The sequence below is a fragment of the Trematomus bernacchii genome, unplaced genomic scaffold (genome assembly GCF_902827165.1).
Source record: "Trematomus bernacchii unplaced genomic scaffold, fTreBer1.1, whole genome shotgun sequence".
In the NCBI taxonomy this organism is placed as follows: domain Eukaryota; kingdom Metazoa; phylum Chordata; class Actinopteri; order Perciformes; family Nototheniidae; genus Trematomus; species Trematomus bernacchii.
This window is the reverse complement of record NW_022987720.1, coordinates 14,703,482-14,829,238: the sequence shown is the minus strand read 5'-3', so window position 1 is coordinate 14,829,238 and position 125,757 is coordinate 14,703,482. Positions and strand designations below refer to the sequence as shown.

Genomic DNA, 125,757 nt, shown 5'->3' with positions numbered 1-125,757 from the left:
GTACAATGTGGGGTATTTTTAAATACTTTACTAAACCACATTGAATATTATGTTAGACACAAGTTATTACTCACATATCAAAGTATTTTCATCTGCAAGATGGAAGAATAGCTGGGTGCTGCCTGGAGAAACTGATGAGGGACACAGGCTGGCGTCAGCAGCTTTCCACACAGCCATCACATCTTCTCTTCCATAGTCTTTACTGTCCACTGGTGCTCTGTCAAAAGAGTGAACATCACAGCTGTCATGTTAACCCTTTGTTACACAACATACAACCAACATGCGTCAAAAGTGACCCGAATTAGTTTTAATTGTAAATATTTTTGCAATAAATTACTTTAATCATTCAGGATTCCAGGTATTCCTCAATTAACCTGTTTTGGATCAACACCAATATTAATTTTTCCTTTCTTACTTTTTGAATACAAATCATGTTTGTATCACTACACTTCTAAGGCACAACATGGGTCAAAAATGATCCGTATTATTTTTCTATATTATTTCATGCATGGCTGAGTGTTTCTTTACTATACATTTTCAAATCTATTCCTTTAGTCATTAATATTCGAAGTATTAATTAAATGTCTTGTTTTTGATTACCACAAATCATTATTTTCATTCTCCCGTTCTTAAATGATGAACTAAAATAGTTTAGGCCAAGTGTGATAAAAATGCAAAAAAAAAGACATACTATAATTTTAGCAGTGATTTGGACCAAGCATGTATGATGTAGTAATACAAAAAATATTTTAGTTCACAGTGTGACATTAGCTAGTCATGTTAGCTTGTAATATATAGAGCAGAGCTAACTAGCAAGTTAGCTAAACGTTAGCGGTTAGCCGTGTATGCTATGCTAGCTGTAACTAGAACATAACTATAACTATAACTAACATTAACTAACTGGATACCACTGTAAGAAAGCTGTGAAACTTTACAATAAACTTGGCGACAACACTGTGACACCCCGCTGCATGTTTATGTGTAATTCTCCCGTGTTGGAGATGAGAGGGTGGCGCAGCAGCACTGCAATAAGCTGTAAGCTAACGTTAGCTGCCACCTGTTAAGCCCGGTTTCCCGGGCGCAACATCTTGCAAGAAACAGCATCTCAGGGCTTCTTAACATTTAACAACCTATTAATGATAACGGGAAGAAACTCAGCTAACTAGAAGAAGAAACGTAACCTTAAATAAAAAATAAAACATTCACAAACTAAGGATATTCTAAATACATGTTTAACTCCATTACGGGCCGTCTCCACAGCAGCGTTACAAAATCTTGAAACGCTTCTGCCCATTCACTTTGAATGGGGTGACGTCACTTTCCCTCACTTTTCGCCGAAATGCTTTGTGGGCAGGCGAGCGGAGATTTTGAGGATTTTGAGGATTCAAAGTTGAACAATGTTCAACTTTTGAGGCTGAGGTGGAAGCGTCAGCCAATCAAATCCCGTGTACGCAAATCTGACAGTTCAAGCTCTAGCCAATCAAACGGCGTGTATGCTGGGAGAGACAAACCGCAGGTCATTTCCTCATATTCCAAAAAATGGAGGAGAAATTAGCGGTAGCGAATCAATCACCCAGTGCTTTATGACCAGACCTACCGGGATATAAACCGGAGGAGCCAGGCATGGAGGGAGGTGGCAGAGACAGTGGTAGGTTTTCGCCTGTTTTGGGGAGTTTATATCCAGTTTACTTCGGGCTTTTTTGCTTCGTATGTCCCGGGCGGGAGATTCATGTGATTGGTTGCTCGCAAAAAATCCTCAAGCTTCAGATACGCCCACCTCCAAGATTTTTTTAACGCTGCTGTGGAGACGGCCCGTTACAGTCGCAGGACTCACCAGATCTCAAGTCTTCTGTTCTTTGTTGACGACGTCCCGATGCTCATATTTAACGTGTAGATGTAAAACGATCCCGATATTAATCCATAAACTCCTGCAGCAGAAATACAGGAGACCCGCTCAAACTGACGTGGATGTTTCAAATGTGAACGACAGGCGCAGACAGTTCTCATTGGCAGGTTTCTTCGATGACGTTTATATTAACCAATCAGGAGTGTTGTGGACTCATTCCAAACATGCCTGACTTGTCTGCCGTGTTTTGGCTGAATTCTATTTCAAGTGCCGTAGCTCTGGCTGTCGGCCAGAATCCGAAAACCATACATTATACTGCATGTAAGACTATAACTAACCCTTATTACTGTATATTGACCAATGGGAAAAAAAACACAGCAACATAACACATAAATAAAACAAGGATAACTGTGACTTATTGTTGAGTAAATAACAGTGTGTGTTTTAAACCTTGGTCCTCCCTGCAGAGATTTCTCCACTTTCTATGATTTTTATTTTTTTAAATGATATTGTCAACTGTAGATGTTTACAATATAGTAAGTTAGGAATTTCATGAAAACATATTTATTTACTTTTGTTTCAACATTGGATATTTTGTGTTTGTGGTGGATTCAATCGAATATTGAGAAAATGATTTATGTAAAAATGTTTGACACTTTTTTTTTACAGTTTCATGTGTAGGTACCTTAAAATTACAAAGAAATATCTTAAAGTTTTATAATAGTAATACACTTTTATATTACGAGGAGTTACATATTTAATTGCAGATAATAATTTTTATTTTACATACATCTGCATGTATTTTCTGAAAGTGCAAAAATACTGTAAATATGATATAGTAAATTTACTTTAAAACATAAATGAAATAAATGTTATTTGTTGTTGTCAAAATACTTAAAATAATGTTTTGGGTTGTTAATTTATAGTTCATATCTGTAATTTTACGGGATTTTGCAAGTTATTTAAAAAAACATAATTACTATAAAAAATTTATTATTTCCTGTAAAATTAGGATATTTTTTTACAGTGTATAGAATGTCTCAGTTCAAATCTTCCAGACGGTTTGAGAAGTAGGCTATGCTGCAGGACACACGCCGGTTAGAATCTATCGGTCTATTCTGCACATGTGCAATGCTGCACAATTCAAATTTTACAGTAATGGGTTGTGCTATTACAGATGATTTTGAGTACAGTGCTTTACTGTGAAATAATAGTTAAATAATGTCAAATCCAATTTTACTGCAGTTTTATAGATATTTTGTTGTGATATTACAGGGGCTTTTTATTACAATATTTCTCTGTAATATGATACTCTTAAATGCTGTGAAATCCTTGCAATGTTTACAATGTTGTTGTGATATTACAGGGGCTTTTTATTACAATATTTCTCTGTAATATGATACTCTTAAATGCTGTGAAATCCTTGCAATGTTTACAATGTTGTTGTGATATTACAGAGGATTTTGATTGCAGTATTTTATTGTGAAATAATAGTTAAATGCTGTGAAATCCAAGGATACAGTCCTTTTTACATGTATTTGTTGGGATATTACAGGGGGCCTTGATTACAATATGTCACTGTAAAATAATACTGTTAAATGTAGTGAAATGCTGGTAAATGTTTACAGTGTACGGTAATTAAACATTAGCAAATTGCTAAATGCAAATTTTGCCTAACTTCAAAGTGATAAACTATAATGATAGTAGTCCTAAAACTCAATGACACAGGGCCACAAAAAGTGTCTCACATGATATGCTCCCATAGTTGTGCAAATTCACTCACACATTTGGAATTAAGTTAGCAAATCAATTGACATGCAGGCCAGGGACCTGATGCTTTAGGCTTGGGGAGGGTGTAGAAACTCGGGAAAAGGTTGGGCCATTGAAAACATGTATTTTGGTATGCATCAGTGGAATATGACTCAGAGTATTTACTCAAGTAATTCAGACGTGAATGCAACATCTTTACTTGTATTGATGACTTTCAAAGTAACATCATAGATTATATTGCCCTGTTTTTTTTATCAGGGGAGGACTCTGGATAAGCCTTTCATGACTCCTTCCTCTCCTGCACTGTAACTTTAAACTATTCTCCTTATGTTAGGTAAAATCTTCATCTGAATAGTAACTAGTATATCAAGTCGGGGTAAAAGTAAATGTTTTCTCTAAGATATACATAGTAGGCTATGGGTGAAACAAGATGCAGAAAATGTGGTTATTGAGGGCTATGTACTGATCCAAAATGACTTATTTAGCTATCAATACATCTAAGCCATTGGTGTTACGCCTATTTGTATTTAACTTTTAATCTAAATGTATATTGACTTTATAATTGGAATATAATTCAATAAATGTTACTTCCTTTTTGACGAATCAAAGCTGTTCTGACTAATGTCTCTTAGTTTAAACCCCGCCCAGCTGCCTGGCTCTCTGTCACAAAACCAGTGCACACACCGAGTCCAACCTGAACCTACAGCTCCACACCGCTGAGGAACTGCTGCTACTGCTACTGCTTCTGCTTCTGTAACGATGGGGGTGACAATTAAAGTCGAATACTGGTAATTACATATTGTATTATACTTGTTCTTAATTTTTGCAAGTTGTAAGTTTACCTTTGTCTGTCTGTGTCGAGGTCCGTGCTGTAAATCCAACAGGAAAGACGGTTATGCTACAGATTAGCAGTTAGCATCATTAGCTCTGAGTTAGCTATAAATAACATGTACTCTGCTTTTAAAATAAATACGTGTTTCGTTGTCCTTGCAGTGGTAGATGAGGGTACGAACCCCGCTATCGAGAGCTCTCCCATGTTGTCAAGGAAGAGTTCAAAGATGCGGAGGTGTCGGGCGTCGTGGGAAGACAAGGCAAGTATTGCCTATTCCGTTATTGCAGCTGATTGAACTGCTGTGTACAGCTTTAACGTGAATGAACGGGTTATTCAAGACAGAGATCATTCCAGAAACCATGAATCGTGATGCTATCTTCTTCTTTGTGTTATGTCATTACAGGTAGCTTTGAAGTTGTAATCAACGGGGAGCTGATCTTCTCCAAGCTTGAACAAGGAGGCTTTCCATACGAGGATGACGTGAGTAAACCCTTTAACTGAAAGGTTACTTTTTCGAGTATTGCACTTTTAGTGAATATTTGAGGTAACTTCAGCATAATTCCTTTAATGCCACTTTCTACTCTATTTTATTTCATAGGGACATTTTGTACTTTTTTATCCACTACAGTTATCTGACAGCGTTATCCTGTCTATAACATGTATAAAGAGCTCATAAAGGGAACACATATTTGGCAGCTATTTGAATAAATTAAGTGCTGCTTTCCTCACTTGCGTACAAACATTTTGAGGTGAGGACTATTAGTAGGATAATACAAAAATGTTTACGATATAACTTTAGGTTCTGGTTAATTGTGTTTACTGTTGCATTAATGCATGACCAGATGACATACTGGCTATCTAAGGACATGTTTGCCACCAAGTAGTTTAACTTTAATTCCCTATGGTAATTTTCCTGAATGAATTTTCAATGCAGGACATTAACTGTGACATTTGTATACTCATGTAAAGAACTTGAATAATTCCTTCCCTTCTGGGGGATCCCTTAAATACCCCTCTCTGATTTATGTCTTTCTTGTCTGTAACAGATCATGAATGCAGTCCAGCTGGCTCATGATGGTAAACCTGTGCAGAAGATCACCAAAAGTCGATCCCCGTGTGTCATCATGTAGACCTGCCTCAGGTTTGCTGCATCAAGACAGGCCAGTGCAACATCCAATACCACCTCAGGTTTACCCCCAACCCTAATATAAATGGGCAGGGATAAAAACGTGCTGTATACAAACCCAACAAAGATGCACTCCGACCTCTAGCTGCTGTCTTAAATGCTGACCACCAAACGTCTAGCTCCCCCTCTTTGCTCTCATTGTGGTGCTTCAGGCTGCTAATGATTACTATGACCCAAAAAAGTTAAAGGTTAAAGTATGATGAATTCCTTCCTAGAAGTTCCTTATAATAAGAGTTCAGACGGGAGAAGATGTTTATGGGAAATCACTTCACTTTTCTTACTGCCTCATTGTCTGGCATTCTCTCACTGCCTAATTGTTTTATGTTTTTTTGTTCACTCTCTTGTAATTACACATTTTCATTGAATGCAAGGAAAAAGTAGTTGCACATAAGGGGAGACTGCCTCTTGGATTCTGCGTCTTCACCGCTCTATGCTAAACATACTGTTAATATCTGCAATCTGTTCTAAGATTTCATTGTTCTTAACACTCATTACTGTAAAAGTTGTGAATAATGAAGCAATGTTATATAATTGTGGGTAACCAAATGCAAAATTAGGCTTACAATAGTTATGTCTTCCATGAAACTGGAATCGTTTAAACTTCTGCTGTTTTTTGTTTTTTTTTAACAATGAACTCCTCAGTTGAAACTGGGCGATCATCAGAAGTGCTTCTGAAGACCACCAACCACTGGTCTGTCAGCTCTCACTATTGTATGTCAGCTCTGTTTGTCTAAAGTCATTTAACATAGTTAAATCAGATGTCAAAACTGTAGTTTTTAAAATAAAGGTAATGGTTCTTTAAGCACTGTTGTTGGTCACTTTCTTCATGCTGTCTATTCATGTACAGTTCTAAATGTCACTCACCTATTGTCTAAAAAAATCCTGTCTGGGTGTGGTGGATGTCCTTCGTGACAACCATGGTTTGTTGACGGGTCTCATGGTAATGTTGTCAAGCAACCACCAAAAACAGGTTATTCCTTTGTTATGTTAGTTGCCTATATAGCAACAGTCGCTTGCCTATACTGAACATAAACAGGGTTATTTTTATGCTCAAGTTCCTCTTATCATCTGAGTGACATAACTCATTGACGTCACCATGAAACATTTCCTGAACTGAAATCTGTTGTTCAATATCCAATAATCAGAAGATACTCCCAACCCCTATTTAAATATGCATTTTCGCTTTGTCTTTATGTGAGAAAATGGGATATAAATCAATCTAAGAAGGATATATGTAAAAACCTTCAATGTATATAAAGTGATTGAGTTGGAATAAAGTTGCACTATGTTAGTGCAACCAAAGTGGAGATGTTTGTCTCTGACTTTAATCAAGAGAGAAACAATATAATTAAGAAAACAGCCTTTTAAGATATGTTTGATCCATACACTGCTGGTGAAAAGGGTAAACAAATGTGATGTTTTCATTGTTTAATACTTTTTCAGTTTAACAAATGAAAACCATGTGCATAAGTACTGCAGAAAAAAAGGTTCTCATGCGTTCCTATTCTTGAACGTAGAAAGTGAAAAAGCATGAATATCATGCAGAACAGAAGCCTAATCATTTAGTCACCCAGGTTCTGCCAATTTGTTACACTGAGGGGCGCCAATGTCAACTAAAACTTCCAGCTTTAGTGTTTGGCCTCTGGCGGGACCTCCCTCAGAGAAAAGACACTGTCAACACCGAGGCCAAATACTGGGAATTCAAATTAATTCATCCAATAAGCCAGCAGCCGTCCGAAAAACTGCTACAACCAGAGGGTGTTCTCACCATATCTCAATATTTATACAGTACATAAGATTATTTTATTTATTTTAAGTTCATTACCTTGTTAGCAACCAACTCCGATGTCATATTCAGGTTACATGCTACAAACATGAATTACTAAAGTTGTTGTAATTTTCCATTTTTTTACAAACAAAAGGTGAATAAAATCTAAATGAATGTTGTGTATGATTATTTCTAGATGGGGTGACAATTAAACACAAAAATCTTCTGAAATACTATACCCTGTATATACTTCATATTTAATTATTGTTTCCTAATGTATCTTAGTGCTCTGGCAACATAGCTTCTTGACCATTTAATGTAAACAAAGTCCCTTTTATTTGAACTTTAGAACATGAGAAGAACATCAAATACAGTATGAGTCTATGAAAAGTTAGCTTTAATTGTTTTATTACAGCTTGAATAATCAAAATGGTTGAATTCCTTTTTTTATTTCGATATAGTGTAGTCAAAATGCCCCACTCTGTTTTCTTGTAAATGGGTGGGGGGTTTGATGTCCCACACTGACTAGGTGGGTCCGTGGGGCTGTCTCTGTCTCTCAGTGATAACTCACAGCAGCCTCTTGTTCTGATGCAGATAGAGCCCGTGCTGCGAAGTTAGTCCACAAATTCGAGCTTTGAAAATGAACAGCGCCTTTAAAAATATTGAAGTTAGACTTTGCTTTGAAGTTCTCTGTGACTTCTGAACAAAGCCTCATTTTAAGGTGGTGAATACTAATTCTAACATCAATTTGAAATATATTTAACCTTGTGGAAATTGTTGATCAATGTGAAAAATGGCACGTAAGACTGCAAAACTTTCCCAGAAAGAGTATATCAATTTAGGTTATGTCATTGTTCGACGATGGCATTTGGCTCCTCATCAGCGCATTATCACCACCTAAAAACCCAACACTAGCTGCCTTGTATTTCAGCCACCATCAGGAGGTTGTCCTTATATTCCCTTTTTCTTAAACAGTTGTAAGAACTCCAAATCACATTTTTACCTCAAACCTGCTTCTGCTATAGATTATTTATGTTATATACTGTTGGCTTAGATTGTTAAAAGGAACCCTATTGTATGTTCTTTTTTTATAAAATCTTAGAGGAAAACTTCAACCCCTCAAGGATAATTTCTAAATCATTTGATCATTCTAATTTGAGTGCAATTGAAGTGAATGGGGGGCTGCGTTTAACAACTACAGATATATATATATAAAAAAGTATTTTTACTAACACACAATAGATGCCATATCATTTAACTGTTTATTGTACTATTCAAAACACTATTGCATTACATTAGAGTTTAACAATTTATTGAATTTGCATTATAGCCTTTTCCTAATCATAGGAGGTGCCATATTTTAATTAAAGGTCTACACATTTTATTCTACAGACGGACATCTTGCTGTGGGACAAAGTAATCCATTCGGCAACATTTTCAAACTCTCCTTGTATTTCCATTTGCCATTGTCTAATTGAATCAACACAATGTTCAGATTAAAGACCATGAACATTTGATCTGGATTTAAAAAGTCTGCATGAAGACTGGGAGTGTCTTGTGTGCTGTATGTTGAGACACATGGACCTAGCAGATAGCTTCCACACACTGGTGATAACGGGCCTGTCACAGTGTGTTTAGCTGGGGGCCTCACTGCGGGGCGTATCTATGTATCACTATTGTGTCGAAGGTACAGACACTTTAGATTCCCTCATCTGTTGAATAAAATACCCAGTAGCCTCACCTGTCTTTTCTGTTTTGTGCTCATTTGGAAATGTTAGCATGCTAACAGACTCATATAAGCCTGTAAAAATGAACACCTTCTTTTCATTCGGCATGTCAGGGCCTTTACGGTGATGACCTAATGCCCTAAACAAGGAAACATCCCTAACACACCAATTCCTTCCTGCATTCCTTATTAGTTTCAGGACTTGTGAAGTCAAGCGTTATCTTTTCTTTTGAATTATTTCCTTTATATCACCCGTGACTCAGGCTCCCACTCTGGCAAAAGTGATTTAAAGCACACATTGGAATAGATTAACCTGTTAAGCCTTGAGCCTGTTTTTCAGGTCTCAGGCTCGAAAATGACATTCCCAGAACAAATGACTATAACTTCACTTCTAAAAGGGGTAAATTAATAATCTTTTTTTTCTCAAAGCAATGATAAACCTGTGAGTTGGATGTAGTAAAGTCAGAATCAATATATCATTTTTTTATTTTAAAGTAAATTCAGATTGAACATAGTAAAAAAATAAAAATGATAGTGTCCTTCCAAAAGAAAAACATTACTTATAGTGAAAACCACCCTTGAATGATGGGATAGTAGACTAAAAGCTTTAGGAATCCAAACTATAACATATAAGTACCCTGTATCAAGATTGATGCAAAACAAGTGACATTTGACGTTTTTAGAGAGATTTAGAAGAAGAAAAAAAACACTTCTGGGGTCATTTGGGTGCATTTTCCATATCACTGGAACCCCTCGGTCGATGTTGATGATTGACACCTCTTTTGAACCGTTAGAGCCAATAGAATCGAGGGGAAGTTCATCAAATCCATCTAAACATTACCCATTGGTGAATGAGTGATGCATAGCCAGAATGCCCAAAACCGGAAGCTGGGTTGTAGTTCTAATAGCAGCTAATATGAAATCTCTGTTTTTGACAAAAATGGAATGATGGATTATCAGTAATCATTTCAAAGTGACACAGACACATCGGATTAACCTATGGATTAACCTTCTGCAGCGTTTTTATCGTTTTAATGCCATTGAACACAACTTTTGATCAGAACAACAGCAACGGTAAGACTTATTTTCTGTTTTTGCTCCGTAAAACTACGTTGTGTGATGTCTGGGTTTGCTTCCCCTGCCGCGAGTTTTGATCGCTCAGTGGTGATACTTATACCCCTAGAATCTGTGGAATCTCAGCTTGCTAGCTGATATCTTGTTTGTGCAGATCCGATAAGTAATAAAGTATTTCTACCGTGAGTTCTGTGCTAAGTGCGTTAGCATTTTTTCGCTTAGTGCTAATTCAGAGGCTTGGCGTTAGAGTTGTGTTTTGTTTAGCTAAAAATGGTTCATATCGTCAGTTAGCTGAGTTTCTTCCCGTTAAGTGGGTATGACACATTAATAGGTTATTAAATGTTTAGAAGCCCTGAGACACAGTTTTGTGAGCGGGGGCTGCCGGGCTTAACAGGTTGTCAAAAAAAGCTGCAGTAACCCAAATGTAACGTTTCTCCACATTGTGACAATATTTTATAATTTTTTTCTTGAGAATTCACGTGGCTTGAACAAGATCTCCACACAAAGGACTTGTTTATGTGAAATTCCCCGGTAAAGCCATGACATACACATTTTACAAGCAGGCAGACCAGAATGGAGGCTTTTGTCCATTAGACAACATCAACATCACATTACAACAACTCCATCATTTTTTTATGTACCTCTTTAAAAGAAAGTTTTTGTAATACCACAATCAAAAAATACTGTCTTTGCTCCTTGTCCGTTACTTTTGTTCCTATAAACTTTAAGTATACACTGCCGTTTGAGCAATATAAGGAAAATGACGAAATGCAACAAGGTCACATTTGCAACTTACTTGTGATAAGTGAAAAGATTGAACTGCAGTTATGCCTTCGTAACGCTTCAGTTTACCACTTAATGTGCTTGTTGAATTTGAAAATGGAATGAAGATATTCCCATACATGTGGATAAACTGTTGCATAATTTAGAAGCCTATTTGCTCAGTTTGCTTAGAAGCTGCTTAGCATACATTAAAGACTGATACATTTTGTATTTTATTATGTTTATCTGATCTGGAATTCAAATTATTCATATGAGATTACAATATTAACACATGTGACACAAAATGATGTTCCTTTTTTCGAAGTTGTCTCTAATGTATGCTATTATCTTTTAACCTCGAATTTAAGGCACTGTACTCTGGTTTATTCTGCTCAATTTCATCAAATTGTATTCACAGAGGTTATGTGAAAAGATTGACAATGTATTCTGTTCAAAATGTTTTACTATTTTTATTTTTTCAATGGTTCAAATCCCTTCGTCAATAGGACAAGGATGATAGTAAGGTGTTGTTAACCTCAACTCTACTGTACAAGCCCCATGGGGTAAATGTATTTCTTCAATCTGTTAGTATATTTTACATTACACACACAGGCCGAAATACACACATAAACACGTGCAAAGACAGGGCCTACCCATGCGTTAACAGAGCAACATGTCTGCCAGTTTTCTGTACCAGGGAGCAGTTAGGGGTTCAGTGCCTTGCTAAAGGGCACCTCGACTGGGCCCAGGAGGTGAACTGGGACCTCTCGAGCTACCAGTCGACACTCTGTATTTGGTCCAATCGGGACTTGAACCGGCGACCCTTTTTTTCCCTACAGACCTAGCTACTGCCGCCAAATTATAGATCGACCAATGCATTTGCACTTTCTGCACCTTTTGACTAAACATTTATTTATGGTGTTGGATACAGCTACCAAGCTAATAGTGGGCTGCTGCCATTAACCCCAGTATATTTCAGTGTTTCCCCTAGGTTTACTGCTTTGGGGGGATGCTGCCTAATATTTTTTTTTAAATCCTCTGGAGCAGAGAGAGGAGCTGTGGATTATTGTTATTGATTAATGCATTAGTGTTTCTTAGGGTCAAAAACACTAAACTCACAACTTAAAATGAAAGCGTTTAGTTTATTTAATAAAAGAGCACATGTTCAATGTGAAAAGTGACAGTAGATATAGATTAGTTGCAATTTGGTGCTATATATATATATATATATATATATTAAAAAAATAATAATAAAAGAAAATAAATATTATTTTAATTTTAATTTTTTTTAAAGACCTTGAATTTCAGGGGGGGTGCGGGGCTCCGTTGGCGGGGCGCAGCGCCCCTCCAAGACAATGGTAGGGGAAACACTGTATTTATCTCTTTCTTGTAATCTTTGCTCCCTTATTTTATATTTTATGAGAGCTATTAATCTTGTGTTTACACATCTACCTTGAATTGCATTGAGTTGAAGTCCAATACATAATTATTCCATTCTTGCTGATCCCTTTCAGAAACTGAAGCCAACAATCTGTCATCAGACCTGCTTACACCACCAGCCTCCACTTTCATTCAGCTGGAGAAGACGAACCAAGTGGGCTTGAGGGCTATCATGAACAGAGTTGGTTTTAATGTGTTTATCTCATCATGAGCAGAGGAAATACCCTCCCTTATCATGAAGGAATCCCCAGTGCGTAAACAAGATGACGTATAAAGATGCTGTCCTCCTGATACTGTATGTTGCCCCTTTTTTACCCTCTTTGCCCCCGTGTGTCCCTCAGGTGAGGCCTGATGGTCCAAACATGTTCCTCTCAACGCCTCTGCCCAGACTCGGACCTGTTGCATGCTGGGAGGGCGGAGCACGCAAACTAGGGTTGGGATATCCCTGCCTCAAGGTGTCCCTGACCGATAGGGAGTTTGTCCGTCCCATGGGCCTTATCTCCCCTAGCCCCACCGTCAGGTTGCTCAGCAACGAGATGGGTTGAGGGGTACGGGGTCTTTGGGTCGACGTAGTTTCGTATGGGTGTTCCCGCTCCTCTCGTTCTTTCTCTGTACTTTTCGTTTGTCCTGGCTCACTTTATCACCAGGCTCGTCTAGGCTGACAGACGGACACCGTCGACCAGGTGGGATTACCTGCACGTACCTGCAGGTAAGGGTGTGGCCCCCTCTGGGCAGGGGTCAGACACATTGACGGCATTACTAGAATGAAAGGATAGACATTTTTATATTTTCTGATGGGAAAGTAGCATATTCTAACCCTTAATGGGTGTTTCCTCGCTTGGGAGGTAAGGAAGGGAGTTCATATGAAATTATTCTTAACAATTATTTTATTATTATTATACTTCACAAACAAGATGCTTGTGGCACACATTTTTTACTTGTTTGAGGTCAGGGTTTAGTTGGATTCTCCTCTTCGGATTTTCCAAATGTATTGCATTTAATTATTACACCCAATCCTTTTGGCTTTAATGCTCAATTAAATAGTGTCACGGCCTAATAATTGTACCCACTAAATGGTATTGTTTTAAGAACTTGTTGGTTTAATTTTTATTTCAAACATTTAGCAATCATTCCTTATCAAGTTTGTGAATATGTAAAGTGATGAGAAGTCACTTGACCTCTGTTGAGCTACCTGCTAAAAAAATATTTTAATATTAATAATATTCTAACACCTTTATTGTAAAATTGAAATGGAGCACACTGAAAACAATGCACAATGATTCAATATGAAAAATTCAGAATTTGTACTTATTCTCCAAAAGTAAAGTTTAGTATTAATAGCTGTTACAGTAGCTATATTTGAGTTGTTTCACCCTACTGTTACTGAAGGAGAACAGAGGTGTCTGGTGGTAGGGTGTAACCCAAAGATAAGGCTCTGTGCATCTTCTATTTAAACTATAACTAAGTTCACTTTCTCAACGGCTGGTTGACTATCTGTTCTGAGCCCTGACTTTGAAGGCAGCTGTGTGCTGGTAGATGGCGGTATTCTCATCAAAGCCACCTTAAAATGGCTCAAAGCAGGCCTTACTGTCTCGGTAGTAGCTGAGAAAAATGTTCCTTAAACCCTGCCAAGTTAATGAGAGGACATTGGTACTTGTACAATGAGTACTTGAAGAATATGAAGAATATGTATCTAAAACTCTGTTGTTTGGATGCTTTAAATGCACCTGTTTGCATTAAAAGTTCATCAAAACTCAACAATAATTGTGTTAAGGTTTGATGTCATTGGTTCCCATTAAGTCTATGGGTATTTGTAATGGTGATTATGACTTGTTTTTATGTTCATTCATTCTTTTTTTTCTGTCTTAGGGAATGCATGAAAGTACCTGAGGCTTCAACATCTGAAAAACAGCAATGGAAAACCATTTTAGTTTTGAGGTACATTTGTTGAATACAACTTAGATTTACTAGTTCATACTACTACAGTTTCTACAGAAGAAAGGGATCTTGGACATTGTTTATGATGTGTTCCTTAAATCTAACATAGTATTGTTCATTTTATATGTACATTCCATTCACCACTCAAGTTTCTTCTATTAATTCTTCCTAAACTATCCTCTTGTATAGGGCTGTGACACGTCCTCTGAAGACATCGAGTCAGCGTTCCGCTCCCCACCAAGGCTGTAAGTCCATCTCTCAGTAGGGCCTTTTTGTAAATGTACGCTGGTATTATGCATCATGTTTGTGATAAGACCACTGAGCATGTCTCGCAGTGCTCCCTAATCTAGTCCCTGCATTCAAGTAGCATCATGTCGTATCCACTTTTTTGTTATTGCCCAGTATCATTCTGGTACCAATACCGGTACATCAAGTTTTCTATTTTTTTACATTTCATAGCCAAAATGATTAATCGAAAAATAATCTGCAGAGTTATCGACATTTAGAAAAAGTTGCTAATTGAGGCCCTGATATTTTCAAGTGAAAATGTTCTGATAAACAATAACTTTGTGAAGTAGCGTCAGATGTTTCACTCAGGAGATGGTGGAGACCAAACCAAAGCTAAAAGAGAATACATTTTGGATTTATATTCATTAGGTGGCCTAAAATGTAATGTAAAGCGGTTATTTCTGCTGAGTGTGTTAATAGCTAACACACCATCACTGTAACAAGCATTTACGGTTGATAATGTTCAATGACACAAACTTTTAACACAGGTTTAAGGTAAAAGTCATGCTGAACATGCTGATTTCCTTTTCTCATGCTTAAAGCTTGCAATTCATTTAAAAAACATTGAGTATTTACAAAAAGATCAAGGTAAATGTCCCTTCAATGGAGATCATGGACTGGCTGATGTTGCTCTTCTGTTTGTTTATTTTCAGAGAAAAGTAATATTCACAAACCAATTTAAATGTTGGACCTTAAAGTGTATAATAACTTTCCCTGGATGCTAGGGGCCATAGCTGAGGTAGGCTCAATCTTTGCAAATTAGGAGGAATTTGTAAGTGTAATGTAAAAGTAGATATTGAACAACATTGCCCTCTAGTGGTGAAGGACTGAACAACACTAAAGGCAGCAATTCAATCAATCGGGAAGTTGATCAGCCCAAACTGAGAACCTTGAATTGTTTTTGAGTAATTGTTATTAATACATGCTTCAAATGAAATTCTACTTACATTCACTTTTGTAAAGGTGCATATTCCACAAAAATGTTTCCAAAGTGTCCTCTGTCGATCGATTCTGAGTTGAATAACTTTACAGGTGAGACTTTATGAGGTGTTGTTGAAGCACTCGTGCTCATCCTTTGTCTAAATTGGTGTGACTGATTCTCAACACAGGAGCGGCATCTATGACACTGAGGCCAGGAGGCAGGAAGATGCAGAGGAGAATGAGCCCAATGTTGGAGCCATCGTCCTCCCCATAGACTCAGAGGGTATGGTTCCCTTCACAGCCCGTGTAGCTATTAGCCACTTTTTAAATAACTTTCCTGCAGTGGTAGACTAAAATCTAAAACTAAAAATGAAAGTACATTTACTCAAATATGGTACCTAAGTACAAATTCCAGGTTCTTGAACTTATCTTGAATTGACCAAATTCGGTTAACTAAATCCCTATATTAGTTAAACAGTAAAGTAACCATTTTGCTGCATAATGAATACTTTTTATTTCCATACTACATTTATTATATTTAGATATTACTTTATCGAGTAAATATTTGACCGGAGGATTTTTACTTACGAGTATTTGCTATTTTGGATGAGACCTTTTTTTCATCAAGCTATTTTCTGTGTCTTTATTTCAGCTTATCTGAACCTGAATACAAATGCCACCACAAGAGGCGATGCTCAAGTAAGTCTACACTCTTCATACTTACATATGTGAAATTTGATTCACACAAAACAACACTATCCACTAATGTGTTTTTTATTTAACCACATTGCATTACCATAGGCATATGTGGAGCTGAATGAGCTCCAGGGCAGCACCTGGCAGGAGACTGGACGCTGGGTGGGCTACGAAGAGAACTTAAACCCCGCCACTGGAAAATGGAGTTCTTCTCATGTCTCCCATCTCTCCTTCAAGAGCTTGATCCAGCTCAGAAAGACCATGAGCACAGGTGACTTTGGAACCTGAGATGTAATGAAATTCTGTGTATAAGTCCCGTTTTTAGAGTTTGATGCTTATGACCAGTTAAATCAACTCAAATGTACCTAGGTGCTGTCATCCTCGACCTGAACGCCAGCAGTCTGTCTTCTGTGGCTGAGAAGGTGGTGGATGAGCTGCTGAACAAGAATGAGATTCGTGCCAGTGATCGTGACGGCCTGCTGAGAGCTCTCCTCATGAGACGCAGGTAACACATGGATCCACTAATACTCTGTTTCTTTCTTCGAAATGTCAGACTTCATGTCTGCATCATGCACTTCATTCTCATTGTATCTGTCCTTTCAGTCAGTCTGCAGCACCTGTGGTTACTCCATCTGGAGACATTGAGATGCAGTCTTTTTCAGTGACAAAGAAGGTATACATTTAGTTTGTTATACAGTTTGATCCACCTTCATTATTTGTACGGAAGCCCTGAGAAGCAAGTGAGAAAATCATTTTTGGTCAATTTTCTGAATCCAATCCTAATAGCTGTATCACCTGTGTGAAAAAATGGTTTTACCGTAATTATATTTCTAAGTTTCTTTAAAGAATGATCTGTGAATTATATAAATAGTTTTTCCATGTAAAACTAAAGTTTTGCCAGGGACATTTTTCTAAGTTCTAAGAAAGAAAGAAAAAAACTATTTTGATCAGAATTATAATTGTTTCTCACTTGCCTCTCACGGCTTCCTTACATTTAGCTGGACATCTACGTATATATAATGTGATTGAACTAACAATGCATACTTTTTCCAGAGAGACACTTCTGACAACATGGAGGCCTCAATTGTCCTCTCAGGTATGTTGATGACATTCAGAGGCAGCCATCTGTCTTCATGTGTGATTCTGGAGCAGATATGGCTAAAAGAGGTTGTTTTTGATAGGTGTCGTGGACATCCTGCAGAAACCAGTAGTGGGTTTTGTGAGGCTCAGGGATTCTGTGGTCATGGACTCCTCCCTGGAGTCTCCTGTCCCGGTTCGCTTCGTCTTTGTGCTGGTGGGCCCCAGCGATTGTGGAATAGACTACAGCGAAAGTGGCCGCTCCATGGGGGCTCTGATGGCAGACTGGGTGAGAGAAAGGAGAAAGTACTGAAGGAGAACAATTCTAGCTCGGCAGAATGGAGCTTTAGTTAAGCCTACTTTGTTTGGTGCAGGTGAATAAAGGCTTTCTGCTCTCACAGGTGTTCTGTCTGGAGGCCTTCTTGGCTGAGACTGACAAAGATCTGACCAACGCCATTGCTGACTTCATGGACTGCAGCATTGTGATTCCTCCCACTGAGATCCAAGATAAGGATATGCTGGTGCCAATCATCGATTACCAGAAGAAGATGCTGTGTGACAGACTGCGTCCCACCGACACTCGTCTTGCCTTTGGTGAAAGAGTCAAAGGTCAGCATATTTTCAACAACGTCAAACTATTCTTTTTACACTTGTGTATGCATTATCAGTTCCTCACTACTAATGTAGCCAGTCCTTTGACCAAAATATAATTTTTGTTTACATATTGTCTCAACCCTTTGTTCATTAAACATTAGGCATTACAAAGAATGAAGGTGCTGTTTTTTTTCAAGGAATGCTTGAAAAAGTACATTACAAACTTATGTATTTCAAATGTTTGTGTCAACTTTAGGTAATTACACAATAAACAATTACAAAACCGACAGATAAAGCCTCTATAGGGAAATTATAGTAACGTTTATATTGGCGCTTGTGATTTTTCCCAGGACACCACAGACACTGTATTATTGCAAATGCAAGAGCTTAAATCAGTGGGCCATACACTCAATCATTATTTGGTGATAGAAAGTAACTTAACAGGTATTAATTAAAAAAATATATATATATTGGATTGATAAGCTAAGGTCGGTTTGATTTGTTTGTCCAGTTGAGAAAGCTCCAGAGGAGCCCCGGGAGGACCCTCTGGCCCGTACAGGCTATCCTTTCGGAGGGATGGTGAACGACCTGAAGCGGCGTTACCGCCACTACATCAGTGACTACACAGACGCTCTGAACCCTCAGGTCCTCGCCGCCGTCATCTTCATCTACTTCGCTGCCCTGTCCCCTGCCATCACTTTCGGAGGGCTTCTGGGTAAAAGAGAGATCCATATAGAGATGTTTCTAAGATTCAATTCATTTGCAGGACTCTATTGGCCTTTTCAAGTTTGGTTAATTAATATATCTCTCTGTCGTCTAACTCTAGCTGACAAAACTGAACAATTGATGGGCGTGTCAGAGCTAATGGTCTCCACCAGCATCCAGGGTATCATCTTCTGTATCATCGCCGCCCAGCCTGTCCTCGTCATCGGCTTCTCGGGACCACTGCTGGTGTTCGAGGAAGCTTTTTACGCTGTATGTATGAGATGTAAATGGAAGAGTATAAGGGCCAGTCATAGGAGTGAAATAAATGAAGGGAGGAAAGAATTACTTTTATTTAACGTTTCAAGAATAAAGCTAATAAAGGCAATACATTCAAATGAAAGGAAATCGTTAATGACATTTTGACTTTCTTTACATAAATATTTATACATATATTCCTCCACTTTTTTACTGTTCTGTAGTTGTCAGATGTCAAAACTCATAAAATAAATATTTGATTCGCTTTTTTTCATTCTTTGCAATATATTTTCTTTTCTGTATTCTATAGTTCTGCAAGTCCCAGGACATTGAGTACATTGTGGGCCGTATCTGGGTAGGCATGTGGCTCATACTGATCGTGATCATCATTGTGGCTGTGGAAGGCAGCTTCCTGGTCAAATTCATCTCCCGCTTCACTCAGGAAATCTTCTCCATCCTCATCTCTCTCATCTTCATCTACGAGACTTTCAATAAGCTCATCAAGGTTTCCCCACCACATCATCTTCAGACACCATTTCCTTGTCATAGCCACATGTGTTGTCTCCTATTTTGCCTCCTCTGACTTCTTATCTCCTGTTGTTTAGATCTTCAAAGCCCACCCTCTGGTTCTGAACTATAAACATCTGAACGAGACATTGGATAACCCTTTCCACATAGTCGTGGTCGATCACCATGACAACGTAACCAAAGATGAGAAGGAGATTGAAAGGGCCTACCCCAACACTGCCCTGCTTTCTATGTGCCTTATGTTAGGTTGCTTCTTCATTGCGTACTTCCTCCGCCATTTCAAGAATGGTCATTACTTCCCTGGCCCAGTAAGATCAACTTTGTATGACCAGAAATTGTGTAGTTTTGAAAAGACTCAGTAGGTTTTGTGATTTCCCTGACCATGATGTAAACGGTTGTCTTATTAGATCCGTCGTTTGATTGGAGATTTCGGTGTCCCCATTGCTATTTTCTTCATGATTGCTATCGATATCAACATTGCGGATGCTTACACTCAGGTAAGTGTTATGTTGTGGCACGTCATCTAAAACTAGGTCTAACAATTCTCAAAATAAAAAAATGTAAACTAATGTTATGCACCACATCATGTGCAATAAAGCGATTGTTCAGATCTTTTGAAGTTGGGTTGTACTAGGTACTTATCCAAAGTCAGTGTGTTATCTACAGTAGAATGCAGTCTGCACACACCCAGTTTGAAGAAACACATAAGTACAGGCACAAAACAAAGCAATGTACTGCTGTTGACGGACGAAGGGAGCACTTAAACGTTTTAATAAAAGAAAACATCAATTTAAGTGTATAATATATTTAGAATATTTTCACTGCTTGACCTCGCTGTCAGACAGCCTTTTCCTAATTGAAACTAAAGCTGTCATCTTTAAAGCAGTCTGTCTAAGACTTTTTGTAAAATACAGTTTCTAACCATGAAAATAAGTTAAAGGTGGGGTAGGTAAGTTTGAGAAACCGGCTCGAGATACACTTTTTGTTATATTCCATGGAATGCTCTTAACATCCCGATAGCAATGAATATCTTAAGTGCTTTGACAAAAAATCCATAAAAAAATGCATCTGTGGAAGCCGTAATACTGTAAAAAGCACGACCAATCATTTTAGCCGGCCCGGCTAAAATAACTGGATGGCCTACCTGCCTGTCAGCCTTCCATCTGTGCACAAACTTATCTCGTGCCCTCATTGGTCATGTGCGCGTTCATGTGTGTTGGAGGAGGGGCTCTGTAAGGAAGTGGCAGATTTGTTCGGGCTGTGTATTTTCAAATTCAAGCGAACTCGAGATGGTTTCTCCAAAATTACCTACCCCACCTTTAATGCTCCTGTTTACAAATCTCTTTATGTTTTGTCCTTCCTAAAAATATGACTAAGCTTATAGCTAACACACTAATTGTATTCATGCTGAAGGAATACGTCTGTTTATCTGTCTTTCCATGATTTTTTTTAAAATATCATAAGAACTACCAGCACATACTAAAGGTTCCACTTTATTCTCAAAACTTAAATAAATATTTCTCTCTTTCTCTGCTCCTTTATGTTCTTCTTATGCCTGGGCCTAACACTCTTCCGTAGATAAATGAGATGAATGAAAATCTTCCTGTCCCCTTGTAGAAACTGGTTGTGCCAAAAGGCATTGAGGTGACCAACCCCAAAGTCAGAGGCTGGTTTATCAACCCCATGGGAGAAAAGAAGTCCTTCCCCATCTGGATGATGGGTGCCTGCTGTGTACCAGCAGTGCTCGTCTTCATCCTCATCTTCCTGGAGTCCCAGATTACAACGTGAGTGACCATATAAAATAACGGCATTATAGTCTCCAATATTACTTTGTGTTTAACGCTGTTGTTGTCTGATTGCCAGGCTGATTGTGAGCAAACCTGAAAGGAAGATGGTGAAAGGGTCTGGTTTTCATTTTGATCTGCTGCTCCTGGTCATCATGGGGGGCATCGCCTCTATTTTCGGGGTGCCCTGGCTGAGCGCTGCTACTGTGCGATCAGTCACCCACGCCAACGCTCTCACTGTCATGAGCAAGGGTCCCAAACCAGAGATCGAGAAGGTGATTGAGCAGAGGATCAGTGGAATCCTTGTGGCCATTATGGTTGGTAGGTGCTGCCATCTACAGTGCTGATGCACAAACAGCAGGCTCTGAACACATTTCCATTTTGAACACATTTGTCATAAATGCACTTTTTATCCCATTTTAAGATACAGATAATCTTGGCAATGTCGTAAGTGGCAACTTGGCTATCAAGAGACCCGTATTGGCAAAAGGTTACATATTGTGCTTTTAATAATTATTCACTTTCTGTGATTTCAAGGTGCTTCTATTTTCATGGAACCTATTCTGAAGATGATTCCCATGACCGCCTTGTTCGGAATCTTCCTCTACATGGGTGTCACCTCTCTGAGTGGAATCCAGATGTGGGACAGGATGCTTCTGCTGATCACACCAAAGAAATACCATCCCGCTGAAGCCTACGCCACCAGGGTACGCAGCCTCCTCAAATACACTTCAGGACCTTGTTTAATAATACAATAATGTGGAAGGCCCTTTTGTCTGACAAACACAGTATCATGTCCAAATATATTCACAGCCTCATAGTGTTTACACACAACACGTTATGGCTGTAATTTCTTAAATTAATATTTAAAGTAGTGATTCAGCTTTTTGTATTACATTGTTGTTGCCAGTATGCGTGATACTTTATTTATTAATACTGCTCTATGCCATCTCAGTGGACAAATATCCTAAGATTATTATCTTTTTTCGCAGCATTTGTTTTTGGTGCTTTCACATCTATGTGATTGTTTTGTATGTGGTTGCTCTGAAAGTATTTGTAGTTGTCTCCCACTTTTCAAGTTGTAAGGAGTCTCTATGTGGTGGTTTTGTGTTGTTTTCTGTTTGTTTTGTGTCTTTATGTTGTCAATTGATGTCATTGTTTGTTCTTAGTCTTTTTCTGGTGGTTTTGTGTCCAAGTGTAGACCATTTGCTAAGGTCATTTTGTGTCTAACAGTCACTTTAAAACAAGGCTCTGGCCTAGGAGCCCACTGACCCCACAACACTATTTCATTGGATTGCATGGGCGTTCAGTTTTTCCACCTGTATTTCAATCTTATTTAACCTATATTCTTTCAGTAAATCATCCTAACCCTAAAATAACATTTCTTTTTTTACAATTTAACATTACTCTTTGGCAGTGCGTTCCACTGCTAACACGTTTCTCTGTTGTCACTTATTCAGGTGAAAACAATGAAGATGCATCTCTTCACTGCCGTCCAGCTCTTGTGCCTGGGTTTGCTGTGGGTGGTGAAGATGAGTGCCTTTTCTCTGGCGCTGCCTTTTGTTCTCATCCTCACCATCCCTCTGCGCATGGTCATGACCGGCACAATCTTCACTCCCCTGGAGATGAAATGTGTAAGTACATCTCTGCATCAATGACGACACTCTCAGGCACACATTATAGCGTTGTTTCATACTGTTTCCCTGTTGTAACTGGATGTGTTTGCTTTGCAGCTGGACGCAGATGATGCCAAAGTGACGTTTGAGGAGGAACCTGGGGTAGATGTGTACGATGAGTGCCCACTGCCATAAACAGTATCATTAATGTTTCACAAACTTTTAAATGAAATCAATTGTCAACTACAGGTAATTTTGTGAACATTAAACATAGGGTGTCTTTAAAAATATGTAATTGTAAACATATACAGTTTAAAACTTCTGTTATTATTATTTATCTTTAAAGAAATGTACCTCTTATTTCTAGAATTCATACACTTATATACTTAACTTATATATTGAGTTATGTTTTTGTTTGAATTGATACACTTGACTTATTTACATGCAAGATTTGTTTTCCTTGAGACGTGAGGTAAAACTATTTAGAATATTCTTTCTTTCTTTAAATGCATTACAACAGTATAGCTTTAAAGTGAATCCCATTGCTGTCACATATAGATCTGCCCATATTATGATAAAATGATTCCACCTCACTTTATGTTTGCTATTTAATTTTTAACATTTTGCCCTTTACATGTGCTCAAATAATACATTTTCAGGGCATTTTCACACCAGCCTTTTCCCCATACAATAACCTTTATTAATTCTCAATTATATGTTTTGAGTTGTGTTATGAGTTTTCACTATTTGATGTGTGTATAGAAAGATGTGTAATGCACTTATATCTGATTTTAAGTGTGTGATTGCTTAGATAGTGGATGAGATCAATTGTGTGCGCCAATTGTTATACTGGTGATATAATCAGGGAGAAATGTATTTGTAAATGTACCTTATAATGCCCGTTCATGTGTGTGTGTGCCTGAAACACTGTACATGCTTGATTGGATTGTATGAATTCTCATTACAAATAAAAACATCCTTTAAAGTCCTTGTTTTCACTAATGCATTAGAAATGCTATAGTACAAATCACTCGCAGCTCACTTTTGAACAGGAGAGGGGTGTTCACTTGAACCAAGAGGCTTGCCACTCAGCTGCATGCTGCCTTCAAAGATATCAAGTAAACTCCAACCTCTATACTTCTACTTTGAAAACACCATAGATGTCGTAAATACATTTGTTCTTCAATAACAAAATATACAAGAAAACAAAAAGAAAGCAGCATTCCAATTAAAGCGTGATATGGCTGTCAACAAGTGCTCAGATTTGTATTTGTTCGATTATTTTATTTTAGTTATGTGATTTGGCAAAGATTAAGCGTTAATAAACAGACTGGGAATGTTTAACATAGATCTTTTATTGATACCAATAACTTCAACATGTCATACATATATGCTTTTAGTGAAATTAAATAAGAAATGATTGAATACAAAATCATTAAAATAACTACAGACAAAAAATTATAACACATTTCGATTAACTTACAATCAAAATAGCTAATGTCATCTTTATTTAATTCAACATATCCTTAACAAATATTATTCAACTTCTATGCATGTTTATGCCATAATGTTCAAATTTCCGACAGCAAGGGAACGCAGCACAGTTTAACAAGGCCGAGTGCCTGAAAGTCATTTGTTTTCCCTGAATCGCACCGACTGGATTGGACGGCCGGGAGATCCGCCCACAAACACGCAAGGTGGAGTTGAAAAGAAACAACATGCTGGGCCAAAATGAAGCTGTCAAACAGCCTCTTACTACTTGCTAAAACAGGAATCGAGCAATGTGAAAGTAAATGAAGACTGGTGGACCAATTGAATAGTTTCAAGTTGGAAGCTGACGTTTATAAGCGAAAAGATTTAAATTATTTTTTTTATATTTAATTTAAAAAATATTAAGTTATTATTGTATGTGAGATTTGTTGGTTTCAATTAAATTAGACACACATTAAAAAAACGTTGGCTCTTATGAAACTTTCCCGATTAAATATTGCGGGTTGAAGAACAGACATGGCCGGTCTATGGGAGTAAAGTAGTAATCGCTCGGTTGGGCTCAGAAACAACGATGCGAGGTAGGAAAAAATGGATGTCTCCGCGTAGCGAAATGGTTGGATGGAGAGAGAGGAGCTGCTGTGCGTTGAGTGGAGGGAGACGGCGAGTGAGATGGAGGCGGGGGGGAAGGACCATCTCTGCGGGGACTGGAGCCCAGGACCGACGGCGCAGTGCTGGCTATCGTTCAACCCTCCCCTTCTTCCTCCACAACGACACCGAAGCTCACGCCGAGAGACAGGTAAGCCAACTGAACAACCGCGGGGTTTCATAATGGGATGAAAGTGCGCGATAAACCAACAACAATTAGCGTTTATAGCCGCAAAATCGACCTTTAATGTTTGATTTTGTTTACTAATAAAGCACGTATGTTGGCAGCCTTTGTAGAAGCGAAACAATCCGACCGCTGTGGCAGGGTACAGACGAGGTCGGCCATAGCCGAATTTGTTGTCCTATCCAGCGGGGGAAATTGCATGTAACACCCGGAGGTAAATATGTTATTTGCTAAAAAATTACATCAAGATACTTTTTTATACTAATTCCCGTAATCTAAAATCGTCTATTTGTACTGTAACCGGGGTATTTTCGTGTGGAAATGCACGGTGGTTTCCGCGCGGAGACCTCCATGCGGCTGTTGGCGGAACAGCTAGCCGCCTCTCTCGGTTAGCCATCAGGGATCTCGGTTTAATATCTCACCGTGCAGAGACTCGCCCTCTCTCTCCCCCTCTCTCTCTCACTGACTAGCCCTGGAACACCGACGACCGAGCTCGGAGAACCCGCCTTCTTGTTCTCGTTTATACGCTTTTTGGATCGAGGGAAGGGAGTCTGCAACGCCCTGGGTTTAGTTTTAAGCTCCGTGTTTTGTGTTTGCAGTGCGCCATTGGACCTTGTCACGGTAGGTTTCCTTAGATCAGAGCTGAAGCATGGCGGACCTGGAGCTGTTTGTCGCGCCAGTGAAGCTTCTCAGCCTCGGTTGTTAACATGTTTCCTTTTAGCGTTTACCTTAAAATGTAGGTACAGTTGAACCTCGTTGTACTGTAGCCAAAACCTCAACCAGCTACTGTTTAAACGAATTAGCTCGCAAAGTATCACGAGGTTGTTACGTTTGACCGTTACAAAATATTTTCCGATTCCTTCTTTCTTGCTGCGCCTCCGCAAGTCCCTCCAACCGACCACCACGAGCTGTATCCTGGGCATGAAAATGTGTTGAAAAAAATAATATAAAAATACCGTTAAGTTTAACATAGGTTGACGTTTAACGTTATCTCACAATATAACCGTTAATCAACTGTTTTAACTTATATGTAACAGTCAATCTGTCTACCTCCGGGAGATCTTTTTTAAATGCATACACGCAAAGATTTAGACAATATTTGTATCAAATGTTAAGTGTCAAAAATATGTAGGCTATTTGAAATATATTAGAAGTCAAGATTTCAGCTTCACTTGGTGTTCCAATTTGCCCTTGGCCGTATTGTCTCAGATCTCGAGTTTTTACTCTTCCATATGTTGTAATCTTTATGAAATTGTTAAATATGTAATGTTCAAAACTCTCCAGATGTACGTTATGGAAGCTTTTTGGTTACATAAATGGTGAAATCGATTGTTGTAAGGTAGCTAGGTCACATCGTGAACACCACAGTGAGCTGGGGCCATCAAGGACACGATGAACAACAAGCAGCCGCCATCATTGGAGCACAGCTCGGCTACGCCTCGCTGAAGAATGCTCTGGGTTTTGCTCTAAAATCTCGATGTTAAACGCCAAAAACCTTAATAATGCGGTCTTTAAATACTCTTAAAACACATTTATTTACTGTAAGCGAATATTATATTGGTTTCCTGGGTCCAGTTTTAGTCAACGGTTAAGGAAAAGATTATAGGGTTGCATGGCGGATCTAGATCCGCGTCCTTCGGTGATGAGGCGCCTCTTCCGAGTGGCGCATTTGGCTGCAGTGCTTCCAAGCCACCATTCCCCCTCGTCGGAGACCGAAAGCAGATCCCTCGTCCGTGGTCAGCTGGTCGCCTACAGCTGCCTGTCTGTCCACGTCCATTCGCTTCCTCCTTCCGTGGATCCTCCCCAACCTCGACAGAAAACCCTCCATTACCGAGCGGAGCGGACGAGAAAATGGTCGCTCCTGTGTGTTCACGATACTTTAGTTGTGGACTATAGGACGGTACTAATACGTTATTTTCCGGCTGGTGAAATTTGCTCGACGGAGACTGCAGTTGTCTAGTTGTGCCAGTTGAAGCCCTCTGCAGTGTTATTTGAGATTTGAAGCCGTCACAAGCAAAAGCCTATGTCTCACCATGTAGCGTAAACGTTTAAGGGGCGGTGTAATGAACATAAACCATTATGTCAAGGGAAATTTAAATTCCACCACTTTAATTCATCATAGTTGTTTCTTGTATATCACAGACACATGTCCCTTTCTATGATTAATATACTCACGAAAATTATATAAAACATAAAATGTGATTTTGAAAAAAAAAAATTAAGCTTTTCTTGTTATATGAGCAAAGTATGACCGTCATATAATGTATTGCAATGCTTTTATTTCTTTATTAGTCTCTCTATAAATGTTTGATAATTTGATTTTTCTGTTGTATTTTGTAGATTGAACACTGCATAACCACAAATGAATGGAGCCATGGAGGCAACCACCCAAGACAAAGGTGTGGTATTGACATGTATGGACATCATTTTATTATTCTTAACACTCCCACAATGACAGTACATTTGCTATTGTGAAAACTTGGTATAAGCCTAAAATAATGCATATTATGTCATTTACTTTACAGGTCACTGTAGCATAGAACGTCAAACAATTCAGACAAATTGATTAGTTGCTCTATGGAAAAACAATTGCAAACTAGTTTTACAGACATTTATAATTAAAACCCTATTGTAGCAATTATAGCGATGACACCCTTTTGAGAGTAAACAACCCTGGAATGCATGATTTATTCATTAATAACCGAGTATTTTATTGTATATCATACTATAAAATCACTGTATTTATATAATATGGACTTGTTTCAATAGGGAATCCCTAACTGGAAAACATTTTAGACACACAAAGGATAGTATAACTAGTTTTGTATCTAAGGAGTCGGATAAGCAGAATGATCATTTTTGTGTTATTACAGTTTGGGCACAGGACGACCTCTTAAAACTGCTGGAGGCCATGAAACTGGCCCTGCCTCAGAAGGACCTGACCAAATACAAAACATCAGAGTCCCACCTTGACTGGACGAAGGTGGCCTTCAATTCCTTCACAGCAGAGATGTGTAAGCAGAAGTGGTCGGAGGTCTCTAAAGAGGTGAGTCAGTTTAAGTTTGTAATGTAGTATTTGTAGTAATGTAGTATTTGTGAGGATTGCAACAGTCGGATTTTGTTGGTTTGATACCAAATGGTTTTTTAAAAAAAATACTTTTCTTAATTATAGATTCGTAAATTCCGGACTCTGACAGAACTGATATTTGATGCCCAGGACTATATCAAGAACCCATACAAGGGCAAAAAACTAAAGGTTTGTTAAACATTTCATTTGACTCTACTCTTAAAGGTCCCATGTCATGGCTATTTCTACTGATCATAATTCCATTGTTGAGGTATACCAAAATAGATTTATATTGTGCAATTTTCCAAAATCGCATTGGTTTCTCATACAGCATCTCTGTATAGTATGTGTATTCACTCTGTCCTAAACGGCTTGTTGGAGCTCCTGCCCCCCCTCCCTATGAGCCCAGTGGCCGACAGCGAAACCCAGCCCGAACACACACACGCGCAGCCTGGCTGGGAGTTTGTGTGTGTGCTCACACACACCGACTCACAGCCTCGCCGTCTTAGGGAGGAGAAATCAACGGAGCTGCAGCTGAGAAAAGATTGTGTGTGTGTGAGGCAGTCCGCGGATTGGTCAATTTACGGCTCCGCGGACGTAACGTAACGGCTCCACGGATTGGTCCATGTGGGTCATCGTTACGTCACTTAGTACCAGGAAGAAAAAGAGAAATCTCCAACGAGGCGTTCTGGGGCAGCATAGACAGGTATTTTCTGTGTTCGAGTTTTACTCGCTACAGGGTGTACTTTGAGGGTTTGTGACTTTGCAGACCGTTTTACATGCATAAAAACCTTCATAACACACAAGGGGACAGGTAATAACCGGAAAAGCATGACATGGGACCTTTAAACAAGTAGCAGTTGTGAATAAAACTCATGTGACGTTTCACTTTATTCCCCATCCCACATGATATACAGAAACACCCAGATTTCCCCAAGAAGCCCTTGACTCCATACTTCCGCTTCTTCATGGAAAAGAGGGCCAAATACGCAAAATTGCACCCCGAGATGAGCAACCTAGACCTTACTAAAATTCTCTCCAAGAAGTACAGAGAGCTTCCGGAAAAAAAGAAGGTCAGCTAAAAGCATGGATCTGAGGTGCAGCTAAAATTGTGATGTTCAACTTGTCCGTTTCTAATTGAATCCTTGTTTTTTCTTCTTCCTCGTGGCTACAGAAAAAGTATGTCGAAGACTTTTTAAGAGACAAAGAAACATTTGCGCACAGCATGGCGAAGTTCAGGTAAGATTATGTGTTACTATTGTTAATATTTACATTTATATTAACACTGGGGATATTAGATCTGCACCTGAAGCATTATTAAAGACGACAACTGTCCTTAATTGTTGTGTACATATAGAGAACTACACCCGGACCTAATGGAAAGCATGACGAAGAAAGGTTCAAATGCACCAGAAAAGCCCAGGACACCCCAACAGCTGTGGTACAACCACGAAAAGAAGGCGGTCCTCAAGACACGCCCGGATGTAAGTCAAGACATTTAAAAACAGGGTCGGGGAGTTACTTCACAAAATATAGTCTGATACGATTTCTAATGACCTAAATGCAATCAGTAACTTGATCCAAGCATCACAACATTAAAGTAAGGTCACTTGGTTACTGAAGTATTTTCAGGCTGCAATACCGCTCACAAAACATGCTTTGCGACAACTTGCACATTACTCCGCAAATAATGAGTGTATTGCATTACTCCCCCAGCCTGCTTTAAAGCCAACATGTATAATACATAATTGTATGATGTGACGGATGTCTACTTTGTTCGAAACCAGGCAACAACCAAAGACATTAAGGAGAGTCTTGGCAAACAGTGGACGCAGCTGTCTGACAAGAAGAGACTCAAATGGATTGCCAAATCCCTAGAGCAGCAGAAACTTTACGAGGTAAGACTACTGTGGTGTGTGTGATATGATGTTGGTTAAAATATATTAGCTATTGTGGAAGAATCAGGAACTGCTATGATGGCATACAGTCCATCTTTCCACATTGTTGACTGTTTGCAATACTCTAGGAGACAATGCGGGGGTACATCCAGCAGCACCCGGAGTTAAACATGACCCAAGGGGATATCTCCAAGTCCACCCTGACCAAGGCAGAGAGGCACCTGAAAGACAAATCTGAAGGCCGACCTGACAAACCTCCTCCGTGAGTCACAGCTGCAAATTCACTGACTGTTGGCTGCTCCGCTGTCAATGAGTTGTGTGATTTGGGGATGGCTCTTGAACATAATGTTTGTGTTTCCTTCAGAAATGGTTACTCGATGTTCTGTGCGGAGTTGATGTCAAGCATGAAGGACGTTCCCAGCACGGAGCGCATGGTGATGTGTAGCCAGCGGTGGAAGCTGTTGAAACAGATTGAGAAGGATGCTTACCAGAAACGCTGTGAACAGGTCAGTCTAGAATCATCCTGTCAGATAACAAAGGAAAGATCAAACAAAAACAGTACTCTGAGTTTTAAAATAAATGTCATTTGTATTTTTAGAGGAAGAAGAACTTTGAAATCGATATGCACGTATTTCTCAGTGTAAGTCTTAATTCTTTTCTATATCCAACATCTAACAAGTATTTTGTTGCAGCTATCAATGACCTAATAAGTGTGTAGAACTTTGCTTCAATAATTCCTCATGTGTATATCCTCTGCTGTACCTTTAGAGTTTGTCAGAGGAGGAACAAAACCGAGTTTTGTCTGAGGATAAATTAGGCTTTAAGAGAGGCGGAGCCAACAGTCCTGCGGCAAAAAAGAATGCCTCCAGAGCAAAGGTAAGATCAAGTATACACTCTTCACATTTCCTCAGATGCTAAATGTTTCCCCTTTTCTAGCTAACCAATTTGATCACAACCAAATTATTTTATCCAAAGAAATTAGACTTTATATCAAATCACTTTAAGCTTGAATCCCATTCCCTACATGTTTGGTTTCTACATACTTTTAAACCATTTCATATTATATTGGGTGTTGTAGTATCCTTTTCACACTCTTTCTTTATCACCCGTAGGCCAATCCAGAGAAACCCAAAAGGCCAATTTCAGCCATGTTCATCTTCTCTGAGGAGAAGCGTCTCAAAATGCAACAGGAGCGTCCGGACGTTTCTGACAGTGAGATCACAAGACTCCTGGCTCGCATGTGGAACGAGCTGCCCGATAAGAAGAAGGTAAGGTGATATTGTATAAGGAATATCAGGCAATAGTGTAGATGCCTAGAGGGAAGACAAAATCATATATATCATTAATTTCAATTTCTTTCTCATAAGATCTTGTTGTCTTTGTCTTTTAGGAAAAATATAAGCGCTTAGAAACGGTCCTGAAGGCAGAGTCGGAGAAGAAGGAGAAAGAGGATCGTACTCGACTGCCCGACCCCCCCAAGACTGCTCAGGACATCTGGCAGCAGAGCGTCATCGGAGACTACCTGGCCAGATTCAAGGTGCGCATCAATACCTTTCTCAAGAACACAAATATACTGCTGGAAAACTCACAAGATATTCCGCACAAGTTTATTAATATAGACCTGTGTTTTGCAGAGTGACCGGCCAAAGGCACAGAAAGCCATGGAAGCAACCTGGAGCATTATGGAGAAAAAAGAGAAAATCATGTGGATCAAAAAGGCTGCAGAGGACCAGAAAAGATACGAGGTTAGTGTCAATTCTCTGAGAAGAGCTCCACAGTATCTGTTTACAGCAAGGTTTTACATTTCAATACGTTTTTAGTTTTGATCTTTGATTTCATTTAAGTTTAGAAGTATTTTTGTTTGTTAGATTGAAGGTGTTCCAGTTTATTCATGAAGGTTTCGTTTTTTAAATTTAGTTTGTTTGAGTTATAGCTAGGTGTAATGTCAAGTATAAAGCTACATTTACTTTACAAATGATATTGTTGGAGAACTGCGTGGAAATGGCAATATCTTTATTTTTGACTACTTCACTACCACTCTCCGGTCACCATCTTCTGGAATAGGAGTTTGACAGAAATTCAGGCTTTTTCCTTTAGGTTGAGATATATTATGGCTAAAGGAAGGATATTTATTTAGTTTAGGACCATTTTTGTTGCTTCTTTCCTTTTTAAGTATCAGTTCTAGAAACCGCTCACAGTTGACTTACCTCTCAACAGAGAGACCTGTGTGAGATGCGCTCACCTGCTGCTACCATCGGCGCAGGGAAGAAGATGAAATTTGAGGGTGAACCCAAGAAACCACCATCGTAAGTCTGAAACATCCAACTTGTCTGTGCTGCCTTTTTGTGGGTATTATACTGAAACCTAAAAGTTGTGGTCGCTTGCTTCTGTCTGTCTAGAAACGGGTATCAGAAGTTCTCTCAGGAGATGCTGTCCAACGGAGAACTGAATCACCTCCCAATGAAAGAGCGGATGACAGAGATCGGCGCCAGCTGGCAGAGGTGTACACCGAAGGACAAAGACTGCTACAAGAAGATCGCAGAGGAGAAGCAGAGGCAGTACAAAGTCCTTCTGGAACAGTGGCTCGGTGTAAGAACGGGTTGTTTGTACAGGGGGCACATTTTTCAAGACATGTTGGGTACTTGACTTATCTAATGTACACTTTCATTCTTCCACAGAGCTTGTCTTCAAAAGAGAGAAACACCTACAAAGAATATAATTCACAAGTACGTTTAATACTCCACTGTCATGGTTAGCACTGACTATGCCGTCACAAACTGGATTAGAAATTGTAATGCAGTTATATCTCGCGTTGACACTTTTTAAACTGTTTATCTGCATTTCTACATTTCAGAAAAGAAGAACTACAGCAAAACCAGGAGGCCCCGTGGCAAAGGCCAAGAAATCTGTAAGCAAAGTCTGTCTTTTTGATGCTGTTGGCATCAATGATTCTCAAATTATGTATTGATCTGCCTATTATTTTTCTATATTAATCAGTCGCTAACTCCATCCTAGTTTTTAGTTCCTTGTCCAAGTTGATGTCTTTAAATGTCTGCTTTTATAATGTTTAAAATTCAAAGATATTCACTTTAATATGAGAAAAGAGTTCTCCATACTTGAGAATTTTGCCTAAACTGCATTTTTCATGTTTTTTTTACACGACACAATAAGAATTGGCAATTATCCGTGTGTTGACAATGTTTCATTTGTATGTGTGGCCATACCTGAAAATCTCTCTTCCCACAGGACACGGAGGAAGAGGAGGACGATGAAGAAGATGTGCGGGAAAAGGCTTCCACCTCATCATCCTCATCCAGCGAGGATGACGACGAGGATGATGAGGTGATTGTTGTCTCTCACTGCCATCAAACACAGATACCAAAAATAATTGGAAGTTGATTGTGCTATAAAAAAAACACTTTACTTTTTGTTTGATGTAGAAGGAGGCGGATGATGACGATGAGGATGAAGAAGATGACGACGACGACAAGGCAGAAGATAAGGAGAACAAGTCAGAGGACAGCAGCAGTGATTCGAATTCGCAGGCGTCGTCGGACTCTGATTCGGACTGAAACTTGCCGACGTCTTCGTGAGACAAACTGAGCAGCGCTGAGCTGAGCCAAGAGTCAAAGGAGCTCTGCCACTGTGCCAACCCTGCTCTCCTCCGCCCACCAGAGGGAGCCCCGCACTGCCTCATCCACCTCACTCACCCACTCAATGTCGCTGATGGTGATCTTACTCATTGAGGGACTCCGCCCCTATGTCCAAAATCAGTTTCATCCCCTCCCCCGCTGTGATTGGCATCTCACAGTACGGGCCGCTGACGTTATGCCAAAAACTAGTTCGGTGACGTCGTTGGTTTCAATCTTGACTTACAGGTTCAGGGTTAGGATAGAGTTTTAATGTTGAGGGTAATTCTTAACCTTCCCGTGTTTTATTTTATTATTCTGGTAATTAGTTAAAGACAGGCGGCATGAGTTGTTAACAGGCTTCACAGAGCCGAAGAACATGGATCACTTTAGGGAGTGACGTGGGGAGGGGGGAGGGGGGGGGGGGGGGTGTGTGTGCTGGGTAATCGAAATATTGCACTCTTCAGAATGTTTCCCTATTTTTGTCCTATTTTTTTCTCAGAGCCTTGTCGCTTTGTTCTCTTTTCTCAATTTATGATGTAGATTTTATCATTTGGTTCTTAAAGAGGTGGTATTTTTTCAGGAAAAAAATCAAGCCATTATGAATGTCTTTTTGTTGCTGGAAATGTTTGGGAATTTGTTACTAACCCATGTTCTCATTTAATAGATAGCAGTGCCTGTATAAAGTATTCACACCCTTTTGGACTTTTCATGTTTTATTAATTTATGGCGTTGCGCAATGTGGATGCTTTGATACTCTGACAGAAAAAAAAGGTCTTTATACTGCTTCATTACCATGAAATGTACTTATTTGTTCACTAATAGTGAGGAACCCTGTACACTTATCTGCGATGTCCTACATGTTTCAAAGTGCCGCAGACATGTCATATTTGAAGTATAACTGACATCGATTGCATCTAGTAAGACAGCAGCAATCTTAGCAAAATTGCCTGTAAGGAAAACATAAATGTATCTAAATATACAGCAAGTTTGAAACGCCCACAACATCATTAATCTCCATAAATGTGTTTTTTTTTTTTTTTATCAATCCCCGTGAATGTATTTTCTGTACATGTTCCTTTGTCTTCACAAGTATTTTTAATTACAGACTGAGCTTCTAGGTATAGGTTTCTTACTGGTCCCAATATTAATCACACTATGTGATCTCACTTCAACTTTTAACAATCCGTCTACAGCAGTCAATACCTTTTGTATTCATTTGTTTTTTTGATATAACTAAATTAAAACATTTGTTTCTGTTGAGTGTCAAAACAGCCCGTTTCCATTACGCTTAAAACAGAAAGAGATTTAAAGAAGGTGAATACTTTTTAAAGGCGCTGCAGGATCCATTGCCATGTGTCTGTCATTTATCGAAGTTAACTGACATGTCTCGTACATTTATCCATGATTTTCAAGCAATTCTGTTTGTCTTAGTTCCTTCTGGCCTGACTGTAATGAACAGTGTTTATTGTGTGACCGAGCAGTTTGTCATTGAAGGGATAACACTGGTTTTCCACATGTACAACTCAATCTGACTGTTTTTAAAGAAAACAGATGGTATATGTTTGTTCTACAAACTGTTGTTTTAGGTTTACGGTTTATTTGAGTTAAAAAGGTTTGTTCTATTGTGTTCTGATCCATCTGGAATCATTTTGTTGAGCTGAATGGTTTTCATGAATTGTATTTTCTTTTGAATTTTTAATGCTATGGACTGTAATCCGAATGGGTTGCAGTCTAATGCTTAATCCCAAAAAAAGTGTGCACTTAATGTAAATCTGTCCCTCCTGTGTGAGTTTGTGTGCATGCCTGCACAAAGCTGTGTATATATGAGGGTGTGAGAGTGTGTTTCTTTCCTTTAATGTGTGCTGTTTTTACTGTTTTGTTGCATACCATGATGTGACTGCAGCGTGCATGTTTGTGCCTGTGTGGGGACGTCATACCAACACCATGAATGTAGATATTGTTAAATCTTTTAATTTTTCTTTCCAAAGGTCTTTAGTCATTTTTCTGCTTGGCGCTGTTGTGTCATTGACAAGATTTCCATGACTCATTTATAGGTCCATAGACAGATGAGTACATCGCAACTATTAATCTGTTATTAATGGACTGATTTTGGCCATTTTCAATCTCATCCCTTTCTGAAACAAACCATTGTGGACTATTTAAATAATTAGGGGAGGTAGAAGACACGTGATTGCTGATATTGATAGATGGGAGTTTATAAAAGGGATTTGGGGAGTTGCCAGATGATTGGGGTTAAAAACTTGTAATTTTTCCTGTAAATACTGTTTTTGTATTCAGTGCTTATTGTTTTGTTAGTGCTTTCATTTGGCAAACCCTCATCTGTGACTTCTGAGGCCAGTGAGTTTTTCACTCACAGGGGAGAGCTTTTGGTTAAATTCACCTGTTTTAGTTGTTTATTCTCTCCCTTATGTTGGTTTATAGAGATATCTAAGACAGCAAAGCTTTACAAGTTTGTACTGCTGATCATTTGACAAAATGTGATGTTTTCTATAGCTGAGGGTGTTCTTATGTCCTTGTAGTTCAAGTATTTGGGCAAATAAAAAATGATCTTTAACAGTTGGTGTGTGTTCTGTATTAAGCAATTGTCAGAAAGGATGGAGAGCCGTGGACAGTGGACACTGCTGGTTTACTTTTTCTGGGACTATTCCAAGTAAATCATAAGCTAAAACAATAAGCTGATCTGTTAAAAGAAATAATACTTTTTGATAGAAACCATTTTCATAAATTAATAGCTTTAGTTATTTGTCAAGCATACATTACCAAAATTCACTAGTCTTGGCCTATTATTAAAATGTACAGCTTTTCTCTTTTAATGTATTACATTATAAACTGAATGGCATTTTGTCTTGCACAAAACGAATTTACCAGGTGAAACCAGAGGGCCCTGAAGAACTGCGGTGTCCACTGTCCACATAGTGCATATCGTTATCTCCGATGACCTCATTCGTTCAGTCACAGCTATACGTTCACAGATAACGTTCGAAAATGCTGTATTCCTTTATTAATGTCTTAAGTGGATGGTAAACCTCCCCGACATGCGTCAAATGTGTCAGTAAGACCGGTTGCACAATGGTTGAAACTTCAAAATAAAGTCATCTTTGAGGACTCAGCTGCGTCACAAACGACTCCTAGCAACCCGACAGTCTTTAAAGATAATTTTAGCTTAATATAAATGGACCAGACTTTTAACCACTGGTAAAGATCAGCTTCCATTATATTTAACCTTAAACGTTTACTACACTAGATGTCCTATGTAGGCTACTATATTTGTTTCCTTTACTCTGATAAATCCTTCTAACAGCTAGAGTTACTTTTCACATTTAAGATTGTACAATATTGTAATTTACTAGTTCAAATGGCACCACCTCCACTAGCTGTAACATTAAAATGCTGCTCATGTGTATAATGCTTCAGTAATATTATTGACATAGCCTAAGTATTCCACTGAAAGTACCAAGAAAAGTACTTTTTATTTTGATACTTTTATGAATGAATCACTGAAAGGGCCTATAAGGCACAGCAGGCATCACAAGTTACATTACAAGTGTAACAGACTCATATAATTACAACTATGACCATAGAGAAACACCAAAACAAGTGCAAAACAGCCCCAAAGAGATAGCCTACCAAAAAAAAAAGAGAGTCAATATTACTAAAAAAGAGATGGAAACAACAACAACAACAACAACAAAGCATTCAAAAGCTTCATGAAGTATTTGTCTTGCTTCTTTTAAGGAAAGTCATGGGGCCCATTTTCAAATAATGTAGGCCTACTACTTTTGCTTAACGTAAATTCAGATATTAAATCCAAAAGTATTTTTACATGCTACTATATTGAAGTACAATATATCTAAGTATTTTCATGACCTCTGGAAATGAAGAATGTTTCCGCTAAATAAACATTTGACAGCTCATAATCAGAAGGCTTTTATTTTGAAGGTTGAAACCGGAAAACAGTTGTTTTGTTTTTGTGTTTAGTTCGTCGTTGTTGGCCTCCTCTGTGTGAAGCGGGCTTGTTGCGATAATGTATCGGACACCTGCGACATCAAACATTTTAATACAGGATCTTTAAAAGATAAAAGATGGACGTAGCTGAATTGCAGGTTTCTTATTAACATAGTTCTATGTGGGTTGACACTGACTGACACAGAGATGTTGCTAGTGCTACCCTCGGAGAAACTGCCTGTTTCAGGCTAAGGTAAGAGGAAACGTTTTTTTTGTGAAATTGGAAACATAACATCACTACATTGTATCCGAATATTTAATTCAATCAATATGCCAGAATTGTCTTTCTTTCATCAAACTAGCTTATAGAGTAGCAGGGCTAGCTATCAAATGCTAACAGTGCAAAGTAAAGTAATAACAGTGCTCAGATTGCTAACAACTGTCATCCTTTCCTCCGTTAATATTGCAGTTGTGTTCTACCAACGTTAGCTAGCCGTTTGCAACATTATGTTGATGGGTGTTTTAAATTATAGCTATTCTTGCAGTGTTTATTATGGAAGCCCATTACCGCGAGTAAAAGAAAAGTAAAATTGAAACGTAACGTTACCTTTGTGATGGAAAATATCCTGTAAGTCATTTTAATGGGAAATGTTCTTCTCAATAGTTTAGCGTTATTTTGAGATACTAAGTAATTTTTTGAGGTACTGAAATCATTATTTTGAAATACAAACTCAATATTTTGAGCCACTACATTCTATCATTTTTATATTGATGTCAAATTATACATAAAGTTTAGCTTTTTTAATGTACAGTATAGTTAAGTATATTATTGAATATAACTAGTACACCATACTATACTACTAGTGTATAGAAGTTAATGTTCTTTGTTAAATTGCTGTACTATACATATTATGTTATACAATATTACTACTATACACTTTATTGAACTGAATGTTACCTCTGGCGAGCAATTAAGACCCATCTAATTCATTAGTTTATATATTTTCTCTATTCTTTTCAATAGATTGAAGACATATCTGAAACAATTGTTAACATCTCCCTTAAAAGTAAGTATTTTAAGTATTAGTTTGTCAATGAACTAGACACTAGATGACAGAGTGATCGTACAAATGTTCTTTTCTGTTTGTTTATTTCCTTCAGGTCAGCATCTTATTACCTTGCTGTCAAGATTTCCCATACAGATTTTTCAAATGAAAATGGAGGATATGCCCCTGTCAGGCCCAGACAACACCAGGCTGGAGGTGAGAGAATATATATTAATACCTAATTAACTTTTAACTGTCACCCAAATAACAATATTGGTCTTTCATGGGTTTATGTGTCATCCAGTTGAATTTGGTATTTTAAACTTACAGGCCTTGGTCCATGACATCTACTCTGAGCTGGTGGATGATGCCTGTTTGGGCCTGTGTTTTGAGGTGCATCGTGCTGTGAAACAGGGTTATTTTTTCTTGGATGAAACGGACCAAGAGAGCATGAAGGAGTTTGGTTGGTGCCATGTCTTTCAGTTTCTTCTGGCCCATATGCATTTTCCTCTGGTGTGTATCCTTACAGCATATGCCTTTTTCTATTACTCTTCTAGAAATTGTGGATCAGCCAGGTGTGGACATATTTGGCCAAGTGTACAATCAGTGGAAAAACAAAGAGTGCGAGTGCCCAAACTGTAAAAGATTGATAGCAGCTTCTCGCTTCGCCCCGCATTTGGAGAAATGTCTCGGCATGGGACGAAACAGCAGTCGCATCGCAAACCGCAGGTAGGTAAAGGTCATTCAGAACAGACTTTGTATTGAAAAAGGTACGTTCAGATGGTTTGATTATTTTCTGTCTTTATCTTTCAACAGGCTAGCCAGCAATAATAACATGAGCAAATCAGAGAGTGATCAGGAAGACAACGATGATCTCAATGATAACGACTGGTCGTATGGGGCAGAAAAAAAAGGTGAGAATGTTTTTCCACTCATTCATAAATTAAAATAAAACCCCTGGTTAATTTCATATAGTAAACAAACATCTTATTTCCACACCACAGCCAAGAAGAGAAAGTCTGATAAGGTATTTTTGTTTGTTCTCCCTTTTGAAGATGTTATTAAATATATAAAATGAGTTTAATCTTATCTGAATTATTTTCTTTGTGCAGAGTCAAAATTCTCCAAGAAGATCCAAATCTATAAAACATAAAAATGGTGAGCCTATTTAGCTTCTTGTGTATTGGTGAAGTTTTGCTCCATGTGCCTCTCATATTGTGGTATAAATGTTTGAAATTAATCTGCGCTGATCCTGGACCGTGTCTGTTCATCAGTCTGGAAACATAAGCTTTTTTCAGGACGTTCTGTGCCCACAGTTTCCTCAGTCACAGGAAGTAGGATCTGAACACTGGTTGTCAGCGTAAAGAGGTTATACACGCAGTAGCTTTACCTTTGTAGACATACAAAATTGGAAGGGTTTGGCATATTTTCAGGCCTACTACTGGATTTGTATGCAATTAATGTTGCACAGCGGAACTGTAAAAATATAAATTCTTTAAGTTTATCGATCAAGCTCTTTTTATAGAGTTTTTTTCAGAAGCGAGGAGCCAATCTAAATCTAAAGGGCTGTAAGATGGTTTCAAAGTATATAACTTGTAGTGGTTGGAAACCGTCTTTATTGACACTTGACATCTTATTTTGATAATATTTGTGACAGTTTTATAAATGTTGTAAAAGTAAAGAGAATCAACAGTTGTCTTCTTTTCCAGGTGACCTTGGGAGCGGCGTCAGTACAGAGCCTTACAAGGTGACTTTCCGTGTTCCATTTCCTGTAAGACCTCAAAGTTCTTCCCTCTTGTTTTGCATCTCAGTGCTAGGCTTTAATAATGTGTTTTTGTCCGTCTTTCATTTTAGTACAACTATAATACCGGCATCAGTTATGAAACTTTAGGCCCTGATGAAGTCCGATCCCTTTTAACAACGGTGCGTAACCCAAACATATTCACTTATTTCCTGTTCTTTACTTCTCACAACAATAGTTTTTACTATCATCCTGTTTTAATCAAGCCGATCATTCAGGTTGTGTTTGTTTCTACAGCAATGTGGGGTGATCTCCGAGCACACCAAGAAGATGTGTACCAGGTAATTACTGTAGAATCCACTGGCACATAGAGGAACTGGTGGGAACACGGTAAACTTATTCTATGGTGCTGATATCCGTGATTGTGCTGGGTAGCTTCAGTTCCTGTAGCACCTGGCGTTATGTCGGATAAACCATGTTGTTGAATCCCAATTCTGAGGTTAGTGTCTTTATGTCTGCCCCCTTTGTGAAACTGTGTCTCAAAAACTAACGTTGTGGTTGCATGTTAAATCTGGAAACTTGATAATTTCCCTCTGTATGTGAATGAAAATGATCATGCGTGGTGGGACTAACTCAGGGGTACACAAGTGGCAACATGCGTTTTATTTTGCTGGACTAGTGATTGAATTGTTTCCTCCTCAAAACGAAACAACACAGATTTAGACATACTTTTAGGTAGACCATGCAGGACCCTGTCAGTGACCTAGCTCTAACATTTCATAACATTATCCCCTGCTCCGCCCCGTCTGATTGGTCACTAGTTGTGTCTGCAGCAGCCCGTTCGTCCCCCCTGTGGCTGCATGCAGGCAGTCGGGGCGATGCATGACGCTGAGTTAGGGATTTCTAATGCCACCTTGTGTACCACCAGGTCTCCGCGGTGTCCCCAGCACTCGGACGAACAGAGGAGGGCCGTCAGGGTGTTCCTCCTGGGCCCGTCCGCGTGAGTGTCCCCCTCACACACACAAGTGTACCTAACAAATTCATGTTTGTGTGTGTTGTGACCCTCATGGTGCAGGTGTTTGCTGATACAGTTCACTGTTTGTATGACGAGCAGAACACTGCTGCTGGTCAGTGTTGTGAACACTTTGGGAAAGGGGCATATTTTCAGCTCCTTCACAAAGGCAGAGTTGTGTCCATCCTCTAACAAGTGATAACAGAACTGAGCTGATGACCCTTTATCATTTAAAAAGGTCTTGTTTTATCACCAGGGGATTTTTGCCGGCCCGTATTGGGTCTCAGTGGAGCAGCGTCTCGACCAACCAGTTCACCAAACTCTGTGGGGGTTCCTGCATCCTTTGTGCAGGCAATTCTATGCCACCTATAGACACAAAATGCAACCACAAAACCCATATGACTGCAAGCTTGTGATAATAAAAATGTTGTTAATATAGTTGAATCAATTTGAGATTATCCTATGGTTGAAATTCTCATCATGAACGCCTTGCTGTGAAGAGAATACAACTTCATTTTTACTTTAAAAAAAACACACTAACCCTTAGAAACCTGGTTTTCTAATAACAATAAATACAAAAATAACATTTTTTAAAGGCTTCATCAAAGTCTCTATGTATTTATTTGACAAATTAACTCTTTGTGTATATACAATATATACAAAATGTATATTATATTTTACCTATTTTTGAGAAAGTTCAATTGATGTACTGTTTCACCGGCCTAAGTATGGTACCATATTACAATTCAGAAGACATTGGTGATTAAAAATGCCAGTAGGTGAGGAGAAAAAAGGTAATCCTATGTCCGATTGATTTTGATGTTAACGTGCTGTAGATATTATAATAATCTTACAGCCCTTTTGAATGTTTATTAAGTACTACTACTATTAGGAATATATGGAATTTATTTGATAGTTTTGTTCCCCCCAGTCTTAACAGGCAGTGTCTGTGTTTCCTGACAGGCCGTCGCTGCCTGATCCTGACGCTGTGGTGGAGAGCGAGAGTTTTGACATTCCTGACGGACAGACCCTGATGAGCCGCCTGCAGTGGGAGGACTCCCCCGATATCTCACCCACTGACTCCGCCTCATCGAAAGCCAGTAAGGAATGCATTCAGTGAAAGGGACAGTTCAGCCCACAATCAGAACCTACTTATTGCTAGAGTATTTCGGTGTGGCTGGTGTTGGAGATATGTGCCCTATACAGTAGATGTCTGCCTTCTCTTGAATATAATGGAACTAGGTGGCACTTGCTGCTCAAAAAACACATTTGAACATGACTCGGTTGCTCAAGAGGATCTACAGACCTCGATGTGAGCAGTTACTGCAGTTGACTGTTGATTCTGATTCGACTTTGTAGTTACTGCCATGTTTTGCACCCTTGTTTCTTTAGAACAGAACAATATTGAACAATGGACATTTTCTCACAAGATATCGAAATCCAAAGGTTTAACTACAGTCACAACTGCAACTTTGAATTTGTTTGACCACTGCGGTTAGCCTTTGTAGGCTAGTCCTGGTAAGGGGAAAAGTAGTTGTTTTTAATTGGGTTAAACTATGTCTTTTTAAATAATGTTCTTTATTTACGTAAAGACCACTGATGGACACATTTTTTCTGTCTCACAGGCACCAACTATTCAGATTCTAAGAGGACCAAGAAGAAGAAAAGGACTTCTCTCGGTTTGAACAGTGGAGTTGTAGTAGGACTAGGAGGAGGACTAGGAGGAGGACTAGGAGGAGGACTAGGAGGAGGACTAGGAGGAGGACTAGGAGGAGGAGTGAGTCTGACTGGAGGAGGAGGAGGAGGTGGTGGTGGCAGCAGCAGCAGCTCTCAGAGTAATATCAGCTTATCGTCCAAAAAAAAGAGGCCAAAACTCTCAGCCCCCTCTATCTCCAGTATCTATGATGACCTGAACTAGCATAAGCTCTCAGAGCATTCAGTCCTGCTGTTCTTACCTACATTAACAGACCCACTACAGGGAAGTCATGTGGTTTATTGGCAAAAAAAGGAAATACACAATATTTCCATGTTTTATCTCAAAGAATATTTGAGATTTTTACTGGAATGTTGTCTCAAAAAACAGCTGTGTGTCCACATAGTTTTGGCTTCACAAATCTAAGATGTTTATTCTCCAAATGACACCCTCGCCACACTTCTGTGTCTATACCTATCAGCTACAGTACCGTTTACAAATAAAACTGAAGGGTACAATATTATATATATATTTATACAAAACATTGGATCATATTTAATATATATATCATTTACTTATTTTATTTTCCACTGCAGGTATTTTGACATGATATATCAGGAAAACCACAGATCTAATCTAAAATAATGATGATGATAATGAACATATCTATGGTAACACAATTATTAAACCTATGCTTTTCCTGCTAAGACTTATCAAAATATTTGCTCTGAAAAGGCCCATTAGACGTCTCAAAATTGTCCCCCCTTTACAGGAAGTCGATTGAACATCTTTTATTAGCTGTAGTCAGTCAGGAATGACTTTTGTTGCCCCTACTTTTTTTGCTTATTGTTGGCAATTCTGTGACCTGTCCCTCTTAACTTAACCCCAAAACTTAACTCAGTCTGGAGGAGACATAATGACTTCGACTGCTTTTGACACAGGTGTTTTCATCAGTGGCTTTTTAATTCTAGCATTGTATTGCACAGTTGTGAGTGTGTCTGTCAGCTGACTGGCATTCAGTTTGAACGCACTTTTTCGCCTAGTGTATGTGTGGTAATAGTGTGCGTGTGATCATTTATATTTTTATAAAACTATGCATCCTAGAATGTGACATTTTTAAGATAGTACGTGTGCCATTTAATATATTTAACTTTTTGTTTACATCAAAAATATATTTAAGTTTTTGTTTGCCTGTACAGTGGTGTGTATTTTATTTGTGTGCTAATGCAGATTTTGATATTTCATGAGCCACGAGGCTCCTGGGGCACACATGTACAGTGCGTGTATGTATGACACGTGAGAGGGAAAAGTCATCATGAATCAAACGTAACTTTATTTCCTTTAAAAAAAAAAAAAAAAAAAGTTTCTTGTATATTTTCCCTGAATTTCTGCTTAGAGATCAAATTCATTAAGTGATGCAGTTCTGTTTGTCTTTCAGGATCATGAGTAATAAGTCTGTGAGCTTATATCATTTTCTAAAGTTGTAAGATAAATTACATGCTTTAGAGGTCAGATGCACTATTTTACTAATCTTGTACTTTTCACAGTTGATATTTTAAAGAAGCTTTCTTTATTTGTGTGTCTTATATTTAAACCCAAAGGCTTTACAGTTTCAGAAATAATTGTAGTAAGGAGTGCATAGGTGAGCAGAAGGATGTACTTTGTTTGTATATGGACATCAATGCTGCAAAACTAAGGGACTGTACGACAATTACTACTTTTCTCCATAACGGACAGCTTTTCAAACCGTAATGTGGTCCACTTTGAACGACCATGAATACTTTTTTCACATTGTATTCACTTCTTTCTCAAGAAAAGCCTTTTTCTGAATTTGATTAATTTTGCCTGATGTTTTTGCAAAGGCAGGAAACACTTTTTCTCGACCCACAACATTTTAATTTCATTCCTCTCTGATCAACTTGCTACTTGGAACAACAACTCCGTTTTTAATAACAGGAAAGATGAAAGTGCTGCCCGAGTCTGATTCACTCATTAATGTGGCCCAAATGAACCCCCCCCTTCCCACTTGAGTAATTTTGGTACAGTCCCTAAAGCCAAGTACATACATTTTTCTCAGATGTAATGAACGTGACAATCTGTCAAAGCTTGATTTATTTCCCGTATGGTTACTCCTTTGGCGTCTGCTTCTGTTATGGTCTGTGGAAACCTTTTGAATATTTTCCAGTAAAGTCTTGTGACGTGCACTAAAGATAAATGAACTGTTATTGAGATGCTGTGCTCGGTGTGATTTAGATTCTTAAGCCACTTTTTCTTGGATGAAGCGAACAACTGATGTTGTGCTGTGGCTCTTTGTGTATCTGTGTTCAGTACGAGTGCAATTACAAAGAATGTGATGTTGTGAGTTTCCAAAACATTTCTTGCAAAAGCACGAATCTGTGCATGTGTGGATGACTTGTACATGATCATAATGTGATCAGTGTTGTCACTTAAATGCATACTGGTGTTTGTATATGAATAAAAACAAATCGAACCCCGAGGCTTACTTCTTTAGCCTACAAACAAATACTGAGACACGTTTGGTTTGAAATGCTTTAATTTGAGACATCACTGAAGCCAGAGCAGTCCAGCATAATCAGGAGGGTTCCTCCAAATCTTTAAGTGCCAGATGCATGTTCATCTGATTCATTCTATCATTTTATTTACAGAAAATACACAATATATTTACAATATCATCTCAAAAAGTGTCTATTTCCATGTCTAGTGATTATTTAAATTAGCCTATTTCTAAAGCAACAGTTTTTCAGCCAAAAAAAGATTTTACATTTTCCGCCCGTCCATATTTGCAGTTCAAATAACACAATATATTGGTAGTAAAACTGGCACACACAGCACAACAGTGAGTGGTTTCAAAGAGTATTAGAGTCTTGCATCTATTAGTATAATTATACTATTTTTTTTTTTTACACAGAAACAGTGGACAAACAAAGACGGACAAAATAGCATCTTGAATCTTTAGCAACAATAAAAGAGTGGACAAGATAAAGCCAAGAGTGTTTTCAACATGGTGTGCACCACTAAGTCATGTTTGGAGAGGAGTTCTTCACTCACTGCAGATTATTATTTACTCCACATATACTGTACAATCACTCATCTGCTGTTTCATCTTGGTACATGCACAAACAGGCTCACCTAGCCACCCACACACTATCATTCACTCACTGCAGGGATCCAATCAGCTGTTGGATCTGCACTGAGCCCGTTTGGATTAGTCTGTCTCTCCAGGTGCCGCCCCCTGCTATAGTTATTTGTATTCTACTCACAACATTCAGCTGTAAGTGTGTGTGCTTTCTCCCGGTCTGTTCAGCGGCTGTGCATCCCAAATATCAGAAAGCTGAAGAACACAGTGACTCCCACGAGGGAGATGGTCGCGGGCGCCGTGAAGAACTGCCTGTAGTTGATGCGGAAGTACCACACCACGGCCAGTATCACCACGAACACGGGCACTACCAGGCTGCTGGTGCTTATGGCTACTCCAGCAGCCCTGAATCCCCCCGAGACCCCGGACCCAGCTCCCGCCCCAGGCTGAGCCCCTTCCTCTGGAGGGTCCTCGTGCATGGCCTGGGAGATGTGGCAGTGGATCACACTGTTCTGTGAGATGTTTAGGGAAAACAGGGTCTTCTTGGGATCCTGCAGCAGCTGGCCTTGGTAGATAAGTTTGATTTGATGCTCTCGACCTGAGAAGTATTTGCTGGAGCAGAAATGAGACGAGAACACATATTAATGGACAAGTACAGCATTTTTGGACATTCACTTCTTAGCTTGGTTGCAGAGTTGATGGGAAAACAATAACATTCCCTTCTGAAGCTCAATATACTAGAAGGGGAACTATATTTATTTGTAATCATGTACAAATTCCTGATAGCAAAGTTAGAACTTGCACTATTTTTGCCGGCTCTGTCGTTCAATGCTCTAAAGCCTCACATAGGAAAGTTCTCCGAAGAGACAAGCCAAAACACTGTCTACATGTAAACATTGAAAACAACATTTCTAAAAATACTGAGTTTTACACTGTATTCACGGACCAAAAACGGGTAGAAATGTCTATGTTTTCCTTGCCTATCCCTCTGCAAGAAAGCAAAGCATTTCCTAAACTGTAATCTATTCCTATGGCAGTTTTTACTTGAAGTCTGCAGGTGGATGTTTGGGGTTGTTTTACCTTTTCAGCACTCCCACTGTATCCTGCGGTTCGACAACAGCTAACTCTTCTGTGTCGTTTAAAAACTTTAGACGGACAGAGATGGAGGTGATGGAGGTGGCCGTGGTGGGGGAGGGGGAGACGGTGCTGGACAACACCTGAATATGGTCTGTAATCTTTTTAATTTCCTCCTGCCCCTCATTATCATCCTCATCCTCATCATCGTCATCATCCTCGTCATCTGAAGTGTGCAGTCTTCCAGCCTGGGGTTGCTTGCTCTGTATGTCCAGCAGGAGATCAGACCTCACCCCCTCAGCTCCCTCCCCCGTCCCCTCCCCCTCTCCTCTCTCGGTCCCCGACTCCCCGTCGTCCGGCTTGTTCTCCTGAGAAGCCGGGGGAGTCTGCTGCTCTGGGGTGTCTGTGCTGGGAGACCCTCCGCTGTAGCTCTCGTGGCCCCCCAGTCCGATCAGGGAGGCGTGAGCCCCCACGGTGAGGATGGTGCCCAGGATGTGGTCGCCCCGGTCGGCCACGTGAGTCGAGAGCCAAGCGAAGACGAGGGCCAGGACCAGGAGCAACACCCCGCCTGCCACCGTCACCTCAGTCTCCATCCCATCCAGCATGGTCAGTGCACACACTGCCATCTCTGTCCTCCAAACAGACACAACACACGTTTAGTTATACACCGCCAAATCAAAGTGTGCCACAATTTAGCAAGCCTTACCCAGCATGCAACATTTTCACATATTATGGGAACATTCTAACAAACTAAATGTTACATTCATGGAAATATATTCTGGTTTTATGTATAATTTATAGTTTTTTACCAATATAATAATTCACACGATATTATCAAGTTATTTCAATAACAACGTTAAACATATTCTGTTTTTCTGCATGGAAAGTTAGTTAAATTATTAATCGATTGATAAAAGTTGGCTATTTTTCTGTTGGGTTGCATCTATTTGCCCGAAATAAAGAACATTTCATCCAAACGTCAGAACATGGCCTTTTATGATGACAGTAGAAAACTTTACTTCCGGTTTCTGTTTTTAAAAGGATAAGCAATAATTGATCAATAAAAAAGCAATACGTCATGACCTTTCAGCAATAATAAAGCTAGATTCTGATTAACTGAACGAAGTCACATCGATTATTTACACAAGACACCGATAAACTGGGTTTCATGTAAACACATTGTATCGCAGCATTTTTGAACTGATTAACTACACAATCATGCTTTGTTTGCAAGGACATTCATAATCTTTAACGAATAATTACTATTTGTAAAAGTCACAAGAGTTTTTTAATGTGTGAAAGTTACATAAAGCTCCGCAGCAGCGAACCATCGGGGCTGGTCAACAGCTGTTTGAAGCCGTGAAGCTAAGTCCTAACACCCAGCTGTTTAAAGAGGTGTCAACAGGGATTTCTGTATGCCACGTTAGTCAATACACTCAATATTCAGGAAACCCAAATGTGCTGTAATGAAACATGTGCTACTAACTTGTTATGTTGTAGTTTATGTTGCTAGTTAATGAGCTAAGTTAGCTTGCAAGCTAGCCTACCTTGCTAGCTAAAAAAAAAACGACCTTCGGCTGTTTGCGACCTCGCTGCTCGCTTTTGTTTTAGTCGCAACAACTGAACACAGAGCTCGTGCGAACGTCTGTGTTTTATTGGTTTTAAACAATCTTACCTGCCAGCTGTTTATGTGTATTCAAAGCATGTTTAAAGACGAGGCTCAATGCTAGCAGTTAGCAGCTGCTCCTTAAAAAACACATAACAAACAGAGAGACGGCGTGACGTCATCGCGGGCAGTTGGGTGCGCTTGTTTTGGAGACGGGTCACGCTTGTTGCTCCACCTGCTCATACAATAACAACTATAGATATCAAATATTGTGGCATTTACCTTGCTGGTGATTTGGGGACCTATAAAAAGCGGTGTAATGTAACTAAATACATTTGTTAAAGTACTGTAGTTAGGTAAACTATTGAAAAACTTGCTTTCTTGCCAATTAGTTTTAAAACATTTGATTTCTAAATCAATATAAGCATTGAGATAGGCCTACATAATTGACAATACATTACTGTTGCTAATTTGCATTATTTGATAAATAATTTATATTTAATCAATTACAATGGGTCATACTGTATGTTATAAAATGACCACATTTTGTTTTTAAAATGTTAATCTAGTAAACTATGTTACAAGTTCAGTTGCTATTAAATACAATGAATGTAGTGCAGCAAGTACAATATTTCCTTTGGAATTGGAGTGATGTAGAAGTATAAAGTAGCATTTATCTATTTGAATACTGATCTACTTGTGTATCCAGTTTAAATATAAAATGCTAAAAATAACAAAAGCATGTTATTGCTAATGTTTTGAGTAGTAGTAGTTTTATTGGTAGTAGTGGTGAATAATTCCCATATGATATTTAATTTAATTTAAAAGCTATGCATGTAAGCTTATTTTTGATTGCACATCACATCGAAACAGTAATTTAATTTCACAAGTTTTGTGCAAGCAATTTATTGCCGAAATTGTTGTTAAAACAATAGTAACAACCAATATACACAATATAAATATATAAAAAGTAAATACTCAAACAGGAGGTCAAATTATACTTTTTTTCCTTACACAAACTCAACCTGAAAAGTATTTCAATTTGACAAAAAGAAGCAGGTTATTGTTATTTCAAATAAAAGTATAGGATGAAGTCACTGGAGCGTCCCGTCGTTACTCAGCAGCAGATAGTTCTTCACAGAGCTGGGAATGTGCAGTTCACTGACCGCTGGGAAACACCGGGCTCCGAGGCGCAGGCGTAAAGTCCACCGACAGAGATGCTGCAGAGAGCGAGGCTGGCCGGTCCGCTGACGCACCAAGTCCAAGAAAGATTTGTGCTCCTGAGGCAGCAAAAAGACAGACAAAAACACTTTAGATCACAGGATGATAAACACAAGGAGGAAGAGGAGATTAAACGGTTTATTTACCTCATATATCTCCGTGGACAGAGAGTCCATCCACTCACAGCGAGGGATCAATGTGTACGAGTTCAGCATCACCTCTAGAGTGGCAGGAGAGAGGACACACTGCTTCAACATCTGGAGAGGGGAGAAAAATCTATTATTTAAGGAACTTCAAAACACTATTTAGTAGGGCTGCAAGTACTGATGATTTCCTCATCAAATAATCTGCCAATTCATTTCGAGTTTATTCATTTGGTATATAATGGCTAGGAAAACTTTGAACAGAAATGTCCATCCAAGTTTCTCAAGGTCTGCTTGCTATCTTGCTTCATCCACTATTTTGACATACGTTTCATACTTAAACGTTTCTTACTGGAAGTATTATATTTGATATATCTCCTTTATGGAATCCTTTGATTGATAGATTTCTGGTGCTACATTTTTTTGGAGTTAATTAAAGGGGACCTATCATGCAAAATGCACTTTTGTACGTCTTTTATACATGAATATGTGTCCCCAGTGTTCCAGGGAACTCACCAAGTGTCAGAAAACACAACCCTCTCTATTTTCCTCCATACCCAAATCTCTAAAAAAGGGGCTGCAACGGATCTGATAAAAACTGATCCAGATTTGAACACTGTCCTGACGTCAGGACGGTGGCGCTGCGGCTATTGGGCCAACTCCACCAATCAGGAGGAGACAGCCACGGCCATTGCCGTTCGAAAGCGCTGGAGACGCTGTAGTACATATGCCAGGCCAGTAGATGGTGCTGTTCTCACTGAATCTGCCCTTGCAAACACAGAGCTAAAAAATGTCAAATTGAGCAAAATGAGGCATGGCTAAAATGCATGATCTGTTTGGTATTTTGTAAAATATAAATATGCCTTATATAGGTATGGTCCTATACTATATTATTCAAATAAAGCATGATAGGTCCACTTTAAATGAAGATTATGAAGATATTTCCATTCTGAAAATGTGACTTGACATTGTTCAACCTTCCCCTGCGATTCCCTTTTTGAAGCTTTCTTGGTAATAACATCACATAATGATATATAATAGCATATCTATGCTTTAATATAATATAATATAATTTTTTCATGTATCAGTGTGTTTGTAACCTTTGGTGAGACAGGCTGAGCTCCATGGTTCAGAAGTGACCGTGCTATTGCTTCTGGTTGGTGGCTGGGGTAATCTTCAACCGCCTTAAAGAACAAGCAGAAAATAGTTAATCCCACTACCCAAGCTTTCAAAAAAAAAAAAAGGATATCTGATCAATCATTTTCTAAACGTCCTTCCCTCCAGCCCTCTGAGCTACCTGCAGCAGGCAGTCCATCGGTGTGTATCCTGCACAGTTGGCAACATCTGGCCGGGCTCCATGCAGCAGGAGGACGTCCACAATCCGGGGGGTGCAGTTGGTGCAGGCGTTGTGCAGGGGGGTGTGCTGCTTCCTGCCTGCAGTTCTGGGATCAGCTCCTGCAGCCAGTAGCTTTTGGACCACTCGTAGATAGCGCCCGGCCTCAGAGGGTCTCTCGGCCCCGGAGCAGGCAGCGTTCAGAGGGGTCTCCCCCTCCTGATTTGTGGCCAACACATCTGCTCCGGTGCTGAGCAGCAGCTCCACGTGCAGCTCCAGGCCTCGCCGGGCGGCCAGGTGCAGGGGCGTGATCCTCGCCCCCCCCAGCCTCACACTGACCTCTGCTCCTCCCTCTATCAGCAGCTCAGCACACCTGGAACAAAAGGCACATCTAGAAAAACATGCAGTCTCCATCTGACATGAGTTAAGGTTTTCTTAGAAGCAGGAATATGGAAGATCTTTTGGTTGAGCCAAATTCTTTCAGTCTCAGAGAAGAATGTACAAATGTGTCTTATTACCAGAACATTTAGGAATCAAAATCTGAATATACTCGTCCCACAGAACGGAAATGTACATTGTTACAACATAAGTGAAGACGAAAAGATAAAACACTATTAGAGGGGCTTTTGTTTTTAATACTATAGTTGAAGAGAGAAAATTAACAAGAAACTCAACTAAAGTTAACTAAGTGGTGGGTATGGCCTTCCGCAACTCCAAAGACATTCAGCTTAATATATATAAAACTAATAAGTAGGACCTCTCCATAATTGAGAGGCTGACAACATCACTTTAGAATCCTGTTAGAATCGGAGGATGTGACAAAAATAAAGTCACATGCACACAGCACAGCACACACAGTGAAATGTGACCTCTGCATTTAACCCATCCTAGTACTTAGAGCAGTGGGCAGCTACTGTACAGCGCCCGGTGAATCCACTTTTGATGATTCATCCATTATCAATCATTGCAGATAGGGTAATTGATGAGTGCACTAAGTGTTGCAGCTCTAAAAGTGAGCCTAAAGTACATCATTGATATGAATGAAGAACCAATGGTGAGTTGTGAGCTCCTCTCTCACCTCAGTGACTGTGCGGAGGTGCAGCTCAGGTGGAGAGGAGCGCTGCCGTCTGCTGCCAGCACTTCAGGGTCAGCTCCATGAGAGAGCAGCAGCTGGACGCACAGATCATGGCCGCCCACACAGGCGTCATGGAGGGCCGTGCTCCCCCCAGGGTCAGCGTTCACCTCGGCCCCGCGGAACAGCAGCTCCTCCACACAGCCCGAGTGTCCTCTGCTGGCAGCCAGGCGCAACGCTGAGGTCTGCTTCACCTTGGAGCTCAGCGTCCACATGCCTGACGCAGGGACAGTGTGTGTTAAGTCAAGGGTTGTGTTAGGTTGTGTTTTAAGTTTAGTTTTTGTGGTCGTTTTCTCTCTATTTGTAGTTGCTTTGTGGTCCTCATGTGTGTCTTTGTAGACCTTCTGATCTTTTGTAGTCATTTGAAGTTCCTTTGAAAAGTCATTTGTTGTGTCTTGTGTCACCTTGGTTCTCTTTGTGGTCATTATGGTGTCTTTGTAGTCATTTTGAGTACTTCATTTTTTTTGTTTTTGCATCTATTTGTAGTTGTTTTGGTGTCTGTGCAGCTGCTTTAAGCTTCTTTGTAGACATTTGTGTCTCTTTGTTTTGTCTCTTTTTATAGTCGTTTTGAGTCCCTTCAATGACATTTTTAATTTCTTTGTGGTCATTGTCAGTCCCTTCTTGGGCTGTATACGTGTTCCTTTGAGTGACATTTTGTGGGTAAAGGCCTACATCCTAACCCCTCCATGACGATAAGAAAAAGGTCTTAAATTCCTACCCATCTCTGGAGCCCACACCATGTCTTCATGCACCGTCTCCATCAGGGCGTTGACCATGGCAGCGTCCTTCAGCACCGCATACACTCCTTTCATGTCCCCACACATGAAGGTGTTGTGGACGGCCGTGTCTCTGCACCGGACCGGGGCACGAGGGGCCCGGACCTCCTGCAGTCGCCCCTGCCTGGGAGAAAGCCTGGGGGCCCTGGGTAGCGGGGCCCTGGTCATGGCTCTCCTATTGGCCAACGCTCGCCGAGCATCCTCCCACTCCTGAAGCTCCTGCTCCAGCCTCAGGGAGCGCAGCGAGGTAGAAGTGAACGGAAAGGAGTCCTTTGACATGGCACCTGAAATTCAACCTACAAGAAACGGTAAAAAGAAGACGAGATACTAATCTAACTTTATGTTTCCTCTCCAAAAATAGACTTGTTCTTTAAAAAAAAAAATCTACTGCCACAAACTATTGCAAAGTAGCACAACAGAAAATGTAATAAAAACAAACCTTCTCCAGTGATGAGTGGGACAATGTAGAATACTAAATAAACTCTGCATGTTAAGTGTGTTTCGTTTCTTTTTTGGGTGAATTCATACTGTCAACCTTGTTATTTGAATTACTGAAAGGATCTTATACAATTAGTTTTGTCCTTAGTTATCTTGATTTCTTTAAAATAAATGTTTGGGAGGTTGTATTGTCATTTTATGATACCAATAGTATCATCAGGTATGTGTATATTTTTGCCTTTATTGAATTCAAAGTAGATCTTATGCTTTTACCTTGTAAGTCCACACATCATACTGTTCAGAGAAAATGTCTGCCTCTACTCACCTTCACTGGAGCTGCAGTGAGTCACTGTGGTCCAAGCAAAGGTCAGGTCAAAACTTTCATTATTTAAATCAGTCTTGTGTACCTTTCATGTCAAATATTACAACTCGAAATGACTTTTGCTTAACGGTATCAGTCGCAAGATTGTTGCTCAAACACAACTTCAGCACTAGTTATTATTAGATCAGAATGAAAACTGATACATGTATTAACATAAATGGCCACCAGATGGCAGTATTGATACCCACCAAAACAGTCATCTGATCAAAGAACCAAGAAACGTCAAGATGTATCAAACTTGTCACCATTTCACAGTTTTAAACGTTAACATGAATCTAAAATGTTCCTAGTTTCCTGTTGTTTATGCAAAAGGTTGTCACTAAGCAATGCAATTTAAGTTAGGTTCAAAACCTAGTATAACAATGTTTGGTTTACAACTTTGTCTTGAGCATGTATAATCAGTGTGGAAAAAACACACATGATAAACAGCTTTAACCCGTTAAGCCCTGAGCCTGTTTTTCAGGTTTCAGGCTCGAAAATTCCTCTAACACAAAGACTATATCTTCACTTCTAAAAGGGATAAATTAATAATCTTTTTTCTCAAAGCAAGGTTACATCTGTGAGTTGGATGTAGAAGTGTCAGAATCAATATAGATGTTTTTATTTTAAAATAAATTCATATGGAACATAGTAAAAACATGTAAATTCTATCTCCGCCTAAAAAAAACCCCATTACTTATAGTGAAAACCACCCTTGAATGATGGGTTAGTAGACTAAAAGCTTTAGGAATCCAAACTATAACATATAAGTACCCTGTATCAAGATTGATGCAAAACAAATGAAATTTGACCTTTTTAGAGAGGTTTAGAAAAATAAAGTCCAGGCGGACTCACCTCTGGGTAATTTGGGAACCATCAGTTCCATTTGACCTTTTTCACTGTACAAATCATTGTATTACCACTATAGGTATTCATTCCATCCAAATACAACTGTTGTAAAAAAAAAAAACATACAAAATGAAGTTTGACTCCAATTGGAGCAGATTTATTTAAAACTTTACAATGTTACAACAGGCATGCCACTCCTCGTAACAATTCTTTTTGGAAGTGAAGCACAGAGGGACCTCACACTTCCTGCAGTACACAGCTGTCTTCACCTTCTTTTTGCCAGCATCATGGCAGTTCCTGCAGTTCTTCCTGATACGGACATCTTTCCCATAAAACTTGGGCCCGCATGTGAGTGGTGGTGGGGGTGGGGGTGGAGGTGTTCCAAATTCCAACATTTCAGAAGCAAGCTGCTCCCTGAAAGTCTTCTGTGTGTGTGGCTTTGTCCTGCTGGGGTCACTCGTCATCTTGTGCAGCTCCTTGTGGAGAATGAAGCTGTTCACCACGGCAATGTCCACAAAATGGTAAAAAAAAGTCTTGTACCATTTCATCGTTTTGTGGAGAACGCTGCGTTTTACACATTCATCTGATGCTTTTCCTTTTCCTGGCTGAGGAGCGGGAGCCCCACCTCGGCCACGCTTCCTTTGGTTTACAGATGCATCTGACGCTGCAGAAAGCTGGTAGAAACCAGACGATGGTAGCTTTGGAAGAGAGTGCTTTTTGGGTGCAGGCTGAGTGGCCAATACTGGTGCAGATCTCTTTCTAGAAGTTGAGGAATGTGAGGGTGAGGCAGGTGTGGGCTGGGTGAAAGTAGGCAATGGTGAAGCCATTTCATCCTCATCTCCATCACTATGAAAACAAATGTGGAAAAACAAAGAGATTAGATTAATTCCTGTAATTCCTGTTTCCTTGGCAGTAAACATGTCATTTTGAGTGTGTGAATGCAATACATTTAGTGACTAGATGAACACTGGCCTATACTTTTAGTAAATGTAACAGACAAGAAACACTATTTGGTATTTTTGTAAATAATCCCTCTAACTCCTGCCAAACATGCCATTTTGAGTGTGTGAATGCAATACATTAACTATAGATGAACACTGGCCTATACTTTTAGTAAATGTAACAGACAAGAAACACTATTTTTGTAAATAATCCCTCTTCCTGCCAAACATGCCATTTTGAGCGTACATTACATTTAGCAGACGCTTTTATTTACTATATGAATAATCGTACACCAAATAAATAAGTAATAGATAAAAACAGAGAGATTACATACCTTTCCCGTGGTGGAATTTCATCATCAGAGTCACAACGCTCCGGGTTCCGTTCTGGCTGCAGGGGATCCTTGTCGTCTGACTCAGAATCAACAGGTAACATGTCTGCATCGCTGTCAACATTAGTCAACATTTCTATTGCCTGTAAAGTAGTAAGCATCTCTTTCCTGCAAGCCATTATTTGACAAAAGTCAAAAGTATAGAAAAAGTCCTAAACGCCAATCTTGTAATCTGCTCCGTTATCTGCTGTCCGCTCTGTGCGCTCTGGCGCTCTGCTGCAATTCCTGTTGTTTACGTAGTAAACACGGCGTCGAGTCTGCTGTGTAATGGGTGTGCCGCTGGCATTCACAATTTATACTTTACGCAGGACCATATCTATGGAACCCATTGGTCGATTTGAGTGATTTACACCTTTTTCTTAACCATTAGATCCAATAGAATCCGATGGGCAGTTCCCAAATCCACGTAAACATTACCATTGCGGACGTAATAGAGAAGCAAACGAAGCATATCTGAAAGTACAAGCCTTGACTGCAAAACTTTATACCCAGTTTATTGCCATAAATATGATGATGGATTATCAGTAAAAAATTCTACGTGACACAGACACATTGGATTAACCTTGAGAGGCGTTTTTATTCCGTTGAACACAACTTTTGATCACAAATCAAAAAAGGTAAGATGTAATTATTGTAATATTTTTGAAACCGGATGTTGTTTACTTTCTCTTTTCTGGCTGAAAGCTCCGCAAATTCGGGGTCGTACAGTGATGACACTACATGTATGGAATATGTGGAGTCTCAGCTTTAATCGGATATCTTGTTTGTGCAGTTACGATAAGTAATAAGGGCATTTTGAGAGTGAGTGTTGTGCAAAACTCCGTTAGCATTAGTTAGCATTTTTTCGCAAAATGCTAATTCAAAGGCTTGGTATTACTCTTGTGTTTCTTTGAGCTAAAAATGGTTCATATCTTCAGTTAGCTGAGATTCTTACCGTTAATCTGGTGCTACCATAGACTGTATGGGTGCTACACATTAATAGTTTCATAAATGTTAAGAAGCCCTGAGACATTGTCTCAAAAAAAGAAAGTGGGAGGGGTCCAATGGGGGGATCGCCGTGTTTAAGAGGTTAATCAGATTAAAGTCATAATAAGGATATATCCTTGTAATATTATCCATAATGTTAAACAATATAGAAGTTAGAGTTATTATATAATATATTAGACTATTTATTTTCAGAAAGTTTCTCATATTTTAAGATTCTAAGTAACTACTTTGAGAACGTCAAGTAGGAAAGTTGGAGTGAATCATCTTGCTCTGGTGCAATACTCTTTGTAAAAACACACCTACGTCATTACGTCGTGTTTGAACGTGGCGGCGCGATCCCTAGCAGCAGCTCACCTAAAGTTGATTAGCAGCGTTTTCTTGTAATATTAAAGAATGCGAACAAAACGACATTTTACATTACAATGCAGGTAGTAAATGGCATCCAATCTCTCAGTGAGTTTGGTATACAGACCGATCAAATACGGCTTTAATCGCAATATCTCAGGACTGCGATGGTAAGTGAGCTAAAAAGCAAACTCAAAACAATCTGTGCTAACTAAGCTAACACATGCTAACGTTTAATGCAAAATAGTTTATGACATTTCTTTTTTTTGTTTAATAGACAATCTTTAGCATCTGGTGATTTAAACCTGCATTTGCTGTGAATACATGTTATCAGTGTTTTGTTTCCTGTTACAGACCTGCAAATTAAGTGGCCTGTTCAACATTGGTGAGGACTTTGATGATGAGGTGAGTCCCAGCAACAACACACCTGATGGTACTTAACTGTCAGTGAAACGGTCAGATCATTTACCCCAGTCAAATAAATCCTTGAAGATGTCACTTAGTACAGTAAAAAGCATGTAATAATAATCAAGAAACTATTACTAAAGTACAAGTACTAAATTACTTAGGATGCTGGAATCATAACATTGAAAATATGTCGATCCACTCATTTATTAATACAGGAGTCATTTTAGATATACTTCAATGCAATCACATGGTTGGGTAATTTAAATGATTTCAAACCATTTTATGTTTATGTTTTTTATTTGTTAAGTAACCAATATTGACTGTAGTGCTGTAAAAGTACAAAAGTACAAAAAACAATGTTGACTGTAGTAGTGCTGTACAAAGTACAAAATTCCTGAGGCGATTTACTTTTTATTTAATTTCCTAATAAATGAATGTACAGCTGTAAGAATGAATGTAAGTCTTAATTGCACAAATGAAATGTATGTAAAAATAAGTAGGCTACGAGGGTAACAAATTAAAAAGAGAACAAGTACAGTATTTGAGTAACTATACTTAATAACAATCCACCACTGAGCATGGGCTGCTCCATTTCTGTGACATAATGATCTTCCTTCTGTTGCTGCTTTCTCACACTGTTAATATTAATGTGTGTGTGTGTGTGTGTGTGTGTCCTAGGACCTGCTCGGGACCGACTGGGCTGTCCGCTCAGCGCCTGGATCAGCTGATGTGGCAGCTGCTGTGTCCTCCTGCTCGCTGCGGGCATCCTCTGTTTCTCACAGAGAGCCGGAGAAAAACTGCGTTCAGCAAACTACAGAGAGATCAGCTGCTCTGTGTAACAGCTCGGCATCGAGGAGCAGCACACACACCGCTGCAGCACAAACTGTTGCTCAGGGTTTGAGGCGGCCCTCTTCCTCCTCCTTTTCCTCTGCTCAGACTCATCCTCACACACTGGATAAATCTCAGCCTGCTTTGACACACCAACAGAGTCCTGCCAACACGGCGGGACCGGATGATTTTGATGATTGGGATGTTGACCTGGCAGACCTGGATGAGTGTGACCAGCAGATGGTGCAGTCTGCTGCTCCAGCCCAACCTGCACCTGCGTTTAATCCTGCAACTTCAGCAAAAACACTGCGACCCCCGACAAGCAGCGGACCTAATCGGACCCAGAGAGACTTGAACGCTGCTCCCCAGGCCCCTGGCTCTTCTAGTAGTTACCTACCTACTCGGATCTGCTCCACTCATGTTCTCAGAACTGCAAACCCCCGCCCCTCTCCCCTGTCAGTGCCTCCTCAGAGTCCAAGTGTTTTCTCTGGCCTTACTGTGTCTTCCCCTGCCCCCAGCCCTATTTCCAGGACACTCAACAGGCCCCAGAGACCGTGGGCAACACCAGGACCCTCCCCTCAGGGCCGTGCAATCTTTGAGTCATTCTCCCCAGTGCCCTCTTCCTGTTCCTCACTGAACTCCTCCACCCTCAGCCCTCATCCCCTTCACACACCGGTCCTCACCAACCGCCTGGTGCAGCTGGTCTCAGCCTCCAATAAGCTTCCTCAGAGGAGACCCCGCTCCGATGCCCACCGGCCCAGGACCCGCCGCTTCCCGGGGCCCGCAGGGTTCCTGCCAGAGCAGGTTAGTGTCATCCTGCAGCAGGCCTGTCAGGATAGTTACGTTATAGACACATCGCAGGATTTAAAGACAGGACAATATTATCATCAATGTTATATAATAGTTTTAAAATTACAATAATAAAATGTAAATCGATTTGAAATGAGTATTAAAGTAATTTTTCTCGACAGGCTCAATCAAAGCAGTTTACCTCTCCTTGCCATCTGGAGTTCCTGTTTGTGTATGCCTCCTTGCAGTGTGTTGATGTTGACTGAAAATAAAAGCAACCAAGCAGTGAAATCACATTTAATCTCACCGTCATGATCAGAAATGATGCTGCTGCTGCTGCTCAGTGGTTGTCACCAAAGCTCTAATGGATGACTCCTGTCAAGAGCATCTCATTGGTAAGGTGTGTTTCCATCATGGTGCAGCGGAATAATATAATCCTTCTCTCAGCTTCAGGGTCAGAGGCTGGACGACATCGTGGTTTCTGTCCCTCAGACTCCGGCTCACGGCGCTGTGGCCCGGTCACCAAGCCAGGTAATAAAAGCCATGATTGACATAAGCCAAAAAACATATTGGGGTCACTTTCGCCTCAAATTGTAAGAGTTCAGTATAGAAATGGGCAATCAGACCTTGGATGTACTAATGTACTTGGACAATCTGAAATATATTTGTCCAGTTGCCAGACCAAGAAACATGTGTAATAGCAAATGTGAAGGTGCGACCACGTTCACAGAATTAGCAGAAACACAAGCACACATCCACACATTTGTCAAAATTCAGCCTCCTGGAGACAAAGAGAGCGACAGGGTGGAGAGATGTTTGATGACCAGCCATCACCGCCGACACAGTGATCTAAAGAGCTGCTGGTCACAGTTGGAAACATAAACCTGATATTTTGAAGCCACGGTTACTGTGTGTCTCTTGAGTGTTTAAACGGTTTGACCTCTGTTTTAAAGGGCTCCAGCTCACAGACTGAAGAAGACGAGTTCAGCGGTGGTCCCTGGGCTGCGATGAAAGCAGAGATGGGATTGGACGAGAGGAACCCCTCGTGCTTCCTGCACTCCTACAGTGTGGTCATGGTTCTCCGAAAGGTGATTCATTTTCTGTCTTTCTTTTTTTTTGTTCACCACCATAACCAAACATTAACTTCTGAGACCTTGCAAACTGAACTCTTGGTGTTTCCTCGATCAAACCAAAACACAATTGAAGTCTTTAGAATATCAGAATATTCAAGTGTTTCTTTCCCGTTATTATATTGGAACCGTTTTTCATCTAAAATGGCCCTAATACAGCCTCGTAAACTACAAGTGAAAAAAGCCATCCTAAAACTCTTTCAGTCCATTTAAATAATTTGCTATAAGTGCATCTTTATTCAGGTCAAGTCGGTTTTGTTTGATTTATGTTCCATCATAACAGTGTATCGCTGCTGGAGGTCTCTTGGCATAATCAGGACAAATGGAGTAGCTGTACCAGAGGCTTTTGTAATTATAAACAGAACAATCACTCATCAATCACTCTAATGGAGACTGCTGTTATTCTTCTCTCTCCATGTCTCGATCTCTGTGGAGTAACTCGCCAGTATTCAGTAATAACACACTGTTGGTTTCTGTTGTGGTCTTTGAAACAGACTCCAGTCACATGCCCAGAGTCACTGAAGGACTCTGACTAAGCTCCTTCAGGTTAAGCTTTAACATGAACCTCAGCTTGCCCCTGTTTCAATAAATCAATAAACACATAAACAAACATTCCTCCCAGCGTCTGTTGACCGAAGCATCCACAGTAAATCATGTTCAGTAACGTGTAGAGTTTGTTGTTTTCATTTTTGGTGTAAGGCAGTGATCATTTGTCTAAAACGCATCTTAAAACTAAATAGATCATCTGCAGCGGTATGCATTTCTTTTTCTTTCTCAATGGAACCACCAGCTGACCCCATAAATAGAAGTTTTGTACCAATTTGGAAACGTATTTTCTCACATTTGTATAGATACATTTATGTAGTCCCATAAAATACTGAAAACAATATTTGAAGTTAATAGGGGGGTGAAATATATAGTTAAATACAGTGTGAGCAGTGTGCATGAACGAGGTACGAAATATACATTATTTGTGTGTATCTTATCAGTGCAAAATCCCCAAATATTAATTTAATTATATTATAAATGAAGCAAAGAAGCTAATAATCAATGTAGATAAGACATTTCATCCAGCAACTGTTTGAGATTTGTGCTTGAAAAATGACTTTAAAGGAGAGGTGTCATGGCTATTTCCACTGATCCTAATTCCATTGTTGAGGTCTACTAGAATAGATTTATACTGTGCATTTTTCCAAACTCACATTGGTTTCTCATACAGCATCTCTGTAAACTATGTGTATTCACTGAATTTCACTCTCTGCCTTTAACGGCTCGTTGTAGCTCCAATAGCTCCAGCCCCCACCCTCCCTGTGAGCACAGTGTGCTCTGATTGGTCGGGACGTTGTGAATCGCGCTGAGCTCCGTGGAGGTGTTGTTTCCTTGTTAGCGATACACAGCCAAACACAGCCAAATTCATCCTGAGCACACACAAAGTCACAGCCGAAGTAAAAACAATAAGTGTGTCTTGATATTGAGTAAGAAAAAGGTTGATAAACGCTGTGAGAATGGGTCTGCAGAGAGAATGGGTCTGCAGAGAGAATTTCGCCGCGATCCCAACTGTCTGTTATCAGCCTGCAGCCAGGGAGGAGAAATCAGCAGAGCTGCCTGCTCCCTGCACATAGATGTGTGTGTGAGGAAGTCCGTGGATCGGTCAATTTGGACCAATCAGCGGGGGCTTAACGTAACGGCTCCGCCGACGTAACGTAACGGCTCCACGGATTGGTCCATTTCGTTCCGGGTACGGCATTACATCAGGCCGTACCCGGAAGAATCAAATGGACAATGCCGTATCTCCAACGAGGCGTTTTGGGAGGTATTTTCTGTGTTCGAGTTTTACTCGCTACAGGGTGTACTTTGAGGGTTTTGACTCTGCAGACCGTTTACATGCATAAAAACCTTCATAGCACACAAGGGGACGGGTAATAACCGGAAAAGCATGACACCTCTCCTTTAATAAAAAAGGATTTATTTCTGAACACGCTGTTATTTGATTAACCAGCTCATGTGTGTTGATTGATTTCCTCGTCTTTGTAGGCTGCACTGAAACGGCTGGCGAAAAACAAAGTTCCCAATATGGCCGTGCTGCTGAAGAGCATCATCCACACACACGCTGATGCCAAGGTTGTGTTTAAAGACCCGACAGGTAGGACACACACACAATTTTATTTTATTTAGCCTTTATTTATACAGGTGTAAAATCTCATTGAGACACAAGGTCTCATTTTCAAGAGAGACCTGTCAGTGGTAACACTACCACACAAAGTTACAGACAGACAGGACACTAAACACAGAGGCAACACTAAAATTATTACAATGATTCCTACAGAAATAATGACACTGGCTGGTTGTATAAATAAGGGCTATAATCAAAATGTGGACATTGAAATTGTGTTATGATGTTATAAAACAAGACAACAGACGTTCAAAATTCTCTGAAAACCCCAACAGAAGCTTTGACATTATTAAATAATGAGACAGAATCAGAAATCAGAAACAGCTTTATTACCAGGTGGGTTTACACGTACGAGGAATTTCACTTGGTGTTATGGTGCATACATAAAAGTAAAACAAAAAAACACAGATAGAAAACTATTACTTTAATATAAAAAAGAAATATACAAAAATTCAGCCCTGGTAGAAATGAGTATAAGCTTATAACGTCTGTGTGAATGATAAATAACTGACAGTCGTGTGTTAGGTGCTGGTGAAGCCTCTTTGTCATACTTGAATCACACACAGATACATACATCTGTATACAGCATTCATCCTCTGAAGCTGGAAGCCTCCTTCCTCTTCCCTTTGCCTCTTCTCCTTCCCTTCTCGTCTCCCCGTTGAGCCTTCACCCTTTTTCATCTGATCCTCCTCTTAAGCTTAGCCGGTTGCCATGGCCTCCACAGAGCGGCTACACGAGGTGTGCTGATTATTAACACTCAGGAATGGTTGTTGTACTCAACACAGGACTTAAGGGCTTATTAGTGATTCAATTGCAGTAGATTGGCAACAGCAGTGGGTGGGTTTGAAGTGCTTGTGACACCAGGAGGGAGCGTTCTGTCAGTAATGTCCCTCCCACCTGCTGAACGCTCTCTCAAGCAGGCAAATAGCTCCAAAGCTGCTGTCATCCAGTATATCAATCTTTTTTTATATATATATCCCAATACTTTTTGGTGAAGACTCAGAGTGATTCATATTTAATGAAAACGAATGTTTCCGCATCACACTCGGGTTCTACTGCATCAAATTCAGATGTTCAAAAGGTTTAATGTCATATCATAAACACAACTACGGTGTAGTTATGTAAATAATGAAACACTTGGGTCACATGTTCCTAAACAATGCAAATACAAGACATACAAAAACTAAAAGCAAAACAATAGAAATTGTGCAAGCTCAGGCGTTAACTGTTCCTGAGTCAGGTGGTTTTAGTGATGCTGCGGTACCGCCTGTCTGGCAGCAGACAGAACAGTTTGTTGCTAGGGTGATGGGGGTCTTTTATAATCATAATGGTGACCATGGTGAATGAGACCTGTGTTACCTGCAACATACCCTTTTAAAAGCAAGATCTAGAATGAAGTCGGATAAAGGTGTTGAGTTTTTTTAAATAAAGCATATTTGATCATATTTAGTATTGGAGGTCTAACTTGACCATTTACTTTGGAAATATGGGATGTACAGGAAGTCGACATTTTGGAATGCAAGCTTTCAATGTTTTTAAATGATACTTTTTGTTCTCTTTTTGCACAATATTCTCGGCTGCAGGGGAGATTCAGGGAACGGTTCATCGGCGTCTCCTAGAGGACCGAGTGGAGGAGCTGAAGGTGGGAGCTGTACTGCTGCTCAAACAGGTGGGACTCACCGCTTCTGTAACGTTTAAAATTAAGGTAATGATGAGGAACTGGTTAGGAAACAGTCTCAATGTACTGCTGATGCCTTTCATAAGACCTGCATAAGCAAACGAGACCAAAAGTGAGAAGATTGGCTATTTCTTTAAAGTTATTACCTTGGTTGGTTATTGGCTAATGGTTACACAAGCCAAAACATCGTTATGACATCATAAAGGGGCCAAAATCTGATCAGCTCATCTTCAGACAAGCTTTTATAAAAGTGGATCAGGACAAAAAGTGAGCGAATCTTTACTCTGAAACTTTCAGAATCTCTTCACACAGAGGGGACACATGTTTATGTATAAAAGACATGAAAAAGTGGATTTTGCATAATAGGTGACCTTTAAATGTAAAGTGGTTAACAATCTGACTTGTGGCTGCCTCTGTGGACAGGTGGGTGTGTTTTCCCCTTCCCATCGTAACCATTACCTGAACGTGACGCCCAACAATCTGCTGAGGATCTACGGCCCTGATGGAGTCAGTCTGTCCTCCACTCAGCTCCCCCCGCTCCTCCTGGTGAGCACCCCCGACTGTCAGCTGAAAGCAAAAATAGCACAGCCCAACAAATATCAAATCAGAAAAAATCCTTTGAGCTGACAACACATTTTTTTCCTATCCAGGAGCCGATGTCCCCCGCAGGTCCCCCCCCCACCGTCCTCCGGGAGCCCGTGTCTCGGATGCAGCTGGTGTTTGACGAGGACGATGATGAGGGACAAGAAGGGGAAAAATGCTCGGAGAGACGTGAGGATGCGGAAACCCCAAGAGACACTAGAGCCGCCCCCAGCAGAGAGCATGCTGGGAACACGGCAGCACAGGACTCAGGCTGGGATGCAGGTGGGGGCCTCTTATATGTAATAACACTTGTGAGGAGAGAAAGTGATTAATTCTAGTCACATCCTGGGGTTGACAAGTGCAAACTCCAGGAAAATGATGTTTTGATGAGTGAAACTGAAACACCGTCTGGTAACGTTTCGTCACATTAACATTTGACTCGTTGACCTGAACCCAATCTTAACTGCAGCGTGACAAAAGCTTCCGATTGCATTGTTCTTAACCGAAACTGCAGGTAATCAATGTTTTTCAGTTTGATTAATCTGCTTTTTATTTTCATTATTCGAAATGACAATTAGTCTGATCAGCGGCCAACTCTTTTTTTCTTGTAATAATTATAGAAAACATGGAGACCAGCCAAGCTCCTCATGGGAAACTGCATCATGGATCTTAATGTCTTTGCATCATTCAAAGATCTATCCAGAGTAAAATATTCCAGACAGTTACTAATTACTGTTTACTGATACACTCAGTAAATGTTATGAAATTCTGAAAAATGTAGGATGGTTGGTTCAGTAGGATGCATGATTAGCCGTAGACAAAGACAGATGCTCACTCACGTAGATTGCTGGCAGTGCTCAGCCATTGGACGCTGCCTCGCTGCCATTGGGTAGAGCGCGTGAGCTCATAAATGAGAAGCAATACTGTAAAGAGCTTTGAGTAAGATCATGTACATATATTAACTCCAGAGCTTGTCAAAGTCAATATCATTGAACAATTATGAATGTAATTATTCCCAGAATCCACATGTAAACTAACAAAATCCTTCAAAAACATTCTGTTTAATTCTTATTTCTTGCTATTGAGCTTTTCAAAAAGTTTCACTGCAGTGTTTTTCCGCACAAAAAGGGAGGCACGCACCCGACTCGACCAGGTTCTGTTTATTAAAGAAAATTAAATTATTCTTAAAAAGATGAATCACCTCATTGAAATGTAGGGATTTTGTTCACAAACTTTAATATTTTTATGATGATGTCAAAGATGTTCAAAGCTTAATTGGATACCTCAATAGAAGAACCAAATCGAAAAACACCAATATTTGGCGCAACCTTTACTATCAACCAATCCCAGTGTTTCTATCTCTGTACTCTGATGTCCAATAAGGGCAAACATGCCCAAAGAAGTCTTTTTAGTTTCCTACAAGTTGCATTTGATTTGAATGACACATTATTTAATCTTCTTATCTGTCTGTTGTGCAGATGATGACCTAGATGAACTCCTGGGAGACTTACCTGAAGACACCTACAGCCTCTGATAACCCATCAGCAAACCTCCTGCACACACCGTCTCCACCGACTGGAGTCTGTTACATTTTCCAGTTCATAAATATCACAGAGAAAAGTTAATTTGTTGATGCTGTCATTTCTCTGCATCACTAGTGACGGATTTGTTATAAGAAGCAGTCACTCGAAGCCAACACATGCTCATTAATCACTTGCAAAAGCTCCTGAAATCAGCTGTTTGTTTTCAAATTCACGTCTTATATTCTCACAAAGAATAATTCTGAGATTGTCTGCGTTGGTGTATTTTGGCTGATACTCTTTCATTGTTATCTGTTGTTACACTTTAATTAAGTGACCTTGCAATAAAGGAACCTATCTACAAAGCATTGATTTGGTAATCCTGCAAAAAGAGCCCAAAGAGAGGCTTTTCTGTCAGCCTGCGCTCCATTTTCAGTTGGGATTTTCCGAAGCTTGCAGTGGAGTAGATACACTGTGACCCATCTTGTTTGCCATGCGTTTAGAGGTGCATCTCAGCCACATGAGGATTGCTTGATTAAAAAAAGGGTTTACCAGGCCCTGTCTGTAGAGAGCCAGAGCATCAGAGTGGAGTTACACCGTGACTAACAGGCTCTTATGGAGGCTTTCCCAACTCATCATCTACTCTGCTTCACTGTGAAAAAAAATCTGGTTAATCCTCTGCCTCTTTGTTATTTGGTGTATACTGCAGCTGCTGAAACTGCCTGGACTATGTTTAAAAGAGGAAGTGGGAATGATGAAATGAGGTGCATTGTATATCATCCCAAATGCGAGTTAATTGGCTGAAAATAGAACAGTTTACAATATAGTCTGTAAATGCTTTAAGGCTGCAACTACAGATTATTTTAATCAATAAATCCGCCTATTATTTTCACAATTATTCATTAAGTCCATTCAATGTAAAAAAAAAATAGAACATTTCAAATAAGCATAAACAATGACTTTCCTATAATTTTTTTATTTAGAAATAAAGCCAGCAGGGGGTAGCATTTAACACCCACGCTGGCAGCTCCGGTCCTAGTGGACATCATTAGTTAAGTTCATGAGCTTATGAGACAGCTGAGAGACCTGAAGATAAAACTTTTAATTGGAGGGAAACTTGAATTAAATAGGAGAAGGCTCTTTGAAAGTGCGTGTATGTGCGTGCTCGTTCAGACCGGGTTGCTACTTCTGTTATCTACACATCAACCAATTAAGACCTCCTCAAAAGGGGAAGGAGGTCCGATTCAGCTATTCTGCAGCTACTGATCACACTCTGAAATAATTTGCCCTTCAACTTTAACCGTGTCTTGCCAGAGGTAAAACATCAACTGTGCCCTGTCTTGCCAACTCTGGTACTCACACTTCCTAATTATCTGTCTTGTAAGAGTTTATTGTTTTTCATAAGCCATTAAAATAGTCCGAAAGTGTAGTACTCTTTCAGTCTCACCATGCACTGTCTAATAAATGCCTACTAACCCTTTTTAAGGATTTGTAAAAAATGGTTATCTGTGGTTTGGGTTAGATACCCAAGAGGGTAGAGAACTTTCTCATCTCTGATGTAAAGTACTGCTAACTCTCTGAGATTTCGATGAAGCGGCCTGAAATATCAAACGGCCATCTTTTTTAACAATTGCTCAGCCTTGTGGTTGATCCTTCACAGTCGGAGAATAATTGCTAACTTCATGGTAGAAGGCTGGGATCATGCTTTTTACTGAAATGACTGTCATCTATCAGCAGTGATTACATTTCACCTAAGTTGAATGCATTTTAACATTTATTTTAACTTGAAAATACATGAAGTGAACAGCATTCTTGTATTAAATATTCCTTAATTTGGTGTTCTCCAACATGTTTCTCAGAAAAACTTGTGACAATGTGTTATCTTGAATCATTTGGAAATCTAGCATTGCACAGTTTCTCTAATGCATTATTTTCTGTAGAAATAATATAGAATGCATATTTACATTGCATACAGTGTTGTACTTATATACAAATGGGAGACATTAGACCTTAACCCTGAATAAGTTAAGAAACAAAGCCAACACAGATGCCTCCACACAGGGCAGGAGGGGTCATAGAAGCATTCGGTGAGTATAAATATGATGTGAATAATTTGATTTGGCTTTCATAGTGACCAGATCTTGGCCCAATTTAGCATTTTTGGAAGATTTCCTGGCAACATGTCAGACATGATCATCAAAACACAAAATGAGGGAATAAATTAGCAAGAGTTCATCAGACTTGGAGAATCATTCCCAGGACTGTGGCTCTGTTAGTACTTGGTGGGTTTACTAAAACACTCTTTTGGGGTTTCCTTTAATTAGTCAACACCATCTGCTCTTAAGTACATTTGCTTTGACATCTTTGAACTGTATGACTGATTATCTACTGTCACTGTTAATCCAAGTCAAGAAGGCAAATGAATGCCTTTACTCTGCGGCAGAAAGAATAAACTAAGGCTCATATTTCAGAGTGTTGCACTGCACATTTTAACACTAATATCTTGCAAATTAAAAAGAAGAATATAAGGCTAACAATACTTGCCTTAAATAATCCTGTGGATGGAAAATTGGCTGGATGGATTAAAGGCAGACGAGATTGCTAAAGCATAATTCTCAACCCTGGAGACTGTTTAATCCCTGTAAAACTACTCATTACCTCAGTGGAAAAAGAGGAGATTTGCTTAATTAAGTTGTTAAGAAACCAACAAACACTGCAGCTGTCTTTGACCACAACACATTGTGCACACTGTGTGATGGACTGACAGTGTGTGTGGGTGAAGACTTGTAGAGGGGTGAATTATAGAAAAATTAAAATAAAATGCTCTTTTCAGTCATTATATACTTTTAATTGGGGTTTCTGTGTTGGAGCAAATTGCTGAACTTTGTCTGAAAGCGTGAAGTGATGATCAGATACCATAAAATGAACATTGAAAATAGCCTTTTATACTGACAACGTGACAATGTGTCTTGTATGAAGACAGCATCATATATAATATTTAAAAACATTTCATCATTATAAATCCTGGACTAAAATAAACTATTTTGGTGTATTTGTTTATTCTTGGCTTCAACAATGTTTGATATTTTGGGAAAAGTTGTCAACATTTTACAAATGTGTTTGGTCTGTTACACAAAAATCCATTAACTGCCACTGATATGGTCCATTGTTGTGTCCACCAAAATGTATGCCTGTGTTTTTACATCAGACACCGTTGGACAGATACACTATACTTTGACAGTTTACATTTTTTCCTACATATTTTACAACAGGCTGTCATACTATGAGGAAGTAATAAACAAAATATAAAGAAGTCACAGACTAATAATAATAATAATAATAATAATAATAATAATTGTTAAACCATTAACAGTGAAAGAGAAAACATATTAAGATCCTTTTAGTTAAAGCACACTGTAAAAATACTCCAGTAGCTACAAGAGTAGAAGTCCTGCATTCAGAGCCTTATTCTGGTGTGATAAAAGTATGTAAGTATTATAAGCATTAGTGTTTTAATATATGATGTTTTGCATTAATTTAAAGGGGACCTATCATGCAAAATGCACTTTTGTACGTCTTTTATACATGAATATGTGTCCCGGTGTCCCCGGTGTTTCTCATGGAGCATTTTGAAATACAAGGGTATGAAAGCCCTAAACAATATGTGTGTTTTAATTTCAGTAACACTTTATTTTGAGGGTCACTTGTAGATTATCTACAATCTCTCAACAAACTCAGTAGCATGTCAATAGAACATCTGTTAGTTATATTAGGTTAACCATCTACAGATCAGTAGACCATCAGTAACAAGAGCTGTAAGACTCTGGATGGCAATATCTGTTGAGATTATTAATGCATATCAATTGTACACCAATGCCTTAGCCTTTCCCTATGCAATACTTTAGATTACATCTTGTTCTTATTGTTTCAAAGGCATGGCCAAAGGTTTGCCCTTCAGCCAGTGTTCAGAGTGCCACGACAGAGTGCCAGAATGGATATCTCCCAGGAGAAGGTGGTCAACAGCAGACCAACAGCAGATTGAAGAATCCACAGTGTGGAAATTGTGCCCAATAAATGTATTCTGCACTGAAATGCCTCTCGGTCAAATTGCATGTTTATCTTTTGCAGCCTGGTGCATGAACACACTAACAGTTGTTTTTCAGTAATGTAGCACCTCTTCAAAGACACATTTGATTTGATTTATTTCGAACGTGTAATACAATAAAAAAATATATATAATAAATGTATGTCTACATACAATATACATTTACAATTATAAATAGATTATATCATTATTACTACAATATATATATATATTTACGTTGTATGTCAAATTTGATAAGACAAATATAAAAGACTATCTTTTTACATCTGACATACAAAATACATTTGTTATTAAAAAACATATTAACAACAAATTGTTGTTGTAAAAAATAACTAAAATAAACAATAATAAATATAATAATAAATAAGTAAATGTCTACTTTTGCGATTTTCATGCATTTTTAGATGGTTAATAACAAGCATTACAATGTCTACTTTTGCAGTCATCCAAACAAAACATATTAACAACAAATTGTTGTTGTAAAAAATAACTAAAATAAACAATAATAAATAAGTAAATGTCTACTTTTGCGATTTTCATGCATTTTTAGATGGTTAAAAACAAGCATTACAATGTCTACTTTTGCGGTCATCCAATCCGCTAGGTGGCGATGTTGCAAAACAACTAGGGTCGTGGGAGTGCGGTCCTGAGAGTGCAGCCTCCGATATGGCGCTATATATCTATGTGTGCGCCCGTTGCTTTACAACACCACGAAGAAGAAGAAGCAGCAGCAGCAAAAATAATCGGTAACATAACATTCTAAAATGGAGGAAGCTGGCTTGATTACGCGCATGTTGTGACAATTTCCTGACAAAAATCGTTTTGCATATATTTGTATACAGTCGTGAAACAAACAAGACGACGGTTGTGTGTCTTAAACCTGTTGTGTTTTCAGGAAGTTAACGAGGAGTGTATGCTATCGGTGCTAGGCTGAGAGCTAGCTCGAGAACAAAACAACAAGCTACGGTTTTTTGCTAGCATTGCATGTATTAAAACGGATAACTTGTGTGTTGCAGTGATAATGGCGGATGAGATAGAGCTGAGCAAAGATGAGCTCCGGAATTGGTTAAAACGGAAGGTAAAGATGGACAAGCTGATCAAGTCCGATGTGCTGGAGAAATTGATCCTGATTCAATCTGTGTTGGATCGGAAAATAAAACGGACTTCCGAATTCTTGAAGTCCTGCGAGTGAGCGTTACAACCAATTGCTACTTATTATTGATACCTATTTTTAAGCCCTTTTAAACATAATCAACCACAGAGGAAACCTTTTTAATCTTTGAGGCCCGAATTGGACGGATTGACAGGAGAAACAACTACAAACTTCAGAATATGAAGGCAGCAACATTTTTTTTTAACACATTTAAATGTCTTCTTAAAATTAATGACCTCATATTCCAAACGGTTGTGATAAAGAGTGTTTCAAATTCATCCATCCATTCTAAAAACGGCTTATCCTGGACAGATTTTTGGGACAAAGCAAAGTCTCTAAAGTAATGTTTTAAAAAATAATATTTTTTTATTAAAAATACCTTCTGAGTATTTGAAGTACAGTCAATTTCTGTTCTTTGCTTGATTCGTGTTGTCTTTGTTGTTAATGTGTTCAGGTCTGTGTTGGCATGTGAAGCCATTGTGAAGAAACAATACTCCTTGCTGGGGTTGGAATACAGAGAGACTGATTCTGAGGATAATGCTGATTGTGATGAGGACGATAACATAACAAGCTGTGGTAAGATGCAAATTGTTTGTTAAATGAAAATATTCATGCATGATTTGTCTCTTTTAATTGTGAATTGCTTCACCAATAAACTGACTTATTTTAGTTGGTTTGTTTGACCAGTGATTTTTTAAAATACTTTGTAGGAACATCATGGACGAGCAGTGCAAAACTTTATGGAGGAAATTCCAGAAAACCCTCTATCAGGAAAGAACCAGTGGTGGTCTTGACCAGACTTTCTGAAAAAAACTGGATGAAAACGTTTTGTCATCCCTACTATCACCTGTGTCACTGGAGTTCAATGAAATAAACTGATACATTATTAGCTTGCACATTGTACGGCTCCAAGGTCCACTTATTTATTATACGAGGGAGAGACGCGGGAAGCTAGGGGAGAGCTAGCGGGATATGTGACGGAGAGTGAGAATACGACAGGGTTAGTGGATTGTTTTTGGCGTGGTTACGGCCAACAGTAACCTGTATAATAAACAGTGGTAGTAGTGGTCTAATGGATAGTGAGGTGGGCTGAAGATCGGAAGGTTGTGAGTTCAAATCCCGTCTGGAACACCACCACTAGTGTGCCCTTGAGTAAGGCACTTAGCCCTCAGTTACTCCAGGGAGAATGTCCCTGTCATTGGTAATTGTAAGTCGCTTTGGATAAAAGCGTCAGCTAAATGAAATGTAATGTAATAAACTCCCGGATAAAGGACAAACCAAGCCTCCCTGTGTTCCTGTAGCGAGATGCTACAATATATATACAGTCTATGAATATAACATAAGTAGGCTTTAGTTACATTCATATACTTTTATGGTTAAATCACATACCTAATATTAAGAGTGGTTCGCATTGTGATTTTAAGACAGGTTGGTATCTTTTGATATTCTATGCACAATTTTGGAAGGATGTTTATCTAAGACATTTTCTTTGGACTTGCTGTTATAAACATAGCGTGTTGCTATGTTAATGCATCAGATGAATTAGCATGTTGGAATGACAACCTAAGCTTTTACAGAATGTGAGTGAGTGTTGTTACAAATGGGGTAGGTGCAAGGGTGTAACTTTGGTTTGAGAAGTGGGGGGGACACAAAACAGGGGGTCCTCCGCAATGAAACATTTTTCTCAATTTAATTCAATTTCCTGCCTTTCTACGAATATATTAGGGACTATGGTGTTAAAAAATCCAAGAAAAATGTGTAGTATATATAATGAGGAGAAGATTTTTGTCTTTAAATTGAAGTTAAAAGCATCAATCTGGTGCACTTTGAGAGCAAAATTAAGAGATTTATGGATACAGCTCTCAACACTCATATAAAACAGAACTGTATACATTTCAATACTCCAAAAACCATTAGAATATGCTCACAACCAATAACACATAATTGATATACTCCTCTCTCCTATCTTAAACTTACCTAGTCTGCATTCTTTCTTTTTATGTATGCATATTTTACTAATCACTCCCCTTTTAAACTGTGTTTTTTAATTTTTTACTGACATTGGAATGATTTCTTAACTTATTTTGAACAACTATATTTAATAGACGGAAATATTTGTTTACATAGATGACCAAACTGTTTGAGACCCACTGAGATAACTTAGACTAAAGTTTACAATCTAATCACTCAGCGAGTCCTTTACATCGGCTAAACTGACGTTATCTCAGCCTCTCAGTCTTAACACTAGAACCGCCAGAGATTTTTTATACCTAAAACCGCCACCTGGGTCAAATTGACCCACTATTAGAATGCATTGATTTTCAAGGTAAAATGTTCTTTTATTGAACAGAGAGTTTTGATCGCACAGGGATGAAAACGTATACCAATATAATCTGTGGACTCTCAGGGCTCGACATTATAAATGGCCCGCTGGGCAGGAAGCATTATTTAGACACCGCGGCCAGCATAACGTACTTTCAACTCGCCCCACAGCTGTTTGCTGCGGAGCGCATTGCGAGCAGTCTCCCGTGAGCGGGAGCACACTCCTTCACTACAGACTGTCTCTATCTCTCTCTCTCTCTCTCTCTCTCTCTCTCTCTCTCTCTCTCTCTCTCTCTCTCTCTCTCTCTCTCTCTCTCTCTCTCTCTCTCTCTATCTATCTATAACTATCTATCAATATATCTATCCATCTATCTCTCTCTCTCTCAATCTATCTCTCAATCTATAAGGAGGAACCGCAGTAGACAAAAGGTGTTGCTATAGCAACACGTCATGTTTATATGAAAAGGGGTGGGGTCAATATGACCCGCTTGGCGGAAATAGGTATAAATGGCAATTTTTTGGGTGATTTCTTCAATCTGACTTCATATTGACAATTTTTAACAACAGAGGGTGGTACATAACACACTTTCAGGAAAAGTCACGGACTGGGAGACTTTAATATTTTATTGAAAAAAAGTTACATCAAATATAAAACAGCTCGGGGTCAAATTGACCCCGTTGGCGGTTCTAGTGTTAATAAACACATTTGAAAAGTGGGGGGGACACAAACGGGATTTTGAAAAGTGGGGGGGACATGTCCCCCCTGTCCCCAGTGGAAACTACGCCCATGGGTAGGTGTATTGCGTGCATGTAGTGTGAAGTAGTGTTGCTGATTATGATAATAATCCACTTGACCTTTTGCTTGAACATTATTGTAGTTAGGCTTAATATGATACTGGAAAGTAACATAACAAAGTAGATGTCAGCATCAGTGGTTAGAGAGGAGAGGAATCGAGGCAACAGGCATTTAGCAAAATAAGACATCCTTGCCTTGGAGCCCTCTTTTGAAACCGATGTCATTAATTATGACGTGTGGCACAGCTCAGCTGTAACAGCTGCTTTCATTGTTTTGTTATGGCTGTATTTTATGATCTCTGTCAGATAACTGCGTTCTTGACAAAAGTATTCTGTAGTGAGGGGCGGGGAATTTGGATCAAGGTGTTAAGTGATGTTTCCTGGAGAAGGTGAAGTTTGTTCCTGTGCTGTTAGCTGGCTGAGGACCACACTGCCATACTGTGATTTGTAGTATTGGATCAGCAGATACCCATACTAACCTTTATACCACCGACGTCTTTATTGCTGTAGTTATATATACAATACAATTTTAAGGAATATATAAAAATACTACATATTCTTGAGTTTTCAATTTCCCTTCTACACTTGCCTTCCAAATACATACAAGCTTCATTTCTCTCACAATTTGACATAATCCACTTTATGAAGCTTTTAACTATCTTTCACCTTCATCTGATGAGGGGAAATTCAAATGTATTTGATTTACAATAGCCCTTTCCTTTTCTGTTTAAATACACACTGGTTGCAGTATCATCTATCTATCACCACATAATATTAACACCCTAACATGCTTATTTTATTTTCCTTTTGCCCTCCCTTTGAATCTCTTCACATACTGACTAATAATGATAAACACACTACTACTCACAAAGATGAAATGCCTCAGCTCACAGATATCGGTGCACAGTAACAGTGTATCAGTACACATGACAAACCCACTTATTATTCTCTTTACATCTATACCCTCTCCTGTGAACGTGACATTATCTGTCTGAATGACTTCTCTCTGTGTGACAGTGCCGGGCAGCCTGGGTGACCGCACTTCCTCGCTCGCTCTTTTTATAGTTTTCCTATCTTATTTTTGTCCTCATCCCTCCCTTCCACCTCCTTTACTCCTCCATCTCTGCTTCTGCTTCACTTCACATGACATACACCCCCCACCCTTCCCCGACCAAGCAACCGCCACTGTTTTCCCCTCTACTATTTGTCTCTCCGTCAGCCTTCCGTTTTGCATCCGTCCATCACTCTGTTTGCTTTGACAGACGAGATGTGGAAATATGAAAGACTGATGGATTAATGAGAGCAGGAAGGTGGTGGTGTTGGAGGAGAAAGGAAACGTATTCAAGAAGTGACTTTGCTGTGGAGAGAGCAAAGGAGGAGAGTGCCGTCTTCCCCCCACCCCTTCCTCTCTCTCTCCTCCTCTGTGCGAGCATGTGTGGTGGTGTGTGTGCGTCTCTCGCGGGCTCCGCTGTTGTTCGCCACCGCCACAGAAGAGCTGGGAAGAGGAGGGAAAGCGGCTGTATCTGGCCAGAGGAAAACAGGAGGAGTTAGGATCGGCATGCAAGACTAACCAGCGACTCTGATCATCAACATCTCCCCCCTCTCTCTCTCTTTCTCTCTTTCTCTCTTTCTCTCTTTCTCTCTTTCACACTCGCACAAACACACACGTGCGCTCTGAGGCTCACACACACACACACTCGCGCCGGCTGGATGTCTTATCGCTAGGCTGAACGGAGAGGTGCTTAGGCTTGTCATTTAGTTGGGGTGCATGGGAGATCCTGAAAAGCCTGGACGTATGTGTGTGTGTCAATTTGGGTGCACACTCATGCATGAGAGAGTGTGTGTTTTTGAATGGAGATGAGTCGGGACGTTAAACACACAGAGGCAGCTTTGATTGGCTTGCGGCTTAAGTGACTCTCACCTCTCGCTCCGGGTGCCACAGAGGACTTACCTCTGGGATTTTTGTCAATGAAATCGAGCAGTCACAATGGGCGACAGATGATGGAGGCGAGGGTGTGGGGCAATTTGGGATTTGGGTCGAGTTTGTGTGTGTGGGGTGTTGGAGGTGTAATAGGAGCCACAGGCGGGCTGGCAGCAGCCACAGTAACTCTCAGCTCAGGGGAGTGATGGAGAGTGGAAAGGGATGCCCTGAAGGGAGCCTCTTTCTTCTTTCTCTCACGCTCTTTAGTAGTTATTTTGGTTCTGGAGTTCTGTGCCTCCTTGTGTATACTTTCTGTTCAGTTGTTGCTTTGCTTTAAATGTTCAGTTTTTGTGTGTTTTATTCAGTCACTGTTGCTGCAGGGCTCTGCTTTTGCTTCTGTTTTTTCTTCTGTTTCTCTCTCTGGCTCTTCCCTTGCTTTATCAATATGCTCAATATGATTATGGACTGTGCATTTCAGTGTCTTATTGACCTTCCCTCTGTCTCTGCAGGTGTTAGTGCACCTGGGGCACCCTGGCCGAGGGGCTGGAGGGCTGACGATGGATCTAAAGGAGAGCTGTGGCAGTCAGGGGAGCCAAGAGAGCTCCAGCCTGCACCCCACCTCCTGGCAGGCCTTCGCTCAAAGCAGCACGCTGCACGGCCTGCGTTTCATCTTCCCTTATGGTCAGCCAAGTGTGCGCCGCTTGCTCTGGGCTGCGGCTCTGCTGGGCTGCCTGGGATTATTAGCTCTGGAGAGTGCCGAGCGGCTGGCCTATTTCTTCTCCTACCCTCATGTGACCAGCGTGGACGCCGTGGTTTCCAGCACCCTGGTGTTCCCCGCTGTGACCGTCTGTAACCTCAACTCTTACCGCTTCAGCCACCTCACCCGCAACGATCTGTACCACGCTGGGGACCTGCTGTCCCTGCTGGATGTGCACCTGAATATCCCCCAGCCTCACCTGGCCGAGCCCGACGTGCTGGCTTTCCTCCAGGAGAGATCTAACTTCACCGAGTACAAGCCCAAGGTGTTCAGCATGAAGGAGTTCATCGAGAGGGTCGGCCACGACCTCAAAGACATGATGCTCTACTGCCGTTACCAAGGCCAGGAGTGCAGCCACAGCGACTTCAAAACCGTGAGTCCACTCTTGTCTTCTTTTAAATGTCAGCTCTGTTGGGGTCAGCGCCTTCCTGCAGCATTCTAGTCCTCAGAGGACTCAGCTTCTGAGGTGTTGATAGTCTTGCAAGTTTACAGAAATGGATGATTTTTTTTGCTGCTAGCAAAATGGCTTGATGTTTACTGATAGCTGCTCTTTCCCTCCCACGCTGCTATGCTGGGTTTTCTCCTGCTGAGTTTTTCCCTTTGGGACCCTCGTGTTTTGCTGCAAAGGTTGACTCTCCCGATTTGTTCTGCAAATATATTCTCTGCTGTGGCCTTGTCGTTGTCCTCAGTCTTCACATAATAGCTCTGTGCTTACTGTTATATACAGTTCTGCAACAGGTATTTTGGACACTGAAGGAAATAAATTGAATTGGGGCCGTAGTAAAAAGTAAATTCCCCCAAATGCCTTTTTTCCCTCTCTAGCAAACGACTTGTATTTCTTTTTACAACAATCAGAGCATATAAGGAGTTCTGGTATTGCAGCAGCAAAATGCAGCCAAACTGTAACGTTATTTGGAAGGTTTCTGGTGTTAATTTATTCCTCGAGTTTGGCTTGCTATTGGGTGTAGCAGCCTGTTGTTCCCTTTGTTCTGTGTCAATTATGTGCTTTTACTACAAAATCCAACGGGCCAGCAAATGTAATGATTTCAGGCTAACATTTTCAGAAAATACTCTTTTTGGCAGATCAAATAGAACAATTTCTAGCTGTTGGTTATGTCACTAAAACAGTTTTCTGAACACCCACTTGTTGCATACTTGCACTCACTTTACAGATTTTTGATTTAGTCCATCAGTGAGTAGATGAAGTGCCCACATACTGTCTTTGAATGACTCAAAAGAGGAATGATAATTTTTAAATAGAACAACCTGGATTTTTGTTGAGAAAACTGACTGTCCTACAAAAACTCTTCTGTTATTTCTTCAATGACAGACAGGATGTTAAAATACTTTTTTAAGGAGTACCTCATTCTCACATCTCATGTCTCTAAATATTTTACATTTCTTGAGCATTTTCTTTTGAGTGTCGAGTTTTATTCTGCAGTTTTCGACTGTTGGCAGACTCTTGAATTCACACCGAACACCAATACTGCATTTTGATGTCCTGCTAATGCAGTTCAAGTATAAATTGATTTAAAAAAGACTGCATGGCATTCACTTTTATTATAATAATAATGAAGGAATAGGGGTGGGGTTGAGTGACATTTTATTGAAACCATATCTCATTTTATCCATTAGAGAATATAAATAAGTGAAGTTAGTAAATAACTGAAACTGAAGTGTAATTCTGTAATGGACACCTTTTGTTGGCTAAGACAGAAACACTAAACATTAGTCAAAACATTATGTGCACATTTAAAGCCGCATTGACTCCTTGGATTTCACTTTTCACACCTCATATTTCATGAGCTACTTAAATTCAAAGTCCTGATCCAGAGCTGTTCATTTGATACGCTTAAATAACAGTTTGATGAGCCGAAAACAAAAGTCAGATATTTTTTTGATATGACACAAGCATTCAGATCATGGCCATAGACCGTTACTTTTACAGAGTGATGACCTCTTACAATGGTTTTAGTGGTACTCAATAAAGTGACTCTGCAGATGTATAGTTCTTGAGCCTAAAGCACTTGTATCGGATCATTACTCAGTATTGGCAGTATCGAATTGAGGAACCGTAATTAGTAATGGGAGAGAAAGCATCTTTTTTCTCACAATCACTCATTGGCTGAGAACAGACGCCAGCTTGAAGAGAGCACATTAAGCAGAAGGAAGCCAAAAGAGTGATTTTGGACTGTTGTCAAATGATTACTGTTAATTAGCTAGAGCTAACATAATCCTCCCCTGGTGACACAGTGATTTGTTATTTCAACGGGGAAAGGGACAGTCATCCCGCGGAAGGATTGGAAGCTTACAAGAGTTACTTGAATGTGTTCTACTGTGCTCTTTTGCACTACTCTGCAATGACACATAGGACAACTGTTATTCTGTCCATTCGTTTTTTACATTAATTAATGAGCCGTTTGTTTTATGTCAGAAAAATTACAACCTTGGCAGAGCCCACGGTCATGTCTTCAAATATAACTTTTGCCTTCCCAAACGTCTTTAACTAAACAGTTTGACTATGAATGAAAAGAGAAGCAGCTCTTGTTATTATTCTTTTATTCTATGGAGCAGAGTGATTACATGGTGTTTGTATCATGGCACCAGGTCATGTCGATGGGCAGCTGCTTAACTATCAGCCTGACTTTCCATTTGAAGCTTGTCCACAGATCTGCATTAACGAGAGTTCTCTCCGTTGTCTGCCTTTAAAACTGACCAGTGAAGCATGGACACCACACACACATATCACACACACAACTCACCGCACTGTGGAGCTGCCTCTGGGATCCGTTCTGCTCAGATGAGGTCTTTAATTTTACGAGTGGACACTGTTGTTATTAACAGAGCATTCAACAGCATTATTGCACCACAGCTGTGTGTTATGTAAGACATTACAGCTTAAGTGTCGGATTGATATCTTTGTTTAATCCTGGGAGGTACTCAATGCAGAGAATCTAAGTGGAAAACAACAATCGTGCATCTCATGTTGGCCGTAGTGATTTTCTATTCATGCCCGTTGCTTTAATCGGAGTTTAAATTCATATTTCAGTGAGCCGCAGAAATTCTCCACGTCTGCCAGGAGAACATTTATATAATTTCCTTCTGTTGAATTTTCAGGCAGATAATGCAAATCTAGCTTGGCCCTGTCAATGCCTTGCACTGCTGCCCAATGGGTCTCTATCTGACTCCCCTTAGTAACCGCTGTGCATGTTGTATGACACGCCTTTGACCTTAATCAGGGTTCAAAGATAATCACGTTGACAGAGAGGCTACTAGAAGGCGCCGTCATCTTCTTTGCCCTCTGCCTGTTGCTGCTGCTGCTGCTGCTGAGCCCCCCCCCTCCTCCTCCTCTCTGTGGACCCCCCCTCCATCTCTTCTCTCTCTGTCACTGCAGCGACACACCTTCATATCTCCTGCGCCTTCTGAGAGGAAAGGGAAACAAAAAAGGGCGACCAAAAATAGAAAAACACTTGCATCCATGCACAGAGACACATTCATTCAAAGGCGTACACACCACAATATATGCATGATACATGAATGATTACACACATGCCCACACACACACACACACACAAGGAAAGGGACAATATTACCATGGAACTCCAGGGACCCGAGTCAGCGTTTGAGTGACATTGTGATGAATGACCGTAGGGAGGATTGTGGGACACGGGAGTCAGTGTGATGTGACGGATGGAACTGGAGCAGAGCGCGGCACAAAAGGGAAACGCCATCATCAGTGTGCACATTCCCACCTATGTTCACACATTGTATGAGGCCTCAGATAGTTTCAGTGTTTTTGAAATTAGCAGACTGCTTAAGTTGTTCTTTTATGTTCAAATGTGTGAGCACTTCACAAGGATTCTTTCTAAATAAACACTTTTCTAAGCAGCTAAAAGAAAGCACAGCCACATGCAGAAACATTCAGGTGAACAACATAAAAGCCTCTGTTGAGAGATTCTTTCAATACAGCATTTATTCAAGGATGCTGAGGGGTCAGAGTAACGATCGATGACAGTTTGTACCGTTTTTATCCAGAGAGGCCATCTGTTAACACCTGCTTTTGTGCAGTTTTATTTACTCTTGTTTTCATTTGATATTTTTCTCTTCAAAGTCAGTTTTTTTTTCAGTTGCCTTTTGTGAAGCACTTTGTGACATTCTGCTCTCGAATGTTATTATATAAGTAAGTGACTTACTAACGGTTGAAATACAGGGGGCGACTGCACAACACATAAAGCCTGCTTAGGATGACCGCAGCACATTGGGCTCTTCAATTGTTATGCATGTGGTGTCATTTTCCATTAGTGGTAAGAAGTTAATGGAATCATTTGAAATGTATTCAAAACTGGAAATGCTTTATTAAAGGCGGGGTAGGTAAGTTTGAGAAACCGGCTCGAGATACACTTTTTGTTATATTCCATGGAATGCTCTTAACATCCCGATAGCAATGAATATATGAAATGCTTTGACAATAAATACATTAAAAAATGTAATCTGTGGAAGCCGTAGTACTGTAAAAAGCACGACCAATCATTTTAGCCGGCCCGGCTAAAATAACTGGATGGCCTACCTGCCTGTCAGCCTTCCATCTGTGCACAAACTTATCTCGTGCCCTCATTGGTCATGTGCGCGCTCGTGTGTGTTGGAGGAGGGGCTCTGTAAGGAAGTGGCAGATTTTTTCCGGTTGTGTATTTTCAAATTCTAGCGCACTCGAGCCGGTTTCTCCGAAATTACCTCCCCCACCTTTAACTGAGTTTGAGAATCAATTTAACTGATGAAGCCAAACTTTCAAATTGTAAATGTTGCCAAAAGCAGCCACACAGGAAATGTACATCAAAAGAGTATAGACTAGAATTGGTGATTTAAAAATAGGAACCCAAATATCAAATATTTGAAAGAGATTACATAACTGACCAGCAAAGTGCCAACTTTCTGTGATTGCAATACTTTGTGTTAAAGTGATGTTTTGGTTATAACAATATTGTATTATTGACAGATCAATATTTCAAATGATTATTTAAAAAATGTTTTACCAGTGTTTAATATTGGATCATGTGGGCCATCTCACCTTAATTAAAGACCCTCGCTTAATAACTTAATATGAGCAAATGTCTTGTATTACTCTCATTAAGGTCGTCATCTATCACCATCTATTTATTTTATTGATCATGAGATAACACGTCAGAATATGATTATAATTAAGTGTGGGGAACATTGTGAATTTGTCTTTAATCTGAGCCTCACAAAGTTGAGATGGTGTAATATTGAGGGGACCATGTGTTGGACTTCCCCTTGCCTGTGTTTGTTGTTGTCATGGGTGATTACAGCCGCGATTAAATGCTGATTGATCACACTGACAAGCAGCATCAGTGTCTGCCAGAGAGAATCAGCTCAGTGTGTCTGACCTGCACCTACTGCATGTTTCAGATACATACATATAAATCCCCCCTGGATCAGTGTAGGCCAGGCAGCCCCCTGCCACACTCTCAGCCCTAATGTGAAACCTGATAGCAGCTGGACCCTGAGCTCTGTATCACACAGACACTAATTAGCCACTCGTCTATTGGTCTGACCAGAGCCTTGTTGGAACAGCCAATGTAACGGTTAGGGTGTACAGCAGCAGTAATTATCCATTACACACAACTTGTGGCCTTAGCACTCCACTGGCTGATTATTGCATAGCTTGTTTCTCCTCGCCAGCAGAGCAGCACTACAGTACAGTCGCCCATCGGGGAGGGTGGTACGCTCTCTAATCCGTCCCCCCCCTCCTACTCCTTCTCCCCTGGCCGCTACAACTGCATTTTTATCGATTACAAATTCATTTCTCAACATTTGAAACCTAATGCATCACATTAAGTTTTAGTTGATGTACAGTATTAATCACTAATGTGGCATTACCATGGCATTTTACATTCCCGACGGACACGATTTCTGAGTCTCTTTTTTAAAGGGCAGTGAAAGCACCGCTGACACCCACAAGCACGCCTCTCTGAAACGCCCCACAGCAGCAACCTGGGCTATGTAAGCAGCCTGGAGGAAGAGCTGGAGTGCAGCCACAGACTGACAGCTCAGGGAGTGTGGATGGTGCTTATGGAGTACACTCTGAAGCTGTCTGCAGTGCTGGATTATGGTCTGCTGATGATACACTGTATGTTGTGGTGGGGCTTAAAGGTGCAGCAATTTCCCCTCAAGGGTTTTCCTCACCCTCAAACAACTGATACCTTTTTCTTTTTGGCTGTCCTTGAGATGACTCGCTTAGTGATGAATAAAATAGGACATTTGGTTGACGTGTTGAAAGCAGTTGGTTTCCTTCTCAAAAGAAAAACCCTTTATCCATTTTCAGAGCTTTAATCATGACATGGATACACAAATGTCTGCTGGTTTTGCACACTTGACTTAGTTGCAAGCGAGCAGTGTACGCAAGGCTGAAAAGGTTTTTCTTTTGCCCTGACCTGAGCTTTCCAGAAACTGCAGAGACTTAAGAGCAAAAGCAAAATGAAAGCTTCCTTGTTGTCAAACTAAGCCGCTGTGAACGTAGCAGTAAACAATGTAGGCCTTTGTGACAGTGGCTCCTGTGGTGTGCCGACTAAATACGCTTATTTTTGACTTTTGGTTTTCTGGGGTGCGTATTATATAAACACAGCGTAGTGTGAAATGAATACATATTTACCTTTTTATATCCATTAGGTACCGATTAGTAGGGATGCTCCGATCGCCAATTTTGGGGCCGATCGCCGATCGCCGGAATCAGTATCGGCCGATACCGATCGCCGATCCGATCGAGTGGGCGGGGCCTAAATGGAAGATTTAAACATCACTTTAAATCTTCCATTTAAAGTGATGTTTAAAACTCAGTTAATGGGGCTCATTCACTGGAGCTTCCACAAACAACAATCAACTTAATTATTAGATTCAAATTATGTATATTATTCAAGTTTACATTCACTTTGGATAATACCACGGGAGAAATGAGCGGAAGCGCTCTCTTTTCCTCTCTCCCTCTCTCTCTCCCCCTCTCTTTCCCCCTCTCTCTCCCCCTCTCTCCCTCTCCTGACAGCCCGTCAGTATCTCATGCAGCTCACTGATCCAGTAATGAGTGACCCGACATTGAAGAATAAATATATTTATAACTAGTTTAGCTTGTTCCAGAGGTAGATCAAATAGCTAAGTGTGTTAGGTCTAACTCTTGTGTGTTTCGCTCCGCTCACCGCTCCGTCACAGCGGGTGGAGCTGCAGGATTTCTGCTTCACACACGTTGCATACCGCTATTTTACTGTCTTTTTCGGACACCTTAAAATACTGCCAGACCGGTGAAGCCATTTTGGCGAGCTTGTTTTGCCGCGCACAGAGAAAAGTGTCATGTATTTTACGTCATGCGATCGGCTCTCGCGATCGGCATGTTTATAGAGCACCGATCGATCGGTAGAGAGTGAGTATCGGCAGATCTCGATCGGTGACCGATCGATCGGAGCATCCCTACCGATTAGCACGCTTGGGTATATTAACGGCTGTCCAAAGATAGTGATGCCATCCACAATTGATCAACTAGTGGCGTCACGCTCTGCATCAGGTTTCACTGGCTCAACTGAAAATGAAATAATAATTATATATATTATAATAATAATTAAATATAAACTACACAAAATGAATAGATATTATTAAAAAAAGATTGATAATTATTAAAACAACTATTAAATGTATATCAGATTTATATTCAATTTCAATTGTTTGAATATTTAGTCAAACTTAATAACATGAATACATACCTTAGTGTTCAGATTAGTTTACTAGAATGATCAAACTTTTATAATCATACGCATTAAGACTCAAAAAGTAATGTTACTTTAAATTATGAAAATATGGAGATGTCGGGGCATAGCCTAAACATATTAAGATATTATTTTTGAAGACATTTTGCCCAGCCCTAATTCAATAAAAATCCATCAAAAAAGGCATGGATCATTGACATCCCCAAAACATATGTGAAGCCAGACAGGAAATTAGAGGTGTCATAATCCTTGAATTTGGTTGTTCTTCCATGGAGAGGTCGTCAAGAGGTTGAAGAGCCAGTGAGCTGTGTCAGTGACTGAGGAGAGGAGAGAGTCTGACATGAAGTCATCATTTCATGTTAGCTCGCATTCAGGCCAGCAACGAGAGGAGGGGAAGCAGGAAGAGAGGACAGGGGTACGGCCCATTACCTCAGAGCCTGTCTGGAGACCTACTTCATCATGGCCACAAGAGGAGGAGGAGGAGGAGGAGGAGGAGGAGGAGGAGGAGGAGGAGGAGGAGGAGGAGTGTGTGTGTGTGTGTGTGTGTGTGTGTGTGTGTGTGTGTGTGTGTGTGTGTGTGTGTGTGTGTGTGTGTGTGTGTGTGTGTGTGTGTGTGTGTGTGTGTGTGTGTGTGTGTGTGTGTGTGTGTGTGTGTGTGTGTGTGGTTGGTTATATTTGCTTGTGTGGGTTTGTATTGTAATGTCCTGCCACATGCAGTCAGTCTTGGTTTATTCTGCATTTGTGTGTGTTTGTGTGTGTTGCAGCTGCTCAATGCATTTTGTTTTCCTCCCTCCTGAACTCCTTTTTATGAACAGAGCAAACCCGGTTGGATTGATGTTTTTGTGAGGAATTCACTCTGCAGCTCAGAGTGGTTTTTGTGTATGTCAGCTTCCTTAATAAGCTGCCTGAACATTAGAGTCTATACTCAACATCTAACTGCTTGGACCTGACTGCCTGGGGTAGAAAAAACATAAATCCCACAACCTCCTCAAACAGACTGACAGACTCTTTTAGACTCCCCTTTTGTCAACTTGTCTTTGTCTCCATAATCTCTGAAAGCTGCCCAGTAGCTCTTTTGATCTTGAGTGTTCACCTGAGAGCTGTGTGCTCTGGGCCTCATGGGACTCTGTGCCACTATAAAGGGATTTAGGCAGCTTTAATGGAAAGTGACCACCGCTCAAATGGGCGCCCTCCATTTATATGTAAGGTGCAGTGTCTTTTGACAGTTTCTAAATGCACTTGTCGTATTTTCAGAGTGTAGGGACGGACTTTCTCATATGATTTCTTACTTATATTTTGTGATGCAGAGGTCTCTAGCTCTATGTTGCCCGATTTGGATGTCTTCTACATTTTCGCTGACAAATTCAGTGTGTTTTCCATTTGTGAAGTTGATAGTAACATCTTTGATCCCGTAAAATTGCCCTGGGGCCTCATTTATAAAGCCTTGCGTAGGATTGGCGTGGGAAGGTTGCTTACGTAGGACAAAGAAAATAAATACGCACCAACACTTTCCGATTCATAAAAGACTGCGTACCGGCACAGGACTTGCGTACGGCACATCCTACGCCGGTTTCCCTTTATAAATCACAATCAACTCGAAATGCGGCGCAGCTTTTGCGGACTTCCCGTCACGCCCATATTTGCCCATAAATAGTAATTGAGACCAATTTCAGGTACAACGAACATGGCAAAGACCGAAAAAAGAGGCAAGAAAATAAACTTCACAAATGGTGAAGTTGAAATCCTTGTCGGAGAAGTAGAGACAAGGCAAAACATTTTGTTTGGTGGGCACAGTATTGGCGTAACAAATGCCAAAAAGGCAACAGAGTGGCAGCATGTGGCAGATGCTGTCAACTCGGCATCAGCACAGGGTCGCACTGTCGCTGAAATAAAAAAAGTGGTCAGATGTAAAAGTGGAGGCCAAAAAACGCCTTGCCTCACACAGGCAGAGTGTGTGTGCCACGGGAGGGGGAAAGGGGGCACCAGAGCTCACCCCCATGGATGAAAAGCTGGCCGGTATAATCGGTGAATCCCCTCCTGAGTGGAGTGGTGACGGAGGGTGCACCGGATGAACCAGGTAACCACATGTATGTACCCGTGTTTGAAATGAGAGTAAACCAAATGCATTCAAGTTGTGCTATATCTGCTGGTATGTAAAGAAAACAATAAGTCTATTTAGAAAAACAAATCATAACTTTATTTAACAAAATCATTTTCATTTAGATGCTGCTTGTTCCAGCAGGGTTGGGGAACAGTGTACCGGGGAACCGTCTACCGAGGAACCTGTGTCGAGCCCCGGCGTCTCCACTGCTGCTCGTGCGTTGAGTACAAGTACAGCACACACCCTCACAATTTGGCACACCTTGTCGGGCTTGTAGGACAGTTTGCCTCCTGTGGCATCGAGGCAGCGCCATCTGCCCTTTAGCAGCCCTATAGTGCGCTCTACCACAGCTCGTGCCTGGCTGTGGCGAGCATTGAACTGTCTCTCCTCTGTGCTCTGCGGGTTGTGAAACGGGGTGATTAGCCACCGCTTGAGGGGATATCCACTGTCACCTGTAGGGTTGATAAATAGGTAATATAACGCAGGATATATACATTATAATTTATTTAGGCGTTTTACATAAATCATTGTTACCTAAAAGCCAGCCATCACGCACAGCTCCGGCTTCAAGTCTGCGGCCAACACTGCTGTTTCTCCAAATAAGAGTCATGGGTTGACCCAGGCCACCGAGCAACTACATTGGTTAGCAGCATGTTCGCATCACATATTATTTGGACATTAATGGAATGAAAGTGCTTTCGATTAACCAATGCACTTTCATTCACACTAGGTGCCCTTAAAGCAATTTGAGTGCAGTCAATGGCACCGATTACATTTGGGAAACCGGACATTGCTGTAAATTGCGTTTTTTTATTTGCCTGCACACCCACCGTGTAAGGAAACTTAATGTACAGATGCGACAAAGCAACTATACCTCCCAACACGTCTGGCATAACACGGCTGAAGGTTGGCTGGGATATCCCCGGCCTGTCAGCCATTTCCCTCTGAAAAGTGCCGGTTGCCAGAAATCCAAGTGTTGTCAGCACTTGGACTGGAACCGGCACGGCTCGGTTTCTTTGGGTGCTTCTTTGCAAAGCCGGGCCCAACACAGCACAAAGCTCCAACAAAACGGCTCTTGGAAGTCGGAACCGACTCATGAGCCACTCATCGTCATTGGCCAGCAAATCTTGCTGGTCTCTTCCATTTCGCTCCCTCCGCACTCCTCCATTTGCCAAGTCTTCTAGCAGTGCCAAATCAGCCATTGTGCGTCACTACGCATTGTGATGGCACGCATTTTTATACACACCCGGCCACCTGATTGTATCTGATAAGGTACAGGTGGTGAAATTACCCTGATTTTAATTCACTGGTCCATTTGCTAGCCATAATAAGACGAAGATTCGTCGCCACATAATCATAATGAATATTAATACTAGTTATATGGCTTCCTTTTTACTCTATATGGTATGTAAGGCACCTAAAACTGAATCTGTTTTAACTCTTGTAAAGCTTTTTTAATCACAGAAACGTAGATAGTTGCACACCGAGGTGTGCCCGTCACCAGACGCACACACCTCAGATGTAACGTAATGTTCTTCCCTTTTTAGAAATTATAGTAAACAGAGTGCAATTAAGCTGGGTTTGCACATGTATGTACAAACAGTTGGGGCTTTGTTTACAAACGTGTTTTGTGTTCCAGCTGCCGATCAGCTGTGCGCAGCGGCTCCACTGCACCATGTGTGTCTCAACGCCACCGCAACAACTCTATCCACCACTTAAATGAAATAAAACAAATGTGTTGTGTTAAATCAGCTGTACAATTCACCAAATACATGGCATTGTTTCCCCTAGGATGGAGTCATAGCAGCGGTGCTAAGGCACGTGGGCCCAGCATAATGGGAGCGCGGAGCGTGTGGAATTTTTTAGTGTGTGCACGTGCGAAATGCGCCCCTCCAATTAGTTTCTATGTGTCTGCCAGCACAAGAAAGGCTCTTGAGGCCTAGTACCAGGGCCGGTTCTAGCCAATTTGCTGCCCTAGGCGAGATTTTATATATAAAGAATAAATGAAAAATCTCTACAAAAGACAAATACACTACAAAAACAGAAACTTATTGACATGGGTAATATACGTCAAAATGGCTTCAAATGTATTCGGTATTGTATGAACATGTTTGAATTGGGGGGTGGATGTCACATCCTCTAGGGGGGTCCGGGGGTATGCCCCCCCGGGAAGATTTTTTTGAACATTTTAAAGTAAAATGCTTCAATCTGGTGCACTTTGAGCACACAATTACTAGAGACCTGATCTAGGGGGTACAACTCTAAACACCCATATGAAAAAGATCGGTTTACATTTTAATAATCAAATAAGTATGTGAACATAACCAATAACCTACCATAGCCAATAACAAATAAATGTAACTTATTTTATTTTTGTTGTTCATTCATATCTTATTTTACCAGTTAACATTGATTTATTCATGCATATCTTTGTATCTCTCCAACTTTACAAATATTTTTGGTTTACTGTCCTATAGTATGCATTGGAATGATTTCAAACCTGTTTTTATTTATCCTAATAATTATAAAGGAGTGCCTTGGAAATATGTGTTTACATAATTTGTGGTCAAATCGTTTGAGACCCACTGAGATGACTTAGACTAAAATTAACTATCTAAACACTCTGTCACGATCTGTCTGTGTTGTGTTTTGCCATGTCTAGATCTGTCTTTGGTTTCCTGTTTTATTTTGAAAAGTGTTCACGCCCCGTCTTGCCTGTTGCTTCCTGTCTCTGTGTTCCCTCCTACCTGATTACCTGATTGTGTTAACCTTAACCCCTGTGTTTTCTCCTCCCTCCTCACCTGTGTCTTGTGTGCATTTAAGTTCTGTTTTTCTGTCTGTCGTTGTGAGATTATTGTTTGTTTTTGACTGTGTTCACGGGGGAGAGAGTTTGTTTGTTGTTTGTTTGTAGCCTTTATTTAACCAGGTTAAAAAAATCCCATTGAGATCAACGATCTCTTTTTCAAGGGAGACCTGCGGTACATTAGTTACACATAAAAACAACAGAAAACAAAAGGACATCACAACATAATTACAGGGGTATACATTAGCAACCTATTTACAGTGACAGGTATCCAATAACATTTCATCCAGCCGTGCTTTAAAATGATGCAAGGGAATCAAAATGCTCAGTTTCAATGTTTTTTGCAGAGTGTTCCAAGCTAGAGGAGCAGCGCACATAAAAGCTTTAGTACCTAAAACAGTCCTAGCACTTGGCACATGTAATAAGAACACATCCTGGGATCTCAGGCAATAGCTACTTGCCACTCTCCGTGAGATCAAAGAGCATATATAAGTCGGTAGTTTACCCAGCATGGCTTTATATATGAATATGTACCAATGACTGAGCCTCCGAACAGTAAGTGAAGGCAGACCTGCCTTGGCATACAGGGTACAGTAATGAGTAAGTACTTTACAGTTTGTAACACATCTCAGAGCACTGTGATAGGCGGCATCTAACCTTTCCAGGCAATGGGCAGGTGCATTCATATAGATCAAATCACCATAGTCTAGCACAGGTAAAAAGGTCACAGTGACTAGCCTTTTCCTGGCTTCAAAAGAGAAACAGGACTTGTTTCTGAAAAAGAAACCTAGTCTAACCCTCAGCTTTTTAAGCAGATTAGTGACCTGACGTTTAAAAGTAAGACAATCATCAAGCCAGATACCAAGGTATTTATAACAGCTAACCACTTGGAGCACTTGTCCTTGCATAGTCACAATATCCAAAGCAGTCTCTGGAGTCTTTTTAGCTTTAGAAAAGAGCATTACCTTGGTTTTCTCAACATTTAAAAGAAGCTTTAGTTCAGAGAGCTGAGTCTGAATAATGTTAAAAACAGCCTGTAATTTAACAACCTCCTCCTTAATGGAGGGACCTGCACAGTACATCACGGTATCATCCGCATAAAAATGTAAAGTAGCTTCATCCACATTTTCACCTAAACTATTGATGTAGATGGAGAATAAAAGTGGACCTAAAACAGAACCTTGAGGAACACCATTAGCAATGTTCAACCACTCAGAAGACAGCCCATCAAAGTGAACACTTTGATGGGCTGTCTTCTGAGTGTCTTCTTTTGGGACCTTTCAGAGAGGTAGTTCACAAACCACCCCACTGCATGGCTGGATAAGCCAATACTGAGTAGCCTCTGCTTTAAGATGCGATGATCGACGGTGTCAAACGCTTTGGAAAGGTCAATAAATAGAGCTGCACAACTCTGCTTTTTATCTAAAATACTTGTAATGTCATTCACCACTTTCATTGTGGCAGTGATGGTGCTATGTTGCTTGTTGAGTTCTGCTCTGTATGTTCTTGTAGCCTTGAAATAAAGTTTTTTTCTGTTAAATCTGCATTTGGGTCCTGCCTGATTCGCTCAACCCTGACACACTCAGAGAGTCCTTTACCTCACTGAGCCTGTCAGTCTGACAGGAGAGCTCTCCTCCACCCTGGTTGTAGAAACATCTACTTCTTATATCCGTTAGCGCAGCTAGCACCAGATTCTAATAACAACAGCGCCGGTACCGGTGCGCCCTCTCTCTCTCTCCCTCGCTCGCTCTCTCGCTCCCACGCTCGCACTTTGGCTGTGAGCTGCGGGCGCCTGATAAGCCAACATCCCCCACTTTCATCACTTACAGCGCCCATCGTACAGGGCAAATGAAAAGTGTAACCGGGGTGAAAAGGGTGTTACATTTACTTAATTATGAATGTTGTTACATCAAGGCCGAAAATTAGGATGAGCGCCAACGGTCAAAAATGTTTTTGGCATGTTTTTTCCCCTCCCAGAGCTACCAGCGCAGCGCCCCCCAGATCTGGCGCCCTAGGCGACCGCCTAGTACATACAGTGCAATGTCTCAAGATTTAGCAAAAATACACCTTTATTGAAGATACAGTAACACAAATACTACAAATCCACATAACAAACAATCAAAAATGAAAAAGGGTCGCCACTTATTATTATTTTAATAAAAAATAAAAAAGTAAAAATAATTTTTAATTTTTAATTTTGTTTGGGTACCTGGCTGGCGCCCCCTAGCAGCAGCGCGCATATTTAAGCAGCGGCGCTGCGCCGCCACTATTTGTATATAGGGTAAACACTGCATGGTGTTCTCTTACTTTCCATACCTCCTGTGTTTTACGAGCGACTTATCAAGTCTTGGCAAATGGCATAAAACATGATTAAACGTGATAGTATATAAAACCATGCTCGTATCTACAACCTATAGAAAAGCAAAACGGCTTCAGTTTAGACGTTATTCTGTCCTCCTGCTTACCGCATCATTTATGAGAAAACATTTCAAAAAATGAACACAACATATTCGAGGTGGTTTTAAATAACATATCCGTATTTATTTATTTCTCCAAGTTATGTTTTTGTGTGCACTGAGGAGTCGCAAACAGGCGTTTGTTTAATCATTTTAAGATTGGCTTTAATCAATGTTTGAAAATGAATACTTCATATTTGATAAATGAGAGGTAACATTATATTTATGGTATTATTTCCACATATTTCTCTCCATTCTTCCTTCTGCCAACGGTGTCGCAGTTTCTCGTCTCTCCCGTTTTTGTGCTTAGTGCGTACGCATGGGTCAGAGTTTGCGTGGAGGACAGCACATTTTCCCGTCAAGTTAGTCTTTTATAAATCGCAAACAGTGCGTAGAAACTGGCGTACGCCATTTTTTGTGCGTACGCACCGTTTATAAATGAGGCCCCAGGTCAGCGTTCCATTCTTACCTCAACTCTCAAGTCCTTTCTTGTTGGCTAAATACCAAGATGGCTGCATCCAAAATGCCATAGTCCAACTTTCACAGCTACAGTGCACAAACCAACGGTTGCTGTCACTGTGACGATATCCACTTCAGATTTTATCTCGAAATGTGACTTCTCCGTCTGCTCAAATGCCTAAAACCTTATATGTCAAGATATCCCTTTAAAAGCTCCACCTGCCAGCACCCTCCCTGTCTCCAGGTACGGTCGCCCTACTTCTGGAACAGTTCTCACCTCGGTGTCAGGACAATGTGCGCTCTTTTTGTCAAAATGACTCACCTGTGCAGGACAGCATGACGTGCAATCACAGACATTTGCCCCTAGAGGCCAAAGTCAGTTTGAGTCTTTGCCGCAGCTGTTTCTGTCTGACCAGCGTCTTTCTTTCCTTTGTATGTTGAACTTTATCCGAAGTAAAATTATCGCTATCACTCAAAAGCACGTGGGTGTATAAATGTAATCATCTTGTAAATCTCATCTCAGATTTAAAACACGGCATGTGATGTATTTGCATTGCAGTCTGATCTGTCAGAAATGACCCCAAAACTTGATGTTTGTTGTTTTAGTAGATTTACATTGTGTTCTGCTGAGTCCTAGTGATCACTTCCAGCTTGCTTCACTGCTCTCCTCTTTGGTTTGGCATCTGTGCTGTGGAGGAAATAAAACAAAGCCTGCATGAATAATTTCTGCTTAATGTGTGTGTGATTACAAACAGCTGAATGAATGTAAGATCCGTCCACCTATTCAGTCCTCCTCTCTTCTACTACTGTCTCCTCAGACATTTCCTCAAGGTGAAAAATAACCCCAAAACAACCAGCTACATTAACCTTGAAGTTGTTACCATGGGGAAACCAGCGATAAACAACACAGAAGTTTCCCTTTCCTCACTTAGAGGAGAAATAGTTAGTGTGGTGATGACACTGAATTTGAATCATCTGCCGGCTGAAAAGCTCTTGTGTCTAGACATACTGGCGAACAAAACCAAAGCCTTTCTGACGGACTGATCTCAGTCGGTGTCTTGAATGCTCTCTCGCATAAATCTGACATTTTGAGCTTACATATAATGAGCCAGTGTTGATTCACCACTACTTGGGAGTATCATTTGGGATCTCATTAGGATGAATATTTTACGAAGCCTTATCCTTTCTACATATAGGGCTGTCCTCAGCTTAAATAAATAGTTTTAATCTTTTATTCATTCCATATTGTTAACTTATCAATTAGTTAGTTTAATCAATAGATCTGTTAGAACGTTTTTCTCCCAAAGAGTCATGCAAAAGCACCACTTTAAGTCTTAGACATAAAACTGTCTAAAATATAATTTTTCCTACGAATACATTTCTGTACAAACCAACAATAATTGGGTTAACCTTGAACTGTTCTTTCTATAAGTCTTTCTCACTTTAATAATATTTGGCTATGATATTTTGGGTCTGCCCTGCCTTCGTTTCTTTCGCATTCATATTCCGTTCTGCTTTGGCAGTTGCCGCCTCGCTTTCCCTACACATTTATTATTCAGCATGTGGTTGCTAGATGTTCACGGATCTGGATCCAAACTCCACCCCGAGATACCACATGCGGCACTAAAGGAGCGACTAGTACCATTAGTAGCTGTCCATCATGTCATGCTGCAGCAACACTTCTGGAACCACTGCAGTGATACCGGCTGCTCCTCCTGACCAGATGAGTGCATCGCTGTGAAGCCAGTGTGTCAGGTTGAACGAAAAGGCCACTTTTAGGTTAAGGTTCATTATTATTCACATTGCCTGAAGCTAATGAGATACAAGGTTACAACTGGGAAAGAGACCAGTGGTAAAACTCCCCTCGCTTGATAGTGAACTTTGGTGAAGGTCAAGAAGCGGTCAATGTGGGCACGTGTGCGGAAGTGTAGGTAAATGCAAACGTCTGCAGAAAAAGTTGCAGACAAAGAAACTGGGAGGTGGTTTGTCGTCCTTCACCAAGGTCAACCAATAAGGAACAAGAAGGCTTAGCTATAAAGGTGCTAGAACAACGTTTGTTTAGCAGTATGATCCCGGGGTCTGCTCGGACTTTGATTTATGTCTTTTGACGTAATAAAAGTTCTATTGCATCAAACTCTGTCTGCCTGTTAGAATGTGATGGTATAGTGTTGAGGAGATCCGGATCTTCAACTGGCCCAGACCGAGGTTTCCTCCAACAGTATGCTATGAAATACAAGAACCTTGGTTAGGTTAAAACCATATTGAAAATGCCCAAAGTTCCACAATCACAATCTCTGTCATTCTAAAACGATATTGGTGATAATGTGATGACAAAGAAATGCGTAAACCAGATAATGGTTTGCTTTTTTAGCTGGGTAAGGGACAGAATCAATGACTTAATTACCAAAATAATCTCCTAAATAACTGATTAATTCTCTGCAAAATAACTGAAATCAAACTATTTAATTTTCAATGCGGACTCTGGTATTTGTTGAAACAAAAGATTCACATTCGACGACTTTGAACAAGAATATGTAGAGTATCAATGTTTCAGTATTCCATCACCACCATTTTTATTCTGAGAGTATAGACAGGGCTTTGAAACGGCTTTTCTGCTTGATGTTGGCAAATACATGTTTGATATACTCCTAAAGTCTTTGCTGCTGTGTGATGCATCTGTTGAGCCTTTAGCCTCATGGACGACTCACTGGAACTGGACTTCACAGATTGTATTTCATCTTCTCATTTATGTCTGTATCAACATACTCACACCATCACAGCTCTTTCAAATACTAACAATCCACAATATCAAAGAGTTCACTTAATGATGATATAACACAACAGAGAGAGGAGCAATCCTCACTCTTTAGAAAGTGGCAGCGTTAATATTTAATACACTTCTTAATACTTTACTATTCATTGACTGTCAAAGACTTCATTGGTTACCCAAACCATCATTGGGAAAGTAGTCTTTGGCTTATTAAAAAAGTGTTTTAGTGTATGTTTTCACTACAAATAGATATTATATATGTATAGGTTTTCATTGCATTCTGGGCACATGTATTTAGAGCTTTGCTTGAACTCAACCACTGTTATCACACCAACCTAACATTGTGTGTACTTTCAGGTGTGTCATTTCCTTTGTTAGTGTGTTGGGTGTCAGCCTTATCCCCCTCCTCTTTTTGAATGGGTCATAATTGGAGTCTCAGGCGCCGTTTACACGAGGAGAAAACTGCTTGTATCTGCATAGTTTCGCGTGCGTATAGCCCTATTATTTACACGAGGCCGATAGAAACGGACCCCACAAACGATAACGGGTCCCAAGGTGGATAGATTTGCAAACGAAACGCTCTGGGGGGTCAACCGAGTCCGTGTAATCACCTCTATACGAATATTTCCTGAAAAAATAACGATAGCCCCACCTCTCCCCACCTCTCCTGCTCACTGCTGTAGCATGGCCAGTAGCCATCTGTAACGATCAACTATCAAAAATAGCTGTGTTAATTAAACACACAAGGGGTTCTTGAATGAAATAATATTATAAAAGGCAAACCAGAATTGTTAACGCCCAATATACTCCTTAAACAAAATAAACAGAGTCAGATTTCATGCATTGATCCATTATATTGACAAAGGAGCGATCTCACCCGGTGTTTGTAGAGAATATCTCTCTTTCTGAGCGCGTCCTCTCCACGGAGACGTGCTTCTTGGTCGGTCGATGCAATATCCACAGATTCGGTTTCTTTCAGTTAACTTCCCCGTTGCATTTATCCATATATTTACATGCTGAGGAAATGACTATATCCCGCTGAATACCAGCAATCGCCACACACTTCCTCCTGTCAGTAGCTACTGCTAGTGCTACTGCTACTGACCATGCTACAGATATTAGTGCAAAATATACAGCTCCTCTACCACAACCATCAGCAACAAGTGGACATGGAGAATTACATGAACTACATGTTGCTAAATCCACCGCGGGGCATAAACAGAAGGGTAGCCATGGCAACATTGCTGCGGGGCTGCTGCGGAGTCTTCTTCGCGGCTTTTGGTGTATTTTGTGGCGGAAGTTACAGCGCCACTTACAGTCCTGGCATATGTACTACAGCGTTTCCAGCGGTCTCGTTTGAACAGACACGTTAAATGAAACGAATGCATGTGAACGGAAGACTTTTTTGAATACGCATACTGTGCATAAACGCAAACGTTCCCGTGTGCACAACGCCTCAGTAAAGATCATCAGGTTTTATGAGACACTAATCTGCACTGAAACCATCTGAGTGTGGTGAGGAAGAGGAAAGACAGACCAGAGCTCTGCCTTTCAATTTCATGCCTTTGCAATGTGTGCACAGTAATACGTTTATGACAGTTTGTTGCAACATAATATTCCATTTTAGTCAATATTCCATCTTGAGTTTTCTTTGAAAATAAATCATTGCAGATGCATCTTTGACAAGATTTGAAATAATATAAGTTCTTTTGGAAAACGCTGTGTTTTATCTCAGCAGAGACCAGATGAATAGGCCAGTCAGAAATGAGAACAAATAATTGAATTCAATATATTTTCCTTTTGATATGAAAATCATTGGCAGCCTCCTATAATCTCTCTCTCCACAAATGTTCTGTGGTAATGTTTAACATTTATTAAGTATCAGAACTGAACACTTTGAAAATAGCCAGCCCATGAGTCACATGTTTTGTGGAGATGTTAAAAGGGTATCAATATAAGATAAGATAGATAAGATAAGATGGTACTTTATTGATCCCAATATGGGAAATAGTTTTTGTTGCAGCAGCATAAAAGACAAGGCATTTTACAATAAAACAAAACTAGAAATAAACAAGAATAGAAATAAAATAAAATAGAAAATATACATGTTGAAATAGAAAATATACATGTAGATATTATATATACAAATATATATATACATAAATATATGACATATGGAATATTAAATATAAAATATTGAACAGATTATATATGTGTAAAATGTTTAACGTAGTTTTATTACAAGAGAAACTATGGAGCAGAGAGTTCTCTTCCAGCCAGAGGTGATTTATTGTACAGTGTTATTGCAGTGGGCAGGAATGTTTTCCAGTATCGGTCCTTGTGACAGCGGAGCTGCAGCAGTCTGTTGGAGAAGGAGCTCCGTTGACTGTCCAGCTGCAGGTGGAGAGGATGGGTGGGGTTATCCATGATGGACAACAGCCTGTTCAGTGTCCTCCTCTCCACCACAGCTTCAAAGGGTTCCAGCTTGATGCCGATGACTGACCCAGCTTTCCTGATCAGTTTATTGATCCTGCTGGTGTCACCGGCTCTTATGCTGCCCCCCCCCAGCAGACCACAGCAAAGAAGAGTGCACTGGCCACCACAGACTGATAGAAGATCTCCAGCATCTTGCTGCACACGTGGAAGGATCTCAGCTTCCTCAGAAAATAGAGTGTGCGTCAGTGTTGATCCTCCAGTTCAGCCCATTGTGAAGTGCACTCCCAGGTACTTGTAGTCCTCCACAACAGCCACATCCTCTCCTAGAATGCACAGGGGCTGAGGAGATGTCCTCTTCCTCCTGAAATCAATGACCATCTCTCTGGTCTTGGCCACATTCAGAAGCAGATGATTTCCTCCAGTCCACTCTACAAAATCACCCACCAGCGCTCTGTACTCCTCCTCCCGTCCATCCCTTATACACCCTACCACTGCAGAGTCATCCGAAAACTTCTGCAGGTGGCATGACTCTGAGTTGTATTGAAAGTCAGAGGTGTATAAGGTGAACAGGAAAGGAGACAGCACAGTCCCCTGTGGGGCTCCTATACTACCAACCACCACATCAGACAGCACACTGCCCAGCCGGACGTACTGTGGTCTGTCCGTGAGGTAGTCATAGCCTGCAGCTTGTCCCTTGTGGAGGGGAGACACATCAAAGGTGAGGTGGTAAAGTCCAGTGTGCTCGGCAGGGGGGATAGAGGGGGTGGGGGGGGGTCAGGGGCAAGGTGAGCAGAGGGGGGATGCTGAAGCCAGGCTGAGTGGTGGAGGTGAGGTGTGAAGTGGAGGTGGAGGAGACAGCAGCGGGCGGAGAGCTAAACCTATTGAAGAAGGTGTTCAGCTCGTTGGCCCTCTCCAGGGTGCCCACAGTCAGTCTGTCTCTCCCTTTGAAGCCAGTAATGGCCTTCATCCCAGCCCAGACATCCCTGCTATTGTTCTGCTGGAGCTTGGCCTCCAGCTTCTTCTTGTAGGAATCTCTGCCCCTTCTCAGGCGCCGTTTACACGAGGAGAAAACTGCTTGTATCTGCATAGTTTCGCGTGCGTATAGCCCTATTATTTACACGAGGCCGATAGAAACTGACCCCACAAACAATAACGGGTCCCAAGGTGGATAGATTTGCAAACGAAACGCTCTGGGGGGTCAACCGAGTCCGTGTAATCACCTCGATACGAATTTTTCCTGAAAAAATAACGATAGCCCCGCCTCTCCCCACCTCTCCTGCTCACTGCTGTAGCAACTATCAAAAATAGCTGTGTTAATTAAACGCACAAGGGGTTCTTGAATGAAATAATATTATAAAAGGCAAACCAGAATTGTTAACGCCCAATATACTCCTTAAACAAAATAAACAGAGTCAGATTTCATGCATTGATCCATTATATTGACAAAGGAGGATCTCACCCGGTGTTCGTAGAGAATATCTCTCTCTTTCTGAGCCGTCCTCTCCACGGAGACGTGCTTCTTGGTCGGGATGCAATATCCACAGATTCGGTTTCTTTCGGTTTCTTTCAGTTTCTTTCAGTTTCTTTCAGTTTCTTTCAGTTTCAGTTTCTGTTTCGGGGCTTAAACAGAAGGGTAGCCATGGCAACATTGCAGCGGGGCTGCTCGGTTGCTCTTCTTCGCGGCTTTTGGTGTATTTTGGCGGAAGTTACAGCGCCACTTACAGTCCCAGCATATGTACTACAGCGTTTCCAGCGGCCTCGTTTGAACAGACACGTTAAATGAAACAAATGCATGTGAACGGAAGACTTTTTTGAATACGCATACTGTGCATAAACGCAAACGGTCCCGTGTGAGCGGGGCCTCAGCTTGTTCCTCAGCTCATGCTGGATACTCTTCAGCAGTGATTTGTTCCCAGACTTAAAGGGCCCATGTCATGGCCATTTCCACTGATCATAATTCCATTGTTGAGGTCTACTAGAATAGATTTATATTGTGCATTTTTCCAAACTCACATTGGTTTCTCATACAGCATCTCTGTAAACTACGTGTATTCACTGAATTTCACTCTCTGCCTTTAACGGCTCGTTGTAGCTCCAATAGCTCCAGCCCCCACCCTCCCTGTGAGCACAGTGTGCTCTGATTGGTCGGGACGTTGTGAATCGCGCTGAGCGTGGAGGTGTTGTTTGCTTGTTAGCGATACACAGCCAAGCACAGCCAAACTCATCCTGAGCACACACAAAGTCACAGCCGAAGTAAAAACAATAAGTGTGGCTTGATATTGAGTAAGAAAAAGGTTGATAAACGCTGTGAGAATGGGTCTGCAGAGAGAATTTTGCCGCAATCCCAACTGTCTGTTATCAGCCTGCAGCCAGGGAGGAGAAATCAGCTGAGCTGCCTGCTCCCTGCACACAGATGTGTGTGTGAGGAAGTCCGTGGATTGGTCAATTTGGACCAATCAGCGGGGGCTTAACGTAACGGCTCCGCGGACGTAACGTAACGGCTCCACGGATTGGTCCATTTCGTTCCGGGTGCGGCTTGACATCATGCCGTACCCGGAACGAAATGGAAGAATCAAATGGACAGTGACGTATCTCCAACGAGGCGTTTTGGGGAGGTATTTTCTGTGTTAGAGTTTTACTCGCTACAGGGTGTACTTTGAGGGTTTGTGACTCTGCAGACCGTTTACATGCATAAAAACCTTCATAACACACAAGGGGACGGGTAATAACCGGAAAAGCATGACATGGGCCCTTTAAAAGCTTCCTTTTTCTTATTTAAAAGATTTTTCAGGTCACTAGTAATCCAGGGTTTATTGTTGGGGAAACAGTTGACAGTTTTAGCCGGTAATGTTGTTTGCTCACAGAAGTTGATGTATTCTGTGATGCAGTCAGTCATGTTGCTAATGTCCTCTCCATGTGGCACACAAAGCACAGTCAGTCAGTGGTCTCGAAGCAGTCCTGTAGAGCCTCATTGGCCTCCGGAGTCCACTTCCTCACACTCCTGGTGGATACAGGCTGCCTCTGAACCTGAGGGACATATACATGAATGCATTTCTTTGAATTTGTTACTATATAATTTTTTTGATCCAGTATTAGATACACATACGGGCTGCATTGCAGTCTTCATTAGGGTCACCAGTGAGATGATGTTTATCAGGCAAAATTCAAATGGTTTTCAAACCAGTATTATTGTAACACCAGGCAGTGTTTATGCAGTTTTCACAAGCCTAATTGTTCATAGAACTTTAAATAAAACACGAACAGTTAATGAGGCCGTGCTGCGAAAACAAAAGGAGAATGTTTTTTTATAAGAAATCTAATTTAAACACTCTGTGATTGCTGCTTTGAACACGTTGCAGAATATCATTTTGACCTACCAAGGGGTTTGGGGGAATAACGCTTCTCTAAATTCCAAGTTCTCAATTTGTTTTCTATGCAGCTCTGTTCCCGTTTTATTTTCAGCAGCTACTGGGATTATCTTTGTTAATATTTCAAATTTGAGAAACCTCACTCGGCACATAAATCTCACCTCGAGGCTACAGATACACGAGGTCTCAGATGACTTGTATAAACAAGACCCTTAGTGCACATAAAGCCAAACCCCGTTAAACTGCACAAGGCTCTGTCTCAGGGTTATTATAAATGTCAACTAGGAAATGGAAATGAAGACACATAATGACTCAATCATTCATTTAATCACTGTCTCTTAAGAGTTGAGTTGATCAATAACATCAGCAATAAAACACTCTCTAAAATATACAGAATAGCATGTAAACATGGAATATTGGTGCCTGGGAGGAGGACATGTCCGTCTCCTCAAGTATCAGGTGGTATTGTGTATACAACTCTAAGAACGTAATAAGTAAAGGTTAGTCTTCTCGGGTAATTCACTGGCTATAAACTGTTTAAAAATGACTTTAAAATGTATAATTGGCACATCTGCGCCACCTGGCACTGCTCACACACTGATAATCTTTTCTTTGTCCTAATATCCCTGGCACTAACGGACACATTCACAATCAGACGGAATAAGACCATTTTAGCATTTACATATTAGCTGCCAAGAACACACTCCTCCATGACAGCAAATCTTCCTCTAAGCCTGAAATGGACTGCTGCTCCCAATGTATCTTATTTTGCAGTATAACAAACAACTGACCTTTTTAAGGTGGACCAACCATTGTCATTGTTTTGCTGAGCAACCTTTGAAGTATGCTCTCCCACCCCCCCATGTTATTCTCATTATATTTTGTTCCATCCCCCCCCCCCTACCATCTGCTATGTGTCACAGATGTCACATTGTGTTTTGGATGTAATTCATTTGTCTCTCCTGTCTCCTTTTTAATGTATTTGTTTTGTAGTAAACAAAATCACCAGTGAATTAATCAGTTGAAAATTAGCTTTTCATTCTCTTGGACAAAATGGGGGTGGAATGTGATGGATGATGATTGCAACTTCATTAAAGGGAAACAATGCAATCAACATTTCATATTAATTTAAAAGGAAATGTCGTAACGTGTGTCTATCCCTTCTCGAAGTTTTAGCATGTGTGTGTTGCTCACTCTCTTTTCCTCCTACTCAGCTAGCGAACTGTATGTGCATTTAGATATAGACAGTGTTGTCACTCACATCAGACTTTGACAGTCTTCATTTTATGGTCGTTTCTTTGACCTGGTAAAAAGGACGTTCACGTTAATGATGTTTGTGCCTGAATGAATAGCAGGTCCTCGTCTTGGAGGTGATAAACGCTTTAGATGCTGGCTCAGCTCTTTCTCTGTCTCTCCACAAGGTCACTAGTGAAGGACTCTTCTTCTCATGGACTGATTTACTGTGACGTTTCCCAATCCTCTCACTTGCTGTGTGGTCTTTCTCCTATTTGTATGGCACTTTAGGGATCTGTTACCAACACCGTACCATTGTCTGAATATCAACATGCTATAAAATAAACATGCATCTAGTTTTTAGTCAATAAATAATGTATGATTTGCAAGAATTTCCCACCTAATTTGCTGCCCACTATTCTTAGAGATTAACTGACAGTGGTAAATCATTAAACATGATTCTTACATTTCTTATCTGCAGTGTTTACTGTTTTGTTCAGCATGTGTGTACCTCACCTGGGATTTGATCTACTGACTTGCTTGCAAGCATCATTCTCAGTCATTACAAATGTCTTGCTAGAATACATTTTGATGGTAAAGATAACCCTTCCATGGAAATAGAAAAATAACATTGTATGCAAAAAGTGTAAAAGCACTTGTTTGCCTTGTCTTAATGATGCACATCTTAACACATATCATTCAACTCTGGGTTGTAACGCTGTGAAATATAGCAAAATTAGAAATGTTTCGATTCACTATTCTCTTTGGCGACAACATTTATCACACCATATACATTTAAAATAGTGACAATGTTTTCCAGGTATATCTTTATTTTGTTGTTGAAAATAGTGTGAAATATAGAAAACTTGAAATGGAAAAATGTACATGTAAAAGAACATTATAACCAGCTCTTCTCTGTGTTGTTCTATCATTTAAACTGCAGGATGACAATTAAAATATTTGCTTTTACATGATTTTTTCAAGTATGCACAAAAAACATGGCATATCAACATGTGTGTGTAGCAATACTACTGTGTAATGATAACACAGCACATGTCAGTCGATGTGTGCACACTGCACTAGAGAATCTTTTCCAGGAAGAATATACCCAACATGGAGTGTTTACAGCAGAACATGGTAATCTCCCCCCCCATCACCACTTGCTGCACTCGCCTCTCAGGTGGCTCCTTCTTTGCTTCTACATCTCATCCATTTACATCTTCATTTATTTCCTCTCTTCACCCTTTCAGCATAGTTCTTCACCCCCTTTTCTTTCAACACAGTATATCCCTTTTCCCTCTTATCCTGTGCGCTTCTCATTGAACATCCACCTTTTGAGCCCTATAGCTGAAGTAGCGGCTTAAACAGATGCTTGAGGTCAGGGGTCACTGGATTCAGAGACATGCATCTATATCTTACAGCCTCTGGGTTGAGCGCAGTTATACAAACTAGAATGGTATTGGCTGTCCATTGCTTAGCATTACACCATTGTACTTAAAACCTCCCTCAGCCAGATATTTACTGTTCTTCACTCCAGCTACACTACAATCATTCTGAGCCATTTATACTCCTAGTATTATCAAATCTGTATGCTAACCGAGAGCCTCAAACTCTGCACTGTGTCCATAATATAAATGAATAATTGATATGGCTACAGATACAGAGCTGCAAGCTAGCTGAGGAGAAAAATACTAATTTGAGAGCTTTGTTAGTACAGTACAGTGCAGTGAATGTTTGTGAATGTGCACATCTAGCCATAGGAATGGTATGATCACATTTTAATAAGAAGTCATTTCAAAGAGTGCCAGGAACCATGTGGGCTTCAGAGTCTGCTTTTTGGTTATTATATATAACTGTTTTAATGACTTCTGACATTAGCAGCAGAAGTGTTTATTGCTTTGCATCGTAACCGTTTTATTTCCCACGCCCAGACCCTGTATTGTTCTGTTTATATTGAGCCTTGATGTATGGATTCATTTTGACACACACAAAGATTTCTGTTTGGAAAAAAACCTTCTTTATTGAAGGATATAGTTGACAGAGACCTTTTCAGTTTTCTTGTTGTTTATTGTGAATCCGACAGAGCCAGCAGACAGCACCGAGTACGTCTGATTGATGCTCGCTCTTTGGAGAGTTTGTCATTATCAGAGACAATCAATAGAACAGAAACCCCAAATTAATCTCATCTAAGGCTGCAGCATGTGAAAGGAATGCTGAAGGCTGCGGCATTCTCATGCAAATAGCGATCATAATTATTCCCTAAGTGCCTTCCTCGCTCACCCCAAATAGATTATAGTCAGTCAAAGAATCAACCAGCTTTAGGCAACAGAGAGATAAAAAGAAAGAGGCGTACATTCAGACAACCAGTGAGCCCGGAAATTAGAAATATGCATTTTCACAGTGTCACTTAGGTCCAGCGCTGCTCTTTATGTCTCTCGGAGGTCAACATTTGCAGTAAAATTAGATCAGAGACTGTCATTAAGGATGACAATGTGACTCTGGCACTGCGAGGGCGTGTGAAGGAGAGATGGAAAGCACAATAGATATCATAACAGAAGGGATCTCAGTGAATAGGGCACATGGAGGGAACAGTAGCCGCAGATAGACAGAAGAGACCATGATAAGAGGCGTGGAGGGTAGAAGGAAGGCAAAGTCCCAGAGAGAGGACGTGCGATATTAAGTAGGCAAATGAACTCAAACACGTCATGTTATAATTATTTTGCTGTTTGCTACAAAAGGAAAACTCGCGCGGCTTTCATGTCAGGGGTACTTGAGTGAGTGACATGCAGGCGCCGTTTACACGAGGAGAAAACTGCTTGTATCTGCATAGTTTCGCGTGCGTATAGCCCTATTATTTACACGAGGCCGATAGAAACTGACCCCACAAACGATAACGGGTCCCAAGGTGGATAGATTTGCAAACGAAACGCTCTGGGGGGTCAACCGAGTCCGTGTAATCACCTCTATACGAATATTTCCTGAAAAAATAGCGAAAAAAAAAAAAAATAGCACCTCTCCTGCTCATTGCTGTAGCAACTATCAAAAATAGCTGTGTTAATTAAACGCACAAGGGGTTCTTGAATGAAATAATATTATAAAAGGCAAACCAGAATAGTTAACGCCCAATATACTCCTTAAACAAAATAAACAGAGTCAGATTTCATGCATTGATCCATTATATTGACAAAGGAGGATCTCACCCGGTGTTTGTAGAGAATATCTCTCTTTTCTGAGCGGGTCCTCTCCACGGAGACGTCGGTCGATGCAATATCCACAGATTCGGTTTCTTTCAGTTAACTTCCCCATAGCATTTATCCATATGCTGAGGAAATGACTATATCCCGCTGAATACCAGCAATCACCACACACACTTCCTCCTGTCAGTAGCTAGTGCTACTGCTACTGACCATGCTACAGATATTAGTGCAAAAATATACAGCTCCTCTACCACAACCATCAGCAACAAGTGGACATGGAGAATTACATGAACTACATGTTGCTAAATACACGGCGGGGCATGAACAGAAGGGTAGCCATGGCAACATTGCGGCGGGGGCTGCTGGGCTGCTCTTCTTCGCTGCTTTTGGTGTATTTTGGCGGAAGTTACAGCGCCACTTACAGTCCCGGCATATGTACTACAGCGTTTCCAGCGGCCTCGTTTGAACAGACACGTTAAATGAAACAAATGCATGTGAACGGAAAACTTTTTTGAATACGCATACTGTGCATAAACGCAAACGGTCCCGTGTGAGCGGGGCCGCAGGCTCTGCATGCACAGCAAACCACCAATCACAATCATTCTTGATCAGATCACAGCAGGATAACCGAGCTAGCTCAGCTTGTTGCTCTGATAACTTAAGATCCAGAAGTCCGTGACTAAAATCCTTCATCCGGTTAAATATAGTTAAAAAAATACCAATTGTATATTCAAGAAAGGATGGCTTGCGGACAAAAAAAAACGGTCTTTTCTTCAATTCCTGTATTTTTTCATATCGCAATATATATCGCAGGGGAAGAAAATATCGCAATGTCAGTTTTTTCCAATATCGTGTAGCCCTAGTCCAAACCCGCAGGCTGAAAGCTGATCAGCCATGGACATGCCTCATAAATGCCATGATAATGGTTCTGGAGAAAAAGTTATTTAAAGGTCCCCTATTATACTGTTTTTCATCAATATATTATAGGTCTCAGATATATACAAAACATGTCTCTGAAGTGTTTGGCTCCAAATACCAAACAGATAGCATCCCATAAACCCCTCTGTTTCAGCCCTGTTTCAAAAGTGCTGATTCTGTGTCTGTTACTTTAGATGAAAATAAGGAGCCACTCCCCACGCCCCTCTGAGAGATATTTGGTTAAAAAGAACACAATAGCCGCGTTCACACCAAGTACTTTCCTGTACTTAGTTCCGGAACTCAGAGCCCCGGCGCTTTTTACCCCAGGGCACTTAGTACAGATCGCGTTCACACCGGAGTACTTTTCCCTGAGGGAAGATTACGCAAATGAGCCGCTGACGTCACTTCTTCTTCTTCTGCTTTGGCTTTACTGGCAGGCCACAAACCACTTCACGGCGAGTACAGTAGGTGGCGGTATGCACCTTAAAGTTGTTTGCAATCCGCTACAAAACAAGAGAAGAAGAAGAAGAAAAACTTCCCGCGTATACTGCGACGCCCACCCACTCGCTGTACATTAGGCGTCTGTTCTTTACCTTCCGACCTCAGACATGATGGAGATGGAGTCGACTGAAGTTGTGCTGTTTGTGCTCATGTTATACAGCTTTGTAACTGAGTTAATGCAGCCTGAGCAACTTGCGTACAATAACAAAACAAGCCGAGCACGAGTGGTGGTGGAGAATGCTTTTGGCAGACTGAAGGGCAGGTGGCGGTGCTTGATGAAAAGAAATGACTGCAAGATGGACAAGATCAAAATCCAGGTGGCAGCATGTTGCATATTACATAACCTTTATGAAAGTAATGATGATGAGTACAGGGACGAATGGACTGCCTTACCGGCGACCCAGCTTGATGGGCCAGCCATTGCCGAGGCTGGGGGGCAAGACACGCGCACAGCCCTTATGAGGCATCTGAACAGCGTGTAAATTGTACATTGTAAACATTTTGACAATAAAGCTGATCTTTTGTACAGTGCTTTTGTTTCTCTCTTTTATTTTCCAGTCAAGACAGGCAACATTACAATACTGTACAGTGTGGCAATATAATAACAATAAACTGTGCCAGGTGTGTTGTATGCACAGTAAATAGGCTCAGCAGCAAACCCACCTTTATTATTTATTATATATCTTCCTGAGACCCACTGCATCCGTCTGCCATAAACACTATGGAAACATACATGTTATTTTCGGCCCATAGTGGACTCCATTTTGTGTTGTGTAAAATGGGGGGGGAAATTAAAAGTTTGCAAATCCCCATGTCCTCCTCAGAGGACAATCATAAAAACATTTAGTTTTAGGTCAAATAATATTTAAAATGATATAAATTATCATATTTGTGTATGTGCCCCTGCCATTCCTCCACAAGGTTGCAACATTGATGATAAATAAATGACAAATAAAGCTTTGCCAGTTTATAACCGATGAAACATGATGGTATCAGAATAATCACTTACATGTGATGTATAGGATGCTACACAGGTCACTAAAGATAAAGTGTCAGGAGAAATAAGCAAGCTACAGGATCTGTTTAACAGTAAATAGAAGTTCACATTTTTAATGTAAATAAAATAGAAGTTGTACATGTAAATTAACATTATCAATATAAAATAAAGTGTCAGTTGTATCAAGACTATATAATAACAGTAATAACAATAATATAAAATGAACTGGTGAGCATCTTGTCCTCCGTTTCCTGGGCCTTGGTGAACAGCACCATCTGATCCCTGTGCATCGACTCTTTCACCACGGCACGCCGGTCTTCCAACGCCTGGACGGTGTCAAAGAAATTCGCATCCCGTGTCCGCTTTCCTAAGAGGGGAAAATAAGCAAGATACAAGATGTGTTTAGTCGCCATGTAGTTTTACAACATACTAGTGTGTGTGTGTGTGTAGCTGCCGCTCAAAGTGCCCTTCTTTATTGTTTTGTATTTTTGAAGAGTGCTTCATGTATGCTTGAACTTTGTTTAATGTTGTTGAGGCAGACATTTATACCAGATACAAAGGGAAGTAGGAACGGGAAGCACTTGGGGGAGTAGTAGAAGAGAACAGAGCATTAACAGCAGGATAAAATTGGGTCACTCTGGATTAAACTCATCACTGCATCTGATTGGAAAACATCCAAATGGCAATTGTGATGGTTGCCAACAACCAGAGACAATACATCATGTATTTTTTAGCTGCCCGGATTATAACAGACAATGACTCATTCTGAAAACTGCACTGGAACAACTCAACATCAAGGACATGGATTTCAAGTCAATATATGAAAGTAAATCAAGAAATGAAGCAAACAAGCTGATCTTCAAATTCCTCAAAAGCACTGGTCTGAGGACAAGGATTTAATATAAACATTTAATAAATCAACAGTAGGTGGCAATATATGCTCCAAGTGGAAGCGATTTCTTACCGGAAGTCATGTGACCTCTAGCCCGGATGTTTACAATGTTTGTGAGAGAGTAAAAAGGCGCGAAAATGTGTAAATGCCGGTCTAGGCGAATACGTTTTCACGCTGTTTCATAATTGTACCAAGAAGGAAATAAACATGATTGTGAACATCAGTTCCATGCATAACGTTCTTTCAAGACAAAGTTACAGTGTGTGTACCTTTGCGTTTGGTTGCTGGTAAGGGAGACGAGCAAGCGCTTTGATCTTGAAGGCAAAGCTCACTTGTTTCCAATCCCGAGAGTTGATTTTCCTCGCCTGAAACACACGATTAGTGCCATGAGTTAGTGAAGCAAATTACAGAAACACTGCACAGTTATTCACAAGTCAAAACGTTTTCATAGCGGCCGAGAATATCTAGCTAGCTAGATGTTATTAGCCAGCTCGGGGCCAGTGTTAGCCAGTTCAGCCTAGCATGGCTAGCTTGATCTACTGAGCAAATAAAAGTACATCTGAGACCATTATTGTGCAGATTAAAACCCCAGTGCATGTAGTTGATTTTACCTTCGTCGTGGTCGTCATCGTTGGCCACTGAATCCGCCGTTTGAGCGGCCTCCCACACCATCGGTCGATGCTGTCCGGGAGAAAAGATCTGTGGCCTAGCAGAGCATCCAAGCGCTCGTACCATTTACTGGTCTTCCGGTCGTTACCACTCTTGTTATAATAGTCTTTAATTTGTTTGTAGTCCTGCCTGAGTTTCTTTATTTTTAGCCGGTATGCCGTGGCGCTGTGCACGATTCCCAGGTCGAGTGAAAGCTACTGAACTGGCTTCAGTAGCATTCCCTGGGTCGCGTCCTCGGCGTAGATCTCCAGAAGCGCCGACACCTCCTCATCACTCCACCGCTCCGATGATTTCTTGATGCTTGCCATAACTGCTTTAAAAAACAAACTACTCTCCGTCGGTGCGCTGGGTCTTTGTAGCGAGGAAAAACAATGGCGGCTCTACACAACATTTTCACAGTTGTACAGGGCGTGGTTTGCAATTCGCCCAGCCAATCAGTACTGGGGCACTTTTTTCCCACAGGAAAGTACGATCTCTCAGCGGGCACTAAAAATGGGGGTAAAAGTTCCCGAGATATCTTTTTGGTGTGAACGCGACATAAGGGGTACTAACGGAACTAAACGCGAAAAGTACGGTGAAAAGTACTCCGGTGTGAACGCGGCTAATGGTGCTCTAGGAGGAGATTCAGGTGATAAGGTGGGGGTGTTACCTTGGTTGGTTATTGGCTAATGGTTAAACAAACCCAATAAATCGTTATGACATCATAAAGTGGCCAAAATCTGATCAGCTCATTTTCAGACAGGTTTTTATATAAATGGATCAGGACAAAAAGTGAGAGAATCTTTATTCCTGAAACTTTCCCAATCTCTTTACACAGAGGGGACACATGTTTATGTATAAAAGTTATTTTGCATAATAGGTGACCTTTAATAGTCAATGATTTATTATGAACATACATAATACGCTTAATAACATACTTAATACGCTTAATAACATACGCTTTATAAATGTAATGTATTCTAATTATTATACAATAACGTATACATTTACATGAACGAAAAGTTAATCGACAAACATATTACTCGGCATCAGCCTTTTACAAAACGAATCAGGAATCGAAATCGGAAAATAACATTGCAATCAATGCATCTCTTGTGTTTTTGAGTGTAGGGAAAGTGGGAAATGTGATGCAGTTACACCGTGTTAATTCTTCGTATATATTTATGCACTTTTGTTTGCGTTCTGCATATGCTGCTGTATCCCACCGGCACCTTCGTTCATCTTAATCTAAAAATGGAGCAGGCAGGCTGGATTAGCACAAGGTGTGGCTGAGAGCTCAGAGAGAGCAAAGCAGGTAGTTATGAGCTCAGGGAGGGAGAGGATGCAAGAGCAGGATGTGATGGAGGCATTTATTTAATATGACGCGAGGGACCGCCTTGGCTAAAGATGTTTATATGTGAGAATCCATTTTTAGACATAATGCAAAAAAGTTATGCAAAGAAATAACTAATAAAGCAAAATGGTTATATTTTCCTGCATTGTTGGTGAGTTTGTTTACCCTATGAGCTGTTTTGGTGCATTGAAAACCATAATTTGATGTTTTTCATTATGTTCACATTCTAAAATCAGCGTACTGATTATAGTGAGAACTCCTCAGCCTGTGGAGTCTCTATCAGGACTGAGTTAATAATCTTGGTGACATTACCAGGATTCTTCCGGCTTGGCCCTAGAGACTTGAAATTCATAACAGAAAGCCAGCGTGTGGAGATTAAAAGCAGTGGATTTAGCAGGTGGGGAAGATTTAATACAAGACTGTGTTGGAATGGGAAATGCAGCATCCAGGGTTTTTGGAGCTTAACCCATACTGGGGAGTATGAAAGGTATGATTATCATTTAGTGAGCCGTTTGTTTTGTGCCAACATCATAATACGCAACGCTTATTTATTACTGCTAGAATTTGATTTGATCAATCACCTGCTGAGAGTAATCGAATAAAACCTGATGTATTTAATCTCTTTGTCAGTTTAGTTACTAGATGAGCTTATCTCCTGACCGTTTCCCAATACATGCACAATGCTACAGCAAAGTGTGTCCACTGTAGTGCCATCAGGCTAGGACAACATTTGTAAAGGCATGGGGTAAAGGCAGTGGTGGTGGGGTTAGTAGTGGGTTGTCTGAAAGATGACTGTAGGCTGAGGCCAGTGCTGCAGGTAAAAAACTGCAACACTGTAGAGATCAGCTGGAGTTGAGAGCGATGATGGCATTGGTTGGTCTCAAGGACACAGGAATTCTTTTAACTGCTGGTCCCTCTGGAAGCAAACATTGGAATTGTAAATCAAATTAAGTGGCTGGCAAGATGAGACTCAAAAGTCTGTGGTGAAAGAGCTTTGTACTTTTTGTGACTACTGTGTAAGTACATATGTCTTATCTTGTAAATATCTTGTTGTTCATTTAATCTCCAGACATCCATTTAGCTGCAAGATCGTAGTGTGCTTTTATGTGTTGTTGTTTTGTTGCACACAGTGGTATTAAGTACCTGAAAGAAAATTCTAGTATCACTCAACTGTTATGGAAATGCATTAAAAAAAGACTTAGTATTTATCTAGATGTTGACTTGTGTGTAGACCAGAAATGTATGAATACATGTAATGACAACAGAACTGTTCTTCCCTGCAACCTTTTTAAAAGTGGCCTTTGCTCTGCTTTTTTTCCTGGAATGTTACAACATTACATTTAGTGCAATTATTTTTTTCAGCAGTGGTGAAGGAGCTCTTTATTTTAAGGAAGACGCTGGTGCTTTTACGATACAAACCCTACCCCCTTAAAGGCGTATTGGATTTGGAAGTGCAGTAAGAGCTCTCAGAGGTTTGTGCCTTTGTACGTTTCTTTGTGCAGATAAGAACAATGGCTTTTGAACTCCAGATGAACCAATGACTGTGATGCCACACAAATCCTTTTCATCATTTCCCCAGGACAAATATAGTACACATATTGTCCCTGCAACCCTAATAAGTGTTGACTTTTTTGATGCAAGCTTATATTTGCTGAGCCCCAGGGAAAGTGTTGTGTACCAGTGGCAACTGTGATGGGTTTTCTTATTTACAACAATGAACTTTTAGAAAACTCAGCCTTGGATTTTGACATGTACTGAGGAGAGACAAGACCTTCCTCTTACCTGCTCCATTATTAACACCCAGAGGATAGTGTGCACACTGCCTCTGATTCTGGTCGGTCACAGCAGCTAAGCACTGCACAGACTGTGTGTGTACAGTGAAAGTTATCTTAGAAGAAGAAGAAGATGGACCTTTATTAATCCCCGGAGGGGGAAATTCAGTTTCCACTCTGTCGTACACACACATGCGTTTTTATACAGGTAATACAGTACACACAGTACACACTTTTTACAACATGCACATACATATACAAATACACACACAGTTATATGCACACATGCACATACAGTTGAGAGGTCAGAGCGGCAGTGAGCAGTTGGGGGTTAGGTGCCTTGCTCAACGGCACTTTGGCACACTTACATGTGTTATGCCTATGGTGCACATTACAGGATAGTCAAATCATATCCAATTTTAAAAGGGTTGGACACCACTGACATAACATATTTAACAGATTGATGATCATTTCATCATAAACAAGCAAACACCAGAGAATACAGTAAAATAGCAGGACCACAGACTTAGTGTTTATACTAAACAATGTGATAGCAGCGATTCCAGGGACTGGGGATGTCACAGCAACTTGTGTCATCAAATGTGACTCTCCTGTCCTGAGTGTGTTTGTTCACATACTAGCTTAGTTGTGATCTAATTTCATCCGAAAGGAAAGCTTTTGAAAGATTACCGGCATTTGATTGAAAACCGCTGTGATAGTCTCATCAAATAATGACCTTCTTGATATACAACCTGTATATTGGTGTATGTCCGCTTAAACCAATGAACAGAAAAAAAGATCTGTGGTTAGTCTTCAGTGACGGCAAAGAGAATATGTGATGAATTATTCTTGTGTTCCCATGACAAAGTTTGTCCTTCACAGATATGTTGCATTAGTATGGAAGTATATTCCACCTTTTTATGGAGATGTGTGAGGAAGAACAAATGAATAAAACCTAGATTTGCATTTTGATGATGATAAAAAGCTAATGACGTGTTCCGTAGTCATGTAACTAGTTTACCAGTGTCGGTATTGCTAGTTAGCTAGACATGCTAAAGATGGCAGCTTAATCTTGCACAGTTAACAATAAACTTCTTACCCTTTTGTTCTTCTGAAAAACACAAAAAGGCATGACCCTCCAAACTCTTAAAATGTTAAATGTATTTTATTAAAGCCGAAAGCACAGCCTTCCATCCCAAGCTTGGCAGCCTGCCATACATGGTTATTGTTTGCTAGCTATGATTTGACAATCGCTGCTTGGAGGGGTGATTGGAAACCTGTCCCTGACATGTCAACATCTTTGTAAAACAAGTTAATTTAGAGAGGTACATGCTTCAACTCAGTGACGGACCCCGTGGTGTTTATCTAGGTCACTGATGCAATGTCAAAAATAACTTCCTCTAAGCATTGGTCCAGGGAAAACAAGTGACAAGTGATGATGGCCTGTTACAAGGAAAAAGTCTGTGCCTCTCGTCCTGCCTTTTTAAAGATGAATAACTCTCTTGATGTCCTGAGTGCAAACTACATGCATATTTTTGGAAATCTAAATCAAATGTGCCAAAAAATAAAGTTGATAGCAATTAATTTTTTCTTCTAAAGCTCACTTCATTACCCTCCTTCTGATGTTCTCACGAATCCACACTGATCACAGAACGTAATTAAGAGGAGCTGAGCCGCCTCCACTCAGCTGCTCTTCAACATGTCAGTAAACCACAGTCTGAGGTCAGTTTAACAATACAATACAATACAGCCTTATTTATAGAGCACTTTAAAACCTCCAGACCAAAGTGCTGTACAGTCAAATAAACAAAACAAAACATACAAAAAAGTAACACAGCACAGCTCACACACCATAAAACAAGTACAAGTAAAAACAATAGACAATTTAAAAGCAATAAAAGCAACACTCTAAAAGATGTTAATACGCTAAGGAGAAGAGGTGGGTTTTAAGAAGCGATTTAAAAGCAGGCAGTGGAAGCAGATCGTTCCACAGTGTGGGAGCCGCTACAGAGAAGCAACGGCCCCCTCTGAGCTTTGACTTGGTTCTGGACACATTCAGGAGCAGTTGATCCGCTGACCTGAGAGGGTGGTTGGGCGTGTAAAGCTGGCTACATACCAACCCGATTTTGGGAGTCAGAGGCCGTCAGAGGCAGTCGGGCATTCGCGGCGCCCTACTCAGGTTGGTGTGTCCCGCACCGTCGTCTCTTTACGGCACCTTTCTCTGACCTCCCGCGGCCGATTCAACATGTTGAATCGGCCGCGGGAGGTCAGAGAAAGTCGGCCCAAGCAATCACTCTGATTGGCTGTTCACACTACCGCTGCCTGCTGGCAAGGACAGTTATTGCCACTCGTCGACTGAAGTATTTGCGGTGTGTTCGTAGGCGGGTGGCGTAGGCGGGCGGCGTAGGCGGGCGACGCAGGCGACGTAGCTGACGTAAAAGTTGGGACGCCTTCGGTACGCGTTCTTTGGTCTCAGGTGGGTGTGTTGCGGCCTTAAGGGTGTAGCAGCTCAGAAAGATATGGTGGGGTCATGCCATTTAGGGATTTCAAAGTAAATAAAAGGATTTTGAAATGAATCCTAAAATGTATTGGCAGCCAGTGGAGCGAAGCCAAAATGGGGGAAATGTGGTCATATTTCCGTGTGCCAGTTAAAAGCCTTGCTGCAGCATTTTGCACCAGCTGCAGATGAGCGAGGGAGGACCCACTGACCCCCATGTAGAGAGAGTTACAGTAATCCAGCCGAGTGGTGACAAAGGCGTGGATTACTGTCTCAAACTGCTGGCATTTGTACTGATGAAATAAAGGCTGTCTGAAGTAGCACCAAGTGTTTTGTTTTTTTCTTAGTAAAAGGGCAAATGGTGAGTAGTTTGACAGTAGTTTGTAGGCCTACTTTACATCCAGAGACAAAAAGAAGACTTTTTCACCACTTTGTCTTAGATGAGATGGAAAGAGTTTGGGCCCATGTTCTATTCAACACATTTATCCCAGTCCCAGATTCATATGATTTTGTTGTTGTTCTCTCTGCAGTCCCAGTAGATGGCAATTTAAGTGAGCACTGGTAGAGTTTACTGTTGCTGTGGGTAATAAAAAGAATAAGAGAACATATTCCACAATCCAGTGTTGTGGTGAATGTGAAAAAAGTTGTTTGAAACCTTTTGATAATTGTGGTAGCACAACTGCCTTCAGAACAACTCTAAACACATCTCTAGCCACAAATACACTCTCTGCATGGTAATAGACCTGATCATGTGTCATGATGCAGTACTCGCACTACTTGCTAACACCTTCATGCCGTGCTGGAGTCCGCCTCCCATAGGGAATAACAGGAAGCAGCTGATGCATACTACACGCCTTTGCATGCCGCTGTAGTACCACGTGAGTCAAACCATGACATCTGATGCTGCATCCTGGCAGCAGATGAAGGCCACGACTTATTTGATGCAGATGGCGTCCCTTCCCTATGAAAGATTACAAAAATAAATGCTAAAATCGGTCGCCAAATATAATTGTGTGTCCGGTATGTTGGAAGATCTCCCAGGTACAGTAAGTGAAACACTGAGTTATGTCTTTAACAAACAACAAATATACTTCTTATTTCAACCCAAACAATAATCTTTTCTTAATACTATAATACCTCACAATATGCATCACGTTTACAACTGCGACTGGATTCAAGGAAAAAATATGTTGATGTTTATAAAATATACTGTAATGTAAGAATGTAGTTTTGTTGTTTGGGTAATGTTAACGTCAGGAAAGGGCTGTGCAAAACATCAAATGCGTGGCTGAAATGGGTAGAAATATTGCTTTGTTGAAGACGGAGTGTTTGACTGGATATTAAGTAAGGGATAATGTGCAGCGACGCGGTCATTATGGGGAAAAGAACACCGACAGGCTGATCAGGAGCCCGACGCGAAGCGGAGGGATCTAGATCTGCATGAAGGTGTTCTTTTCCCCATAATGACCAAGTCGCTGCACATTATCCCGCTTATTACATGGCCACATTCTCAACAAAGTAATGATATGACTCCCACTATTAATTGAAATGCTTTTATGGATTTAGAAAATGATTTTATTGATTTAAAAAATAGTTGTATGTATTGATTTAAATTGACATGCATCCGCTAAGGAAAATAGTCCGTTGTTACCGTTTGAAAAAAAAAACGGAGCAACACAACGGCAGGAAGGCGGAGCTTTTTGATTACAGATTTGAAAACATCGTTGCTTGCTTTAAAATTAGCACAATTCATTATGTCAAACCTTGGAAAGTATCTAGATATCCCTGCCCTAATGCCAAAGTAACTGGCAACTGAATATGTGTCGCCGTTTGATGTCTATGTCTGGACCGCTGCGTAAAAAGGAGGGTTTCTGCCCGTTACTTCTCCGCTGTTTTCTTGTCGCTCTTGTCTTGTCAGTTAGAAAAGCCAAACTGTATACAGTTCAATCGACCGGACTTGTTTGTGCAGATGTGAGCGTCCTTAACAACGGTCAATAAATCCTTGATGGCGGTCTGTCTGTTCTGGATTAACAACGTGTCACGTGTTCTGAATTGGCCAATCAGAATCGAGTATTCAGCTAAGCCATGTAATAAACCAGTTTTGATACTGGCCCAAACATGTACACTGCAACTCACTCTAGCTGCGTCTGGGTTTCTGACACATCGATAGACACCTGCAACAATAATGTGCCTATACAGTAGCAAAGGTGATCAAATTGCTGCCTTTCTGTATACTGATGTGATTCTGTGCTCGCAATATGTTAATGGACTGACCTTTTAAGTACACTGAATGTGTGAGCTTATAAAAAAAAACACTGGTGTGGGAACATCAGCCACCTGCTTTGCCCTCAAGCCTTTGTTAAGGATAAAACTATATGTGTCACGTTTTGCTAGTTGTCTAATGTGTACCAGTGAACTGCATAATTCCTGCAATGTGTACCAGTGAACTGCATAATTCCTGCTTTGACTATTGACTCCATGCCTACAGAAAAACGCCTGCGTTATGAAGTGTTTCCCCCGGCTGTCTTTCAGATGCTCAGCTCTGTTTAGCCGCTCCAACCCAACACCATCCCCTTCTCTGATCAAATCTGCTGAAGTCCGAACAAAACTGACCTGTTGAGACCACAGCAGCGCAAGCAGGGATTGAAGCTTTTCACATGAGCAGCCTGAACGGTCTCATCAGCTGTGGGCAGCAGCACTGACTCACTAATGGAAAAGTGAGATCGGAGGTATAGGTTTACGACCTGACCATTGGCTAATTAGCATCGACAGCACAATACCCACCCAGGGCTGAGACAGCGGAGGGTCGGGTCGGCCGGATGAATAATACAAACAGAGAGGCGGCCGCAAGATAATAATGAGCGGACTGAAGAGATACACCGCCGACATCTCTCTCAGGCCAAAGCTAGATGATGCACTGAGCAACAAGCTTTATGCACATCCTGTTTGATTCTACTCTTATTATTTCTCATATTCTATTCATCTCACTACCTCCGACTTTTCCTCCCTGTCTACTCTTCTTGTCTTCAGGTCATAACAATCTTAAGTCAATTAATCACCTACTAAATGGTGACTAGGAGGTGTGTGCAAGCATCCACCCTTAGCTTTTAATCACTGAGCCATTCTAGTAATTATGCTTCTGCAGCATGCATAATATAAGGCAGACTGTTTTAGTGCGAGATGCAAAGAATCCTTTTTAAAAATGACAGCAAGGCTGAGATGGGAAAAAAACACCTCAAAGCATAAATGATTGATGCGTAGATCAAATTAAAACTGCATTTCCAGGACAAAGCGTCTGAAAGTCGAGCCTCTTTTTATGAACTGTTTATGTGCAATGACAAATTGTCTGCATCCGAGGAGTTGGAAAACTGAAAATAAAGAAGAATAAACTTCATGAACAACATAACTACCTAATTATGGAAGGAATAGAGTTGTAGTTTATACTTTTTTTGGGGCAAGAGCAGAGATGTGCGTGTATTTCTAATACTACTGCATGATACATAAACCAAGGTTAAATATATAATTCACTTGCACATTTTAGCAGGTAGTAGAGACTTCATTTCCTGAAAGGATTTCTTTATTTACACCTTAGTAAAAGCAAAGCAAAACACAAGACTGATGGAACATCGTCTGAAAGCTTGTGTACTGGCTGCAAACGTTTTAGAAGACGCACATTTCCATACTCTAAATGCTGTTATCAGCACTAAAAGCAGCGCTGTGAAAACCTGTTGGTTGAAAATGTCAGGGAAGATACGATGTAAGGAGGAATAATGAACACATCCAAGCCCCCATCTGAAATGAAAATGACTGAATTATCTGTCATTTTCTCAGCCACTCTATCTGTTAATTCAAAAAAGTGTGAAGGCTGATAAGTCCTTTTTCACTGCAGCTTTAAACTGGAATTTCTCTATCTATAGCAACTGTATCCATAATTTTCTAGTTCTGACCTTCAATACTCAAGACTAATCTCTCTTGCTATTTTAGATTGGACATCAGTAGATAAAACCTGTGATGAGAGGATGACTGGCAAATGTCACATTCTTAAAAGAAAGGAGAATGGTTTTAGAATATGTCTTATTCTGTAATCTATTTATCTGTAATGTAAATTACACTGCTGCTGTGTCATACTGTACATGTATATCACTCACTGGCTGATTTCTAATATCTAGACCTCCTTGCACTGCAGACGTCTTGAGAGCTGAGGGCCTTCCGGTTCATCAAGTCTGAAGGGGCCTCAAGAACACTTTCTGCAGACTTTCAGAGGACAGTCAGACTTCACTAGCAACACAAAAACCACAACAAGACTCTAGCATTTAAGGTCCTATATATCAATACTTCCTTAGACACAAATTCTGCACTTTTTTGAGCTAGTACATCAAATGTATAGTTCATTTTAAGGGGCTGAAAAAAACCAACTTAATTATATCGATGATTCGATGGTTGGACAGATTTGGGCAGTTTGGATTGGGGCTGCAGATTATAATTTTCTTCATCGTTGATTTATCTAACGTTTATATTTTCAATTTTATCCATTACATGTCTGGTCTTTTGAAAGTTTGAAAAGCGACAACCTTCCCATTACAATTTCTTAGAGATGAAGATGATGTCTTAGAATTTCTCATTTTGTCCGACCAACAGTCCAGAACCTCCAACAGCTTCAATTTATAATGGAAAAGAGAAAAGACAGGTAATGCAAAGTATTATGCCAAATGTTCTTGTCAGTAATGAAGCTTTCATCAGGTGTAATCATTACTCACTCACTATGGAGGAACCCAATGTGTGTTTGTATGTGGAAAATACTAGATGAGAAAAGGGGAATCCAGTCACCATGTCATAGAATAAGGAAATACACGTTTTACAGAATGAGTGATCCTTCTGTGGTCACTGAATCAACACTTTGACTCAACACTCGAACATAACACAACCAAGTCCGTCAGCTCGGTGTTAAATAAGCACCTCCGGGGTTTGACGGTTTCTCTTCTGGCTTTGATGCTGACCATCACTGACTGAGCTATCTTTGGAACACAAGAATACAATGGAGAATTCATCAATTGGGCGATACTACTTGCCAAGCGGCGAAAAAGCCTCTAAATCCAATGGATATTTCTGCTTTTTCATAATGCAGCTGTACATGCATATTCCCCCAGCTTGTGTATGCACACTGCTGCGTGCGTGATTATCCGTGCATTGTGCCTCTTTGTGTTTCCCTGCGCGTGTGCTGTGCGAAGCAGGCATGCTGATGTCTGATCCAATCACTCTCAGCTCTGGTGGGCCGGAGGCCTGAAACAGCAAGAGACTGCGAGAGAAAACAACAGGAAACGGAGAGAGGGATGGAGAGTGTGGGCTGTGCATCTATAATAATGTGTTTGGCTGGAGGTATTGCTCATCAGTGTGGTCAGGGTCACTATGTTTGCATGGTAATCTCTTACAGATAACTGCTTAAGATTTTATTTATGAATTACCTGAATAGTCCAGCTCTTTAACGTCACCTGCTCTCCCTTTCTTGGGAGTAAGAGCAGTTATCACATTAACCATTATGTCATTAACCTCTTAATCTGTGTTTTAACTTTTAAAGACTGTTCTTGTTGCTCCGTCAGTAATAGTTTAGAAGATTGTTCTTGGCAATGGAGAGGAGGACATGCAGCAGTCCTAAGACGCTCTGAAAACAGACAACATTTCTGCATATTTCTGCATCTTGCCTGTTTCTCTATCACCATTGTGGTTGATTAAGAAACATGAGATTAGACAATAGAAATACTATGATTTATCAGAATAACTGGTGTTCGATTTATTATGTAATCTCTTTAAAATGTCCCCTCTGTGGGACTAATAAAGGTATTCTGATTCTGATTCTAAAATAAATAAGATTGGTCATGTCCCCTGTGTAGATGCAAGGTTGACATTGCAGACAGTTGCTTTTTGTTTTTCATACTACACTAACTTATTTTTAAACATACACAAGCAGTGTGATCTCAATTAGATTCTTTAAAAATCAATCTCCTACGGTGCAAATTCGATAACATAAACACTGTCACGTTATATGTGTGGATGGCTAATAGTGGCTCGAGAGGTAACATGTAAAGTGTTTACAATTTAAACGTGAACCAGTACTTTCACAGCAGATTTATTTGATATGACAGCCCCTGTGACCTCGCTGATGCTCACTGGTTGAGGTCCAGTACGCTTCCAAATGTTGTGCTGCTGCACTTCATTGTTTATTTAATCATTAAAGGAATGAAATAATCTACATGTTTTTATTCAGGAAATATGAGCAAATTCCCTACTATGCATTACTGATTGATATACATAAAACAGTGATTTGCCCTATGCTGAATTCATGAATTACAACGTAGAGAAACTAATTGAAAGTGAGTGAAATTAAATGAAAACAAATAAACCCAGAATTGAAAAGTAACCTGGTTTTCTGTAATTCAATGTTATACGAATAAAGGGGAAGATTTGCAAGGGAAATATGTTGGGCCATTAAGCTAACTACTATAAACGAGTCACATTTGAATAACACAAATAAAAGATCGCACATAAAAATGCAAGCTACCACAAGATACATTTCTAAAAAGTAAGCTCCAGAGTGCATTAGCAGTAAATGCCAGCTTCGTTTGGTGTTTAAACATCAGATTGTTTGGGCTGTCAGAGTGCTAGTTCTAACCTGTGTAACATTGTCCCAGTGACATTTGCAGGAACATTTACATGCGGTTTATTGTGCTGGAGCCGAGCAGCTAATTAGCTATCGAATCTTTTCCCTCTTTACCGGTGAATGTTCGTTTGTGACTCGTTCAACAAGCCAACGTGTGATACAGGATGTGTGTGTGTGAGTAAGATAAGGAGAATTCAGCAGAAATGCCAATGTGGATTATTGTTCAAAGTACGTGGCTCTTGAATTGTCAAGCAGGCAGTTGTTTATTACTTTATGCTTAGAATTGTTGGGGTTAGGGTTAGGGGGTTAGGGTTAAACATAAGTCAAAAGTAGGGGGCTCCAGCAGGAAAGTCAAGTCTTCATAGAACACAAGTTACAGCTTACAGCTTGTATTAGACAAAAAACAGACTCCCTTTAATATAATATACATACATAAATTCGGGATGGGAACGATTAATCGAATATTCGAAATTATTCAGGTATTCGAATATGAGAATATGAGTTATGAATATTTTTATTATTCTTTTTTTTTTTTGGGAGGGGTGCCTAAGTTGATTACATATTATCAAATGGAATAATTCAATGTATACGACAGTGCCATAGCTAAATGTGTTAGGTCTAAAGGTGTGTTTTGCTCCGCTCACCGGTCCCTCACAGTGGGCAGAGCTGCAGGTGCTGATCTCTCTCTCTCTCTCGCGTCCGGTTATACTTCACTCGCGTTTGTCCAAATCCATCAGATCTAGCTAGTTCTAGCTAATGATATGGCTGCTGCCCCTCCCTACACGCAGATCACGCAGACTCAAACCTCATCTTATGCCCAAATTCCAGCTGAGACGGTCTTCTCTACAGCTGGCCTGATTGTGAATCGCCTCCGCACCCGCCTCTCCCCTGAGTAGACATGCTCATATTCTTAAAGAAGAATGAGTATTGAATAGCTGCATTCTGTGCATAGGCCCCGTTATAGGTTGTTGATCTCTGTTGTAATAGGGTTACGTTACCCTAACCCGTTATGTTGTTCGTGTATGATCCCTCTTTCATTTAAAAACCAAGTTATGTTTTAAGCATGAAAGCTGTAGGCCTATAGCTGTCAACTGTTCAAACTGTGATCACCAGTTCAATACATTTGACCAATTCGACTTGGTTTCTATACTTATTTGAACATGTATTTTTCAAAATTAAATGTTTTTTGTTTTTTTATAGGATATGTACATTTCGGTTAATCGGTTAACCGTTTTTTTGGGGGTCGAATATTCGAATATACATTTGCTTTCAAATTCCCATCCCTAATATAAATATACACTTGGGACCATACTCATGTGGTCATTATTCCCAACAAAGCAGGGTCTGAATAGTTCTCTTTCGGTTTGATCAAAAATTCTGACCAATGGCCACCAAACAATCTTTTTCAAGAGTCATCGTATTGGGAAGTTGTTCAACTCATAATCTCTCATGTTATTAGATTGGATTGAGTTGTTGTTGAGATGGTTGGTTCCTTAATAATTCACCTGCCTTCAAATTTTAGTATTACAATTTCATTATTGTTCTTTGATTTAATGCCAAAGTGATGCGGCACCTGAAGGAGCTGACTCAGACAGTTAGAAGGTAGTCTTAAAATGTTAATATGTTTTTTGAATGGCCCCAGGTTTTACATTTAAAATGTGTAAACTTGAGTAAACCCTGGATCAGGATGTTTGGTTTGAAGACCTGAATGTGGAGGCCGCATCATTTACCTGGTAACACTGAAAGCTAACGTTAGTGTAGGTTTCAACTTAGGTACAAAAAAAGAAGTGTGGGACCACCACCCGTCATTAAAAAACAGTGCAACTCGAATTGGTACTCTTAGATCTCTTATCATTTTGTCATCTCTTTTATTGCTTTATAACACAACATCCTTTCTTACCCGCTTCATCACTCTCCACATTTCTCATCATAGCTTCAATGACACTTGCCTCTCTTCATACATGTAATCATTTCTGGCTCCCTTGCTTTGATATATCAAATCAAATGTAGGAAATGCAATCTTTAAAGCGCTGTCATTCAGTCTGACTGCCAGCGCCACTCTCCTAACTACATGAATAGCACTGCTATGCCTGCACATTAACTATGCTTAAATAAGATGAGAATGTTATTATAAAGCAGCCACGGTCACCTGGAGCTTAGCATTTCTTACGAGCTAAAAAGCTTTTTCTTCATCCACTCACTTTTAATCAGACACAGGTCATGGGGTAGTGATGTTGATGGGTTTTTAATGCAGTTAGTCTCCAGGACGGACAGGACCCTATGTGATTTTGCTAAAATACACTGCCTCTCAATATTATATCGGATTAATCGAGGCTGAGCCTGAGTTTGGAGAGATCCCGCTCCTCACTGCTTTCAGAATTACATCCATCGGTCAGTCTCCCTCAGGTGATTTGTCTAAAGCTTGAGAAGCAGATGCTGCAGCAAGGTTTGTCTGCCAGTATGGAAACGTCAGAATGAATAACAGGTCCAGGACAGGACCCAAGATTAGTGGTGCCAAGGCCGTGACAGGTGACAAATGGTCTTGATGGACAGGTGGATATAGAGGCCATCTCTCACTCTCCTCTTCTCTTTGCTTCACTCTGAGAATCGATCCAGGCCTGCAGGCTGACGGCAGCGAGCTGGAGGGAATCCTTCAACCCTTGTCTGGGGTATTACCCTGTCACCCTCTAATGTGATTTCCCACACTGCACCCACCCTCTCTTTCTCCATCCGTTTGGTTTGTTTGAGTAAATTAAAATGAGCTTGGTGGCTTCAAATGCCTGCACTCAGATGCTAGAAAGTGCACCTCTGCAACACTAAAGTGAGTTTTCTGCATCTACATGAAGTAAACTCAACATGTAACGTTTTATGGATGTATTTAGATAGAAGACGACATC

At 40.4% G+C, this 125,757-nt stretch overlaps 7 protein-coding genes across 20 annotated transcripts; 5 read left to right on the top strand and 2 right to left on the bottom strand.

The window, feature by feature from the left end:
• The first annotated feature begins 4,281 nt into the window (after positions 1-4,281).
• Positions 4,282-6,436, top strand: selenow2a (selenoprotein W, 2a). The gene is made up of 4 exons (XM_034144081.1): positions 4,282-4,404; positions 4,610-4,707; positions 4,852-4,928; positions 5,495-6,436. Exons 1-4 carry the CDS (start codon positions 4,376-4,378, stop codon positions 5,576-5,578), a joined length of 288 nt encoding a protein of 95 aa, XP_033999972.1. The 5' UTR covers positions 4,282-4,375; the 3' UTR covers positions 5,579-6,436.
• Positions 6,437-12,941: 6,505 nt separating this feature from the next.
• slc4a1a (solute carrier family 4 member 1a (Diego blood group)) lies at positions 12,942-23,794 on the top strand. 3 transcript variants are annotated; one of them, XM_034143514.1, is made up of 21 exons: positions 12,942-13,113; positions 14,274-14,342; positions 14,532-14,587; positions 15,740-15,834; positions 16,204-16,250; positions 16,353-16,518; positions 16,617-16,752; positions 16,851-16,920; positions 17,301-17,343; positions 17,429-17,613; positions 17,726-17,933; positions 18,430-18,633; positions 18,745-18,893; positions 19,189-19,383; positions 19,484-19,714; positions 19,814-19,903; positions 21,024-21,190; positions 21,270-21,511; positions 21,728-21,897; positions 22,651-22,824; positions 22,924-23,001. In XM_034143514.1, the coding sequence occupies exons 2-21, from the start codon at positions 14,319-14,321 to the stop codon at positions 22,999-23,001; spliced, it is 2,730 nt and encodes a 909-aa protein (XP_033999405.1). In that variant the 5' UTR covers positions 12,942-13,113; positions 14,274-14,318. The 3 variants fall into 3 exon arrangements, with proteins under 3 accessions (XP_033999405.1, XP_033999407.1, XP_033999406.1); XM_034143516.1 differs by lacking the exon at positions 12,942-13,113 and adding an exon at positions 13,915-14,054; XM_034143515.1 differs by lacking the exon at positions 12,942-13,113 and having other exon boundaries at positions 14,319-14,342; positions 22,924-23,794.
• Positions 23,795-24,259: 465 nt separating this feature from the next.
• On the top strand, positions 24,260-36,303 carry ubtf (upstream binding transcription factor). Of its 10 annotated transcripts, XM_034143509.1 has the most exons (22): positions 24,260-25,093; positions 25,216-25,340; positions 27,467-27,540; positions 28,000-28,172; positions 28,299-28,382; positions 29,111-29,266; positions 29,368-29,432; positions 29,551-29,677; positions 29,981-30,091; positions 30,220-30,353; positions 30,456-30,597; positions 30,690-30,731; positions 30,860-30,967; positions 31,204-31,359; positions 31,482-31,628; positions 31,726-31,836; positions 32,309-32,397; positions 32,491-32,680; positions 32,770-32,817; positions 32,946-32,999; positions 33,338-33,433; positions 33,532-33,663. In XM_034143509.1, exons 3-22 carry the CDS (start codon positions 27,489-27,491, stop codon positions 33,661-33,663), a joined length of 2,217 nt encoding a protein of 738 aa, XP_033999400.1. In that variant the 5' UTR covers positions 24,260-25,093; positions 25,216-25,340; positions 27,467-27,488. The 10 variants fall into 10 exon arrangements, with proteins under 10 accessions (XP_033999400.1, XP_033999404.1, XP_033999398.1 ...); XM_034143513.1 differs by lacking the exon at positions 25,216-25,340 and having other exon boundaries at positions 27,467-27,525; XM_034143507.1 differs by lacking the exon at positions 25,216-25,340.
• Positions 36,304-37,716: 1,413 nt separating this feature from the next.
• On the top strand, positions 37,717-45,676 carry atxn7l3 (ataxin 7-like 3). 2 transcript variants are annotated; one of them, XM_034142762.1, is made up of 14 exons: positions 37,723-37,942; positions 38,714-38,756; positions 38,851-38,951; positions 39,066-39,198; positions 39,293-39,464; positions 39,552-39,649; positions 39,740-39,762; positions 39,848-39,893; positions 40,445-40,482; positions 40,590-40,658; positions 40,774-40,817; positions 41,405-41,476; positions 42,452-42,588; positions 43,114-45,676. In XM_034142762.1, exons 3-14 carry the CDS (start codon positions 38,901-38,903, stop codon positions 43,404-43,406), a joined length of 1,176 nt encoding a protein of 391 aa, XP_033998653.1. In that variant the 5' UTR covers positions 37,723-37,942; positions 38,714-38,756; positions 38,851-38,900; the 3' UTR covers positions 43,407-45,676. The 2 variants fall into 2 exon arrangements, with proteins under 2 accessions (XP_033998655.1, XP_033998653.1); XM_034142764.1 differs by lacking the exon at positions 38,714-38,756 and having other exon boundaries at positions 37,717-37,942.
• A 40-nt stretch (positions 45,677-45,716) lies between these two features.
• Positions 45,717-49,175, bottom strand: tmub2 (transmembrane and ubiquitin-like domain containing 2). 2 transcript variants are annotated; one of them, XM_034142766.1, is made up of 3 exons: positions 49,028-49,175; positions 47,359-47,980; positions 45,717-46,890 (listed from the first exon to the last, which is right to left on the bottom strand). In XM_034142766.1, exons 2-3 carry the CDS (start codon positions 47,976-47,978, stop codon positions 46,503-46,505), a joined length of 1,008 nt encoding a protein of 335 aa, XP_033998657.1. In that variant the 5' UTR covers positions 47,979-47,980; positions 49,028-49,175; the 3' UTR covers positions 45,717-46,502. The 2 variants fall into 2 exon arrangements, with proteins under 2 accessions (XP_033998657.1, XP_033998656.1); XM_034142765.1 differs by having other exon boundaries at positions 47,359-47,985; positions 49,028-49,170.
• Positions 49,176-50,020: 845 nt separating this feature from the next.
• Positions 50,021-54,003, bottom strand: asb16 (ankyrin repeat and SOCS box containing 16). Its single transcript, XM_034143796.1, has 6 exons — positions 53,506-54,003; positions 52,734-53,004; positions 51,620-52,028; positions 51,423-51,506; positions 50,326-50,436; positions 50,021-50,238 (listed from the first exon to the last, which is right to left on the bottom strand). The coding sequence occupies exons 1-6, from the start codon at positions 53,840-53,842 to the stop codon at positions 50,053-50,055; spliced, it is 1,398 nt and encodes a 465-aa protein (XP_033999687.1). The 5' UTR covers positions 53,843-54,003; the 3' UTR covers positions 50,021-50,052.
• Positions 54,004-57,819: 3,816 nt separating this feature from the next.
• Positions 57,820-68,413, top strand: hrob (homologous recombination factor with OB-fold). Its single transcript, XM_034144239.1, has 10 exons — positions 57,820-58,046; positions 58,231-58,281; positions 58,963-59,916; positions 60,349-60,432; positions 60,855-60,989; positions 63,066-63,174; positions 64,788-64,873; positions 65,306-65,428; positions 65,533-65,746; positions 66,943-68,413. The coding sequence occupies exons 1-10, from the start codon at positions 58,044-58,046 to the stop codon at positions 66,996-66,998; spliced, it is 1,815 nt and encodes a 604-aa protein (XP_034000130.1). The 5' UTR covers positions 57,820-58,043; the 3' UTR covers positions 66,999-68,413.
• The last annotated feature ends 57,344 nt before the right edge of the window (positions 68,414-125,757 follow it).

Coding starts and splice junctions, on each gene's coding strand:
- slc4a1a (XM_034143515.1), top strand. CDS start 14,319: ATGGAAAACCATTTTAGTTTTGAG. Junction 19,715..19,813: donor GTCATTACTTCCCTGGCCCA/GTAAGATCAACT, acceptor TTGTCTTATTAG/ATCCGTCGTTTGATTGGAGA. Junction 19,904..21,023: donor TTGCGGATGCTTACACTCAG/GTAAGTGTTATG, acceptor GTCCCCTTGTAG/AAACTGGTTGTGCCAAAAGG.
- ubtf (XM_034143503.1), top strand. CDS start 27,489: ATGAATGGAGCCATGGAGGCAACCACCCAAGACAAAGGTGTGGTATTG. Junction 30,598..30,689: donor ACCAGAAACGCTGTGAACAG/GTCAGTCTAGAA, acceptor TTGTATTTTTAG/AGGAAGAAGAACTTTGAAAT. Junction 31,837..32,308: donor AGGACCAGAAAAGATACGAG/GTTAGTGTCAAT, acceptor ACCTCTCAACAG/AGAGACCTGTGTGAGATGCG.
- atxn7l3 (XM_034142764.1), top strand. CDS start 38,901: ATGAAAATGGAGGATATGCCCCTGTCAGGCCCAGACAACACCAGGCTG. Junction 39,199..39,292: donor AGAGAGCATGAAGGAGTTTG/GTTGGTGCCATG, acceptor TTACTCTTCTAG/AAATTGTGGATCAGCCAGGT. Junction 39,763..39,847: donor AGAAGAGAAAGTCTGATAAG/GTATTTTTGTTT, acceptor TTCTTTGTGCAG/AGTCAAAATTCTCCAAGAAG.
- tmub2 (XM_034142766.1), bottom strand. CDS start 47,978: ATGGCAGTGTGTGCACTGACCATGCTGGATGGGATGGAGACTGAGGTG. Junction 46,891..47,358: donor ACAGTGGGAGTGCTGAAAAG/GTAAAACAACCC, acceptor TTTCTGCTCCAG/CAAATACTTCTCAGGTCGAG.
- asb16 (XM_034143796.1), bottom strand. CDS start 53,842: ATGTCAAAGGACTCCTTTCCGTTCACTTCTACCTCGCTGCGCTCCCTG. Junction 52,029..52,733: donor ACCTCCGCACAGTCACTGAG/GTGAGAGAGGAG, acceptor CTTTTGTTCCAG/GTGTGCTGAGCTGCTGATAG. Junction 50,437..51,422: donor CTCAGCCTGTCTCACCAAAG/GTTACAAACACA, acceptor TCCCCTCTCCAG/ATGTTGAAGCAGTGTGTCCT.
- hrob (XM_034144239.1), top strand. Junction 59,917..60,348: donor CAGGGTTCCTGCCAGAGCAG/GTTAGTGTCATC, acceptor TCCTTCTCTCAG/CTTCAGGGTCAGAGGCTGGA. Junction 65,747..66,942: donor GGACTCAGGCTGGGATGCAG/GTGGGGGCCTCT, acceptor TCTGTTGTGCAG/ATGATGACCTAGATGAACTC.